This window comes from Scyliorhinus torazame, chromosome 8, assembly GCF_047496885.1.
Source record: "Scyliorhinus torazame isolate Kashiwa2021f chromosome 8, sScyTor2.1, whole genome shotgun sequence".
Classification (NCBI taxonomy): Eukaryota; Metazoa; Chordata; class Chondrichthyes; order Carcharhiniformes; family Scyliorhinidae; genus Scyliorhinus; species Scyliorhinus torazame.
The window spans coordinates 220,904,810-221,048,988 of NC_092714.1; the positions used below are offsets into that span (position 1 = coordinate 220,904,810).

Consider the following 144,179-nt stretch of genomic DNA (forward strand, 5'->3'; position numbering starts at 1 on the left):
TCATTGCAGTCACATGAAATACAACAGTGGGTGACGAATAGCTTCATAAAGTTATGTTTTCAAGGAGAAGAGGAATGTTGACAGGTATTCAAGAGCTGAGGTCGGCCAAAGTGCTGGCTGAGGTTTTCCAGTCGAATCAGAAGGTCAGCAGAGCACAGAGAATCGATTTTGAACTGGCAGATGTGGATTCTGGAGGTCCAGCAGAGGAACATAGCAGCCTTGGGTCTCAGCAGTGTGTAGCAGCAATATCAATGAACCAGCGGAGGAGTGAGAGATACTCGGAATGAAACTCATGACTCAGAACAGTGACTGCACCAATCGCACCCAATCTTTCAAATGTTTAGGCCCTTTCACATTAAAGGATGTCAATGTCAAACATGATTTGCCCCTAAATTAATTAGCCCTTCCATCATCCAAGGGGTTATAAGCTGCCACCAAAAGAGAACCAAAATTCTCTCCAATGTTTGAGAAGGCAGTTATGAAATGGGCCAAACAAATCAATCTCCTGTAGAGAACCCTCACGGGACCCATGGGGACACCCCAATTGATCACCCTGTGGCACTCGTGGAATATGAGCTCCCCCGCTAGTGGGCAGGGCCCATCAGCTGGGGATCATATAAATCACCTCAAAATAGCCAGTCCAGACTGGGAGCGGCTAGAACGGTAACTCGTTTGGGATCTTGGGGCTGAAAGACGCTTTTGTTTTCAAATTAAACTTCATTTGGAGTTAACTTCGCAGGCCACCAGAGTTTTTATACTGGCGCGAGGAAAACAACAGCTGCGATCCTAGATGTCCTGACTGCAACGGAATTACCCAGCACAAGAATGAAGTTGGTGAAATTTTTTTAATGATGTTTTTTCGGAAGGCTAGGAACCTTTGATGCAAGCGTTGAAGACTGGGAACAGTATACCGAAAGGATACAGTATTTCTTCCAGGCAAGTGGTATTGTTGGAGATGACCGGCAAATGGTAATACTCCTGACCACCTACAGAGCCCCGACATTCAATGTAATCGAGAGCCTGACCTACCCGACGGCCCGGGACTCGAGAACCGTTAGCGAATTCGTGGAACTTGTGAATCATTATGACTCCAAGTAGTCGGTAAACATGCAGAGATACCACTTTAATATGCCAGGTGAATCCATAGGGAATCAGTTATGGAGCTTTTAATTTCCCATCGCAGTTTAGCCGAGCATTGTGACTTTGGTCCAACCCGCCCTGAGATTGTAGTCACTTAAAATGGCCAACTCCCGATTCAAAATGGCGAACGGCAAAGGCTGCTGGGAAAGCCAGCCAACAAGACACAAATGAGCAGCTGCAGGTTGGCTGTGTATTTACCCCTGGAAAGGCCAGACAATATCGATACCAGCAACCATCAGCATAACAAAACAACAGCCATCTGCATACTAATGAGAAATCCCCGGGAACAATAAGCAACATTTAGACACACAAAGCCAAACCAGACTCTTCGGCGCCAGCAGGAGCCTACACACAAGGAGGTGAACGAGCACCTCAAGACCGCCCATCGATCAGGGAATCGCTCCAGCATTGGAGAAAATCGAACCAAGCGATTGGGACAAAGTCCAATCACTTGGGACCAGGTACAGGGTCCACGCAGAAAGGCGGGAAGCCCCTGGGGACTATAAGAATTGAGCCCCAAGTTCAAATTGCTCTCTTCTCTTCCTCTCCACCTCTTTGTCCTGCCCGGATCACCCAGCAACAACGAACCAACATTGACCGTGACCGGAGCAGTGAAGATCGAACTCGTAAGTTTAATTCAACGCTCGCTACGAGATAGGTGCTCCTAGCTACCAATCTGTACCAACTTCGAATCCCGCAGGCTCAGAACGAAAGGCCATTTGTTTCCCTGACCTGGTGGGCCAGTTCCAAGTTAAGTATAGGCCTGTTAGTTGTAGAAGTAGCTTAGATGTAGAATTTTTGCATGAGTAGCGATTACTGTGTATAATAAATGTGTTTTGATTTAAACCTTACTAATCGATGTATTGGATTATTGATCATTACTCGGACTTGAACCACGTGACGGTATCATAAAGATACCTGGCGACTCGAGAGCAAAGGTAATAAAACAGAGCAATTGAACTAAGGCAAAATTAGCAACATTATTTGGCGACATCCTGACGGGACCCGATCTAGAAGTGGAAAATCACTCCGGGAGAACCCAGAATTTGAATTAGAGATCCAATTGGAAACAGAAAACCACAAGTGTTCAAGCAGTTTGATCAATACTCATAAATTCGGAAGTGTGTGTATGCATGCGTAACTAACAGGGCGATAAGGTAAAACTGATAGATTTTTTGTTGCGACAAAACTGTCGGAAGTTTGTATTTCGGAAAGTAGCGAAAGCCGTACCCGTATTTACAGCACCGCCTTAATACCCCTGTCCCAAATTTGAAGAGCAGCATTCGGATTAATACCCCTGTCCCAAATTTGAAGAGCAGCATTCGGATAGGAAAGCTGGCAATGCAGGCAATGCAGCGCCTAATGAACCCAGAGGAATTTGCGGTTGCAGCGACCAGCAGAAGTAGAGTGGGACAATGTCCCATTTGGGAGGAAGAGATCAGGAAATATCTCAAAGGGAAAAGATGGCCCCTTTGGAATGAATTCTGTGACAATGAGGAATCAGGGAGTATAGGACATACTTGGTGGGAGAACCTGAGCGAGATCCACAAAAGGAGTTTAGGGAAAACTCGCAAGCTGATGGCAATCGTGTCCTGCTTTTATGACGCATTTCTTCCGCCAGGTGCACGGCTTGAAATATGACAAGTAGCTCCTGTTCATAGATCTGCAGTCTCTTCATTACCCGGCGCAGGCACTGCCTGTCTTTTACCAATTCCTGCTCAAAGTCTGGAACATGGGCGCCTCGCATCGCAGCTCCCCCCATCAGGAGTAGTGTCTGTCATCAGGGAGCCGCTGCTCAGGAATCTGTACCTTCACCAATACCATTTTGAGTGGTTGGCGGAGGAGCGAGCTGTGGCTCCCGGGGTGACCAGGATCAGGGGCATGTGTGGCGGAGGACTGGGCAGGATGACACCCCACAAGCTAGCACAATGTGCGGAAGTGGACGTCCGGCTCGCGATCAATGCCATCTGAGACCTCAAAAGGGTTGTGCTCAGACCCGATGGCACTCGCGGTTTGTAGGACGCGCAGGTTTGCGGTGGTATCCCGCCTGGGAGAAACCCTGCCTGGACTGAAGTCCACATTGGCTCCAGGCCCCAATACCTCTCTCGGGGGCTGGTGCCCCACAATTCTAGCCGCCTCGCAGAAATGCCCTCCGTGCCTTTTCGCGCTGCACAGAGGGGTTCCCTGTACGGGCTGCTGCTGCATATCCTTCACCTCGCCTGTTGTCCGGACATGCTATTGCGTGCCTTGTTGCCGTCTGGTGGCGGAGGTCCCCATTGGAGATCCCTCTATGGAGGAGTCCACCCCCTCAATCTTGGGGACCTGGGGTGGAGGTTGTTGCATGCAGCAGTGCTGTACAATCACGGATCGCACAGATTCACAGACTCCCAAGAAGCCTGCCATTTTTGCGGCCTTGTGGCGTCCGTGGACCATGTCTATGTTCCATGTTTTAGGCTGCACTCCCTTTTTAGTTTTGTGACCAATCTTTTGCTGGAGTTTTGTTTGCACTTCAGCCCCACACTCCTGATCTATGGGCACCCGGTGTGGAGAGGGGCAGGGAAGGTAGAGGACCTCCTCGTGAACCTGCTCCTGGGCCTGGCGAAGCACACCATTTATCGGTCCAGTCTACGGTGACCGAGGGGGTCGTCTGGCCAAACTGTCTGTCCCTCTTCCGCGGCTACATTCGCGGCTGGGTTTCCCTAGAAAGTTAGCACATGGTGTCTACGGGCACCATCGAGATCTTCCATGCCCGGTGGGCACCGCAGGGGTTGGGGTGCTTTATTGACCCCTTTAACTACACTTTTATTTGATGTTTATACGTTTCTGTGGATCTTTGTTATGTTCGGGCAGTGCCCCTAACAGGAGCGGCCATTTTTTGCTGTGTCCGAAGTTTGTTTCCTTTCTTCTATTTTGTTGTTGGACCTCAAAAGAGTAGCCAATCCACTTAACCCGCACATCTTTGGACTGTGGGGGGGAAACAGGAGCACCCGGGGAAACCCACACAGAAACGTACAAACTCCATTCGGACAGTCACCCAATTTCGGAATCAAACCCGGGTCCCTGACGCTGTGAGGCAGTAGTGCTAGCCACCGTGCCACCTGACAATGAGAGAAACAGAAAGGGTGATTTTTTTAATGTACTTATCTTTATTGCCACACAGTGCAGAGCATATAGGCGCGGTATTAAAAACAAGAACATCAGACAATACATACATAGAAATCACACAATATTTCTAATAAGTCTTCTAAAAATCACTGCATTTTCAGCATTCACAGCAAAATTGCACCGTAGGTATTCCATGATTCTGAGACTAATTGGCTGCACACGGGTCGGACTCTTTACTGACGCAACAGTGGGAGCCAGGGATACGTCTGAGAGGAATCCTTTCATTCCAATAGTGAGCTCGGCTTTTGTCTCTGAGTGAGCTGGTGTCCGGCCGGGTGGCCGCCCTTTGTTCACCAGCCACACAGGGTTACTCCCCCGTTCCCCTGGGCAGAGTGGCCGAGGATCAGAGTCAGTGACCGATAGATGCCCCTGCTGGGCTGGCGGGCGGAGCCAAGGCGGGACCGGAGTCTGTAAAATGGACAGAGGCGACAGGAAGCTGGGCTGTTGGGCGTCCAGAAAGAAAAGGGGAGCAGCTAACTAGGGAGCGTCTCTGCGAAGCCATCAAACTCACTGGGACGCGGGGGGAGTGGAACAAAAAAGTGATCCAACATGGCACACAACTCAACAAATAATAAACAGATATTCAACAAAGCCAGGGTAAGAATCGTTAGCAGGCAGTGACGTCTGCGTGTTCATGGTTAATGCTGTAATCTCCTATTCCCCTCCCCTTGTTGCTGCAAAGTGCGGTACTTTAACATAAAGTAAGACCATGGTTACCGAGACTGTTTTGTCTGAAATGAATATTTGGGTGGGTTGTGTGAATGTGTTTGGTAACGTTTGTGATTATTAGGGAGACTGTGGGATTACTGTCTCACTCACCTTTCAGCCGGGGGTTTAGTATTGAGTTGAGCGGCAAAGGAGCAATTTGACTGTTGTTGTAAGCTTGTCGTCCCTGTCCAATTTTCAGCAGGATATGTTAATAGAAGATTTAAGACCTCGATGTAAGTAACTGCAACAGGGGGAATTGTGTTCCAGTATGATTTCAGAAACTTTCACAATGGGTGCTATTCTACCAGCACCGTTCGCCACCGTCAAGATCATTAGTGGTGGCGAATTGAGAATAATGCATTTAGATCGCAAATGCTGGTCTTGAATTGGAAACCAGCCTGTTTTAAATCTTACCATAAATCTCTTCCTGCCTGTCCAGTAGAGAGAATAACACTTGGGCGTTGATGCTGAGAGCTCCCCTTCCAAGTTACAATTTAATTGTTCTATTCATTCCAGATTCACTTTAAAAAATGATCCTTAAACAAATGCCTCTTATTTTCCAGAGATGGTTGACTCTGGAGTTATCCGGTATTAGGCAACCAACATTGCAAAAAAAAAAAAAATCACAGAATTCAGTCATTGATTTTATTTAATCCTGCCATATCCTGTTCCACGCCTTTATTTTGCCACAATTTTTCAACTCTTCAGAATGATAATGTGAAATTTACCTAAGCCGGATTTAGATCGGGGTTTTACAGCCAGCTGTTGCTTTCAGCAGCCGAACACGTGAGCCAGAGAGGCGAGCAGTGCTAACTTCACTTGTTGCAGGTAAGCGTCCAGCACTATTGGTGATTGAGAGCTGCTCCAATTGGGACAGGAGCCATGCTCCTTCCCTGAAGTTTGCAACCTGCATTTCAAGTGTTCAAAGCACTTGCCAACGTTGAGGGGGGAGGAGGGAGGAGTAGCAAGACCTCCCAACTGCCAGGGTATTCGAAAAAAAACAATTACACTTTCTCCAATAATATTATAAAGAAAGAGTAATTATGAAACGGCATTTTTTATTTAGAAATGTCCCAATGGTTTTTATACTGCAACCCCCCCCCCCCCCCCCCCATACACACACACACACAGTATATTCTTATTCCTGCAGGTTTTGGAACAATCCTTGAGGGTCAATTATGCTACCTCAGGGGGAAGGTGCAGGCATCTGGAATTCACCCTCTGATTCACTTTATAACCATCAAATTGGTAGTAAGATCTATAATAATTATCTTTATTGTCACACGTAGGCTTACATTAACACTGAAATGAAGTTACGAGCCAAAGTTTGAGGGAGAAGCTTTATCCATAATTTTGATCGGGAGTGCATAATGTTAATAATAATCACTTATTGTCACAAGTAGGCTTCAATGAAGTTACTGTGAAAAGCTCCTAGTCGCCACATTCGGCGTCTGTTCGGGGAGGCCGGTACAGGAATCTAACCCGTGCTGCTGCCTTGTTCTGCATTACAAGCCCACTGTGCTATACCAGCACCTTAATAGTTAAACATAGAACATGACAGCGCAGTACAGGCCCTTTGGCACTCGATGTTGCGCCGACCTGTGAAACCACTCTAAAGTCCATCTACACTATTCCCTTATCGTCCATATGTCTATCCAATGACCATTTGAATGCCCTTAGTGTTGGCGAGTCCACTACTGTTGCAGACAGGGCATTCCATGCCCTTACTACTCTCTGAGTAAAGAACCTACCTCTGACATCTGTCCTATTTCTATCTCCCCTCCATTTAAAACTATGTCCCCTCGTGCTAGACATCACAATCCGAGGAAAAAGGCTCTCACTGTTCACCCTATCCAATCCTCTGATCATTTTGTATGCCTCAATTAATTCACCTCTTAACCTTCTCTCTAAAACAAAAACTGCCTCAAGTCCCTCAGCCTTCCCTCATAAGATCTTCCCTCCATACCAGGCAACATTCTGGAAAATCTCCTCTGCACCCTTTCCAATGCTTCCACATCCTTCCTATAATGCGGTGACCAGAATTACACGCAATACTCCAAATGTGGCCCCACCAGAGTTTTGTACAGCTGCAACATGACCTCATGGCTCCGAAACTCAATCCCTCTACCAATAAAAGCTAACACACCGTACGCCCTCTTAACAACCCTCTCAAACTGGGTGGCAACTTTCAAGGATCTATGTACATGGACACTGAGATCAGGCTGCAGGGTTGCTGGGAGAGGTGAGTGCATATTTAAAAGAGACTTCAGTTCCTGGAGCAGGCCACAGGCTGCAGGGTTGCTGGGAGAGGTGAGTGCATATTTAAAAGAGACTTCAGTTCCTGGAGCAGGCCACAGGCTGCAGGGTTGCTGGGAGAGGTGAGTGCATATTTAAAAGAGACTTCAGTTCCTGGAGCGGGCCTATTGGCTCATTGGAAATCAGGCAGGGTACAAAAGGTGTGGCAGGAGTGCCTTTACACACAGAGTGCTGATTGGAACAGAGTGCATCTGAGTTTAGGTGAGTGACTGAGTTCGGGTGAGTGGCGAGAGAGGGCTGTGTTTTTGTTGGTGTTCGGGTTTATCCTTGAGGTTCTATAAAAAAAAATTAAATTAATTAACTAGTTGAATATGGCTGGACAGGTGATGTGCTGTTGCTGTATGATGATGGAACTGGTGGATCCCATTGAGACCGTCAGTGACCACATCTGCAGCAAGTGTTGGCTGCTCGAGGAACTTCGGCTCAGAATTGATGAGCTGGAGACGGAGCTGCGCACACTGCGGCACATCAGGGAGGGGGAAAATTACCTGGACGCTTTGTTTCAGGAGGCAGTCACACCCGGTAGAATAAGTACTGTTAGTTTGGTCAGTGGTCAGGGACAGAGTGGTGTGACTGCAAGGGAGGCAGGTAGGGGGATCCTGAGTTTAGGAGTTGAGGAGCCTCAGCCCTTGACCTTGTCCAACAGGTATGAGGTACTTGCTCCCTGTGTGGATGAGGAAGAGAGCTGTAGGGAGGATGCGTTGACTGACCACTGCACCGTGGTACAGGAAGCCATTCAAGAGGGGGGAGCAAAAAGACAAGTGGTAGTTGTAGGAGATTCTATAATTAGGGGGATTGATGGCATCCTTTGTAAGCCAGATCATGAGTCCCGCATGGTATGTTGCCTGCCCGGTGCCAGGGTGAGGGACATCTCTGATTGGCTTGAAAGGATTTTGGAGAGCGAGGGGGGAGGATCCAGTTGTTGTGGTCCATGTTGGGACTAGCAACATGGGTAAGACTAGGAAAGAGGACCTGTTTGGGGATTATCAAACACTCGGGACTAAATTAAAGAACAGGTCCTCCAGGGTTATAATCTCTGGATTACTACCCGAGCCACGTGCCAATTAGCATAGGGTTGAGAAAATTAGGGAAGTTAACACGTGGCTAAAGGAGTGGTGCGGGAAAGAGGGATTCCATTTCATGAGGCATTGGCATCAGTACTGGGGCAAGAGGGACCTGTACCGTTGGGACGGTCTTCACCTGAACCATTCTGGGACCAGTGTTCTAGCGAATAGGATAAATAGATTGGTCACAAGGACTTTAAACTAGCAAGTTGGGGGGGGAAGGGAAGGGTAAAGCTATGGACAGTATAATGGTTAATGGCGAGCAAGGCAGCAGGTTACGTGACAGGTTATTATGTAGAGATATGGGTTCAAAGACCAGGAAAATTAGGAGAAAGGATAAGAGGAAAAATAATTTGCGAAAAGTTACTGATCAAGGTGTTAGGATTCATAACAAAGACATAAAAGACAGCATAAGTGTACTTTACCTGAATGCTCGTAGTATACGGAATAAGGTGAATGAGTTGATGGCGCAAATCATCGTGAATGACTATGATTTAGTGGCCATTACTGAAACATGGTTAATGGATGGTCACGACTGGGAGTTAAATATCCAAGGGTATCAGACTATACGAAAGGATAGAATGGACGGTAAGGGCGGTGGTGTAGCTTTGTTGTTTAAGGATGGCATCCGGGCAATAGTAAGGGATGATATTGGTGCTATGGAGGACAAGGTTGAATCAATTTGGCTGGAAATCAGGAATAGTAAGGTGAAAAGGGCACTGATAGGAGTAGTCTATAGGCCACCAAATAGTAACAGGATGGTAGGGCAGGCAATAAGCAAAGAAATAACGGATGCATGTAAAAATGGGAGATTTTAATCTGCATGTCGATTGGTTTAACCAGGTTGGTACAGTCAGCCTTGAGGAGGAGTTTATAGAATGTGTCCGGGATAATTTCCTGAAACAGTATGTAATGGAACCTACAAGGGAACAAGCGGTCCTAGATCTGGTCCTGTGTAATGAGGCAGGATTGATTAATGATCTCATAGTTTGGGATCCTCTTGGAAGGAGCGACCACAATATGATGGAATTTAAAATACAGTTGGAGGATGACAAGGTAAAATCAAACACTAGTGTTTTGTGCTTAAACAAAGGCGATTACAATGGGATGAGAGAAGAACTAGCTAAGGTAGACTGGGAGCAAAGACTTCATGGTGAAGCAGTTGAGGAACAGTGGAGAACCTTCCGAGCGATCTTTCACAGTGTTCAGGAAAGGTTCATACCGACAAAAAAGAAAGATGGTAGAAAGGGGAAAAATCGACCGTGGATATCTAAGGAGTTGAGGGAGAGTATCAAATTGAAGGAAAAAACATACAAAGTGGCAAAAATTAGTGGGAGACTAGAGGACTGGGAAGTCTTTAGGGGACAACAGAAAGCTACTAAAAAAGCGATAAGGTAGACTATGAAAGTAAACTTGCTCAGAACATAAAAGCAGATAGCAAAAACTTCTACAAATATATAAGATAAAAAAGAGTGGCTAAGGTAAATATTGGTCCTTTGGAAGATGAGAAGGGAGATTTAATAATAGGAGACGGGGAAATGGCTGAGGAGCTGAACAGGTTTTTTGGGTCAGTCTTCACAGTGGAAGACACAAATAACATGCCAGTGACTGATGGAAATAAAGATAAGATAGGTGAGGATCTTGAGATGATTGTAATCACTAAGGAGGCAGTATTGGGCAAGCTAATGGGGCTAAAGGTAGACAAGTCTCCTGGCCCTGATGGGATGCATCCCAGAGTGTTAAAAGAGATGGCTAGGGAAATTGTAAACGCGCTAGTGATAATTTATCAAAATTCACTAGACTCTGGGTGGTCCCAGAGGATTGGAAAGTAGCAAACGTGACACCACTGTTTAAAAAAGGAGAAAGCGGGTAATTATAGGCCGGTAAGCTTAACTTCGGTTGTAGGGAAAATGCTGGAATCTATCATTAAGGAGGAAATAGCGGGGCACCTGGAGGGAAATTGTCCCATTGGCCAGACGCAGCATGGGTTCATAAAGGGTAGGTCGTGTCTGACTAATTTGGTAGAATTTTTTGAGGACGTTACCAGTGCAGTAGATAACGGGGAGCCAATGGATGTGGTACATCTGGATTTCCAGAAAACTTTTGACAAGGTGCCACACAAAAGGTTGCTGCATAAACTAAAGATGCATGGCATTGAGGGTAAAGTGGTAGCATGGGTAGAGGATTGGTTAACTAACAGAAAGCAGAGAGTGGGGATAAATGGGTGTTTCTCCAGTTGGCAACCTGTAACTAGTGGGGTCCCTCAAGGATCAGTGTTGGGCCCGCAGTTGTTCACAATTTACAAAGATGATTTGGAGTTGGGGACCAAGTGCAATGTGGCAAAGTTTGCAGACGACACTAAGATGAGTGGTAAAGCAAAAAGTGCAGAGGATACCGGAAGTCTGCAGAAGGATTTGGATAGGTTAGGTGAATGGGCTAGGGTCTGGCAGATGGAATTCAATGTTGCCAAGTGTGAGGCTATCCATTTTGGGAGGAAAATCAGCAGAATGGATTATTTTTTAAACGGTAAGATGTTAAAACATGCTGCTGTGCAGAGGGACCTGGGTGTGCTGGTGCACGAGTCGCAAAAAGTTGGTGTGCAGGTGCAACAGGTGATTAAGAAGGCTAATCGAGTTTTGTCTTTCATTGCTAGAGGGATGGAGTTCATTGTTATTAAGGGCAGCACGGTAGCATAGTGGTTAGCACAATTGCTTCACAGCTCCAGGGTCCCAGGTTCGATTCCCAGCTTGGGTCACTGTCTGTGCGGAGTCTGCACGTTCTCCCCGTGTGTGCGTGGGTTTCCTCCGGGTGCTCCGGTTTCCTCCCACAGTCCAAAGATGTGCAGTTTAGGTGGATTGGCCATGCTAAATTGCCCTTAGTGTCCAAAATTGCCCTTAGTGTTGGGTGGGTTATGGGGATAGGGTGGAGGTGTAGGGCTGGGTAGGGTTCTCTTTCCAAGAGCCGGTGCAGACTCGATGGGCCGAATGGCCTCCTTCTGCACTGTAAATTCTATGATCTATAAGACTAGGGAGGTTATGCTGCAATTGTATAAGGTGTTGGTGAGGCCACATCTGGAGTATTGTGTTCAGTTTTGGTCTCCTTACCCGAGAAAGGACATATTGGCACTGGAGGGAGTGCAGAGGAGATTCACTAGGTTGATCCCAGAGTTGAGGGGATTAGATTATGACGAGAGGTTGAGTAGACTGGGACTGTACTCATTGGAGTTTAGAAGGATGTGGGGGGGATCTTAGTGAAACATATAAAATTATGAAGGGAATAGATAGGATAGATGCGGGCAGGTTGTTTCCACTGGTCGGGGAAAGCAGAACTAGGGGGCATAGCGTCAAAATAAGAGGAAGTAGATTTAGGACCGAGTTTAGGAGGAACATCTTCACCCAAAGGGTTGTGAATCTCTGGAATTCCTTGCCCAGTGAAGCAGTTGAGGCTCCTTCTTTAAACATTTTTAAGAAAAAGATAGATACCTTTCTAAAGAATAAAAGGGATTCGGGGATATGGTGTACGGGCCGGAGAGTGGAGCTGAGTCCACAAAGATCAGCCATGATCTCATTAAATGGCGGAGCAGGCTCGAGGGGCCAGATAGCCTACTCCTGTTCCTAGTTCTTGTGTTCTCTCTGCTCGTCCACACTGCCAAGAATCTTACCATTAGCCCAGTACTCTATCTTCCTGTTATTCCTTCCAAAATGAATCACCTCACACTTTTCTGCATTAAACTCCATTTGCCACCTCTCAGCCCAGCGCTGTAGCATATCTATGTCCCTCTGTAACTTGTAACATCCTTCCGCACTGTCCACAACTCCACCGACTTTAGTGTCATCTGCAAATTTACTCACCCATCCTTCTACGCCCTCCTCCAGGTCATTTATAAAAATGACAAACAGTAGTGGCCCCAAAACAGATCCTTGTGGTACACCACTAGTAACTGGACTCCAGTCTGAACATTTCCCTTCAACCACCACCCTTTGTCTTCTTCCAGCTAGCCAATTTCTGATCCAAACTGCTAAATCACCCTGAATCTCATGCCTCCATATTTTCTGCATTAGCCTACCGTGGGGAACCTTATCAAACGCTTTACTGAAATCCATATACACCACATCAACTGCTTTACCCTCATCCACCTGTTTGGTCACCTTCTCAAAGAACTCAATAAGGTTTGTGAGGCACGACCTACCCTTCACAAAACCGTGTTGACTATTTATAATCAAATTATTCCTTTCCAGGTGATTATACAACCTATCTCTTATAAACCTTTCCAAGATTTTGCCCACAACAGAAATAAGGCTCACTGGTCTATAGTTACCGGGGTTGTCTCTACTTCCCTTCTTGAGGTGCTGATCTTATTTATATAGGCCTGGTGAGCTGAGGGAGTGGGGGACACATGGGTGTCACAATGCACCTCTCCAGGTTGAGGTCTTCCAATGTTGAACCATCCCTGACACACTCTCGAGTGTGATTGGGGAAGAGCGTTTATGGTTGCTGTTTCTGGTGATCACAAGGTAACAGCCGGCGAGATTATTTTTGTGGGGCTCGGAACAACACATTCTCTACAAAGTAAATTGCAAACGTATTGTCCAACTGTACGTGGTGCACCCTCTGCCCATCTCTGATCTAAAAATGCCAATGCAATTCTCGGATTTGTATTAAAATGGACCAAGCTACCGATGATTTGGAAAGCCAGCACAGGGCCTCTTTCAAGATGTCATCAGTCTCTTTTTTTTTTGGTGTTAACTGAATGGCATGGCAACCAACTTCATCTTGAGGCTATTGCCGACTGTTAATGATATATGATACAAGTGAAAATTGGCATCTTAATGCCTGTTAGATTTCTGATGATGCATCGAGGTCGATAGGTGTAAGGGTGTCTTGGGTGTGAGAGGTGTTCTTCCCACTGGGTATCACACGATGACCAGGGCTTGTTCCGGACAGGAGTGAGATTAATTTAAAACGGCCCTGATTTCTCTCCTCACCACTGTTGAGACAGAAAAATGTTTTTTGATTTTTGATATCTCCCCCCCCCCCCCCCTCACACACACACTTTTATGGCCACTTTCCCCGTTCCTTTGGTTTTGGAGTGATCCAGTCCTCTTATTAATAAACCCCTCAGCAAATTGTTATGGGCCAGTGTATCATGGAGTTCACCTGACCCACAACTTTTAATAGATTGTGGTATGGGGAGCACACGGCCCACTCTACAGGTTTGGTACAGCAGAAATGGAGAAGTATTTTTTAAAGCAAAACAATGTTTATTCTATGAACTCAAGTTAACTTAAATTATGCCATTTTTAAGCATACTCTCAATCTCTCTGTCACTTTGAGTTAGAATCATTGAAACCTCCTTTTTCAAAGTACCTTTTAAGCATATTCACATGACACACTCGGTGAGTCTTCCTTCTATCTGGTGCTTTTACCACATAATTCGCCTCCCTTAATTTCCTTTCAATCTGATAAGGTCCACAAAACCTAGCTTTTAAAGGTTCACTACCACTGGTGACAATACTAAAACTTTATCTCCAATGGCCAAACTATGAACTTTGGATTTCTTGTCCGCGACCCGTTTCATCACATTTTGTGCAACTTTTAAATGTTCTCTAGCCAATTCACCTGCTCTATTTAATCGTTCCCTAAAATTTGACACTGAATCCAATAATATAATTTCCGATTTCTCACTCACCAATTTTTCCTTAATCAATTTAAGTGGTCCTCTTACCTCATGACCAAAAATTAGTTCAAAAGGACTAAATTTGGTTGACTCATTAGGTGCATCCCTAATTGCAAACAGTGCGAATGGAATTCCTTTATCCAAGTCCTCTGGATAATCTTGACAATAAGCCCTCAACATTGTCTTTAATGTCTGATGCCACCTTTCTAATGCTCCCTACGATTCTGGATGGTACCCAGTTGATTTAAGTTGTTTTATTCCTAGGCTATCCATAACTTCTTTGAATAACCTTGAGGTAAAATTTGATCCTTGATCCGATTGTATTTCTGTGCGTTGTCCATATCTAGTAAAGAATTTAAGTAACTCCTCCACAATCTTTTTAGCTGTAATATTACATACTGGAATGGCCTCTGGAAACCTAGTAGACACATCCATTATCGTCAAAAGATAGTGATTCCCACTTTTCGTTTTCGGGAGCGGTCCTACGCAATCAATTAAGACCCTTGTAAAAGGTTCCTCAAATGCTGAAATCGGTATTAAGGGCGCAGGTTTTATCACTGCTTGAGGTTTCCCTGTCACTTGACATGTGTGACCTGATTGACAAAATTTTACAATATCTTTATGTAGTCCAGGCCAATATAAATGTTTTTGGATTTTAGCTTGAGTTTTTCTGATTCCCAAATGATCTCCCACTGGTACTTCATGTGCAACTCGCACCTCCTTTCTATACCCTACCGGCAATACTACTTGATGAACTTCTGCCCACTTTTCATCCGCCTGCATATGTAAAGGTCTCCATTTTCTCATCAAGATATCACTTTTACGGTAATAACGTATACTCTGGTATACACTCCGATTCCTATTCCGTATATGCTTTCTGATAGATCCGTTTTATTTCTATATCTTTCTTTTGTAACTCCGCCAATTTTCCAGAACTAAAAATATCCGCTTCATCCTCCACCTGTTCTTGTACTTTTTCAACCATCTGATGAAAATTTGTTTCTGATAATTGCACTTCAACTTCATCTTCACTCTTTGATTTCTCCTCTTGTCTTAACCTGTCACTTTGCGACCTTGTTACTACGCAATCCGGAAAAATCCCAGGATATTTGTCCTTCAACACTTCAGTTGTCTGATTCTCCACTGGCTTATCAACCACAGTAGGCATCACTCCCACCTGCGATCCAGCTATATCATTACCCAAGATAAACTGTATTCCTGGACAAGATAGTTTCGCTATTACTCCTACTACCACTTCACCACTCTTCACTGGACTTTCCAACCTTACCTTATATAATTGAACACCACTCCTCTCACCCTGAATTCCACATATTACCACCTTTTCTGGCAACATTCTTCCCAAACTACATAATTCCTCATCTCTTACCATTTAAAGATTGACTAGCTCCTGTATCTCTTAAAATTGTGACTTCTTTACCTGCTCCTCCTGATACACATGAGTAAACTTTACCCACACAAGTAAATTCTTTAAAGGGATCTGGCACCTTATTATCAATCACCTTGATCAGGCTGTACAATCTTTTGCACCTCCTTCGCTTCACTTGGGCTTTCCTTTCCCACTTTAACAAACCCCACTGTCTTATCCTGTTTTACCACATCAACGTTCCCAGTGCTTTTCTTCAACTACCGACACTGTGACTTTACATGGCCTAGTTTATTACAGTGAAAACATTTGAAACTTTTCATGTCTCTTCCACCCTCCTGGATTTCTTTTTTAATCTGAGGTACACTCTCCTTATTATCTCCCATCAGATCACCTTTACTTTTACCACTTGAGGATTTCTCATGTCCCCAGTTTCTATTCCTCACCGGGTGAAACTGGTGTCGGAAACCAAGCTTTGATTTATGAACTAATTCATAATCATCTGCCATTTCTGCTGCTACTCTCGCAGTTTTAAATCTCTGCTCTTCCACGTGAGTTCTCACTACATCAGGAATTGAATTTTTAAACTCCTTTAAAAGTATAATTTCTCTGAGAGCTTCATACGTTTGGTCTATTTTCAAAGCCCTTATCCACCTGTCAAATTACTCTGTTTGACCCTTTCAAACTCCATGCATGTTTGACCAAATTCTTTCCTTAAATGTCTAAACCTTTGTCTATAGGCTTCAGGCACTAGTTCATATACACCTAAGATGGATTTTTTTCACCTCCTCATACGTCCCAGATACCTCCTCCGGTAGTGATGCAATTACTTCACTAGCCCTACCTACCAGCTTTGTTTGAATCAGTAATACCCACATGTCCTGTGGCCATTTCATTTGCTTAGCTACCTTCTCAAATGAAATGAATAAGGCTTCTACTTCTTCTCGTCAAACCTTGGCAATGCTTGAACATATTTAAATAGATCCCCACCAAGCCTTCGACTTTGACGATCTTTCTCTATCCTCATCACTATCATCCAACTGTACGTTTCCCTTTACGTCTGCCAATTTCAACTGACTGTCATGTTTCATGGACATTTTCTGAAGTTCAAACTCTCTCTCTCCATCTTTTTCCCTGAACTGTATTTCGCTTTCTCTTTTTGTTCTGCTAGGGTTGTTCTTTCTTTTCTTCTTTCTTCTCCTTTTTCCTCTGTCTGTTTCGTATTCAAGCTGCTTTAATTCTTTCTCATGTTCCATTTGTTTAAGTTGCAACTGAATTTTTGCCATTTCCAATGAGTCAAACTGTATCTCAGGCAACTTTAAATGCTTGGCCACTGCCATAATTACCTCATCTTTTCGCATTTTGTCAGGTAATGTTAACTGCAATGTTTTTGCCAAACCTACAGTCTGCTTTTACTCTCTGTCCGTAAGGTACTGCGTGTGACCGTCTCCACCCCCCCCCCCCCCCAAAAGACTTCAGAGCCTCTGAAAGGGCCATTGTCCACAACACACTCCCTACTTAAACTATAATCCCACACCTGAAAAGCACCTACAATGTGCTCACCCCTCACTGTCTTTAAGTTCACTAAGCCAATCTAATAGATAGACTTGTATCCCGCTCGAGCCCCCAATTTGTTATGGGCCGGGGTTTAGAGAACCCCAAAGTGTATCAGGGTGTTCACCTGACCCACAAATTTTAATAGATTGTGGTATGGGGAGCACACGGCCCACTCTACAGTTATGGTACAGCAGAAATGGAAAAGTAATTTTTTAAGCAAAAAATTTATTCTATGAACTCAAGTTACCCTTTTTGAAACATACAGTGAACATCTTAGCAACCATCAATTCAAATACAACCCCCAAATAATACAACACAAGTAATCCTAAACAACATCCAGAAGACAGAAGAAACACCTTTTAACAGAAGCACATCAGGTTTACATTCACTACTGAGAACATTTATAATTCTGAATTCACCAAATGATCAAGAGATAGTCTTTTGATGGAAGAGAGAACAGCAGTACACCTGCTTGGTCTGGCTTCAACTCCAACACAGAAAACGAAAGTAAAACACACCCTGCAGCAAACAGCCTAAAACAAAAGTAAAAAGCTGACACAGCCCAGCTCCACCCACACTCTGACATCACTGATAAACACCCATTTCTTAAAGGTACAATTCTTAAACACCCATTTCTTGAAGGTACTCTCACATGACAAAATTCAATGTAGAGTAAAATCAGAGGGTTGGTTCATTTTATAGACAACAAAACACTGGAAGGGGTTTTGCAATGTCCACCCTTTTTTATTTGCATTGATTCCATAAAATGGGGGATAAGGGAAAGAAAAGGGTTCGGAGCAAAGACCGTGATTATAAATCAGAATTATGGTTTCACATGAGTGCAGTAAGTTGAAGTCCAAGGAAGGTTCTTTCAGGTAGCTTTGTCGGGTTGCAGGTTGAATCCGCTGAAGATGCCGCAAAGTATTCTTGTTTCCTGGAAATTAGTTCACTCTGTAGGCAAAATGGGCAGGATTCTGCATCCCACCGCATCCTGGGCTGGATTCTCCACTCCCCGACGCCAAAATCTGGTTCGGTGACAGGGCGGAGAATCCATTTTGGCACCGAAATCGGGAGCAGTGCCGGTTTATAAATTCTCTGCCCCCCCCCCCCCCTGAAAATCGGCGTACTCGTGGAGTACTCCGCACCGTGCATCCACCGTCTCAGGCCATTGCCTGAGGCCCGTCCCGTGTTACTCCGTCCCCGACCAGCCGCATTCCCAACGGCGTGTCTTACTTGTGTTCTCACCGTCCGGGACCCTCGCATGGCGGCTGCAATAATCAGTCCGGGGCCGCCACAGTCGGAGGATGGCCGATCGGTGGGCAAGGGTGGCTTCATTCAGAGCTGGGGACAATGTGTGCGGGCTGCCTGGGGCATGCAAGCGGCTGATATGGGGCACTATTTTGGCGGTCCAGGTCCACGGGCTGAGTCCACCATGGAGCACGGCGCGGCCGCTGCAGGCTGCCGCCATGCACACGTGCGGCCTCTGACCTGGAACTGCGGTGGGCCGTATCGGCAGCTAGAGCTGCGAGTTCTACGATGGCTCCCTGTCAGCCCCCAGCAAAATAGGGAATCTGTGGACTTTTGACGCCAGTTTTCCTGGCGTAAAAGACCACAGTTTTCCCGACGGCGTGGGGACTTGGTCTCCAAAACGGAGAATCCAGCTCCCATTTTATGGTGCGCCGCCCCCCTGCCGGCTGCGGGATTCTCCATCCCGCTAGCCGGCCAATGGAGTTTCCGCTTGTGAGCACCCCCACGCCGCCGGGAAATCCACAGGTGTGAGTGCGCTGCCGGTGAAACAGAGGATCCCGCCGACAGAGAATCCAGCCCAGGATTCTTTTGACGATCAGACTTTGAGGCAGGCTGCTGGCCTGGAGTTTGTTTGTTTCTTTGCAGGTTAAACCACGGCCAACTATAGAATTCAAAAGCTGCAAAATTCAACAGGTCAAGTGTCAGTCATGGGATAGGATGGTTTTAGGTCAAGCTATTCAGCTAACGAGGCGCCTGGTTAAAACCCACTGTGTTTTGTGCAGGCAGAGAGCTCTGCATTTGTCCATAACTGGTTGGTGTTGATGTCTTGTCCACCTTGCTTTGTTGGTTTGTTTATACAATGCAAGGAATGTTAGCTGATGTGGTTCTACTTTGTCCATTTTTAAACAGCTCAGAAACCTCCAGAATTGTCATCATTGACGGCTATTTTATCAGTTCAACCTATTGTCCATTTTTTAAAAAAAATTATAAAGAAGCCAGGTTGACACACACAAGAATATCTGGGTGGCACAGGAGCACAGTGGCTAGCACTGTTGTTTCACAGTGCCAGGGACCCGGGTTCAATTCCTGGCTTGGGTCACTGTCTGTCCGGAGTCTGCACGTTCTCCCCGTGTTTGCGTGGGTTTCTTCCGGGTGCTCCGGTTTCCTCCCACAAGTCCTGAAAGACATGCTTGTTAGGTGAATTGGACATTCTGAATTCTCCCTCTGTATACCCGAACAGGTGCCGGGAATGTGGCGACTAGGGGATTTTCACAGTAACTTCATTGCAATGTTAACATTAGCCTACTTGTGACACTAATAAAGATTATAATTATATCTATGTATCATTTCATGGCATATAATCATGACAGGTGAGTAAGTTAGGCTCCTGTCTGTTACTTTCTGCTGAGCATTGGACCACCTATGATCCCAGCACGCTCGAGCCTCCCTTCATTCTCCTGACCTAATGGAAATTCTTGTAGTCTAGTACATTGTAAAATAAATGTTCCTGTAAACTAGAAAGCATAGAATGCAATTATTATTAGCCAGTTCACTGATCCAGATAATTGCAGAACATTAGGAACAATTAACTTTTAGCACTTTAGGATTAAAGTATACTATCCTTGCACTTGTTACACATTTGTAATTTGTTACAAATTATTTATTTATGATCTATGAAGCTGTCACACAAGTCTTCATATGGCCTTTTAAAAATTAGCAAATGAGAGGAGTAGGGAAGCACACTTTGGGTGCAATTTTCTGGGAAGATTTCGAAGTGTGGTAGCGAGCGGGAATTGCTCGGTCTGGCAACATTATTCAACATTAGTTGGTCCACTCAACGAGGCCTCACAAACTTCTCGCTGCAAATCAAAACCCGGCAGCTGATTCGCCAGGATCGCGTTCGTTAGCCTCCCACTAACAAGGTCGAGCAGCACTTAAACAGCTTTTGCACAGCCAACCCCAGTCAGCCCACAACAATGGATCTAATAAGATCAGCCCCAAGATTCGGTGATGTGGAACTGGCCGAGCTCCTGGATGCGGTGGAGACCTGGAGGGATGTTGTGTTCCTACGAGGGTCCCGGAGGGTGAGCCACAGGACAGCCAGTACTGCCTGGGACAAGGTGGCAGTGGCTGTACGTTCTGCGAGCATGACCAGGAGGGTTGGCCTCCAGTGACGTAAAGAGGTCAATGACCTACCCGGGCAGCACGGGTGAGTCGACACCAAAGCCCACCCTCCTGATATCTTTCCCACATGCGAGCATCCAATCCTCCCTTCACCCTGACCTTCCCTTCAAACCCCCCCGCACTTCAATCACACTCCCAGGACCCAGCTGGGTCCCAGCCTGATGCTGAGCCACTGAAAGTGGGTATTGTGTTGGGTGTTCCGACACACAAACGAACCAACACGGTTGTAGATGGTACAACTCTGTTTTATCGTTCTGTACAATAATAACTATTAACTTCTGGCTGTGGTTTGTACTTCACCAGCTAACCTGTGGACCCAGCTGCACTATCTTAGTGAGGCACTCAGCACATGGTCTATATCTGAGTGGCACGCTGTGAGCTCTGTGCTCTGAGCTATCTCCTGGTAGAATGAGCGGGAACTGTGGTGTTCCCTGTTTTATAGTGCGTGTGCTCTCACTGGTGATTGGCTGCGATGTTGTGTGTATGTTGGTTGGTCCAACTACCTGTCCAGCAGTGTGTGTGTGATTGCACCATGATATGCTGATGTGGACAGTGGGTTTCCCCGGAGCTGATGGAGACAATAGGATGCGGCTGGGACATTCCGAGGGAAATGTCAGCGTCACTCCAGGAGATGTCGCCAGCAATGCGTGGCACTGAGGCCAACTCTGCTAGGGTGGTGAACGTAGTGTAGAGCTGGTGCATGAGGTCCAGCACCATGAGTGAAGATGTACAAGGCATCGTGCAGTCGGTGATGTCTATGGCTGAGGGTCTCGGCAGAATGCCCGACTCGCTGGGGATTGTGACCTACTACAGGCTGACCTTGATGAGGTTCTGCGGGACATGTCCCGCTCTGAGATGGGAATGGCTGAGGTGCTGCAGAGCTTGTCCCAGTCACAGATGGGCATTGCTGAGACGCTGCAGAGCATGTCCGCATTACTGAGGAGCATCGCCGAGGGTGTTAATATACTGGTGCAGACATCGATGGACCACCAGGGCTGGCAGAACCAAATGATGCAGGGGCAGCCGAGGTTCAAACCAATTGCCCCTCCATCCCATGGTGAACCCAGGGCCTATGGGTACAGACTGGCAGGAGGGGCACGGGGTGCCAACCGGAACTGTCCCATGGAGTGGGGATAGTGCCACCAGCTCCCCTGCGTTCCACCCCTCAGATGAGGCTGTGTGTCAAGGTCAGCATTCGTGACTGGACGGTACAGCTGTGCATGTGTTGCCAAAAGTTCTCCGGCCTGAGGGCCCCCAGAGGACGCCCGCCAGGAGCATCGAAGGCCACGGGATGGGTTAAGCAGCTGGCTCCCTCCATGTCAGATGTGCATCCTGGGAACACGCCTAGACTTAGCGGCAGAGCTCGGAAGGCGAAGCACGTTGAGGATCACAGAGCACTGGGGGAGGGGGTGGGGAGAGGAGGATCACAAAGGGCACCAGTGGAGTGGGGAGAGGCTGCGAGGAGAGAGAGTGGAGGGTAAGTAGGGGGTGGCAGGGGTGAGGGGGCAGTTGTGTGAGTGGGGCGGTACTATCGGGGGATCCTTGAGCACAACCAGTATGATGCCACTGTCACAGTCTTCCACAATGTGAGTCGACCTCCGAACCCATGACCAATCTCTCCAGGTATTAACCCCACCCCCTTCCATAGCTTTCAATATCTGTAAGACATTGGGAGAGGGTGTTAGACTGACAAACAGCGGCTTCCACCCGAACGCCGTGCCCACGCACACCCGGCAGCAGCAGGCTTCCCGTACCAGATCCCAGACCCGCACAGTGCCAGGCATCACGACCTGATTGGGATGCTAGGCAATGACTCCCACATGCTACATGGTCCGCCCGTCACTTAACCATGATTGCTAATTCCCTCTTATCAATAGCTTTCAGGCGCATGGTCGGAGGCCTTGGCAGTTGGTGGGGATTATGGGTGGCAAACAGGCAGGGACAAGGGTTCCCCCCGGAATGGATACACACGGTCCAGGGTTGGCATTGTGGTATCTCGTGTGGTTGCCCTCCCCTCCCCTCCGCACTGAGCACTGGGGCAGCAAGCCCAGCGCCCTTAAGCTCTTTGCCTGTGAGCAAATATCGCTGCTCAACATGGCTCCCCACAGAAGCCCTTCCGCCGGGTTCACGTTTTTAAAAAGGAGTTCAAATTGGCGCCAGCGTGACCACTTGTAGGGGAGGCTGATGGATAAGTGTTGGCTCCCATTAATTGTACAGAAATAGGGAGTTTGGAAATGGGGCTTGAGTGGTGATTATTGATTTCTCGCCACGCTACGGCGAGATCTCTATTTCGCAAGGGATCGGGCCGGTTGCGTCGTAAACTGTTTGGCACCTGACGCAATTCTCGTTTTTGGCCTGTCCCGCTATTCACTGGCCTCATTTCGCTTGAGCGAGTTTACAACGAGGCTGGAGAATTGCACCCTTTATTTTTTTAATATATTAATGGTTTGATTCGCATAGTAATGACTAGTTAAATATTCCATATTTAGACTAATTGGATCAGAATCATATTTCTAACAAAATTATCTTGTTTTCTGTTACAGGTGGAACTTCACCTTCATCTTGACGGGGCTATAAAACCTGAGACAATTTTATACTTTGGCAAGTAAGTTGTTCACCAGATTGTAAAATCAAAGCAACCTGTTCATATTTGTCACATGGGTTGAAATAAGTCTTGATGTGGTGGATTCTTGTTTAACTCATTGAGAAAGGGTTTCCAACTTTGTACCTTTCAGGCTCCCCCCCCCCCCCCCCCCCCCCCCTCTGCCCCTCCATCTATTGAACCAGTGCACCAGCCTTTAGTATTGTGTCAATATGGGCAATTCACTTGCATTCCTTTGCTTCTCCATGGATTGTAGTCTCTCGCTAAGAAAATATTCGAATGTGCCTTTCTCTGATTCCAAGTGGAACATCATAATCTTTTGCTTTTCTGACTTTCTTGTCTATTTATCCTTGCCATCTATCCGTGCCATTTTGTAACTTTCTTGTCCCATCTCTTCAATTCATGTGCCTCTTAACGATGCACTTTACAATCTTGGAGCGCAGCATAGTAATCAGCATAGATCTCTGGGCAGCACCACTGTCACAACATGCCAATGAGAAAAAAGTTCCTTTTAACCCCAATCTCTGTGTCCTACTTTCAACTAATTACAGACCCATGCAATCTTGCTTGTTCTTATTTACAATTTCTCCTGAGGCTCATCCTCATCAAATGACTTATGGAAGTTCATATAGACAATATTTGTACACCCTCTCCAATTCACCACGTCTCGAAAAAGTAACTGAAATAGTCAAATGTGACTGACGTTTCACAAATCCATGCTGATTAGCATTGATCAGCTGATGTTTGACCAAGCATTCACTCACTCATTCTGTCTCTGATACATTTCAGTGATGTCTCCACAACTGAAAAGTCTGTTGTTGCATCTGTTCTACATCCTTGCTTCTTTGAATCATTTATGTCATTTCTGATTTTCTAAATGAAGTATACAATTGCTGAGTTTAGAGAGCTTTGGAAAATTATGACTATGTCTGCAATTTCCTCAGTTAGAATCATAGAATCCCTACAGTGCGGGAGGCCATTTAGCATATCTGACCCCTTGAAAGAGCACCTTACATCAGCCCACTCCCTTACCTAATATTCCATCCTTCCTATTGAATCACTTGTTAAAAATTGTATGAGAACTACAGGAGATCCTACGCATCTCATTGCGCCAGCTACATGTGCATGCCATCATGGATGGATGAAAAGATATGTAGAATAATGCACGCAAGACTGAACACCGTCATAGCGGCAGCAACCACACATTTCCATTAGGTCAAATCACTTCAGATTAAATTCAGAGCAAACTCATTGAAGGTGGTAGATATATAAATGATTATTTGTTTCTTCAAATTGCTTCAATTGTGCGCCACGCAGAAACTGTAGTGTTATAACCTGCCTGCTTACCATTGGCTGGGGACTAATGGCAATCCCACAATCCTTTGGGAATATGAGCTTCCCCAATGAGGGGGGCGGAGAAATCATTGGCAGATTCCCTGCATAAATTAAGCTGGCCAGTTTGAAACCGGCTAGAGGAGAGTGAGCAGCAAAGGAGTTGTTGCGCGTGTGTGTGTGCGCGCGTGTGTGTGTGCGCGTGTGTGTGTGCGCGTGTGTGTGTGCGCGTGTGTGTGTGCGCGTGTGTGTGTGCGCGTGTGTGTGTGTGCGCGTGTGTGTGTGCGCGTGTGTGTGTGCGCGTGTGTGTGTGCGCGTGTGTGTGTGCGCGTGTGTGTGTGCGCGTGTGTGTGTGCGCGTGTGTGTGTGCGCGTGTGTGTGTGCGCGTGTGTGTGTGCGCGTGTGTGTGTGCGCGTGTGTGTGTGCGCGTGTGTGTGTGCGCGTGTGTGTGTGCGCGTGTGTGTGTGCGCGTGTGTGTGTGCGCGTGTGTGTGTGCGCGTGTGTGTGTGCGCGTGTGTGTGTGCGCGTGTGTGTGTGTGCGCGTGTGTGTGTGTGCGCGTGTGTGTGTGTGCGCGTGTGTGTGTGTGCGCGTGTGTGTGTGTGCGTGTGTGTGCGCGTGCGTGTGTGTGCGCGTGTGTGTGTGTGCGCGTGTGTGTGTGTGCGCGTGTGTGTGTGTGCGCGTGTGTGTGTGCGCGTGTGTGTGCGCGCGCGTGTGCGCGCGCGTGTGCGCGCGCGTGTGTGCGCGCTGTGTGCGCGCGCGCGTGTGTGTGCGCGCGCGCGTGACGCGTGTGTGTGCGCGCGCGCGTGACGCGTGTGTGTGCGCGTGACGCGTGTGTGCGCGCGTGTGTGTGGGACGAGGGTTCAAGTGAACAGCTGTCAACACTGCTGAAACCACCCCCCTGGATTTTTGTTGGATATAGGTTGGAAGTTGTTTTCTATTACACCATGCCTCTGTATGGACGTTTGGATGTTTTTGATGCTAAGCTGGAATCGGTACGCACAACGGATGCGTTACTATTTCCGGGCAAACAATATCACCGAAAATAAGTGCCAGGTGGTCATCTTGCTCACCGCCTGCGGCCCGCATACGTTTAGGGTGATTAGGAGCCTTATGTACCCAGTTGCGCCGGACACCAACACATTTGATGAACTTGTGAATTTAGTGGGGCAACATTTTAACCCAACCCCATCCATGATAGTCCAGCGTTATCGGTTTAATACCACTGAGAGGACCCCAGGAGAATCCTGTGCCGACTTTCTATCCCGGCTACGCAGGATTGCGGAGTACTGTGACTATGGTGAGACCTCATCAGAAATGTTACGTGGCCGTTTGGTTTGCGGTATTAACAATGCGGCCACCCAGAGAAACTTGTTAGCTGAGCCAACATTGACTTTTTAACAGGCCATTCAAATAGTATTGTCCCGAGACAGCGCAGAACGGGGAGTGCAGGAGCTACAGGGAATGGAGGTGCACGCCTTGGGGCACAACCCCTTCCGTCCGAAAGCAACCCCCCGCATCCTTGCGGTACCTTTGGGTGAGGCGAAGTCCAGATCGACGCCAATGGCCGTCGGACATTCCTCCCCGAAGGGAGCCTTCTCCAGAACCAATGGATGAGGAGCCATGTCCATGTCAGACTTGTGGGCGCCGACCCCGTCGCGGACGCCGGTCCTGGGGGCACCAGCAGCACCATCGTTCCGACAGAAACTGGGGCCAGCCCAGGGGCCGTACCTTCCATGTGGATGAACCTGCGGCGACTACTCCTGAGGACGTGGAGACGGAGGACGACTGCCTGCAGCTGCATTGTGTGGCAGCTCCCCGTGTGGCCCCCATTATGGTGACAGTACGGGTCAATGGTCACCCGCTTGAGATGGAGTTGGACACTGACGCAGCAGTCTCCGTGATCGCTCAGAGGACATTTGACCGTATCAAGCAGGGTATACAGACCTTGCATTAACTGACACACAGGCCAGGTTGGCCACCTACATGGGGGAACCATTGGACATGGCAGGAACTACGATGACCCCTGTTGTTTATGGACGCCAGGAGGGGCGTTTCCCACTTTTCGTGGTGCGCGGCCATGGGCCCAGCCTGTTGGGTCGGGACTGGTTGCGCCATTTGCGGCTGCAGTGGCAGCACATTCTTCAAACAGTTTCTGGAGGGATGACCGAGGTGCTGGGGCGATACCCAGATGTATTCCAGCCCGGTTTGGGGAAAATAAAAGGGGCCGTAGCCCATATCCAAGTCAAACCAGTAGCCACACCACGCTATTTCCGAGCGCGCCCGGTGCCTTACGCCTTGCTTGAGAAGGTAGAAGGGGAGCTTACTCATTTGGAGACTTTGGGTATTATCAGGCCTGTCCATTTCGCTGACTGGGCAGCACCAATTGTACCTGTAATGAAGCCAGATGCCACAGTTCGCTTGCATGGTGACTATAAACTTACAGTGAATACGGCTTCCCTGCTCGACCGATATCCAATGCCTCGCATAGAGGATCTCTACGCGAAGATTGCAGGCGGACTCTCGTTCACAAAATTAGATATGAGTCACGCCTACCTACAGTTGGAGCTGGACCCTGCCTCTCGTCCATATGTAATGATTAATACACACTGGGGCCTGTATGAATATACACGGTTGCCCTTTGGGGTATCCTCTGCCTGCGCTATTTTTCAAGCGTTATGGAGGGCATTTTGAGAGGTTTACCGCGTCTCGCTGTCTACTTAGACGACGTTTTGATTACAGGGACGTCGGAGCAGGAACATTTAGAAAATTTGGAGGCTGTCCTCAGAAGCTTTTCGGAGGCTGGAGTCCATTTACGCCGCACAAAGTGCATATTTCAGGCAAAGGAAGTAGTCTACCTGTGGACCGCAAAGGTTTGCACCCTCTCGCAGAGAAGGTGCGCGCAATTTAACAGGCCCCCACCCCGACTGACACTTCGCATCTTCGTTCTTTTCTCGGCCTCGTAAACTATTACGGGATGTTCCTCCCCCATCTGGCAACTACGCTGGCCCCTTTGCACCTTCTGCTGAAGAAGAATCACGCCAGGGTTTGGGGTCAGCCGCAAGAAACCGCTTTCCGGCGGGTAGAACAACAATTGTCGTTGCCTGGGTTACTAACCCACTATGATCCTGGAAAGCCATTGCTCGTCACATGTGATGCATCCCCGTATGGTATTGGGGCCATCCTGTCCCACAAGATGGAGAACGGGGCCTAGCGGCCGATAGCTTTCGCCTCCCGCACATTGACTGCAGCGGAAACGAAGTACGCGCAGATCGAGAAGGAGATCCTGGCGGTGGTCTTTGCGGTGAAAAGCTTCCACCAGTACGTGTATGGCCGCCACTTCACTATCGTGACTGATCATAAGCCCCTGCTGGGACTTTTCCGAGAGGATAAGCCAATACCGCCCATTGCTTCCGCACGGATTCAGCGCTGTGCTTTGTTGCTCGCTGCCTACGAGTATTCTCTGGAGCACAAACCAGGAACCCAGATAGCAAATGCCGACGCACTGAGCCAATTGCCTTTATCGACTGGCCCCATGTCGACCCCCACGACCGGTGAGGTGGTTGCAACCCTAAATTTTATGGACACCTTGCCTGTCATGGCATCACAGATCCGTGAGTGGACCCAGACGGAGCCAGTCCTGTCAAAGGTTCGGCACATAGTCCTGTATGGTGGGCAGCATAGACAGCTCCCAGGCGAGTTGCGGGCATTTTCCTCGAAGCTGTCAGAATTTAGCGTGGAAGACGGTATCCTCTTGTGGGGGCCACGTGTGATTGTCCCGGAAAAAGGACAGGAGCTGATACTAAGAGACTTGCACAATGGGCATCCGGGTGTGACCAAAATGAAAATGTTGGCCCGGAGTTGTGTCTGGTGGCCAGGCCTCGACACCGACATTGAGAAGGTGGCCCAAAACTGCTCCATTTGCCAGGAGCATCAGAAGCTTCTGCCGGCCGCGCCCCTACATCACTGGGAATGGCCAGGGTGGCCTTTGGTGCGCTTGCATGCAGATTTCGCAGGCCCTTTTCAAGGATCCATGTTCCTTCTATTAATCGATACCTAGTCTAAATGGTTAGAGGTGCATAAGATGGTAGGCACAACGTCCTGCGCAACAATCAAGAAGATGCGATTGTCTTTCAGTACGCATGGCCTCCTCGAGGTGCTGGTCACGGATAACGGCACTCCATTCACAAGTGAGGAGTTTGCGAGGTTCATGAAGATGAACGGCATACGCCATATCCGCACTGCCCCTTACCACCCGGCTTCAAATGGGTTGGCGGAGCGCGCAGTGCAGACATTCAAACAAGGCCTAAAGAAGCAGTCTTCCGGGTCAATGGACACGAGACTGGCTTCTTTTTTGTTTTCATATAGGACCACCCCACATGCGGTGACTGGGGTAGCTCCCGAGGAACTCCTAATGGGCCGGAGACTTCGCACCCACCTTAGCATGATTTTCCTGGACATTGGCGCAAAAGTACGCCGCACACGAGAACGACAGGGTCATGGTTTTTCTTGGCATCGGCCGTTTCGGCAGTTTGCGCCCGGTGACCCAGTGTTCGTTCGGAATTTTGCTGATGGTGCCCAGTGGGTCCCTGGCATTATCCTTCACCGAACGGGCCCTATCTCTTACCAGGTGCAAGCCCAGGGTCGTCTCCAGAGCAAGTATGTAGACCACGTTTGGTCGAGGAGACCATCCCTTCCTAAGATTCCCCACCCCCGGAGCTCATTTCTACAGCCACAAGAGACCAGACACCGTGGAAAGTATTCCTCACAATATTCCTCTGGTGCTGCACTTAAAGCCTGCACAGGTCGTTGCAGAACCGCGTGGAGACCTTGCAGGGCGGAGCTAACATGCCAGCTTATCCATTGGGAACAAGTACATTCTCCACCAATGGTATTCCGGCATTACTAGGTACCGTAATCCTCCTAACACAGACTACCACATTCATCCCCTGTTAAAAAAGAGTCCGGCGGGGGTGGTGCCTTCGTATTACAAAGTGGTAGACGTTATAGTTATGAAGGTACCGTAATGCCTCCGTACAGCGTTTTGCCTCATTACAACTTTTAACTATTTACAACAGTAATGTCCATTTCAAAAGGAAGCAATTAGTCGATCAGGGGCCCTGGCCGTCCTCTGCGATCGTCGTAGCTTTGGTGGCGATGTCGGTGGAGTTTTGGGCGTCTGACTCCGGGAGCGTGGTTTCGGCTTCTGTGGCGGCTTCATCACCCCGAGACGTGGCTGGTGGAAGGGCCGACTGACCTGGAAAGGGGGCAGCTGTGGGGTGCGCCGGTGGGCAGGGCCTAGATGGTGCCGGTGGAAGAACCGATCCACGTGGGAAGGGGGCGGCTGTGGGTTGGGCCGGTGGGAGGGAGGGTGGCGCTGGTGGCGGGGGTGTATGTGGGGATCCAGCGGGCGCCAGGTACCTTAGGGAGACCGTATCCTGTCAGCCGTTGGGGTATGCCACTTAGGCGTACTGAGGGTTAGCATGGAGGAGATGGACCCTCTCGACCAATGGGTCCGATTTGTGCGCCTGCAAGTGTTTTCGGAGCAGAACAGGTCCAGGAGCTGCCAGCCAGGACTGGAGCGAGGTCCCAGAGGAGGACATCCTGGGGAAGACAAGGAGACGTTCGTGAGGTATTTGGTTGGTCGTGGTACACAGCAGTGACCAGATGGAGTGGAGGGCATCCGGGAGGACTTCCTGCCAGCGGGAGACTGGGAGATTACTGGACCGCAGGGCCAGTCGGACGGTCTTCCAGACCGTTCCGTTCCCCCTCTCTACCTGTCCGTTTCCCCGGGGGTTGTAACTGGTCGTCCTGCTCGAGGCAATGCCCTTGCTGAGCAGGAATTGATGCAGTTTGTCGCTCATAAAGAAGGACCCCCTATCACTGTATGTAGGTGGGGAAATCGAACAGTGTAAAGATACTATGGAGGGCTTTTATGACGGTGGTTGCGGTCATGTCGGGGCAGGGGATGGCAAATGGGAACGGGGAGTACTCGTCAATCACGTTACGTGTTGCAATTGGTGCAGGGGAGGGGGGGCCTTTGAAATCCATACTGAGGCGTTCAAAGGGACGGGAAGCCTTTATCAGCTGCGCTTTCTCTGGCCTGTAGAAGTGCGGCTTGCACTCCGCGCAGATTTGGCATTTCTTGATGGCTGTCCTGACCTCCCCGATGGAGTCGGACAGGTTGCGGGTCTTGATGAAATGGAGAAATCGAGTGACCCCTGGGTGGCAGAGGTCCTCGTGGAGGGCTCGGAGGCGGTCCAGTTGTGCGTTGGCACATGTGCCGCGGGATAAGGCATCAGGAGGCTCATTTAGCTTTCCGGGATGATACAAGATCTCATAGTTGTAGGTGGAGAGTTCGATCCTCCACCGTAAGATCTTGTCATTTTCTATCTTGCCCCGCTGTGCATTATCGAACATGAAAGCAACCGACCGTTGGTCAGTGAGAAGAGTAAATCTCCTGCCGGCCAGCTAATGCCTCCAATGTCGCACAGCTTCTACTATGGCCTGGGCCTCCTTTTCGACTGAGGAGTGGCGGATTTCGGAAGCATGGAGAGTACATGAGAAGAAGGCCACAGGTCTGCCCGCTTGGTTGAGGGTGGCCGCCAGAGCTACGTCGGACGCGTCGCTGTCGACCTGGAAGGGGAGGGATTCGCCGATGGCGTGCATCGTGGCCTTTGCAAAGTCTGCTTTGATGCGGCTGAAGGCCTGGCGGGCCTCTATCGACAGGGGAAAAACTGTGGATTGGATCAGTGGACGGGCCTTGTCCGCATAGCCCGGGACCCACTGGGCATGGTAGGAAAAAAAAACCTAGGCAGTACTTCAGGGCCTTGGAGCAGTGCGGGAGGGGGCTCCATAAGGGGGCGCATGCGTTCAGGGTCAGGGCCTATCACTCCATTACGCACTATGTAGCCGAGGATGGCTCGGCGGTCAGTGCTAAACACTCATTTATCCTTGTTCTACGTTAGGGTAAAGATTTTTGCGGTTTGGAGGAATTTTCGGAGGTTGGTGTCGTGGTCCTGCTGGTCGTGGCCGCAGATGGTGATATTATCGAGGTACGGGAATGTGGCCCGTAAACCGTACCTCAACCATTCGGTGCATCTCTCGTTGGAAGACCGAGACCCCGTTAGTGACACCGAAAGGAACCATTAAGAAGTGGTAGAGCCGCCCATTTGCTTCGAAGGCAGTGTATTTGAGGGAGCTGGTGGTAGGCGGACGTGAGATCCACTGTGGAGAAGACCTTGTCATGCGTGATCTTGTTGACCAGGTCAGATATGCGGCGCAGATATGTGGCGGAGAGGGTACGCGTCGAGCTGCGTAAACGTGTTGATGGTCTGACTGTAGTCGATGACCATCCTATGCTTCTCCCCGGTCTTTATAACCACTACTTGAGCTCTCCAGGGGCTGTTGCTAGCCTCAATGACGCCTTCCTTCAGTAACCATTGGACCTCTGACCTAAAAGATCCGGTCCTGGGCATTATGCCGTCTGCTCCTGGTGGCGGGGTGAGGTTCGCAAACTGGGAAGGCGGATCGATCTTGAGGGTCGCGAGGCTTCAGACAGTGAGGGGGGTATAGGGCCGCCGAATTTGAAGGTTGGACTTTGGAGGTTGCACTGAAAATCCAACCCTAGGAGTGTGGCCGCGCAGAGGTGGGGAAGGACATAGAGTCGGTAGTTTTTGAACTCCCTTCCTTGGACTGTGAGGTTAGCTACACAAAACCCCGTGATATCTACTGAGTGAGATCCGGAGGCCAGGGAGATTTTTTGATGGACGGGGTGTTGCTCTTATTAGCCTTAGTTTTATTAGCTCTAATTCTGTCACCTTTGCTCACGAGTCGCCAGGTATCTTTCTGATACCGCCACGTGGCTCAAGCTGTAGTTATGATTAATAAGACAGCACACCACTTAGTAAGATTAAAATCAACGGTCATTCATTATGTACAGCAATAAATACTTACACAATAATCCTACTTTCTATATCACTACCTACCACTACTGGCCAATACTTAACTTTTGGGGATGGCCCACCAGGTCAGGGAAACGAATGGCTTATCGAATTGGGTCTGGCCTGTGGGACTCAAAAGGCTGATACAGGTCGATGGCTAGGAGTCTCTATCGGGTAGCGACCGCTGGAGTCAAACTTACGGTTTCTGGTCGATGGTTCTTGCGAAGGTTGCGGGCAGGAGAAGAAGGGAGAGAAGGGCCGATCTGAACTTGGCCCCTATCTTTATAGTTCCCGGGGGCTTCCCGCCTCTCGGGGCGGACCTTGACCCTGGTCCCAAGTGATTGGACTTGTTCCCAATCACTGGGTTCGATATGCTCCAATAATGGGGCGATTCCTTGATCGGGGGGTGGTTGTTCACCTTTCTTTGTCTCAGTAACTGCTGGCGCCGAGAGGTCTGGATCGGCATTCAATTGCTAATATGTTGCAATTGTAGCCGATTAAACTGCAGATGTCTGTGTTGATGTGCTGCTAATGGTCGCAGGTATCAATCTGGGCCGACTTCCCCAGAGCCGAATACGCTGTTCTGTCTGCAGCTGTCCGTTTGTGCCCTGTTGGCTGCTTTTCCCATCAGCCTTTTCGGTTAGCCATTTTACATCGGGTTTTGGCCAAATTAATCGGGGATCAGCCATTTTAGGTGGCTACAGAGGTGAGAACAGCGTCTTGCCGTGTCGGGATGTATGAAGCTCTCCGTGCTCCCAGAGTTGATTAGGCAGGACGTTTCATGCCCATTGATAAGCACCGTCGTCGTAGCAGTCGATAGTGTTCGGGGCCAAGACTGGTCCAGGGTCACTGAGGCTACTCGTGGCAGCAGTTGAATGTTTTCTTCGGGCGGTATGTGGTCAGCCGAGCTGGGGTCCTGAGAGTCCATCCAAGATGGCGGCACCCATTGGTTGCACATGGCTGGGGGTGCACAAAATGGCGGCACCATCCATCGTACGTGGCGTCCGCGGGACAAGATGGCGGCACCCGGAGGCCGCACATGGCCCTGGAGGAAGAAGATGGCGGCGCCCGCTGGCCGCACGGGGACTGTGGATAGGATTGTGGTGGTGGTCCGCATTCGCCACCGGAGACCGCAGCGACCGCCCGGGTCTGGCATACCGCCATGAAGTGGCCCTTTTTACCGCATCCCTTGCAGGTGGATGCATGGGCCAGACAGCACTGTCGGGGGTGCTTGGCTTGCCCGCACAAATAGCAGCGGGGCCCCCCCGCGGTTGCCAGGCCACCTTGCAGCACAAGCTTGTGGGGGATGGGAGATGCCTCGGGGTCGGCCGCGGGGCGGGGGGGGGGGGGGGTTCCACGCTGCCCAGGGGGCTGCCGCGCGGTCAGGGACGTAAGCACGGGCGTTTCGGGAGGCCAAGTCCAGGGAGCCGGCAAGGACCCGTGCCTCCTTGAGGCCTAGTGTGTCTTTCTCCAGCAATCGCTGGCAGATTTGGGAGGACAGCATACCTGCAACAAAAGCGTCCCGGATCTAAAGTTCTGTGTGGTCGCTCGCCGAAACTTGCGGGCAGCTGCAGTTTCTCCCCAACACCAGGAGCGCACGGTAGAATTCTTCCATTGATTTCCCCAGGGATTTGTCGCCTCGTCGCGAGCAGATGTCGCGCGTAGACCTGGTTTACAGGACGAATATAATGTCCTTTCAGCAGCTCCATTGCTGCATCAAAATCTTCCACGTCCTCGATGAGGGTGTAGATTTCTGGGCTCACCCTCGAGTGCAGGACTTGCAGTTTCTGTTCTCCAGTGGGTGTGTTTTCGGCCGTTCTGAGATATCCATTGAAACACGCCAGCCAGTGCTTGAAGGTTGCCGCTGAGTTTGCCGCGTGGGGGCTGAGTTGCAGACACTCTGGCTTGATTCGGAGCTCCATTATTTTAAATCTAACGTATTAAATTGATGCACAATCAATAACCTCAGAAATGAGATTGGAGACAATTGAAGGCTTTAATACGCTAGATGTTTCCCCCAGCATCGCAGGTACAGAAGAAAGCTGCTGGGGCGGCACGGGCTCTTATACCCCGCCTTGCAGGGCAGAGCTAACATGCAAGCTTATCCAATGGGAACAAGTACATTCTCCACCAATGGTATTCCGGCATTACTAGGCACTGTAATCCTCCTAACACAGACTACCACACTGAGTTTATCCAGCATTTTCTGTTTTTATTATGCAGAATATCCAGCTTCCTGAAGGTGGATTTTCTGTTTGATATTGTTCACATGCACATATAAATAGGTATGTATGTACATCATGTGCCTGTCTTAAGGTAATATGCAAAGATACCGAAGCGCAAAGACTTATAACATTATTTCAAAGTATCTTTACCTTGATTGCAAATCTTAATCTCTATTTTTTTTTTAACATTCCTTCCTGTTTATTTCCTTTTGTTCTCATTTATTTCATTTTAATATTTTTGTCTGTGGATGCGCCTTTAAGCAGAAGAGTGCTTGCCAGGACAGTGTGTTCCGAGGTTTTGTATTTTGGAAAGGAAAAACCAGACTCTTAGGCCCCAAGTGAATCTTAGCAATCGGTTTTGGAGGAAGTTGGTCCGATTGGCTAATTGACCAGCAGTGGGTTGGCCAGAGGCAGTGTTCTGCCTGACAACAGTTAGGTCTGTGTGTGTGTGTGCGTGTGTCTGTGAACTGGAGCAACCAAGGGGCTGGGCTTGGGCACCAGAGAGAAACCTATCGCCTTTGAGCAAGCATGCTAAACTTTAGTTTCACGAAGGGCAATCAATTTAATAAACAGCAATTTTACAGTTCTAGAAAATTGAGCAAGCAAGATCAAACAGAGTTTCCACAAACAAAAGATTTTGTTGCTTTGAAATTGTTTGCTGAGCATGCTTTTGTAAAGGAAGGATTAGGAACAGATAAAAGGCATGCAAATTGTATGGCGGATTTCAGAAAATTCTAGGTAAAATATATAGGGGAAATGTAGACAGGACTATGTATGTTTGTAGCTCAACAATGGCTGTTAAGTTAAATACAAAGGAGAAAAAAGCATCTTAATCTGACCAGTTCAATGAGGGCTTTAAAAAAGCATTTTTGACATCATCGCAGGTCTTCACAACTCTGACTGCCTATTTTATATGGGTGAATATATGAGCCAAGGAGTGTGGAGGTCAAATTCCAGGAAGCATGCTCTCCAATTGCAATGTAAACATGTTTAATACTTGGACGAATGAACGGAATCAAATGAGCTAGTAACATGTTACTGTGGATTGATTTTAAAATGGCTCACAAAGTAGTGGGTGCAGGAGGAAATAATATAACAAAATATGATGTTCCACTAAATGGGTGAAGTGTTTTTTGATTGGTTAAATTCAAGTGATTAGGTTTTGTTCTGGTTTTCATGAACAGGATTGTTCTTTGTCAGGAAAATTAACTTTTTTTAAATCTTGTCAGACAAGGGGTTTGCCACTTGAAGCAAGATTTTTGAATGTCCTGAATAATTTTTTAAAATGTTATTCCTGGAATGTTGAGGTCACGGGCACACCAGTATTTATTGCCTCGCCCCGGTTGCCCTTGAAAAGGTGGTGGTGAAGGTACACACACTGTTTCAAGTTTAAAAGACTGCAGTACAAGTCTCTATTGAACTGATGTGGAATTTCTGCTTACAGAGGGAGTGATGACGGCAAGCCACATAGGGCATGTAACATTGTTGGATTTCAAAACCCACACATTCCCATTTTCATGATAATGTGTCACTGAGTTCCCCACTATATACCAACTATTCTCGTGCATCAACCATTTGTTGTACTAGTCAGTCTCTGCACCTGCATTGCATAAACTGTCCAGGCCCCGAAATGGTATGCGTGGGCACTGTCATTGGCTGTTCATCTAGGTGATGTTCCTTGTCCAGAGAGTTTTGCTCCCATGGTTCTTGTTGCTGTGGTAACTGTTTGTCCATTGTCGTTGTTGGGTACCGGTGGATCTCTGGGATTGATGGTGGTCTGCACTCTACACCTGGTAGGATCCCTTTTCCCTGACCAGCTGACTACAAAATCAGCTGAAACATTCATGCTGAGACGGCTAGAATACAAGAGCATGGATGTACTTCTGAGGCTGTAGAAGTCCCTGGTCAGACCCACATTTGGAATATTGTGAGCAGTTTTGGGCCGCGTATCTAAGGACGAATGTGCTGGCCTTGGAAAGGGTCCAGAGGAGGTTCATAAGAATGATCCCTGGAATGAAGAGCTTGTCCTAGGAGGAACGTTTGAGAACTCTGGGTCTGTACTCGTTGGAATTTAGAAGAATGAGGCTGGATCTTATTGAAACTTACAGGATACTGCAAAGCCTGGATAGAGTGGACGTGGGGACGATGTTTTCACTAGCAGGAAAAACTAGAACCAGAGGGCACAATCTCAGACTAAAGGGATGACCCTTTAAAACGGAGTTAAGAACATATTTCTTCAGCCAAATGGTGGTGAATCTGTGGAACACTTTGCCGCAGAAGGCTGTGGAGGTCAGATTACTGAGTGTCTTTAAGTCAGAGATAGATAGGTTCTTGATTAATAAGGGGATCCGGGGTTATGGGGAAAAAGCAGGAGAATGGGAATGAGAAAAATATCAGCCAGGTCTGTGAAGGTCAAGATGTTACATGAGGCACCAATCTCGACTAAACACTTATAGTTCACTTTGCTCTCCTACATTTGTCACCTCTAGACTTGATGGATCCAACCTGGTATAATGTGTATTGTGCTTCATAATACTCTTCTGCTGATATCCTTTTATTGGCCATCTGTTGAGGCTTGTCTTGCTTCTTCTGCACACAAGTGTTTGGCTAAACACCGTTCGACTTCGTACAGTTAAATATTGCTTTTTCCACACTGGGAAATCCTTCTTCTCCTTGTATGATGCCAACATGATATTTGCATCCTGCCAATGATTGTTCTGCTCTTCAGCCTGGAATGTCTCTCCGCCTGATGGATCCCCTCATCTGTTCTGCCATACAGGTGCTCAAACACATTTTACAACCACTGCATGTCTGCACACATCTATCGCTTCCTTGAGCACAGGTTTCTCCTATTGCAGACTTGCTGTCTCCTGAGGGGTCTTGTATGCTTAAGACAATTTGATCTCCAGGTTATCTTTTACTTCCCTGAATTCACATGATTCTGCAAGCTGTGTTACTGCAGTTACATACTGATCAATGGCTTCCTTTTCATATTGAACTCTAGTGTTAAATACTTAGCATGTGTAAGTTACATTCCCTTAAGAGTTCAAAACATGTGCTCAAGGCTTTCAAAATTTCTGCCATCTGTATTCTTTATTTTTCGGTTAGATTTAAGGTGTAACAAGATTTGTAGCAGTCCCTCCCCGGCGGTGTGAGAAATCTAGCTACTTGCATTGTCTCTGGCTTGTTAATTAAATCTGTTGCAAGCTTGTAGTTTTGCCATTGCCGGTGGTAAAACGCTAGTTTAGCCACATATCGCCTTTCATTTCTACCGCAGCAGGGAGGGGAAGGATTACAGTCATGTTAACTCACCCGATATTTTACTTGCCACTTTCTGCTTGTGCTTGCTTTTCCTTGTTCTTTTTCAGAAGTTTTTAGCCGATTTCAACATTTCTATGTCCCATTCTGAGATGTGGCTTTTCTGCAGCATTTCCAGGGTTTCAAAATGTTATTTCGTTCTCCAACCCTGACACCATATTTTGAGTTCAAAGACAGCACTTCCAGGTATCTTTCTTAGCGTGAGGCCTTTATTGAACAGCTGTAAAAATATCTGCTTGCAGAGAGAGTGCCTCATGACAGAGGTCACATGACTACCGCAAGCCAAATTGGACATGTTGTACTGTTGCACTCCAAAAACACAAACTGCTGTTAGGGAGGGAGTTCCAGGATTTTGACCCAGCGACAATGAAGGAACAGTGATATATTTCCAAGTCTCAATGTTGTGTGATCTGGACGGGAACTTCCAGTAGGTGGTGTTCCCATGTGTCTGCTGATCTTGTCCTTTTAGATGGTAGTGGTCACGTGTTTGGAAGGTGCAGTTTCACATGTCTTGGTGAGTTCCTGAATAGACAGATAAAAGCAAAATACTGCAGATGCTGGAAATCTGAAATAAAAATAGAAAATGCTGGAAAAACCCAGGAGGTCTGGCAGCATCTATGAAGAGAGAAACCAAGTAAACGTTAAGTTCATATGACTCTTTTTCAGAGCCTACTCCTGGTGACCTTTCACCCCCTTGTTTATCAAGATTTATCCACCACTGCCTGGAAAACACTCAAAGACTCCGTTTCCACTGCCTTTTGAGGAAGGGAGTTCGAAAGATCATGGGCGTCATTCTCCGCCGGCGGGAGTCTCCGTTTTGCCGGCGCCCGGGGGTTTCCCGACGGCGTGGGGCTGCCCCACAATAGGAAACCCCATTGACCGGCCGGTGTTACAGAGACTCCCGCCGGCCGGTCGGGGCAGAAATGTGGCGGGGCGGGTAGGAGAATTTCGCCCCATATTCTCAGAGAAAAAATGTCCACATCTCTGACTTAAATGAGTGACCTTGTATTTTTTTAGGCAGAGACCCCCTAGTTCTAGATTCCCTCACCAGGGAAAATATCCTCTCCACAGCCAACATGTCAGAACCCATAAGGGTCTTATTAAGTCAAGTCAACTCTTGCTCTTCTCAATCCAGCAACACAGCCCTTGCCTCTCCAACCCTTCTTCGTAAGACAACCTGGTATTAGTTTAGTAAACCTTCTCCAAACTGTCTCTAAAGTATTTACATCCTTCCTTAAATAAGGAGACTGATGCTGTACACCGTATGCTGGATGTGGTCTAATCAGTTTCTTGAACAACTGAAATATAAGCTACTTTTAGATCTGAACAATAGCATTCCTATTAGCTTTCCTAATTACTTGCAATACTAACCTTTTGTGATTCATTCACTAGGACACCCAGATCCCTCTGTACCTTGGGAGTTCTGCAATCTCTCTTTTTTAAAAAAAATTCTTCCTGCCAGAATGGACAATTTCACATTATGCTCCATTCGCCACACCTTTGCCCATTTGCTTATCTATTTCCCTTATAGCCCCTTTGAGTTCTTTTCACAACTTACATTTTTACCTATCTTTGTAGCGTTAGCAAACTTAACAATCAAACCTGTGATCCCTTCATCTAAGTCCTATAAATTGTAAAAGTTTGAGGCCCCAGTACACCACCTGGTACACAACTAACCAGAAAAAGACCCTCTGTTTCCTGTCAGCGAACCAACCATGCCAATATGTTTCCCAACACCATGAGCTTTTATTTTCTGAAATAACATTTGATGTGGCACATTATCAAATCAAATCATTGAACATGCATAGCTTCCACAGCCCTTGGGAGTAGAGAATTCCAAAGATTCACCAACCTATGAGTGAAGAAATTCCTCCTCAACTCCATTGTAAATGGCCTTTCTCTTGTTCTGAGACTGTCCCCTGGTTCTGGACTCACCAGCCAGGGGACATAGTCTATCTACATTTACCCTGCCACCCCCTGTTTCAATATGTTATGTTTTGATGAGATCACCTTATTCTTTGAAACTCTGGAGTTTGCAGGCCTAGTTTCCCCATTTTCTCCTTATAAGACAATCCTGTAGTCCCAGCGGTTAGTTTAGTGAACATCCGTGGCACTCCCTCTTATTATCCTTCTGCACTGCCTCTTATATCTTTCCTTGGATGATCTAGGTGCGGTCTCACCAAGGCTCTACACAATTGCAGCAAGCCATCTTTCCTCCTGTGTGCTTGTATTTAAAGTCTCGTGTGGAAAAAGGCCAACATGCCGTTTACCTTCCCAATTGCTTGCTGCACCGGCATACCAGCTTTTACTGACTCATGGACAAGAACATGCAGGTCCCATTGGACATCAACACTTCCCAACCTTTCTATTTAGGTTCTACATTTAGTTTGCTTTTGTTATAACTCGCACGGGTCTATGGGGTAGGGCTGATTAATGACCCCGTGGATCTTGCTGAATACGCGCACCCCCAATGAGGGGGTTGGGGACCCTTAACAATACTTGCCTTTGTATGAATAGAGTTGGCTAGTAAGGCACTGACGAAAGAAGACCCAATAGGGAACTACTGGCGCTGTATATAATAGTTATTGTAAAATAAAGTACGTTTTTGTTTCGACCAACTCAGTGTGGACTCTGTTGCACTTATAAAAGCTTCCTTAACTATTCCGTCCACCTCCCCCTTCCTCTTTTAATCAAGCTTTTGCATGTCTCCCCTAATATGCTATCCTTTGGCTCTCGGTCTATTTGAGTCTAGTTATACCCTACGTTAGGCGATATAAATTCCAGTAGCTACTGTTTGCCGTTGCATATTTTTATAGAATGTAGTTTTAACTTGCACGCTGGTTTCTAACTTTATTAATCACATATATAAAAATGGTCCCATGCAATTGTGAGTGTACCATGTTACTGTTATGTTCAGAATATTCACATTTCTCCCCACCCATCTATCAAAGAAAACAAACCTCCTGACACAGAGATTTCCCCAGCGAGGAGAGGCTCCCTGGAAACTCCTATGCTTGTTCACGTATTCTGTATAATTGTTTTATTAGCTTCCTCTATGTAATTTGTTGGACTGTTTTTCTTCATGGTCTGCATCAAATAACATGCTTCACATCAATCTATACCATTCATAATGACTATGACCATAATGCAACAAACTATCTGTGATCACTTGGAGGATTTATCTAAATTGCCTTTCTTTCAAATTTTTAGAAAACGAGGGATCAGATTACCAGCAGACACTGTGGAAGGGCTTATGAGCTACATTGGATATGACGAACCCCGTAGCCTCACTCGGTTTCTGGAACTATTTAACTATTACATGCCAGCCATTGCGTAAGTGAAGTTGACATTTTGCTGTTTCAGTCCTTTTACTGAAACCAAGATTTGCTTTTGACTATCCAAATTTACAAGGCAAATATTTGGTTTGATCAGAGGAAATGTATTATAAACAAAGAATGCTGTTACTATAGCTTTCAGTTGCATGTTACTATTGAGCCAGGAAAATATCACAAGTGCTTTTAACACTGGGAAACTACAACTCCAGGCTGGCAAACAGTCCAGTTCTTCTCAATGACGCTGGGATACTTTAACCTCCAGATCTCTTGTTTAGAGCCAGTAATTCTCCTGTTTAAACCTGGCAGGTGGAAGTGGGGTAACAAGCAGGCTGACAGCAGTCAGAAAAGAACCATTCCTTTGTCCCCGCTAAGTGGTTAGTAGTCAAGAGAGCGACACAGTTGAAAAGTGGGCTGCAAGCTTGAGCATGCAAAGCAAGATTTCTTTGTTTCAAGTAAAAGTAAGAAAATAAATGTATTTTCAAGCCCAGGTTTCTCCTGCCACCAAATTGGCCCGGTGTGAAAGCCAAGCTGGCTTCCCTATCGAGGTCTATGGTTAAAATTGCACCGGAGCACCAATGGTGGAGCCTGAAGGAAAGACACAGTGCTTTCTGACCAGGGCCCTCCTCACCTACTCGGGAGGGAGTTAAAATCCAAATGTGTGCGAAGGCTGTGTGTTAAAGTTAAATCATGCTGCTACTTTAGCATGGTTGGGTAATCTACACTTGAGTTTGAAAAGGGTGGGGGTGACGGAATATTGGGTGGGGTGATATATGGAATATTGGGTGGGGTGATGGAATATTTAGTTGTAGAGGCAATCTATTGAAAAGGCTTTGGAAAGCAAGTTCCAGAACACAGAAGAGATGAACAACAGTTCACTGTTGATGATCGAGCAAAAGATGCACATTTGGCTGGAATTGCATAAGACGAGGCTGAAGCATATGCAACCATCTTCAGCCAGAAATACTGAGTGAATGATCCATCTCTGGCTCCTCCCAAGGTTACCAGCATCACAGAAGCCAGTCTTCAGCTAATTTGTGAGGTCAAGAATGGTTGAAGGCACTGGATACTACAAAGATTGTGGGTCCTGACAACGTTCTGGCAATAGTACTGAAGAATTGGTGTGCCAGAATTTGCTGCACTGCTGGCCAAGCTGTCCCAGTGCAGTTACAATGTTGGCATCTACCCAGTAATGTGGAAAATTGCCCAGGTGTGTCCTGTGTTTATAAAAAAAAAAACAGGACAAATCCAACCCAGCTTAATTATTGGCCCATCAGTCTACTCTTGATCATCAGTAAAGTTATGGAAGAGGTCGTCAACAGTGCTATCAAACAGCACTTATTAAGCAATAACCTGCTTACGGATTCTCAGTGTTCCACTAGTGTTACTCCGATTTTGATCTCATTATAGCCTTCGTCCAAATACGCGCAAAAGAGCTGAACATCAGTAAGGTGCGAGTGACCAGGGGCCATATAAAAGCTGGAGTCCATATAATTTGGGAGGGGGGGGGGGCTGGATTTCTTCGCTGATTTGAGTCATACCCAACAGCAAGGAAGATTGTTGTGGTTGTTGGAAATCAATGACCTCAGTTGCAGGACATTGCTGTAAGACTTGCTTGAGGGTAGTGTCCTTGGCTCAACCATCTTCGGCTGTTTCATCAATGATCTTTCTTTCATCATAAAGTCAGAAGCAAGGATGTTTGTGCAGTCATCAGCAATGTTTCAGCACCACTCCCGATTCCTCAAGTACTGAAGCAGTCCATGTTTTTCAAGACCAGCAAAACATTTTCACCACACAATTGCCAAGCAATGACCATCTCCAACAAGAGAAAATCTGACCATTTCCCCTTGTCATTCAATGGCATTACCTTCGCTGAATCTCCCTCTATCAACATCCTGGGGGTTACTGTTGACCAGAAACTGATCTTGACCAGCTATAGAAATACAGTGGCTACAAGAGCAGGTCAGAGGCTGGGAATTCAGTAGCGAGTAACCCGCTTCCTGACTCCCCAAAGCCCGTCTACAATTTACCAGACGTGAGTCAGGAGTGTGGTGGAACATTCTCCACTTGCTTTGAGTCCAGCTCCAACAACATCCAAAAAACTTGACACCATGCAAGGCAAAGCAGCCGCTTGATTGGCATCCCATCCACCAGCCTCCATGACAGTCGCACATGGGCTGCAGTATGTACCATCTACAAGATTGCAGCAACCCACCAAGGCTCCATTGACAGCACCATCCAAACTTGCGACCAAATGTTCTGCAAATACATGAGAACACCACCATGTGCAATTTCCCTACAAGCTACAAACCATCCTGACTTTGAATGATACCGTCGTTCCTTCACTGTCACTGGGTCAAAATCCTAGAACTCCCTCCCTAACAGCACAGTGGATGCACCTGGACCACATGGACTGCGGCAGTTCAAGAAGGCAGATTACTACCACCTTGAGGACAATGAGAAATGGGCAGTAAATGCTGGTCTGGCGAGTGATGCACACACCCTGTGGAAGTGTCTGGGAAGGGAAATTAATTTGTGACTTTTAAAGTACAAATTGCTCCAAACCAAGGTATAGCTTTTGCTTGTCAGTGGCTTGATATTGGACAGCAGATTCTGAGGACAGCCGAGAACAGAGGCTGGTGGCAACACCTTTTGTAAATAACAGGAAGAATCCTGGGATGAAATCTTGGAGCACCACATGCTACCATGTGGACCTGGGAGGAGAAACCTGCGCAGGTGACTATTCTGACGGGGGAGTGTTGTGTGGGGGGCGAGGGAAAGGTTTCTGGGGGGTCAACCAAACTTAACTTACCTTGTGGATGCGCCCTTGCACTCCGGGGTTTCCCATTGTTTGGGGGCCATTCAAGATGGCCGTGATCATCGTACTCACCATATGGCTGCGCACCTGGGCTCCAGGGTTTCCCTTTTGTCTAGGGACCAACCAAGATGGCTGCAATCATTGTGTGCGCCATGTGCATGCGCCCCTGCACTTCGGGGTTTCCCTTCAAAACGGATGTTTTCAGTGTCCTTGTTTCCATTGTCGCCATGTGTGATCTGTCGTAGCCAGCCTTTTACACCGCCCCCCCCCCCCCCCTTTATTTTCCCTTCACCTGGTGATTTCTCTCCCCCCCCCCCCAGCTGCCATGCACTCTCTCCCCGTTGGGTGTTGTGCAGGCTCACCCACGAGTGTGGTGCCCACCCCTTCCCCCGGGATCAATCACCTTCCCCCAAACCATTGGGTTTCTCTTTCTCTTTTTGCCCCCCCCCCCCCCCCCCCCCGTCATTCCCATCCCATCTGCGTCCTACTGCTCTCACCCCCATGTCCTACTGCTCTCACCCCCACCTTTCTGAGACTCATCATCAAATCAACGATGAGGCAGATCAGTCCCCCGCAAATAGTCTCTCCTTTTTTTTTTTTGACCACTGAGACTAGACGTCTGGTTCACTGTTGGTGTCGTTGCCTTCCCAGCCCGTGCTTGTGCACAGATTCATCTGCTTCTGCCAGTGCGGTGAAATAATGCTCTCTACCCTGGAAAGTCACAGAGTTTGGCGGGGTACAGCATCCCAAACCGCACATTGTTCTTGTAAAGGGCCACTTTGGTTGTGTTAAATTCCACCTGGCGCTTGGCCAGCTCTGTCCCAATGTCCTGGTACATTGTCGAATTTCTCTCCTATTTACAGGACCGTGTGTGTCTTGCCCATTTCAAAATCTTTTCCCGGTCTTGGTGCAGGTGCAGTTTCGCAATGATGGCCCGCGGCTTCTCCCCGGCTTTGGGCTTTGGCCGAGTGACCTGTGGGCTCTGTCCACTTCAAAGGGCTTGGGCAAGCTTTCCCCTCCAACAAGTTTACCCGGCATCTGTGCCACGTACTCTTAAGGATTTTTGCCCTCGGGTACCCTCCAATGCAGCCCACAATGCGGAGGTTTTGACCGAGTTACTGATTCTCGATCTTCCCCCTTAGAATCCTTTGCGTTGCCACAACCTTGCCATCTCTGTCTCCAGTGAGGCAATCCATTCGTTCTGGCCATCTTCAGCTCCCAGATTGTCGCCTCCTATGTCTCCAGACACTGCTCCGTCTTTTCCAGCGCTGGTTGAAGGGGGACCTGCGCCTCTGCTACTGCCACTTTCACCGCCACCATCCTTTTGAGCTTAATTGCATCTTTGAGCACTTGGAGCTCCTGTATTTGTCGGTCCCTCCATTCATTTATCAGGGGGTAGCCTGGCATATGTTCTGGCGGCCCACCCCATTCAGGTGTGGCCGGATCCTCGTCGCCCCCATGTTCGCCATCGTCTCAATCTTCCTTAAGGATTGGAAAGAGAAAAGGCAATGGGGAGACGACCAGTGACAGGTGCTATTCAAACGCAGGTTATTCTTTTCATAAGTTATGCATTTAGTCAATGTGCAAAAAGCCTCGTTCCACAAACACCGAAGATTGAATTTTCACTCCCAAAACCACAAACCTAATTCGGGAGAAAGTACTCCAGATTTTCATGGTGGTAGGGTAGGGTGGGTTGTGGGGAGAGGGGGAAGGGGTTGGAGAGGTGGGTGCCCGGAGTTGGGCCCACTTTCCTCAGAAAGAGTCTGGAGCCAGCCACGGGTGCTGCGCCAGGCTATTTTAAAAGTCTTGTGTGGTGCTCTGGGATTTTGTGTCGCGTTTTCTGCTCCTGTCAACAGCGGGCATCTGCCAACAGCGGACATCGTGACTGTCAGGAGGACACAATTTTCCGTGATTCTAAAATTAGTTGAAATTTTGTTCCTCCACTTTGGCAGATTAAAATTTCCCCCTGATCTATGTTGAGAACCACATTACGTTTATTTACAACTATTGCATGCTTATTAAAAGACTGACTGGTTGGGATTAGTTTCCCCACCAAATTAAGTGCCCTCCCAGTGGATAGTTAGAATGGTCTGTTTTATAACTGGATAATTGGCATGCACCAGGCAAGCTTCACCACTTCTATGACTGAGCTCCATGGATGTTGCTTTCTCCTTGGGCATTTTGCATAAATTCACTTGAGTGCCATTCGTAAAGGCTGTGCCCAGGTTGGACAAGGAAGGCAGGTGCAAGTTGGAAGGAGCGGAGAAGTAGGGTGAAAGGTTGGAGTAAAGGCTGGACATGGACAGTGGAGGCAGGCTTGCAAGGGAAGGGCGAGGTGGAATGTCCAGAAAGGGGATGTGGGGAATGTCTTGCAGGGCGGGGTCCGGGAGGAGAACTTGGGGCACTGATAATGGGAAGGAGGTCAGTGGGGAGTGGGATGCTGTACCCTACAGATCCAGAGTGGGAGCATGGTAGGTGAAGCTCTCCTCATTTGGGTCACAGACCAGAAAAAGACAGGTGAGGATAATGGGAAGGGTTTAATAAGGACATGGGGAGTCCACACCGAGCGAAATAAAGAAACATAGTTTTGTTTACATGATATATACACAGCCTGCTAGATCACAACCGGGTTCTTCACTGGTCGGTGCCTTACTGGTCAACCTTTTATATGACGGTTATCAGAGATTCCTGCCCCTAGCGGAGAATCATCGTAGTCCACAAAGGCCACTGAGAATATAATCATTTCTCTCCCATCCCGTGCGTGCGGGCGATTACATTCGCCCCCTCCGAATGTCCAAAGACCCCCTCGACGACTGATGAGATGGGGAAGGAAGAGCAGGCGAACGACGTTGGACCCCGCAATTCGTCATTGAGCTGATGCGCCGGATTGGTTAGTGTATAACTTTCTGGTGTACGTTGTCTTCAGCAGGAAGGCACGGTAGTCGATCGGCAGGAGGTGGCTGATCGGTGGTTCAGAACTCGAGATTTGCGTCTTCGTTTCGGAGTCTGGGATGTCGGCGTTGAGAGGGACTGGAGGCGTCACAGCAGGCTGGTTCTGCAAAGGGCCAGGACAGATTTATTTCAAGGAGCCTCACAAGGGAGCAACCTGTGCGAGTGAATGTGATCCAAATGCTGTCACATTAGTTGCCCCTGGACCCGAACTTGGTAAGCGACTGGTCGTGTTTGGTGAATGACAATGCCAGAGAGCAGAACTGGGCAACACCCTTGTAAATTTTGGTTATGGCGCACCTTCGTACCGATGTCTGGGATAATCAAACTCAGTCTTGTACGAACCTGTGCCCAATTAACATTTCAGCAGGGGCCACATCCCTTACTGCTTGCGGCATGGTTCTGTCTGAGAACAAAAGCCTTGCCAGGCTGGTGTCAATGGAGCCCAAAGCCTGTTTCTTTTGTCCCCTAATCAACCATTTGCATGGCCCTCTCTGCCAAGCCATTCAATGCCGGATAGTATTGGACAGTGCAGACATGGCGAATCCCATCCCATTGTTTTTCATCGAAGCGGCAAGCTCTTCACTCATGAAAGAGACCTCTTGTCACGAATACTCTCTCGATGGTCCCGTGGGTGGAATAAGAAATGCGCACTCGCTTGATGGTCCCGGGAGGTGGTCGCCATCCTGTGAACCTCCAGCCACTTTGAGTGGGCGTCCACCAGGATGAGGAACATTGACCCAGAAACAGACCGGCGAAATCGGCACACATGCAAGCCCAGGGGTGTTCTGGCCACTCCCAAGGATGGTGCTGCCCAAGACAGCTTCTGGTGCACTTGACTGATAGGGTATTGTTGGATTAACGTCTCGATATCCTTGTACAAACCTGGCCCCCAGACACAGCTTCTCGCTAGCATCTTCATTTTTGACACTCTGGGGTGTTCATTGTGATGGTCTTTCAACACGATTGCCTGGCCCTTCATCAGAACAAGAAACCTCATGCCCCACAGGAGGATATGAATTCCACAGTCAGCTTGGAGAACTTGGATAAGATAGCTTTCAACTCCCTGGTAGTTATCAATGCTGTCTACCGTATTGCACCAGATGCCGCACCTTGGCAAGGACAGGGTCGGTCTGCATCCGGTTATGAATACACAATGAAGTGACGGACAAGGAGTGCGTAAAATTCAGGACATCGACCACTTTTGCCGCAGGGGATTCGATCTGCAAAGGAAGACGGCTCAACGCGTCAGCATACACAATCTGGGTCCCTGGGTGGGGCTCGAAAGAGTATTTGTAAGCAGCCAATAACAGGGCCCAACGCTGAATCCTTGCAGATGCAGTTGGCGGGATCGCCTTGTCCTCCCAGAAGAGCCAAGCAATGGCTTGTGATCCGTGACAATAAAGAAATGGCCATAGATGTACTGATGAAAAAGTTCACACCACATACGACCGCCAGACCTTCCTTCTCTATTTGGGCATATTTTCTCCCAGCCATGGCCAGCCTCTGGGAGCCAAAGGCATTCATGGCCATCGCTCATCCGATGAGACAGGACTGCCCCAATCCCGTACGGTGAAGCATCGTAATGTATGGTGGTTTTGAAGGGTTGAAATGTGTCAACACCCCTGAAGAGCACAACTACCGTTTCACCTTCTTAATCACCTCTTCCTGGGCCTTGCTCCATTCCCATGGTGGTGCTTCTTGAGGAGCAAGTGAAGGGGGCCAGGACAGTTGCCAGATTTGGAATGAATCGCCAATAGCAATTTACTAGTCCAAGGAAAGAGCAACACTTCGTGGCATCTCGCAGGGTGAGGGCCGTTTTGATGGGTCTCACTTTCTCGTCGACAGGGTGCAGGCCTTCCCTGAACACTTGATACCCTAAATACACTCTTTCCTTCGCGTGAAACACTCCCTTCAGATGGACCCCATATTCCGAAAATGTTTCAACACCACCTCGAGGTTTTGCAAATATTCTTAATTCTGTGGCCCCTATGACCAGAGTAAGTAAATCACAACTTGTGGCAATCCGCGCAGGATGTTCTCCATGACGTGCTGGAAAACTGCACATGCTGAGGATACTCTGAACGCAAGCTGGGTATACTCAGTCCCTGTATGTATGGATTGTGACATACTGCCGTGGTGATTTATCGAGCTCCAGCGCGAGATAACCGTTGCTCATGTCCAATTTTGTAAATGTACAGCCACCAGTCAATGTTGCATACAGATTTGCGATGCATGGTAAAGGATAATTGTCCAACCTCGAAGCCGAGCTCACTGTCAATGCATAGTCTCCACAGAGGCAGACTGTCTTATCTGGCTTCATTCTGGCTTCATTACGAGGACCAAAGGCGCCGCCCACTCGGCGAAGCATACAAGCTTAATGATGCCGCCAACCTCTACAAACAATGACGTTCGGTTGAGCTTCTCCATCAAAGCATGGGGAACCGAGCGGGCATGAAAATCTCGGGGTTGGGCCTTCTCGGGGTTTGATCACAACCCATTTCATTGTACCCAACCCAGCCTTGAAATGTTCGGGGGAACTTGCTGAGTAGCGCCCACAGACCGCCCAGATGCCATTTGGAGGATATGTTGCCAATCCAACTGTAGCTAGTGTAGACCGTCATGGCCCACTTGGCCGCTTCCTTGCACAACAGTGGGGGGAAGGCAAACTGATTGAAGCTACTGGATAAACTACTGGAACACGGGTGGGCCCCACAATATTCAGTTGTTCCCACATAAGAGCTGCCATGTCAACGAAAGCCAAAGTATGCACACCCACTTTAAAAGATCAATGGTGGCTGCACCACTACAGAAATGGCAGCTCCTGTATCCAACTCCATTTGGGGCATATTGGCCATTCCACTATATCGGAAGGCGAATAGGGGCCACACAAGACAAGATCAAACAATTCAGCTGTATCTCAGCCTCGGCCTCTTCTAGGTCGTCGGATGCAAGGCTTGGCCCCGGGGTTGACGCCTATTTCGAACGGGGTGCTTGGAACACTGGCCCTCCTGATGCCTGCAAATATGCCTAGACCGGCACCCACATATCACACAGGCTGGAATCGCCTTCAGCCGAGTCTGGTATCGTCACATGGTCTCGGCGGCCGGCTCTTTGTGCAGAGACTAAAGCTACAGCAGCGTTTGGTCCGTGCCGTGGGGATATCACATGAGTGCTGATCCCCTGAAACATTCACCTCCGTCCCTTGTATCTCTTGGACTCTTGTGTTCCATGTTTTCCCGGGTCAAGGAAATCTGCGGTGCCTGCTGAGAGGTCAGGAAGATTTTGGCCAAAGGTTTTTTCCATGTTTCCATATTGTTTATACCGCAGACCAAACGATCATGGTGCACATCAAATAATGCAGTTCCATACTCTCAAAACACACTTCCGTAGCTGTGACATGAACTCGGTGCTGGACTCACCGAGGGTCCCTCTCTGCTGTATTGCATGATCACTAATGGGGTCGGGTTAAAGTGTCGCACTGCAGGTTCCATGAATATGTTGAACAATTGTGTATCTGCTGCCGCCTGATACGTGAGACTCTGGATCACCGCGAATGTGTGCCATCAAATGTTTGATTGTCTGGTGTTCATTCTCTATGAAGCTGGTGGCCCAGAAGAAGTAAAGCGTTCATTCTGCATACTGGTTCCAGTCTTCAACACCAGTGCCAACTGCATCTAACCATCCAAACAGAGACAGCAAATCCAAACCTGGGTCCAGGAAATCGGGGAAGTGTTTCAACCGAGTAGATCGCAGCATCGACAGCAAGTCAGTTTACTCCTCGTCGCCACTTTAATAAGGACACGGGAAGTCCACACCGAGTAAAATAAAGAAACAAAGTTTTATTTACAACACAATATAGATCCTCACTGGCGGTGCCTTACTGGCGGAACTTTTACACAAAGGTAAATCGAGATCCCCTGTCCCTAGCGTGGGAGCTTGTACTCCGCAAGGACTCGGGGAAGATCATTATTCCCGCCTCGTGCGACCCATCACATTGTGACTGGGTCAGGGTTGGCCCTGAAGAGAGAGAAGGGAAACTGATGGACGTTAAAAAAACAATCTCAAAGCAGCCCTCCTTTAATACTACACTGCGACAACCTAGTTTAAATACTTGACTCCTGGAATGGAACTCCAACTCTGCATCTGGCCTAGAGGCAAGACCCTACCAATTGACCAAGCTAATATTATGTGCCAGTTATCAAGCTATCAGCACCAGTATGCTGCTTTTAAAAGGAAGATTGTGTCATTTTGATGTGACTGGTGCCCTGTGACTAGAAAATGTGTCTAATTAGCACAGTGAGAGGCCATCATGAGAAATGAAATGTAGTATACAGTGGCATTTTCAAATGAAGGGGAATTATTTTTATCAAATATAATTGGGTTTTGTTTCTGAAACAATATTCTGCTCCTGATAGTTTGTTTAATGGAAGTTCAAAACATTAGCTGAGTCCATCTACTTCATTCAATTATATATACCTGGCATTCAAGGGCCAAAGGGATTTCTTAATCTGCGTTGGCACATGTGAATAACAAAGCACATGAATGTGTTCATGCACTTTCTAACTTTATTGAAACAACATGGTCAGTTATTTGTGTTAACTAACACTAATATTAGTGCTTCTGTGCATACATTTTTTGAAAGGTTCCAGTTGAGACTCCCATTTATATGCAGCTGTTTTTCACAGAACCAAAGGCCTGGATTCTCCGCTCCCCAACGGCGAAATCGCGCTCCGCAACGGGCAGAGAATCCATTTTGATGCGAATATCAGGGGCGGTGGGGATTTTTGGATTCTCCTCCCCCTGAACAGTGGCGGCAAGTATCCACTAGGAGTACGCCGCGCCAAGTGTCCACGGCCTCAGGCAATCAAAGTGGAGGCCATCCAGCCTTGCCTTAATCCCTTGAAACATAATGCAGCTGTACTCCATCTGATTTGATTGCTTTATTGTATTATGATATGTCCATAATTCCGCTAACAGTCCTGTGTCCCCCTCCCCATGATGAATTAGTATAAAGTCCTCCTGACAGCACAAGCAAACCCTCCCGCAAGGATGTTAGTCCTGCTCTAGTTCAGATGTAGACCTCCAGGGTCTCCAGACACAGTCCCAGCGATCCAGGAATCTAAAACTCTCCCAATTGTACAATATCTATCACCGTTCCAGCTGAGCCCAACTAACTTACCAGAGTTTAAATCTTTCTGACAGGATGATGTTTTCACAGGGATTCCTCTCGTCACTCCCTTCAAATTCTACTGCATGCTCATAAGGGATTTAAAATGTGCGCTTCCATGTTCTGCATTTAGTTTGAATTTGGTTCCATTTTATTCTAACCATGGTTGACTTTAAAGTCCAATCATAATTGCTGTTGCCAAGTGATTCCTATTTCTACTTGCGTTGCAAAATATGACCTTTCAGTGCTAAATATACTCTTTGATGCTAATAACTGTCCAATAGCTCAGAGGTGAAGTCTCTGGCTGAAGTTTCCTGAGACCCTGGGCGCGATTCTCCACTCCCGTGCCGGTTGGGAGAATCGCCTGGGTCGCCCAATTTTCCCGCGACGCCGGTCCGAAGCCTTCCCGCGATTCTCCCAAGCGGCGAGAACGGCCCTGTCGAGTTCCGCGCGGCGCAGGCTGGAGAATCGCCTGAGACACCCAAAATGCCTATTCTCAGGCCCGGATGGGCCGAAGTCCCAACGGCGTGACCCCAGTTCACGCCGTCGCCGTTCACACCTGCTATTTAAAGTTGTCAGCCAGTCGTGCTGGCTGACGCTGACCAGTGAGGAGGTGAGCAGACTGTTCCGCAGCTCCTGGAGACCGGGTCGGCTTCCCCGAGAAGGCTGCGGCCAACGGGGAGGTAGGAGGAGGGGGGGGGGGGGTGAGGGAGAGTGTGCAGGTGGGAGGGGGGATGAGGGAGAGTATGCAGGTGGGAGGGGGGGGTGAGGGAGAGTGTGGATGGTATCGTCCATCCCGAACATGTCAGCCACCCTGATATGGCAGAACGGTGACGAGGACACGGCCGCAGGTTGCCGTGTGGCTAATGGGCACAGACGACTGGCAGACTGGTGAGGAGTATGGTGTGAACTGACCGTTGGACGCAGACAGTGACCAGATGTTGGGTTGGGTGATTATCTGCAGCGTGACCATCCCACCGGGGCACACCGGTATCCCATGCAACACGGCTGGCGAGGTGTGGAAGAACCTCCGTGTAACATGTCGTTTCTCTGCCCCCTACCACCCTCCTGCAGGTCACCATGTTTGCCAACCAGACAGCGATGTTTACTGCCATGGTTGGAGCCGCAGCTCTGGAGTTTGCCATCCGGCAGTGTAGAGTCAGATGGCCCACAGTGGCTGCAGATGCAGCGGTTGCCAGTGCAGCAGAGGGGATGGCCGCAGAGTGGCCCGTCGTCGCCGTGCAGGCCGCAGGCGCTCAGGACCCGAATGTACAGGGGGATGCCAAGGGGAACATTGACCCCCTGACGGCGAGGAATGCCGAGGAAATGCTTGGGTGGGGGGGGGGGGAGAAGAGGTGGAGCCGGAGGAGCCACTGATGGTGGTGCCAGGGTGCCACAGGCGTCCAGCAAGGCCGAGGGTGTACCGTGACAGAATGTGGTTCGAGGCCCTACCGGACATCACATGCAGGAGGAGACTACGGTTCAGCAGGGAGACGGTCGCACATATATGCCACCTTGTGGGGCACCTCTCACCACTTGGAACTGGTGGAGGACACGCGATACCAGTCTCCGTCAAGACGGTGGCCCTAAACTTTTATGCGACCGGTTCCTTCCAGGCGCCGAGCGGAGACCTCTCTGGGATATCACAGGCATCGGTCCACAGGTGCATCAGGGCCGTCACCGACGCCTTGTACGCCATCGCGGACAGGTGCATAAAATTCCCCGAGGACCGAGCACAGCAGGAAGCACAGGCACGTGGATTCGCCAAGGTGGCTGGGGTACCGATGGTCCAGGGTGTCATCGATGGTGTGCACGTTCCCATGCGCCCGCCTGCAGACAACAGGGAAGTGTTCATGAACGTAAAGGGCGCCTACTCCATGAACATTCAGGCGGTGTGCGACCCCCACATGAAGATCATGCACGTGTGTGCAAAGTACACCGGGAGTGTGCATGACGTCTACATTCTAGCACAGTCATTCATCCCCGCAATGTTCGATGGCTGCCCCCCCACCCCCCCACCCCCAGCTGAGGGGCTGGTTGCTGGGCGACAAGGGCTATCCGTTGAGGTCATGGCTGATGACGCCAATACGGAGGCCTCAGACCAACGCGGAGAGCCTATACAACGAGGCCCATGCAGCAACCAGGGGTGTGGTAGAGCGGTGCTTCGGCCTGCTGAAGATGTGCTTCAGATGCCTGGACCGATCGGAGGGGCCCTGCAGTACCGGCCTGACAGGGTCGGTCGCATAGTTGTGGTCTGCTGTGCGATGCACAACATAGCCATGCAGAGGGGAGATGACCTGGTGGAGGAGTCGAACCCAACGGCAACTGAGCTAACTCAAACGAGGGGGATGGGGATGCGGAGGAGGAGGATGATGGCGCGCATCAGGGTGGGGGGAGGGGCACAGGACGCAGACACTGCCCGGTTGCTGGTTACATCCAGGAGGCTGCACGACGGCACCGCCACAGACAGCGGGCATGCAACGCGTTGGTGGCCGCACGTTTCACGCACTGTGTGGGTGGGATTCACTGAACACTGCCACTTGCACCATCAGTCCTGCACACGGGCACCACACAGCACCCCCACCCCCCGCACCGCGTTCACGGCACCAATTCCACATCACCTTACCACTGCGGCACTATGGAATTGCACAACAGTGATGATTGGGTAAGCGGGTGTGATCAGTGCCATGTTGAATAATGACGGCCCGCTCTGCGATGAGCTGTGTGCTCCGATTCGCCAGCCGAGGTCTGACTCATGGCTATAGCTGAACCATGCACTCCGGTGGTCACAGCCTTTGTGACGGATATTTCACCACATGCCCGTGTGGGGTGGATGGCGTCGGTGTACCGAGGACAACGGTGTCCGATTATGGGAGGCAGGGGGGAAAGGGTCAGCACATCCGGAACAGACCTTGAACGGCTCGTATACCACTATGCCAATCGGGCACCCTCACAAGCCCCCTGGCACCGGACATAGCGCACAGTCTTACAAGTCAAATTCAACAGGGAGTTTATTTGTGTGATTAACATAGGTGCCCTACCCCCTACAACTAAACACTGCCCTGCACCCGTGCCAACTTCTTACGTGCCTAACGTCTTTGCCTTACGGGCCCAGCACTACGTCTAGGTGTGTTCCCAGATGGTACAGAGGCGGACTGCTGAGAATCACGCCCTTCGACATGGCTCCCCGTCGGCGCACGTTTCCTGGGGCAGCCTTGCTTCGATGGGCCAGGCTGCTCGGCGCGCATGCTGGATGGCGTTGTGCCACCCTGACCTGCCTGCTGCCCACCAGATGCACCAGGGATGGAACGGAACGGGGGGAGGCCAAGTGCACCGGGACGTCCCTTGATGGAGCTACTGGGATGGGCCCCAGAACCACCACCTCCCTCGGGGAGCCCGGTGGCCCCCGAGCCTCACCTGCGAGACGGAAATGCGATCGGAGACCAGCCCCGTCGCACCACCGACACTTGGCGCCGCCAGTCCTGGAGGCCTGCAGCGGGATCGACCACGGTCCGAATGTTGGCAGAGACGGAGCCCAGGGAGTGCGACATTCCTGCCAAGGACTGTGCGATTTCAACCTGTGAGTGCGCCACGCCATCCAGCACGTGCGCCAGGCGGTCAATGCTCTCCGCGACCGACTGCTGGGTCTGTGCCATCGCCTGCTGGGACTGGGCTAGCAGGCGGCAATGTCCTGTTGGCTCTGTGAGATGGCTACCTGTGAGAGGGCAGCCCTCTCCTGGGCCATGGATGACGCCTGCACGTTAAGCCCAACGCCTTGCAGAACCTGACCCATGGCCGAAACCCTTTCACCCATTGCCTCCACCGCGGATGCCACCCGTGCGGTGTCGGCCTGGGTGGCTGCGATGAGCGGCACCACTCCCTGCTCCTGAACGCGGATGGACTCCTCCAACTGCGTGTGCAGGTCCCTCATCCCGTTATTCAGTCCCTGGGTGTCCACATGCATCGGTTGTCCGGGTGGGTCAAGTACATCCAGGAACCCGGGAGCCGGCTGAGTGGCAGCTGTTTGCTGGGCCTGGGCTGCCCTCCGACCGTCAGCCCCTCGACTGCTCCAAACTCCACCTGCTGTACCGGCTCGGCTGTGGGGTGCGCACCAGACCGTGACCCGGGAGCCTCATCACTTATATGCCCAACCGAGGTGAGTGTCTCTGCGATGGTGTATGCTGTGGGAGACAGCAGTGCCGCAAGCTCGAGGTCATCGTCCTTTAGGAATTCTGGTCTGTTCTCCTCCCACTCATGGCCCGACGCAAGCTCCCATGTGAGGTCAGTGCCATGAGGGAGCTCTGCTGCAGAAGACACTGAAATAGTCACATTGTGTATCTTGGTTAGATGGTCACACAGCACTACACTGTGAACAAGTCATGGATTTATCACTTCCCTGAAAGCTTCCCCACCACTTGAGGTCAGAACAAGGTGTAACATTATAAATTCTCTCGTCCTCTGGAAGCACCTCCATGTTTAAGGATGGTTAGAAGATTATGGCAAGTATCCCTACATTTTCCATGCATGATTCCCTCTGCATCCCTGGATGAAACCCATCTGATTCTAGTGACTTATCAACTACAGCTAGCCTTTCTAACACCCGCCACCTTTGCCCATTTCTAGCCCATCCAGTATCTCAAACATTTCACTATGGCTGAGACAGCATCCTTATCCTAGGTAAAGAGAGATGGACATTACTCTTGTAGCACCTCAATTATGTCTTCTGCATCCATGTCCTTTTTGATATCTAGTGGATGTCATCCCTCCTCTCAGTACATTTTTATGCTTTGTGTGCTTATAAAATACTTTTAGTTTCTGGTGCTAAGCCCCGGAAAGGCTGTTCTTGATCACATTTATTGCTCCATATCTGCTGCTGTGCCGGATGAACTTATTTGCACAATGTTGAGTCCAATACACCAAACTTGCCTACATGTGCTACTCTCTGTCTGAAAATAACCATTCATTTTTTTTTTTCTTGCTGCATGTAGTGGAGACCGAGAAGCTTTGAAAAGAATAGCTTATGAGCTTGTGCAAATGAAAGCAAGAGAAGGTATTATATATTTCGAAGCAAGATACAGCCCTCATCTTTTCGCCAACTCCAATGTTATTCCCATTCCTTGGAACCAAAACCCGTAAGTAATCAAAACACATTATCTGAAAATTTCTCAGTAGTAATGTTATTTCCGTACTTTGACAAAACTGCTCAAGTTTTTATTTTCAAATTATTATTATTGATTAAACTGCAAAAGGCTCTTTTATACTGTAATAAATTACTGACTGAGTTTAGAGAATGTATTTTTTTTATAATTCCTATGACCTCCTACACCAAGATGAGATCAGAAAGAGGAGCATCCATTGCCCAGTACGGGTGAAAGGACACGGTGAAAGTGCCTACCCTGAATATCAGCAAGTATTTTAGAATACTGGAAAGTCTTGTGCATTGATTACTGGCATCTTTTTATCCAGTTGATATGGTGCAATCCCTTTATTTTGGGGGTTCAGGCAATGGTATAAATATGACCAGGAAGGCTTTGAGCAACAATTGGAAATGAATATATAACTGTTTGTTTACATGGGACAATGTATTGCTGCGAATGGCTCAGCCATCCAGCTGGTTGGTTTCAAAAATACATGCCTCTAATTTATCCACTCTTTTTAAGACCCACTCCATTCTCCCTGAATTGTTCCCCACAGTATTTGCTAACCTTTTCTAGCAATCTGTCCGTACACCATATTCTGCACAATGTAGTTAAATATAAACATTTATCCCTCTTCTGCGCTTGAGCTGGGACCCCTGATTCTAGGATTAAAGGCATTCTCAAACATGGCTTTGGTGTTCAGTCTATCTATTCTCTTAAAGGTCTTGAATTCTTTCTTTCCTTTGGAGTAAACAATCCATGGCTCTCGGATGTTGGATCTTTCCTCATCACTAAGACACCTAAAACTAGGTATCTACCTGCAAACCTGGTCTTCAAATATGCTTTTCCTCAGTCTTCTTTGTAGTCCAACAATCCACATACTAGCACGTTGTACAAAGTCTATCCCCTCCTGAGATTTGTGCTCTAAGCTTTTTACAGCAACAGGTAAGGAATGTGCTGTGGGTTTGAATGCATTACAGGCAGACATAGACAACAAAATTCATAATCGCTTTCAATGTGCCATTTCAACCTTTGGCTGACTGAGAAGCAGATTTGAGGACCAAAATCTTGACCATGAGACTCAAGGTCAAGGTTTGCTGGGCAGCAATGATCTCCAAAGCTCCTATATACTTTGGAGACTCGGAAACTTGCAGCAGGCACCTACGAGCACTGGAGAAGTACCGCTAGTGATATTCTCACAAGATCCTCCAAATACTGTGCCAAGAAAAGTGATCCAACAGCAGCATTCTCTCCCACGTCAACTTGCCCAGCATAGAGGTGCTAATCATTCAAAACCAGCCCCTCTGGGTATGCCATTCACACTGACTCCCTGTTTGATAACATCAATATAGGCGTTTCATTAGTACCTCTGCCTCATAGTATTTACTCACAACTGACAGGCAAATAGTTTCTTGGGTCAATCTGTGATAAAAGTGGAAGTTTTCCCTGTTATATTAGTTCCATGGTTTTGGCACATGAAGGTTTCAGAAAAGGAATCTTGTAATGATTAGTTCTTGTGATACATGACTGCTCTGAATCGAGAGAAATATCCTGTAGTCATTAGTGCCATATGCTTTGTTACTGGCAATTCTTTAGACAATTAAACAACTCACTGGAGGAGGAGGCTCCACAAATATCCTCATCTTCAATGACGGAGGAGCCCAACACATATGTGCAAAGGACAAGCTGAGGCGTTCACAACAATCTCCAGCCAGAAATGCCGAGTGGATGATCCATCTCTATCTCCTCCGGAGGTACTCAACATCATAGATGTCAGTCTTCAGCCAATACGATTCACTCCACGTGATATCAAGAAATGGCTGAAGGCATTGGATACTGCAAAGGCTATGGGCCCTGACAATATTCTGGTAATAGTACTGAGGACTTATGCTCCAGAACCTGCTGCACCCCTAGCCAAGCTATTCCATTAGAGCTAAAACACTGGCATCCACCCGGCAATGTGGAAAATTGCCCAGGTGTGTCCTGTACACAAACAGGACAAATGCAACCCAGCCACATATCGCACTATCAGTCTGCTCTCCATCGCCGGCAAAGTGATGGAAGGAGTCATCAATAGTGCTATCAGCCGGCAGCTACTCAGCAATAACCTGCTCACGAACGCTCAGTTTGAGTCCCGCCAGGGTCACTCAGCTGCTGACCTCATTCAGTCTTGGTTCAAGCATGGACAAAAGAGCTGAATGCCAGAGGTGAGGTGAGAGTGACTGTCCTTGACATCAAAGCAGCATATGACTGAGTATGGCATTAAGGAGTCCAGCTAAAGCTGAGTCAATGGGAATCGGGGTGAAAACTATCCGCTGGTTGGAGTCATATATATTTTTTAAAATAAATGTAGAGTACCCAATTCATTTTTTCCAATTGAGGGGCAATTTTGTGTGGCCAATCTACCTAGCCTGCACATCTTTGGGCTGTGGGGGCGAAACCCACGCAAACACTGGGAGAATGTGCAAACTCCACACGGACAGTGACCTAGAGCCGGGATCGAACCTGGGACCTCGGCGCCGTGAGGCTGTAGGGTTAACCCACTGCGCCACCGTGCTGCCCGTTGGAGTCATATCTGGCACAAAGGAAGATAGTTGTGGTGGTTGGAGGTCAATTATCTCAGCTCCAGGACATCACTGCAAGAGTTCCTCAGGATAGTGTCCTAGGCCCAACCATCTTCAGCTGTTCCATCAATTACCTTCCTTCCATCATAAGGTCAGAAGTGGATATGTTTGCGGAGGGGGTTTTCATATATGACTGCACATGACTGCACAATGTTCAGCACCATTTGCGACTCCTCAGATAAAGAGGCAGTCCATGTCTAAATGCAGCAAGACCCGTACAATATCCAGGCTTGTGCTGACGTAGCATTCGTGCCAGGCAATGACCACCTCCTATAATAGAGGATCTAAACATCACTACTTGATATTCAATGACATTACTATCGTTGAATCCCTCACAATCAACATCCTGGGGGTTACCATTGATCAGAAACTGAATTAGACTAGCCATATTAATACAGTCACTACCAGGGCAGGTCAAAGGAATCCTATGGTAAGTAACTCTCCTCCTAACTCCCCCAAAGCCTGTCTACCAACTACAAGGCACAAGTCAGGAGTGTAATGAAATGCTCTCCTCTTGCCTGGATGAGTGCAGCTCCAGCAACACGAAAGAAACTCGACACCATCCAGGACAAAGCAACCCACTTGATCGCTCCCCATTCCACAAAAATTCAAACACTCTACCACCAACGAGCAGTGGCGGCCATGTGTACCATCTATAAGATGTAGTGCAGTAACTCGCCAAGGTTCCGTAAACAGCACCTTCCACACCCATGACCGCTACGATCTAGAAGGACAAGAGCAGCAGATACCTCGGAACCCCACCACCTGGAGGTTCCCCTCCCGTCACTCACCACCCTGACTTGGAAAAATGTCGCCTTTTCTTTCACTGTCACTGGGACAAATCCTGTAACACCCTCCCTAACAGCACTGTCGGTGTACCTACACCTCTGGGTCTGCAGTGGTTCAAGAAGGCAACTCACCACTACCTTCTGAAGGGCAATTGTGGATGGGCAATAAATGCCAACCAGGTCCACATGCCATAAATTAATTTTTTTTTAAAGGCCAAGGCCATTGTGATCGAAAATACTATTGATAACATAACAATTTGACTGTTACAGCCAGAGTGTCTTTCTGAAAAAGAGATTAAATGTTTACACAATGAGGTTACAATCAACAGCATGTATGAATGTATTTTCTCCTGACAATTCTTTACAAGTTCCTGTGTGTCATACGCTATTCAGTGCCATATAAATTGTATTAAACTGTCTTGAATAGTGGTGTTAACTGAAACTGATGTGCAGATTGGAGATATGAGTCAAACCTTTTGGACAGGGTCAGTGATTAACCTATGCTGCTTTGATGGGCATCTCCATCACCAGAAGTATTTTGTGTTGTCATATTCGGTATTGCAGACATCAATTAGCCTAAAGCTAACATTCTGTGGTATTGCTTCACCACACCAGAAGTGAACATCTACCTTCAATGATCAATTTTAGGTTTGAAATAGCTTAAGAAAATTATCTTTGGTTTTGATTTTGCTAAGAGTGTAAAACTACTGTACATTTGCTGTTTTTGAGGACGCCATTGGAGAAGTTGCAGAGCACATTTATGAGAAGGATACCAGAGATGAGGTACTTCAGTTATATGGAGAGACTAAAAAAAGCTGGAGTTATTCTCATTGTAGAATAGAGGAGATTAAGTTGAGGTCTAATTGAGGTGTTCAAAATCGGAGGCATTTAATATAGTAGATGGGGGCAAGCGGTTTCCATTGGCCGGCAGGCCAATAACCAGAGGGGACACGTTTAAGAGGTGGTGAATGGGAAGAGGTGTTTTTTAATTCAGTAAGTGACAACTTGTCCTGCGGCACCTGAAAGGAGGGTGGTGGTGGTTTATTGAATAATACAGTCACATGTCAGCACAGAACTTGAATGGTGCTGAAAAGAAAGACACCTTGCTGAAGCTTTTCATCTTGCACTCATCAGGCCCAAGAATGCCAAATTTCAAATGATCGCAATAATCTGTACCACTTGCGAAAGGAGTGCTGATTGTTTGGCAATTTGACTGACTGGTTGAGGCAATACCATGGGGAAAGGAACAAGAAACTCTCGGGTCGCAATTCTCCTGAATAAAATTAGAGTGCTGTTACCAGTGAACGCTCCCTGCAGCTCTGATTATCAGTCCAGCCAAGAGGATGGAAGAAGAGCTGTCTCAAGGTTTCTGGATGCAGACCTTGACCGCATGTTGGATTCCGTGAAGGAGAGGCTCGCCACCCTATTCAGAGGGTTGGCAGAAGACTACCAGCCAGCTCCATGAACTGTGCCTGGAAAGAGGTGGCAGAAGCGGAGTGCCAGCAGCCTCACCTGGAGGACTGGCATCCAATGCTGGAAGAAGATGAATAACCTCCTTTGAGCTGCATGGGTGAGCACCCACCTGCCTGCCCCTGCATCACTCCCATCCATAAACCCTGGTATCTCAGCATTAAGCCCCTTAATTCCACCACACAGGCTCCCAGCACCCAACTTCCCAGCATCTTCCTCAGAACTCCCCCTACCCACAACAATCCCTATCACAAATCCTCCTTGGCTAGGTGCAATGCCCACATGTCACATGCTACCAATCCCCAATATCTGCCAGTGGCTTCTCACGATGTCCCTGCAGGAGAGGAAAGCCCACAGCAGGAGGAGTGAGAAAAAATGGGCGGGAGGATGCCCGAGTCTTGTCTCCCTATGGGGAGAGGGCAATTGACACCGTGGGAGAGCTCCAGGTTGAGAAGTGGCAGAGAGCAAGGTCGGCTTGGCCAAAGAATTGAGAGTCTAATGCAACTTCATCCAGATGACAAGTCTCAAGCAAGTCTCTCATCTCCCACACCCGTGTTATTCTTAAAGGCTGACCCCGTGTCCTTTGTCTTCCAGGATATATGACAGATACGCAAAAACATAGGACACACACAATGATAGATACACAATGTAAATACATAGACATAGATATTGGATGAAGCATACGGAGTGCAGTGCTACACAGTTGAGAAGATGCGTGGATAGATCAGTTCAGTCCACAAGAGAGCTATTCAGGAATCTGGTAGTAGTGGGGAAGAAGCTGTTTTTGAATCTGTTAGTGCGTATGCGTGTTCTCAGACTTTTATAACTTCTGCCTGATGGAAGAGGTTGGAAGAGAGAATTATTTGTCCCCCACCAGCCAACCTCTCATCCTAGGGTGACCCTCAAAGGCTCCGGTTATTTCAGAGTGTCCCAGGATATAAGTGTCATGTGCTCATGTCTGTGAAGAGTGTTCACAGACGTGCATGATGGTCATCTGGTTGTCGCAGACCATCTGAATATTTAGGGAGTGGAACCCCTTACTGTTGATGAAGGGCAGCCTCTTGTCGAGATGGTGCTCCAAGGGTGATATGGGTGCTATCAATTTGCCCCTAGGGGCATGGCGAGAAACTTGCCTGGGCATTGTGATGGGCCTGGTCCAGGTGAAAGGTGATGTAGTTTAATGCCCAGGGCACATCCCGGTTGCATCTGTGTGCTGTTATCTGTGAAACCCTGCACAGGCCCCCGCTCAAGCCTTGTAAGGAGCCTGAGACGAAAAGATTCAGGGCAGCCGTGACCTTCACGGCTACTGGGAGCAGGTGTTCTCCTCCTCCTCTTGGCACCAGGTCTGCAAGGACTTGGCACCGATGCCGCAATATCTCCCTGTGTAATCCGAGTCTTCAGAGGCACATGTAGTCCAACAGCTCATTAAAAGACCAGTGTATCCTGTAGAGACCTGACAATAGTGCTGTCTTCTTGCCCCCTCCATGGCCTGATGGGCGTCCTGGTTTTTAGCCTCTCGTAGAATCATAGAATTTACACTGCAGAAGGAGGCCATTTGGCCCAGCGAGTCTGCACTGGCTCTTGGAAAGAGCACCCTACTTAAGCCCACACCTCAACACTATCCCCTTAACCCAGTAACCTCCTAACACCTTTTTGGACACTAAGGGCAATTTATCATGGCCAGTCCATCTAACCTGCACATCTTTGGACTGTAGGAGGAAACCGGAGCACCTGGAGGAAACCCATGCAGACATGGGGAGAAGGTGCTGACTCCACACAGACAGTAACCCAAGTCAGGAATCAAACCTGAGACCCTGGAGATGTGAAGCTACCGTGCTGCCCCAGAGGGTTAGCCTCTGCGGTAACCCCAGTTCTTCAGCAGCTGCTAGGTCAATCCTAGGTTGGCCCCGGCACTCTCAGCACTGTCTGGTTGCCCTGGTCCCTGCTTTTCAAGACCAGTATTAATTGGTGCCCATATGACTTCCCGCTTGAAGGCGGGGTGGGGGTGGGGAGAGCTTACTGGGAGGCCGGCTTCCAGCCCACTAATCAGATTCAAATTTATGGCAATCGCCTGTAATCTGTAAATGGGCGGCACGGTAGCACTGATTAGCATTGCTGTTCCACAGTGCCAGGTTCCCGGGTTCGATTCCCGGCTTGGGTCACTGTCTGTGCGGAGTCTGCATGTTCTCCAGTGTCTGCATGGGTTTCCTCCGGATGCTCCGGTTTCCTCCCACAAATCCCGAAAGACGTGTTTGTTAGGTGAATTGGACATTCTGAATTCTCCCTGGAGAATTGCAGCCTTGATTTCCCAAGTTCCTGGGTAATTCAACAGAAATTGTGCAAGACTTGAACTCATTTCTTTATTTACAGAGAATGGATCCCTGCATATGAATTAATGCCGCTTCTAGTATGAGTAAATGAGGCATTTTATGAGCACAACTGATTATCTTTAATGGATACACTAACAATTGTTAGGAAAACAAAGGTAGTTTTTAAGGGATTTGTATTGGTAAACATTAGAAATAATATTATAGTTTTAAGCACATTTAATTTAGTGATTCTGTGCCAAGGTATTTTTCAGAAGAATTTAAGGAAGAGCATCCATTGTTCTAAGTTAAAGAGACAATTACAGCAACCAAATTTAAAGTGGGACAACTGACTTCACAGGTGGAAGGTCTGATGCAATTTTAATAAGAGCCTGGGAATCAAGAGTTAAAGTAATTGTGAGCAGTTTGCACAGCAATCAAGAGAAAGAAAACTAGGAGGTTGGGGTAAGATCTGGGACTGGATTCAGTGTTAAAAGTGGAGAGGAAGCTTTGTTTTAAAGTGTCATTCGGAAAACCTGGCCTGGAATTTGGAATGCAGTCATTCGAGAAGATTTCAAAGTGTGTTTCTAGCAGTTTGGAAACTCTTATGTGGCAACCATCTTGGGGGGATTCTAAGGAGAAAACCACAGACACTAACTTGGGTTCAGAGCGGAATGTCTTTTTGAGCACAGTGCGCTTGAAAGGGACTTTTTGTGATGATGAGACTCATTTTGGTTTGAGATGTACTTTGCAATCTATGTTATTAGTTAAATCTGTGTATTTGTTAAGCTAAAGGTTGTATTATAATCCAATTTGTTCATCTTTAATAAAAAAACATTTTCCTTGTTGTCAAAGCTCATTCATGGTCCTGTGACTCTGTTCCTCTACATTTTATTTTTAAAAATAGTATAAGTTTCCGGTCTTTTGAGCCAGGATTCCATTCTGGTATCATCCCGTCCAGTTATGACATCAACTGGGATCGTAACACAATTAATTTATGCAAGCACCTCTGAAGTACCTTGGGACTTTTTTCTATATTTAAATGACACAAAAATCCCTGAAACTGATCAGTGTACAGGACCTATCGTTAGTCATATTTGACCTTTGCCTGTTTAATCTCCAAGGGGTTTGGGCTGAGTTACTGCAAGTTTGAGGTGGAAATCCCCTCCAGAGAACCTAGAACCTGAGTAAATAGAGCAAGCAATTGGCTATCTCCTCAACCAATCAGATTGTGAAACAAACAGCACAAGGTCTGAATAAGGAGTGGAAGGTAGAATGATTAAGTCAATGCCCCAAAAAACATCGAAAGAGAAAGCAAGATTAGATGGAGAGAACAGTTAAGTGTTTTTTTTAAAGATCTCTCAACAATAAACATTGCAGGAATGAGACATCATATTGTAATGTTTAATTTTCAGTGCCACATGGGCAGTAAGTAACCTTTCAGGTAATTGGACTCAAAATTCCTGTGATGAGCTTACTTTGTATCTGTCATACAAGAACAGGAACTTTGCATCACTCAGTGAGAGGACCAAATTAGTGAGATTCCTTTTTCACAAAGCTCAAAGTGGATGGGCAAATATGAAAAGCAATCTCTTGATTTCTTTACATTTTGTACATATTTATAGAGTCAAGCTTGGATAAAATGTCAAAACTTATATTGAGACTAGTTCAGTTCAGTAGTGTTACACTGTACATATTTTTATAAAATACTGAAGATCCATTAAAAAAAAAAACAAGAATCCCTACAGTGCAGAAGGAAGCCATTCGGCTCATCGAGTCTGCACCAAATTCCCAAAAGACCCTGCCCAATACCCAGGCAACCAATAGAAAGACTCAGGTCCTGAACAAAAAAAGGTTTCCAACTGAATCCACCATATGCCATGCCAAACGTATTCTGGTTTTCGATAGGGTGGCAGATTTCTTTGCGCATCGCTCTCGCCTGAGACTGATGTGGTGTTTGCACCTAAATAGCAGTGAACACTGTTAACCTTGCAGTTTCAGAGGAATTTTTGAACCTGTTTTTGTAATAGAATCCATCCTCCCTCTCTGAAGAACACTCAATCTGCCACCCTATCGAAAACCAGAATAAGTTTGGCATGGCATATGGTGGATTCAAGTGGGAAACCTTTTTTTGTTCAGGACCTGAGTCTTTCTATTGGTTGCCTGGGTATTGGGCAGGGTCTTTTGGGAATTTGGTGCAGACTCGATGAGCCGAATGGCTTCCTTCTGCACTGTAGGGATTCTTGTTTTTTTTTTTAATGGATCTTCAGTATTTTATAAAAATATGTACAGTGTAACACTACTGAACTGAACTAGTCTCAATATAAGTTTTGACATTTTATCCAGGCTTGACTCTAATCAAATGCATTTTGTACATATTTATAATCTATCTCTTATTTGATGTGACAACTAGCTATCTAGAGTCTGACTTGTTTTGTGTGTTAATGTTTGTAATCAGAGGGGACCTAACTCCAGATGAAGTGGTTCATCTCATCAACCAGGGTTTCCAGGAAGGAGAAAAGGATTTTAAGATCAAGGCGAGATCCATTCTTTGCTGCATGCGTCATATGCCAGGTAGTATATTGTTGCTGGTATAAATATATTTTCATCTGTCCCATCTATTTATAATTTTATTTCTAACTTGGAGCATTTTCAGCAATTGTCAGACTTGCTCCCTGAACCACCTGCCAATTATCTGTCACGTTTCTCTGCATTATTCAATTTTCTACTTATCATACTGAGCTGTGATTCTGTCCCAGTTGCTGATCTCCAAACACAATGATGCTACCTCACCGATCCCTTGATTAGGCTTATCCTGGATTGACTGGAGTATAACTTTCTTCTAGCTTTGGTATGCCGATGGTATGTTTTGCATTTGTTTCCCTCCCATCAATGTTATTGCTACCTTAATCCACCTGGAATCCCTTCAGTCTGTCTTGTGATTACCTTCCGAGCTTTGTGCCAGCTTGCCGTGCTGCGAATTACATTGTATTCCTGGGATAAGGAGATTATGAGGAAATGTAGAATAGGTTGAACCTATATCAGTTGGAGTTTAGAAGAATGAGAAGTGATCTCAGTGAAACATGTAAGCTTCTGAAAGGGCTTGACAGCACAGATACTGAGAGGGTGTTGCTCCACGTGAGGAAATCTAGGACTGGGGGCGTAAGTTGAGAATAAGAGGTCTTCAATTTAAGATGGAAATTGAGTAATTTCTCTTATTGGAGGATCGTTAACCTTTGGAATTCTCTACCCGGGTGCGTAGTGTAGGCCAGGTCATTGAAGGCTGAATTATACAGATTTCTGATCTATATAGGAGTCTAGGGAAATGAGGATAGGCAGGAAAGTGGAATTGATCTAAGATTAGGTCAGTCCTTAAAAGCTATTTCCAAGTTCAGTTTGAGGGAAGGGGTTAGAAGGTTAGGATCTGGAGGTAGAAGAAAGGATTGTTGCTCCATGTGATTTTAATTCCCCTCATCAACCTGCTGTTGCTATTGGATCCTGGCCTGCACTCGTTTTCCTTCCTTCAACTGGCTGCCAACCAGCTCAGTTGGTATTTGGTGCTGGTGTTTCAGGGTATATGGTCAAGATACAGGTGGTGAGTTAAGAGGAAGGATGAGGTCAGTAGCAGATGGTGAGGGAACCCTGAGAGAAGGAGCACAGAGGACATCCCCACTGGCAAAGAGCGATGCACTGATTTTTCTGCCCAGTTACCCTATTGCTGCTGGACGTTGGATTCCTTCCCATGCTACCAAAACAAAGGACCACATTCCCAATACTGGAAGGCCTTGGGTTTGTTTTGTCCATTTTCCATGGCCCCAAAATTCTCCCCGATTATGCCAGCCCCCAGATACCCCACTTTTTCCTATGCTGCTTGGTCCCATGCAGAGCTTTTCTTACAACAAAAATAAGTCCGCTACATTAGTCCTCCAAGACCTGCATGTCATAACTCCATGCGGATTAACTGAAATAAAAGCAAAAAATGGTGGATAAACTCAACAGGTCGGCCAGCATCTTGCGGAGAGAGAAACGGTGTTAATCTTTCGAGTCCTTATGACCCCTCTTCAGAATTCTTTAACTTTAAAATAAATGACAGGCTTGACAAATAACTTTGAGCACTTTATATCTATTTCTCATGCAGGAAGAGTACAAAGTACTAATGGTCCGAGGGAACTTAAAAAAATTCAAGGAGAGAAACATACTGGATTTAATAGAAGTAATGAAAACATTCATGGAGAGACTAATGGGACTAAAGATTTTTTTAAAGTCTCCACAGTGTCTCTCCACAGATGCTGCCAGACCTGCTAAATTTATCCAGCAATTTCTGTCTTTTATTTCAGTAAATCAGCATGGATTTATGATGTGCATGTCCTGTCTGACTAAAGTAGCTGATTTTATTTTGTAAAAAATACTTTGCATGAGGTCGAGCAGCAATGGAAAGTGAAGGATCCTGATCTTGCGTCATCTGTTGGTTGAAGTTGCTTAAGTGTACAAGTGGAGTCTTTGCCTTTTTGTCTCGTACCAAATGCTCCTTCGAAGCATTCCCACTGCTTACCTCTACTTTAACTGATACTTGTATAAATGTTCAAGCACTCTATCTGTTTCTGACAGATGACAGAACTTGCCAACAGTTGATAATCTAACAGGACTGTAGCTGGACGGGCATTCTTCCTGCATGTGAAATGGATATAACGTCCTCCAGTTATTTATTAAGTCTGTCATTTCTTTTTTATCCATTTATTTATTTAAAAAAAATTTAGAGTACCCAATTAATCTTTTCCAATTTAGGAGCAATATAGCGTGGCCAATCCACCAACTCTGCACATCTTTGGGTTGTGGGGGCGAAACCCACGCAAACACTGGGAGAATGTGCAAACTCCACACGGACATTGACCCAGAGCCGGGATCGAACCTGGGACCTCGGCGCCATGAGGCAGCAGGGCTAACCCACTGCGCCACCGTGCTGCCCTATTATCCATTTATAAGCCTGCCTGTATTTGTCTTTAATGGACCCATATTCCCCTTCCGATTCATAATATGTTTACAAAACCTTTGCTGTTAACTTTGATATCCCTTACTAATTTTTCATATTACCCTTTTGCACTTGTGTTGCTGTTTTTAGCTCCTTCACTTTGCTGGGTTTCCACCAAAAAACAAGAATGAGAATTTCTTTACTGGGAGCCAATGTCGATCAATTGTTTTCTGAATTGTTCCACTTTTGCCAATAGCTTGCCAATCCCTACCTGCATACTATGGCTTGAAGTTGCTGTTTCTCTGTAGCACATATGAGCTAAACGCGTTTCTGTTTAGTCTTAAGACAGGAACAACTATTCCCAACTCTGTAGTGTTGCCTGCCTCAGTCCGGAGCAGGCTCATCTGCTACTGAAATCCTCCTGGATGTCTTGAAAGTTCCATTGCACTCCTGGTCAAGACTCCATATTCTATTCTCTGAAGACTGAGGTCACCCAAAACTCTGCCCATGTCCCAACTCGCACTGTCCCATTCACTCATCAGCCCTCTGCTTCCTGACCTGCATTGGCTCCCAGTAAAGAAATTCTCATCCTTGTTTTCCAATCTCTCCATGGGCTACCCCCATCTACTTCTGTTATCTTCTCCAATTCTCTTGAGATATCTATGCTCTTCTAATTCTAATCTATTCAGAATCCTTGATTTTAATAACTGCACCGTTGGTGGCTATGCTTTTAGCTGTCTGCCGAATCTCTTCATCTCTGTAACACACTTTCCTCCTTTCGAGAGGCTGCATTTTTCCTTTAGCTGGTTTTTGTCATCTGCCACAATATCCCTCTATGGCTCCATGTCAAATTTTGTTTTACAATGCTCCTGTGAAGTATCTTTGGTATTTTGTTACATTATAAGTACTCCATAAATATGAATAGTCGTTGATGCAAGGAAAGATGAAGAGTGCTGCTAATTAAATCAATGAGGTACATTATTATTGAAAGTAATATTGAGATATGATGCTACCTCCTTGAAGAATGCTACGTCTTTGAAGAATGCAATCATGGAAAGATAAAGTGATGGTATTGATGTATTTTCAGAATGGTCTGCTGAAGTTGTGCGCCTGTGTAAGAAATATCACAATGAAGGTGTTGTGGGCATCGACTTGGCAGGTGACGAGTCTTTAAACTGTGGCACCAAGTCGGGCCATTGCAAGGCCTATGAGGTAGGTGTTTTTCCTCAACATGGTGAATTAACTGAATGGGGAATGCTGGATTGAAGCAAAATTCAAAAATAAGATGGATTCCATTTCTGCCTTCTGGAAACTTGAAGATTACATGAGGTAGTGATTGTTGCAGAATGCATCTGTGCACCCCTGCTGCACGTCATCATAAGAGTGCATTCAGTATACACTCCTGTAGAGGATCCCTTCGCTGTAGCATCCTCGGGTTCTCCTGGTCACTGGATCATAAGTGAAAACCCTAGGTGCACGACATAAACAAGGTTTCTGCTGAACATCTAGCTGGCCGATTGGGAGAACCCCTGAGAAAGTTTTGGGTTTGTAAACCATACTTTGGGTACATGCTTGTATTAGAGCTGCATCAGTTTATGTTTTGCAGACAGAATATCCTCCCACGTTTGGGAGACTTTGATTACTTCATTGGCTGTGTTCCCCATCTGACTTGTTGTGTTGTGCATTTGATTGACTGCTCAGATGGTGTCGGTCATATGTGCTCAGATGGTGCCAGTCATTATAAGTATGATTTAAAATGTGCTTTCAGATCCTTTTGAATATCAAATGCTGCCAATATTTTACTGCCCAAGAAGTAATTTTGCTCACTAGTTAGAAGAAATATTGTCATGACACATAGAAGCATAATTTCGTACATCACAGATCACAAACCAACCCTCAAAAATGTCATAATAAAGAAATCAAAATAAGTAAAAAAGAAAACATAAACTAATCTAAGTCCCTCTACTGTTCTCCCACATTCAGGTTTGTATTTAAAAACTAGAAAATAGCAACTGTACAGATGACGAAATGCCCCATTCTTTGGACATCAAGCCAATATATTTCACTAAATAATTGCGAGCTTTAATATGTGATTCCTGTCTTGCGCAAATGTTCTTTTTTTAAACACACCTTCAATGATTGACTCATTATTTTGAAGAAGCAAGAACACAATACACAGTAGTTTTGAGTTTAAATTTGTTGTAGTGAAGTGTGAATATAGGCTATGTGCATTACTCAATCATCTAGTAACGCGAACAGTAATCTCTTTATAAATGTCAAATAGTGTATGACCTCCACATTCCCAAAGCCGATATAAAATGGAAGCAAGCCAGCCTTTACATGCTGCTTTTTCCGAACAACATAATCTGGCATCTCCCCAATGGCAGAAGCCAAGGATTTGCAAACCACATCTAATCAACAGTGACTTTCTTCAGCAATCAGACTCAAACTGATCCTGGTATATGCTCCACAGTAATACCTTTGTATCAACCTTAAAAGGATAGAGCAGGTTAAATACTATTGCATCTTGGCATCAAAGGTTTAAACTGTGCTCAAAACTCCAAATTACAATGCCATGGGTGACATTTATTTATGATCCTTTATGACAGCAGTCTAATAAATGATGTTCATCAACAACATGTCATCTGTACTTCCAGTCCACCCATATTGCAATGCAGCTGTGATTTAAGATGATGAATCATTTGTTGACCAGTCACTCCTGTGTGCAGGGGAAATTGAATATTGGGCAAGAAGAATTAAGTACAGATACAGGACCAAGATAGATAATTTTGCTATTTAAGATTGCATGAAAAGGACCGTTGGAATTTTAAACTTGAAAATAGATGACCTAATTTACTGAGCGTTTGATAGATAGAGGTCTGACTTGTTTAGAATCATAGGTTTATAGCAGAGATTTTGTGCTCATCCTCCGCATACCTTATTGACAATTGTGGGGTCGGTGGGTCATTAAATTCCTTGAGGATGCACTTGACAAGTCGCCAACTCCTTTGCACACCTTCCCTGCCCCTTAGAGCAGAGGACACCCACCCATATTTGAACAGGTCGTCGTCAAATCATCAAACTATGCTGCAAAGTTTATTTCCTGGTAGTTGCTTTGGTTCAAGAATAAATACAGCAGACACATGTTTATTCCAAGCATCCAACTTTCTTGTGGTGATAGAAGGCCAGAGCTCTTTTATTTTTGGAACAGAGCCTTTGCAAGCACTTAGTGTGATCTTGGATGAAGAGGAAAACCCCAAATAATCTTTTTTTTAAAACCTGTCCCAGTTTAGCGAAACTCACAAGAAGTGTTTAGGGCCCCAATTCCAAAATACTATACAATTAGTTCTGAAAAAGGACCTAGGCTCAAGAGTGTAATTCCATAAAGGTCCCTAAAATATAACCGCCACACAGATTCCATAAGCAACAAATGGCAGTGCCATCACATCAACGGCAGGTATTACAATTATTCACTCCTTTAAACAGTGCAGAGAGAGCTTAAAATACTTCTATTCAGGAGTTAATGGAGTTCAGGCCTAATGGAGTTTTTAATATGTGGTAACCTTTATGGTTATGGTACTTTAATGTAGTGGCATAGTGGTATTGTCACTGGACTTGTAATCTAGAGACCCAGGGAAAGATCTGGGGACCCGGGTTCAAATCCCGCCATGGAATATGATGAAATTTGAATTCATCCAAGCCTGTACTGGAATTAAAATTAATGGTGATCATGAAACCATTGTCGATTATCATAAAACCCCATCTGGTTCACTCGTGTTCTTTAGGGAAGTAAATCTGCCACTCCAGATTCACAGCAATGTATTTGACTCTTAAAAATGCCCTATAAATTGGAAGGCAGTTAGGGATGGACAATAAGGCCAGTGACCCCTGCATCCCATGAATGAATTTTTAAAAAAACAAACAAATCAGAAGATTACAGGTTCCATCAGCATAGCAAGTTGTGAAATTAAATTTAACAGATCTAGACAATTACGATCTAACTGAATTGTCAAACTAATTCACTAACATTTTTCAGAGATGGGTACGTGATATGTCCACTGTATTTTATGACACGTGACACCAGCCTTCTGAAGTGGTAATGACCAATCAATGATCATGACCAGGCTTGGGAAATGCCAATGCAATTAACTGCAAAGCTCTCCTCACCAAATGCTGGATGCTGGCACACAAAATGGAACGGCTTTGCTGTGCCAACTTCCCAACACCACCATGCTATCTCTTCCTCCCTCACTGATAAATTAGAACTCCTCCATGTTGGAGGAAACACGACCAAAGTAAGTGCCTAAAGAGCACATTGGATAAAGCCTTCAATGTCCTCTATCGCCAAAATTGGTCCATTGGTGAAGGTGAGAGAACAAACAATTAGTGGCCTACTTGTTGTCTTGCTCAACTCTGGTCACGGACTACCTGACACATGAATTGTAAACTTGATCACCATATAGTTCTCAATAACGCAAAATGAGAGTGCTCTTCATTTACTGTGCTTTGTAGAATACAAAGAACAATACAGCACAGGAACAGGCCCTTCGGCCCTCCAAGCCTGTACTGGTCATGATACTACCCTTGGCCAAAACCCTCGGCATTTTCTTTTGCCATAACCCTCTCTGCCCATCCTATCCATGTATTTGTTGAGATGCCTTTTGAACAGCGTTAATATATCTGCTTCCACAACCTCCCCTGGCAACACGTTTCAGACACTCCCCCTCTCTGTTTTAAAAAAAAAAAAACTGCCTCGCAAGTCTCCTCTAAACTTTGCCCCACGGATCTTAAACCTGTGCCCCCTGGTGACTGACACCCTCCACCCTGGGAAAGAGTGCATGCCCATCCACTCAATCCATGCACCTCATAATCTTGTAGACGCCTCAGGTCATCCTTCAACCTCCGACGTTCTAATGAAAACAGTCCGAGTCTATTCAGCCTCTCTGCACAGCCAATACCCTCCAGACCAGGCAACATCCTGGTAAACCTCCCCTGCACCCTCTCCAAAGCCTCCACATCCGTCTGGTAGTGTAGCGACCATAATTGTGTGCAATATTCCAAGTGCAGCCTTACCAAGGTTCTGTACAACTGTAGCATGACTTGAGCATTTATCAGATTTTATGGACTATTGGGCGGCATGGTTGTACAGTGGTTAGCATTGCTGCCTAAGGCGCTGAGGACTCGGGTTCGAAACCCGGTCCTGGGTCACTGTCCGTGTGGAGTTTGCACATTCTCCCCGTACTGCATGGGTATCATACTCACAATCCAAAGATGTGCAGGTTAGGTGTGTTGGCCAAGCTAAATTGCCCTTTGATTGGAAAATTAATAATTGGGAACTCTCAATTAAAACATTTTTTTTTTTTTACGGACTATCAACTGCGGCAGAATTATATCACCACAATCTGGAACCTCTTGGTCTGGCAGGTATGATGACACAGTGTTTCGCACTGTTGCCTCACAGCGTGGGGGACCTGGGTTCGATTCCAATCTTGGGTGACTGTCTGTGTGAAATTCTCCCTGTGTCTGCGTGGGTTTCCTCCGGGTGCGCCAGTTTCCTCCCACAGTCCAAAGATGTGCAGGTTAGATGGATTGGCCAAGCTAAATTGCTGCTTAGTGCCCACAAATGTGTAGGTTAGGTTACCAAGTCGCGGAGATAGGGCGGGAGAGTGAGCCTAGGTAGGGTGCTCTTTCAGAGGGCCGGGATTCTAGGGTTCTATGATTCCATTATCTGCTGCATCGCTATCATCCCTAGAAATTAATATTGGCTCTTTGGAAACTGTAGAATGGCATGCCAGGAACAGCACTACGCATATCTTAATAGGAGCCACCATCCTAGTGAAGCTACATAGAACATAGAGCTACCTATTGCTATTTACAAGGTTATAAATGCATACAACAGATCATAAATAATCTCTAGTTTGACCATATTTACTAAGGAATCGTGGACAATTGGTTAATTAACAGGCGGAAGAGATTCCGTAAATTAACTTTAGCATGTTGGAGCAGGAATCCATAGAATCCTTACAGTACAGAAGGAGGCCATTCTGCCCATTGAGTCTGCACCGACTCTCCGAAAGAGCACCCCATCCCTGCACATATACTAAGGGTTAATTTAGCATAGCCAATCTACCCAAAATGCACAACTTTGGACTCTGGGAAGCAACCAGAGTACCTGAAGTGACCAGCGGAAATCCAGGCAGACATGAAGAGAATGTGCAAACTGAACACAGACAGTCACCCAAGACAAGAACTGAACCTGGGCCCCTGGCGCTGTGAGGCAGCAGTGCTAGTCATTGTGCCACCGTGCCACCTTTACTGGAGGCTGTTCAAAGTGAGGAACAGAGGAAGGGTAATGTGTAGGGGGGATGGATTGCATCCTTTATTACCAGGATTGAGTCCCAAATGGTATGTTGTTTTCCTGATGCCAGTGTGAAGAATGGATAATCCCTGATTGAATTTTTTAATGAATTTTTTTTATGAAGAGGTGACTAAAGTATTGTGTTGGGGAATGTTAGTTATATGGATTCCAAAAGGCATTTGATACAATGTTATTTATATGGATTCCAAAAGGCACTTGATAAAGTCCCTCATAAAAACATAACTAAAATTGAAGTTCCTGAACTTCAGGTAAATAATTGACCTTGTTAGATTGTCTGAGTACCATGAGACAGAATAGGAATAATTAGCAAGATATGAATAATGCTGTCCTAGAGAGATGTGTGAGGCCTTAGTTATTCACTATTAATGACATAGATGATGGTTTAGAGAGCCACATACACAAGTAGTCAATGATTTGTTTTTCTAAATTTAGAGTATCCAATTATTATTTTTTGAATTAAGGGGCAATTTAGTGTGACTAATCCCCTATCCAGCACATCTTTGGGTTGTGGGGGTGAAACCCACGCAGACATTGGGAGAATGTGCAAACTTCCCCCACACGGACAGTGACCCAGAGCCGGGATCGAACCTGGGACCTCGGCGCTGTGAGGCAGCAGTGCTAACCACTGCGCCACCATGCTACTCCACAAGTTGCCAATGATACAAAGAAGGGTGATGTAAGTAAGATGGAAGCATAAAATTGTGAAGAGACATTGATTAAGAGACTGGGAAAATGGTGGCAAATGGATTTCAAAATAGGGAAGTGTTAAATCATCCAATTTGGACCGAAAAAAGGTAGATCATTTTGTGGGATCATCATGGGGTGTGGATGTTGCTGTCTAGGCGAGCACTTTTATGGCCCATCCCCAATTGCCTTTGAGAATGTAATGGTGAACTATTGCCATCCGTGTGGTGTAGGTACACCCACAACGCTGTGAGGGAGAAGGTTCCATGGTTTTGACCTAACAACAGTGAAGGAATGCTGATATATTTTCAAGTTAGGATCATGTGTGGCTTGGAGGGGAGTCGAAGGTGGCGGTATTCCCATGTATCTGCTGCCTTTATCGTTCTAGGTGGTAGAGGTTGCCGGTTTGGCAGGTGCTGTTCAAAGGAGCCTGGGCTATAGAAGCAGCAGAAGTCCAAAGAGATTTCGGGATCTACATTTATGCATCATTGAAATGTCCTGAACAGGTTTAAAAAAAAAAAAAAAGCCCCTAAAAAGCCAAACTGAATATTAGTCTTTATATCTAGACGACTAGAATACAAAGAGTTCAGAGACATGTTGCAACTATAAAAAGCACTGCTAGGCTATAACTCGAGTACTGAGTTCATGTCTGGATGCCACACCCGAGGAAAAATATACTGGACTTGCAGAGATTGCAGAGTAGATTACCTAAATGATACCTGGACTTCGTTTGTATTTCCTTCAAGTAAATTAACCCTCAAAATAGGATTGCATTTCCTAAAATTTAGAAGATTATGGGGTGATTTAATCAAAATTTCAAGATATTTAAATGACCTGGGGTAGGGTAGATAAAGAGTATCTATTCCTACTGGCTGTGAAGTCCAGGACTAGGGGACCAAGTTTCAAAATTAGAAGCTTGCTATTTACAGTGAATTTAGAATGTGCTTCCATGTACAATGTATGGTAGCAGTTTGGAATAGCAGTTTGGAACTGCCTTTCACAAACAGAAGCTGATGTTGGACCCATTATTCATTTTAAATCTGGCATTGATATATTTCTGTAGAACAAAGATATTAGCGGATATGGAAGAAGCTTGTATGGAGTTAGGATGCAGAGTAGAGGCTAAATGATCAACTCCTGTTCCTATAAACACATCCATTCTTAAACATGGCAGAACGTAGTATGCAACTGCGAAGAAAAGAGACAAGTTTTGAAGTATTTGCAAGCAACGTTCCTTCTAATTTATTTTTTTGGAGTCAGGGTGATTTATTAAGTGTGGGGGCGGTGCATGTGCCATAACTTGTGCTCCAGACCTAAGCACACCCCGAGGGGCCTTTCACAGTAACTTCATTGCAGTGTTAATGTAAGCCTACTTGTGACAATAAAGATTATTATTATTATTATTATTAAACATGGACAAAAGAGCTGAACCATGTAACTGTCTTTGACATCAAGGTAGCATTCGATCAAGTATGGCAGCAAGGAGCCCGAGCAAAACTGGAATCAATGGAAATCAGAGGGGAAACCCTCCACTGGTTGGAGTCCTACCTTGCACAATGGAAGGTGGTTGTTGGAGGTCAGTCATCTCAGTCCCAGGACACCACCACAGGAGTTGCTCAGCATAGTGTCCCAGGCCCAACTATCTTCAGCTACTTCATAAATGACCTTCCTTCCATCATTAGGTCAGATGTGGATATTTTCGCTGATGTTCAACACCATTCGCGACTCGTCAGACACTGAAGCAGTCCATGTGCTTGGGCTGACATAAGGCAAGTAGCATTTGTGCCACACAAGTGCCAGGCAATGACCATCTCCCATGAGAGAGAATCAAAAAATCGCCCCTTGACGTTCAATGGCATTACTGTTACTGGATCCTCCACTATCCACATTCTTGGGGCGTTACCATTGACCACAATCTGAATCAGATCAGCCAAATAAATACTGCAGTTACAAGAACAGGTCAGAGGACAGGAACCTGCGGCAAGTGACTTGCCATCTGGCTCCCCAAAACGTGTCCACTACCTACAAGGCACAAGTCAGGAATGTGATAGAATACAGCCCACTTCCCTCAACAACACTCTAGAAGCTCAACACTATCCAGGAAAAACCAGCCCGTTTTAATTGGCACCTTTTCCACAAACATTCACTCTCTTCACCACCAACGCACGGTAGCAGCAATGCACTGCAGAAACTCACCAAGGCTCCTTGGGAATCACCTTCCAAACCCACGACCACTACAATATAGAAGGACAAAGACAGCAGATACATGGGAATACTACCACTTGGAAGTTCCTCTCCAAGTCAGTCACCATCTTGACTTGGAAATATATCGCCGTTCCTTCACTGTCGTTGGGTCAAAACCCTGGAACTCCCTCCCTGGAGCTATGGGTGTACCTATACCACATGGACTGCAGAAGGACTGCAATTATTAAGGGCAATGGGGATGGTCCCTCAGGTAGGGCGACAAGTTTGCTGCTTGACCTGCAGTTTCCTATTCTAGCAATTTTCACTGGCCACAAGTGTTGCAACGCCTTGGGTCGTCCTCCATTAATTCTCTCATGGGGTGTGGGTATTGCTGACAAGGCTGCCGTTTGTTTTCCATCTTGAATTGAGTTGCTTACCATAATTTCACGGGGCACGTAAGGGTCAATCATATTGCTGTTGAGTCACATGTAGGCCAGACCAAGTAAAGAGGGCAGATTTCCTTCCCTAAAGGGCATCAGTGAACTAGATGTGTTTTCATGACAATCAATGGTCGTTTCATGGTCACATTACTGAGACTAGTTTTTAATTCCAGATTTATTAATTGTACTTAAATTCCACCCGCTGCGAGGGTGGGATATGAACCCTTTTCCCCAGAGAATTAGCCTGGGCCTCTGAATTGCTAGTCCAGTGACATTACCACTAGTCCACCACCATCCTGTTCAACTGTGGGGTTTTTCTTAAACCAGGCTGATCTTATTTACTCTTGTCCACTGTATGAAAACTACATTTTTATGATACTCAAACATCATTGCCCTCATCTCCATATACTGTATCATACTGTGATAGAGGCCTGGCTGAAATAAGAGGCGTATGGGATGCAGCTGGGAGGAGCGGTACTCTGAAAAGACATTTGTGGTCTTTACAAAAGGCAGGGAAATAATAGAGCTTGTGCAACAACCATTGAGGAATCTCATAGAATCACAGAAAAATACAGTGCAGAAAAGGCCCTTCGGCCCATTGAGTCTGCACCACCACATGGAAGGCACCTGATCTGCCAATCCTAATCCCATTTGCCTGCATTTGGCCCATAGCCTCGAACGTGCCAACTGTTCATCCAGGTACTTTTCAAAGGATGTGAGGCAACCCACCTCTACCACACTCTCAGGCAGCGCCTTCCAGACTGCCCCCACCTTCTGAACATTACCAGGAAGATGCTTTCAAAATTCCTGTTAAAAGTGCTTGGCACAGTCTCAAACAGGACTCCCTCTCAAAAGTCAGCAGTGCCTCAGAAAAGGACGTGATACAGTTGACATGGTGTTCGCTGCATGTTGGGTTCAGGAGAAGTGCCACAAACCTTTTTTTTATACATGTTTTTTTATTGGGTTTTTGAACAAAGTAAATTTACAGTTATGTACACAGAATAATATATATATATATTTAGAAGAGAAGGGCACACACAAACATACCAAAAAATAATAATAATAGAAAAGAAATAAAATAAAATAACTGGTAAGGTATTATGCACCAGCTCAACAGCAGGAACTCTGTACAATTGGCAATATTATTTGTAACACATAAGTAGGCATCTGTTTGTAGTGGGGGGCGGGGGGGGGGGGGGAAGAGAGACTGGGGAGGTAGATATACATTTGGGTGCCGGAGAAACAATTACAGTGGGCAATACCCGAATGGGTCTGGTGTTGGTGTTGTCACTTGCTTCTCCCGGACGGATTTCGCTGCCGTTGTCGTCTCGCGTTCACCTCTGCTTCAGCCGTTCGTCCCGTCTTTCGCTGGGATTTTCCTCGCTCTCTCTTCCTGTAGATGCCAAGTTTGTTATCGTTTCCCGTGCCCTCCTTCCAGCTATCATTCTCCTGCCCCCGCCCACCTCTCTGGTTCTTCTCTATTGTTCCCTGGCTCTTCACTCATTTCCCCCCCGCCCCCTCTTGTGGTTCGCTTTCCTTTCCTCTTAGATTTAGCTGTCTGCCCCCTCCCCCATCTCCCAGTCTATCTCTCCCTCTCATGCTTTGACTACTTCCCCCTGATTCTTGGCTACCTGGCTATTCTTCTGCTAGTTCGTTGGCCACAGACAGGTCCCGGAACAATTGGGTGAATGACTCCCACGTTCTGTGGAAGCCGTCGTCTGACCCTCGGATGGCGAATTTGGAGAGATTCCGAGAGGTCGGACAGCGAGTCTGCAGCTTTGGGTGGTGCTGCTGGCCGCCAGCCAAACAGGATTCTACAGCGGGCAATCAGGGAGGCAAAGGCAAGGGCGTCCGCCCTCCTGAAGTGCCACAAACGTAACTGCAATTTGTACTCAACATTTTGTGGATCTGACTGAAGCCTACACACAGTTGGTCATAAGGGTCTGATGAGTGTGGGAATATTTGGCAGTGCTGGAAATTGATTTATTATTGTATGGAAATTCCAGAACAACATTTGCTGGATAGTGGAAAGTCTTTTGATTCCTTCCCATTCATAAGTGGCGTGAAACGGGGTTGTATGTTGGCTCCTACCCTGTTCAGCATATTGGCTCTGCCATGCTTTCTGAAAAATTGTGTTAACGAAAGTGGAATCTATGTCAGATACTGGAGACAGTAACACATTCAAATTGAGGTGATTGCAAGCAAAATTCCAAGTGCCTGAAGCTATGGTTCTTAGCTCTCCTTTTGCTGATCACTGTAAATGCATGCTCAGAACAAGAAATGCAGTAGAACATGAATGTACATGATCATTTAGGACTTGCCGCAGTACCAAAAAGACTGACGTCAAGTATCAACTGCGCCACAAAAGCATTATGTGAAGCCAATTATTAAAGTCAATAATCAAAGGTTTGAAGCATTTGACAAATTTACCTACATCGGCAGCACTCCTCTCGAGCATTGATGACCATGTCAACACCTGAATAGCTAAGGGCAGCTTTGCAAGCTATGAAAAACTGTCGGGTACAAAACGGGATTAGTCTCAACAAAAGGTGACGGTCCACAGAGTGTTTGTCCTTCACATGACGTGCTTGTTAAGACTACGCAAATTTAGTTGGCAAGACAACGTTCCTGACGTGGAGGTTCCCTCCCTAACTGATATGCCTAGCATCCACACCTTGCGGAAGAGGGCTCAGATAAAGTGGTTGGGAAATGAAGGGGGGAGTGGGGAGGCTCGGAGGCCAGTGTAGCCCCCAGGTGGTCGGGGACATAGCTGGGCAGTACCCTGACACTACCAGGTTGGCACTGCTATGGCGCAGGGCATGCAGGATGGACATGGGGATAGGGTACATTTTGTGACCCATCGCAGGGTGTCACTTCCCTGAGGGGCTGCGAGTGCAAACGGTGTTTCGGGGGGGGGGTCTTTGCCGGTGAGAAGGGGGATTGGGGTGGGGTGGGACCAGAGTGTCAGTCTGAGATCGAGAGTCCCTATAAAAGGCATCTCGATTTCTGAGGAGTTGGTCCTGCGGCGTCTTCAGGTCCCGCACACCTCATTCGGGGTGCAGTTCACCCCAGCCTCCAAAAAGTTTTCTAAGTGTAGGTGGATTGCAATCTGGATTGTGCCAAACCACCCGACGGGAATCACACCATGTTTCCCGTCGGAGACCACTTTTGGCGAATTGCGCCCTGTGTCAGGATTTTCTCCACTATTGATAAGAGGAAACTACCTCAATAGTTTCCGCAGGATGATTTATCTGCTTCAATTGAATTTGGGAAGGAATTCATTTTTCCTACCAAATCCATGGAATTATTGCAGGAAGACTTGATGTGAGCAAACATCCACCAGCTTTGAAGACCACATTTGGAATACCACTGGACCCGCAGACTTGTTGTTTTTCCATCTGTCTGTTTGCTTGTTGCAGCTATCTCATTGATAGTGGTTCACCATTGGATTCTACCACAGGGCCGGCGGCTCTAGCCTGGAGAGTATCAGCTGTCACTTTGAATTCACAGTTGGGGAGTTGTTCCGGATGTTCTTTCTGGTGTTAAACTAATAGCCCTCAATGATACCAGAATGTCCCGTTGAAGACATCACCCTGAGACACGGGAGAACCTCACGCAGAGTCGCTATATATGGCACAATCGCATCCGAAAAGGCACCTATGATGAAACAGTTGCCTTGGCCAACAGGAAGTTTATGTTTTACCAGCCTAAGCAGTTTTTCCAGCATGCAACAGATCCTTTCCTGCTCAAACAGGACTGACTGTCATCTTTCAACACTTTGCACGTGAAACCTGGCTCAATCAATTATTATTGATATCATGGTCAATGGTGTATGAAGGACAAACTAGCTGAAATAATGTGCATAAAATAAGTAGGACATCCGTGCGTACCTAAACGTTGACTGAAAAATAATGTTACACGTGACAAGAACGCAAATTCATCATTCATGCTGTACAGCAGGAACATACAAGTATTTTCCTTCAATTTTTTGTTTCTCCTTATTGAGATTTTTTTTGAGCTTGTGATTATTTTACTAGTGTGAAGTACCACTGATTTTGTAGCTAGTCTAAATTAGCTGGCACAGCAGGAAAGGCTGTGGGAACTCAAATTAGTCAAGAATTCTCCAACCCCTCCAGCCGGTCCCGCCAAAGGCAACAGACTTTGAAATGGCCTGCTGCATTCTCCAGCCCCACCCTTGCTCCAACTGGGCTAGAAGATTCCAGCCATTGTCTCTATAAATAGACCCTTGAACACTTCTCCTGCTCTCTGACACAAAAGCACCTCCAACCCACCGTGTCAAAACCTCTGCAGGTAAAGCAAGGGGACAGGACCCCAAATCACCCCAGCTGGAAGCTGTGATGCTGGCGCCGATCTGATCTACACAGTCATCCAGCTGACTGGCCCCTGCAAGGAGTCCTACACTTTTACTTTACATCACCTGGAGCTATGGGCGGTGATGGTAGAGACTGCAATTTCTTTTAAATCACAGGAATCCCTCCTGCTCTCACCACCTGTCTTTGGCGTGCATTTGAAGGATTTACAGAGTTGATACTCGACCTGTTATGAATGCGCCTTCCTTGGCCAGCAAGTCCTGGAGCGGAACTTGAACCCAGAGCTTCTGGCTCTGTGGCAGGGAAGCTACCCACTGCGCCACAAAACCTCCTGTTAATACAATGGCCATGAATTTCCTCCATTCTCACTGATCTAGCTTTAATTGCGGTGTGGTACAAACCATGTTTAAGATGCAAATAGAGTCTCAGCTGCATGAGGTTATGGTGTCTGCAACTATTGAAAAACCTTAAGCTTATGGATCCTATGGCTGCTTCGAGCATGGTGTATGGTTTCTTTTTTTAGTTCACCGAGTCTGCATTGAGCAGTTTTAAAGTTTTTGGTATAGATCGGACTAGTCACCTGCATGATAACATTTCTACTCTGCTATCACAATTAATTTCAACTCTAGTCTCGAAAGAATCCTGTGATTAATCCTGGCATCCTTCTTATCTCAGTGAAACCACCATGTTTTGTGCTAAATTAACAGCAGGGAAACTACAATCTAAATTAAGATAGCCCAAGTTAATTTTACTGGAATATTATCACAAGGTAGAGCAAATAGACTTTAATCCCATCAATCTGAGTTGGAATGAAACTGACCTCGATAGGTGTCAAGACAATCCTTGTTGCGAATGAGGTGTTAAACATGAGTCAATGGTGCCACTTGTGTTTCTGAAGTGCAAGTATCTGGATTGAAGTCCAATTTCATAGACTTGATAGCATGATTAGGCTGACTCTTCATTGCAATACCAAGACGGTGTCGAATGTGTCATCTTCCGGATGAAATGTGAAATTGATGATACATTTGCTTTCATGGGTCAAAGGTGCATTGGAAGAAGGGCAGAGGAATTCTCAAGTTTCCTGAATAATAATTGTCCCTCAACGAGCACCACCAAAAACAGATTACCTGAGCATTTTCCTGATTGTGCGGCCTTGTGATATAGAAATTGTTTTTTTCTATTTCCTCACATCTTCGTGATGACCATACCTCTTGGGGAAAAATGTTCATTGTTGGGTGTCTGAGGTATTATGTGAATGCAAGTTCTCAGAACTGCAGCAATGATACTTTTATCAAGTGAGTGCAAACTTCCATCAAAAGAAGGATTGGTTCTGTTCTGGGCTTTTACAGATGTCAATATTTATTTTTGTTACTTTGCCAGGAGGCTTTTAAAAGCGGCATCCATCGAACAGTACATGCGGGAGAAGTTGGACCTCCTTCCGTGGTCAAAGAGGTGAGCCAGGCTATGTCCTTATTTCTATCTGATTTGTTTGCTAATATCTTAACAGCAGTGATGACTTTTGAATCCCAATGCACATCAAGTCCGTGGTCTTAATTGTTCTCTGAGATATCATAAAATGGTTACAACACAGAAGACCATTTGCCCTGTTGTATCTCAGCTGGCTTTCTGCAAGAGCAATTCAGCCGCTGCCACTCCCTCACCTTTTCCCTGAAATCCTGCATGTTTTCCCCTCTTCAGATAATGAACCCATTTCCTTTTGAATACCATGACTGAAGCTGCCTCAACCATACTCCCGGGCAGTGCATTCCACATCTGAGCCATTTGCTGCATGAAAAACAATTTCCTCATGTTGCCATTGCTTCTTTTGACCATTTGCCTTAAATCTTTGCCCTTTAGTTCTCGATCCTTCTATCATGGGAACAAGTTTTCACTTTTGACACTGCACCAGCCCCCTCATAAGTTTGAATACCTTTTTAAAATCTATCATCCTTCCCTCCTTAAGGGAAAGACATTCCAGCATCTCCAATGTACCTATGTAATTGATTCCAGGGATGAGGAACTCTCTAATGCCTTCTCATCCTTCCTAAAGTGGGGCAGTCAGGAGTGGATGCAGTAAACCACTTTGGGACGAAGGACTGTTTTATACAGCACTATCATACCTCCTTGCATTTTTACCCTATGGCTATATTTCTAAAGACCATGATGCCGTATGCTTTATTAATCACTCTCATCCTATCCTATCATCTTCATTGATGTGATTTGAGAACCTACCCCTCTATTCCTGCACCCCGTTTTGAATTGTAACATTTTATTTTATACTGGCCGATTTTCTCTGGCCTCCCAGCCTCGTGTTTCTCAGCAGCAGGAGGCAGCGCGCCGTTCGCTGGCGGCAGGATTCTCTGCCCCTGCCACTGTCAATGAGAATTCCCATTGGAACCGGCAGGTAGGGGTGTGCTGCCAGTGGGACCAGAGAATCCTGCTGCCAGCGAATGGCCGGAGAATTCTGGCCGTTGTCTCTCGGCGGAATTCTCCCATCCTGGGACTAAGTCCTGTAGCGGAGTGGGAATATGCAGTGCTTCCCACTGCTGAGGCCAGTAGGAAAACAGGCCAAATCTTCTGGCTCCAATTTTTGCAACGTGGGCAGGATTTACCGATTAACCTGCCAAGTGTTTTTCAGCGGTGGAGGCGGGATTTTCTGGTCTTGTCAACACATTTCCCGTTGACTGCACCCCTCATCGCCAGGAAACCCGTGTGGTGTCGGTGGGGCCGGAATATCCCGCCGGCGTGAACTCTGCTTAGTGTTTTTCACTGTATTCCTTGGCGGGGCAGAAATTATGGCTCATAGTCCGCTGTCCTATCTGCGTGCCATATTGCAAAGGTTCCCAACATCACTGACCCACTATTGAAGAAAGAAGGTGTAGCTCCTGAAAATAGAGAGAGATGATCTGGTGCTCTTTGAGACTGGAAGATGGACCTCATGTGAAAGAAGATGGATCTCCAGGAACATTCTGAGACTGGAAGATGGACCCCCTCCAGAGCACTGAATCTTGAAGGTTCACCTGCAGATGCACCCCGACCCACTGCTGTGGTGTTTCAGGGTCCAGGGTTGCAAGTGGCTCCCATCCTTAGCTTCACAGGCCGCCCCAGGCATTGTTTAGGGTGAGTCCTGACATTGGCACGCCAATGCTCTCCCCTCCGCATACCTGCCATTGACCCGCTGACAGGAGCAAGGGAGAATTCCACACTCTGTATTCTTCCTACCAAAATGAATCACTTCACACATTCTGCTATAAAGTTTCACCCGCCACTTCACCAACCTGTCTATGTCCCTCTGAAGTTCCATAATACCCTGCCAACAGTTCACAATGCTTCCAGGTTTTGTATCACCTGCAAATTTTTGAAATTGTGCCCAATGCATATCTGGAAGAACAGGGGCCGGGATTCTCCCCTACCCGGCGGGGCGGAGGGTCCCGGCGGGATGGAGTGGTGTGAACCACTCTGGTGTCGGCCTGCCTCAAAGGTGCGGATTTCTCCGCACCTTTTCGGGCCAAGCCCTCACCTTGAGGGGCTAGGCCCGCGCTGGCGGGAAAGGCCTTTGGCGCCACCCCAGCCGGGGCTGAAGGGACTCCGCCGGCCGGCGGAAGTCCGCACATGCGCAGAAGTGTCAGCGGCTGTTGACGTCATCCCCGCGCATGCGCAGGGGGGGGTCATTTCCGCATCAGCCATGGCGGAGGCTATGGCCGAGGTGGAGGGAAAAGAGTGCCCCCACGGCACATGCCCGCCCGCGGATCGGTGGGCCCCGATCGTGGGCCAGGCCACCGTGGGGGCACCACTCGGGGCCACATCGCCCCGTGCCCCCCCCTCCCCAGGACCCCGGAGTCCGCCCGCACCGCCAGTCCCGCCAGTAAGAGAGGTGGTTTAATTCCCACCAGCGGGACTAGCATTTCATCAGCGGGACCTCGGGCCATCGCAGGCCAGAGAATCACCAGGGGGGGGGGGGGGGGGGGGGTGCCGACCGATGAGGTGCGATTCCCACCCCGCCAAATCTCTGGTGAATTCGGCGGGGGCGGGATTCACCCCCCCCCCCCCCCCCGGGCGATTCTCAGACCCGGCAGAGGGGTCGGAGAATCCCGTCCCAGGTTTCTGATGTGATCTCCAAAGTCAGTTTTAAAGGCTTTCTATTTGTATTGGTAAACATTAGAAATGAGGCAAATTTTTAAGTGGTTTTAATTTAATGTTTATGTGCGTAGAAGGGCAAAATCTCTAGTGCAAAGTAAATTGATGGGGCGGGCACAGGATGTTTATGTTTCCCTGTCTCGAGGGGGAGTTTAAGAATTATGGTGAGGTAAAAAAGTTTATTCGGGTTGAATTACAAACAAAGAACAAAGAAGAGTATAGCACAGGACCATGCCCTTCGGCCCTCCAAGCCCGTGCCGACCATGCTGCCCGTCTAAACTAAAATCTTCTACACTTCCTGGGTGCTTATCCCTCTATTCCCATCCTATTCATGTATTTGTCAAGATGCCCCTTAAATGTCACTATCATCCCTGCTTCCACCATCTCCTCCGGTAGCGAGTTCCAGGCACCCACTACCCTCTGTGTAAATAACTTGCCTCGTATATCTCCTCTAAACCTTGCCCCTCACACCTTAAACCTATGCCCCCTAGTAATTGACCCCTCTACCCTGGGGAAAAGCCTCCGACTATCCACTCTGTCTATGCCCCTCACAATTTTGTAGACCTCTAACAGGTCGCTCCTCAACCTCCGTCGTTCCAGTGAGAACAAACCGAGTTTATTCAACCGCTCCTCATAGCTAATGCCCTCCATACCAGGCAACATCCTGGTAAATCTCTTCTGCACCCTCTCTAAAGCCTCCACATCCTTCCGGTAGTGTGGCGACCAGAATTGAACACTATACTCCAAGTGTGGCCTAACTAAGGTTCTATACAGCTGCAACATGACTTGCCAATTCTTATACTCAATGCCCCGGCCAATGAAGGCAAGCATGCCGTATGCCTTCTTGACTACCTTCTCCACCTGTGTTGCCCCTTTCAGTGACCTGTGGACCTGTACACCTAGATCTCTCTGACTTTCAATACTCTTGATTCCCGAGGTATATAGGCAAACGTTTCTGAATTTATGGAGACAGAGGGACAGATGTGTGCGGAATTCAAAAAGGTTAAGCAGACAATTTTAATAGGTGGGTATGAGTGTTGGGAGTTGAAACTACCTATGCGGCTCAGAGACATTATTCTCGTGGAAGAATTTAAGAATTCCCGACTTTCTGTGCTAATGCATGATGAAGACTGCTAGACAAGCAGCAATTATGATTGACAATTATGAGCTGATCCATAAACTTAAACCTTTGTTCCATCACCCCCATAATTGTGAATAGGATAGGAAGTGGGAGAGCCGAAGGAAGGCAGTTAGCCAAGGTAAGGAATGGTTAACTGGGAATGCTCCGGGATCTCCTCAAACCAGGAAGGGAAGGTGCTGAGGGTGAAGGTGAGACTTGAACGCCGAGGTCTGACCATTGTAATAAGGTGGGACATGTTCATTCAGCAAGGAAGGCACATGGGACCTGTTGGAGTACATAAGAGGATTCTGAAAGGAGGACCAAAATGGAGAATACTATAGGACAGACTGTAGCTCTAACTGAACTCTGGAGATCGGAGGTAAACAATGCTGTGTGAGTAGATCTGATGAATGTGGTAGATGAGAGATGTGCAGGGTTTTTGTCTGGAAGATTACCCCATTTTCCTCAACTAAGGTAACCAAACCGATAACTATGTTAAGGGAACATACGAGTATGTTCTCGTACTGGAGAAAAATTTGGTTTTCCCTCCAGACAGTTCAATGAAAGCTAAGATATTAGTGAAGACGATAGTGGAGATTATATCCTAGTTCCATTATATAAAGTGCAATTAGAGTATGATTAGTGTCAGGTCCAATTGTGGTCGGAATGGATAAGGAGATACAGGCGGACTTTTGGGGAATGATTTGACAGGAGTGAAGGTTGTAGCTTCACCCATTATTACAGAGATTCTGAAGGAAGTGAAATGAAATGAAATCTGCAGATAAGGCATGAGATACCAATGGTAGGACATGTGGGAATTCGGAAAACTCATTGGGCATTAAATGACTCAAAGAAAGAAATGATGAAAGGCATTAACCACACATCAAATGCAATGGTACTGAATCTGCTAATACTGATGGAATTATCTCCATGAAAATGATTCCACTGATTTTTGGCAAAGATAAAATCTAATAGAAAAACAAATTCTTGAGAACTATATACAGAGATACATAGAACATACAGTGCAGAAGGAGGCCATTCAGCCCATCGAGTCCGCACTGACTCACTTAACCTTTTTGGACACTAAGGGCAATTTAGCATGGCCAATCCACCTAACCTACACGTCTTTGGACTGTGGGAGGAAACCGGAGCACCCGGAGGAAACACGCGCAGACACGGGGAGAATGTGCAGACTCCGCACAGACCGTGACCAAGCCAGGAATCGAACATGGGACCCTGGTGCTGTGAAGCAACTGTGCTACCGTACCGCCTGTTGACAGGTCACCAAAGCCTTCCTTCCCTGGGAGACTGCAACATCTTACCAAATTCAACTGCTTTACAATCTTTTCATAGAGCTTCACAGCGCCAGGGTTCCAGTTTCAATTTCCCGCTGGGTCACTGTCTGTGCGGAGTCTGAACGTTCTCCCCATGTCTGCGTGGGTTTCCTCCGGGTGCTCCGGTTTCCTCCCACAGTCCAAAGACGTGCAAGTTAGGTGGATTGGCCATGATAAATTGCCCTTAGTGACCAAAAAAAAGGTTGGGAGGAGTTATTGGGTTACAGTGATAGGGTGGAAGTGAGGGCTTAAGTAGGTCGGTGCAGACTTGATGGGCCGAATGGCCTCCTTCTGCACTGTATGTTCTATATGTTGATCACCTTTCCTGTAAATTGGGTGCCTGGCTCAGAGTGAATTGTGGATCCTTCTTATAGGGATACAGATGTTTTTTATGAGCAACAAGCGAAAATGTTGAATGGGCCAAGTTTGTAAATTATGTACAAAATCAGCCAAAGCGTCTCCGGCTTCCAGCTCCAGCCTTGCCCATTACATCTTGGGATGAAAAGGGTGATGATGAAGGGCTAAAACAACAATTGTGAACTGAAGAAAAAGTGGCTTTGAGGGCAACAATCGAATTTACATCAAAATAAATTATTTTCTGAGGGAAGGCAACATGGAGGTTGGAATTTGTGGTGGGGTGTTTTTAAATACTGAAAACGAAAATATGATTGACTCATTCGGGTCTATTGGGCACATGTCTACATTCTTTGTAAAATGTGCTGCTGGAAGAAGAACACACTTTTCCCGGTTTGTAATATTGACTGAAAAACTGCAGTTCATAAGTTTCTTCTGCTGGCTTCCACCAACTTCAATGATTATCTGACATTTGTTTATTGTTAGGCAGTAGATGTTTTGAAGGCTGAACGAATTGGACATGGGTATCACACAATTGAAGATCCTTGTCTCTACAAGCGGTTGTTAAAACTGAATATACATTTTGAGGTAGGCAGATCCTGGCCATATATTTACCATTTGATTTTCACTTGAAATATGTTAATAGAATTAATTAATTAATTTCCATTCTAAAGGTCATGGTATTTTACATGATTGTCAGTGGACCATTTCTGCCTGCTAAAGTTGTGAAGGGGTTTAGTTGAAGTCTTTGTTTTTTTCAGGTGTGCCCCTGGTCTAGCTATCTCACTGGAGCCTGTGACCCAGATTTAACTAAGCATCCAAGCATAAGGTAAGACATGTTATTTGCTCGACTTCTGGTTCAAGTCTTCCAAAAAGGAAAGCGCTGTCTGAGTACTTGAGGAGTAGCTGCTTCTTCAACAAACTGCTGCTGCTCCCAATATTTTTTTAAAATGTATTTTTGGAGTTTTTAAAGTTTATATGATAATCGCATCAAAACAAAAGAGAAAGAGGAAAAAAGCTACAGGTATGCAGGCAAAATCGGCACTGCACATAACAGAGGTCATTGCAAACATAAGAATAAATAAGACCGGTTGAGTGGTAACATGTTCTCCACGGATACAAGATCTGTCTGCACCAAGTCAGGATGCAGGCGGCACGGTAGCGCAGTGGTTAGCACTGCTGCCTCACAGCACTGAGGACCCGGGTTCGATCCCGGCCCCAGATCACTGTCCGTGTGGAGTTTGAACATTCTCCCCATGTTTGCCAGGGTCTCACCCCCACAACCCAAAGATGTGCAGGCTGGGTGGATTGGCCACCTTAAATTGGAAAAAAAAGAATTGGATGCTTTAAATTTTTTTTTTTTTAAAAGATACAGTCAGCAACACAGAGTTAGATCACAACTACGGCTTCGAAACAAAACACCGGAATAAAAAAATATCCAGAGCTAAGGGGGAATTACACTGACACCCACAAAGCTCTCAAATTCCCTTCTAGGCCCAGGACTGAGCAGACAACCATCACATAGCTACAAGACTACAAGGAGAGGATTGGGTACCACAAGGAAACATCAGGCCTCAGACCTCCTAAGAAAAGAGTAAGGAAGCAAGCAGCAGCGAGCAAAGGGCCAACTTACCAAACCCACCCACCAGATCCCAGATCCAAAGGAAGAACAGACCAGTGGGGGGGGGGGGGGGGGGGGGGTGGAGGAGGGGGGTGGGGGTAGTAGAACAAGCATATGACCCCTAATCAAAAAGGCCCACTCATTTGGCCATAGCACCGGGACCCATCAATTCAACATTACCGCAAGTAGCTTGGGAGAAAACCAAGAACAAAGTGAGGGACTCAGCGGAAGTGAGGGGCCTCCAACCATCCCACCATGCCAAGCCAGCACCAGAACCAACATCACACCCATCCAGAAGGGAGAAGAGAAGAGAGGAAGACCCCCTGGCAGACACCCAGCCGGATCATGGAACTACCATCTCATAAGGGATACTCAGGGTTACCCTCGTCCTCAGTAAAGCTCCAACAGCCAGAGAGGGAGACCCCTATCAGGAGAAAAGACTGACCCGACCCAAAGGAAGTCAAATATATCTCAGTCCTCTTTTGGATAACATGCAGTCTGCTCTGGCCTAAAATGAAAAAAGCATGGATGCTCTGAATCAGCATTAAAAGAGGCAAAAAAAAACCCCTGAAACTCTAAATCTAACTGGGGTGACCCCCCACAATCACAGCGAGGACAAACTGCCAATACCAACCCTCCACCCCTCGCCTCACTCCAGCTTCACTTCTAAATGAGCAAGGGGGCAGTGAAGACAACAAAAGGCAACTCCACCCTCCACAAGGATTATCAGCCAATATAAGACCCAAATACATTTAGGATAAAGAATAAAAACTGTACACAAATCCTATATTCGACATTCAGCTTGACATGGTATGAACTTCTTGAATCAGGATAATCAATGGGACAGGCTATCAGACACACATTATTGACTTCGCTGGAAATGGAAAAAATTGACAACAACAAAACAGACAACATAATCAACAAGGAGTCAAGTGCAGGATAACAACAGAGATGCAGAAATGCAAGGCAATCTTCAGGATAAAGACTTCACTGGTGCACGAAGAAGGTCAAAATCACGATGAGGCAGAGTCTGGATCAACGAGCACTCTTCAGAATTTCTCTAGGATTCCAACAATCAAAGCACGGGACGCCATTACTTCCCACTATCCCGCTAGACCCCAGGCAGTCACCAACCAGCCCCGGTCGGGCGAATGACTCGACCAGTTCGGCCACCCCCAACACCTCACGAGTAACATTCAGAACAGGATAACACAGAACCAGTGGTTGGAAGGCCACGCCAGGTTGGGAGCCTGCTCCAAACGACTGTGCCACTAAAGGCAGGTTCCCACCCCACCTCCTTCCATTGGAGGCTGGGCCATTGAATATATTCAAGGCTGTTTTTGGCAGAATTGTGATCTACAGTGAGTTCGGGGAGACGGGCAGGAAAGTGGTGTTTGAGGCCACATATTGAATGGTGGAGCTGGAGCAGGAACAGGCCCAATGAGGTGAGTGGCCTGTTCCTGCTCTTATTATTTATGATTAAAGAAATGTGACAAATGATGAATCATTTCAACGTGGTTGTGGTTATATAAAAACTAGAAGAGGACTGGTGATGTTTACAGGACAAAGTCACAGTGTTGGAACATAATTCTGTTGTCTTTACAGTACAATTACAAAGGTACCACACATGGCTGCCCATGAGTGTTAAGTCTTTGATCCTCCTGACATTTATATATTCACAGGTTTAGAGAAGATGAAGCAAACTATTCTCTGAATAGTGATGATCCATTGATATTCAAATCCACTCTAAATAAAGATTATTATGTTGCATCAAAATACATGGGTTTCACAGAGGATGATTTCATAAAAGTGGTAGGTTGATATTGAAATTCTAGCCCATAAATTCAAATATCTTGTAACCTATTTTCTAGTTCTGAATCCAAAAATAGGCTTTCTTTTTTTTAAATGTGTAATGCATATTTAGCCAACTTTATAGTGTTTACACAGGTTGGGGTTTGCTGGAAAGTAAGGATTACCATTCTAAATATAATTAATGTTGTAATAGGCTTATGCATTATAGTAATCGGTTGTTTTATACTGACCTCTGAGACAGGGGTGTGAGCCCTGTGCCTTTTGTAGTTGTGAAACAATATGGAGAGGACACTACTAACAGTGTAGTATTTAGATTAGAGGTGTAGAACTCAATTGATGTTGAGATTCTGATCCAAAATCCTGGCACTTGGTATGGGCCAAATTCAGCCAAAGTTATTTTGGCAAAAAGATGGAAATTAGTACATGTTTGCCCATAAACTGGGCACAATGTATACTGATTTCTGGGGTCGTCTATCTGATTTACACTCACCATCATGGCTGGCACCCTAATTTGATTCTCGTTGTTTTCGGCCATAATTGACAGCTGCCTGATGTCCGCATTGAATCGATTCAAACTTTGCCTATTTTAGGATCCTTTTGCAAAATGTGTGAATAGCTGGGTGGGTCACAAGCTAGCCATGTTTTCAATAGCTTTTCCAGTTCTGTAGCAACCTCAACAGTGACCCACAAAGGAACCAGTGGAAGCCACTGAGAAATGGTTGGGAAATTTTTTTTAAATGTCTTCCCTTCTGTGGAGCATGGTGGATAAAATAGGAATGTTTCTCTCTCTCTCTTTCCCCCCCCCCCCCCCCAACCAGCATCACAGCTCAACTATGGGTTGCTCCTGGCCCATACTTGACCTTTGTGGATCTCATTCCTCCATATATTGAAGCTTGTGGTGCATAGTCAGGGCATGCAACTTTGAGCAGTGAGTGTCTTTAAGTAGTGTTCCTTCTAAGCTGCACAGCATGCAACCTGAAGGTTCCCACACAGGCTGACTCCTATTTGATTGTTTCTCATTGTCACACAAAGCCCATTCTCCCCAACTCCGGCTCTCTTTCCCCTCCCCCTCATCCCATTTCCAATCTCCGTCTACTCCATCAGTCCCAAATCTCAGTTCCCTTTAACCACTCCCACCCTTTTCCAGCACACCCCTGGGGCGTCATTCTCCGACCCCCCCGCCGGGTTGGAGAATCGCCGGGGGCTGCCGTGAATCCCGCCCCCGCCGGTTGCCGAAGTCTCCGCTACCGGATATTCGGCGGGGGGCGGGAATCGGGCCGCGCCGGTTGCCGGGCCCCCCCGCTGGATTCTCCGGCCCGGATGGGCTGAAGTCCCGCCGATAAATTGCCTGTACCGCCGGCGTGGATTAAACCACCTTTTGAACGGCGGGACAAGGCGGCGCGGGCGGGCTCCGGGTCCTGGGGGGGGCGCGGGGCGATCTGGCCCCGGGGGGTGCCCCCACGGTGGCCTGGCCCGCGATCGGGGCCCACCGATCCGCGGGCGGGCCTGTGCCGTGGGGGCACTCTTTCCCTTCCGCCTCCGCCACGGTCTCCACCATGGCGGAGGCGGAAGAGACTCCCTCCACTGCGCATGCGCGGGAAACTGTCAGCGGCCGCTGACGCTCCCGCGCATGCGCCGCCCGGAGATGTCATTTCTGCGCCAGCTGGCGGGGCAACAAAGGCCGTTTCCGCCAGCTGGCGGGGCGGAAATCCCTCCGGCGTCGGCCTAGCCCCTCAATGTTGGGGCTCTGCCCCCAAAGATGCGGAGCATTCCGCACCTTTGGGGCGGCGCGATGGCCGTCTGATTGGCACCGTTTTGGGCGCCAGTCGGCGGACATCGCGCCGTTTGGGGAGAATTTCGCCCCTGTTGTGTGACAGTCCCTCTTCCACCTGCCGCTTCAATTTCCATTTGCCACTAAGCAAGTGCTGGCTCGAAGAAAGGGCTGTTGCTGTCTGGAATTAAAAGGCACCATACTACGAGCTTTTTTGAACCTAGTGCCTGGAAGGTTTATGTCTGGGGCCAGATGAAACTGTACACCTGACATTCCAATTCCTACTGATCACAGGTTTGGCTCATTTGTAAGGACTTGGCTGGTTTTTGAAATTGTTGATGGAGTCATGGAATCCCTGCAGTGTAGAAGGAGGCAACCATGCACTGTGCCCTAAGCACTGAAAAATCCAACAGCGCATCAGCAGGAGAATTCCTGAAGAGTCCCTAGCAATTTTGATTACAAAATTTATCCTGAAGTAAAGGAGAAATCCAAATTTAAGTTGCTCTCCAAGAAATGTCATATTTTATAAAAATATTTGAATTAAAGTAACTTAACTATTTTTTGTGCTAACTTACAGAATCTTAATGCAGCTAGCTCCTGCTTTCTCCCTGATAAAGAAAAAGAAGAACTTCTATCCACATTATACGATGCTTATGGGATGGTACAGAGCACTGTCTGTTAAGTGGCTACTGGCAAATCGCCCATTCAGATATGACTGCTTGACGTATCCAATTACAGACTGAAAATCAAAATTATCAGACTGATCAATCTGAGACTATTGCATAGCAGGACACTGAATTTATGAACAGTAAAGAATTATCTAAATTGCCTTCCATCTTTAAATGATTTTCAAGTTCTTTGCAATCAAGAATGTAAACCCGATTTAACCACAATGTCCTCAGTAATTTAGATAATGATTTAAGAGAATCATTTAAGATGCATGGGATATTATCCCATAATTTATAGGCTCGATGTGAAGCAATTTTGAAATCTGGTACCTCAGTTACAAATATTCCAAAGGATTACTAAACCATAGCAATAAAGGATTTTTAATGCAGCTGATTCATTCAGTTACATTGGTTAGCTCCAGTAACACACCCGGAACTGTAGACAAATTCCTGAATATGGAATACCAGCTTGTGCACTGTGGATTTCACATCAATGAGCTCAACATAAGAGCACTGTATCATCACACTAATCTTATGTGCGTGAAGAGAAATTGTTTGCTGAGTCAATGCCTTGTGAAGTACGATGGGGAAGAGAGAAGGTGGGAAACATGACCTCTGCTGGCAAAGGGTCCACTGAGTCTTTGGGGAATTAATTTCTATCACTGGAGGATGACTGCAAATGGGTTGATGCTCCATGATTGGTAATGGTTGATTAGTGTTCCGTTTACAATTTAGGACTACAGAATAATTAGTTTATTGTTCATGAGAAGTGAAGTCTTCCAATTTTCAGAAATAGAAAACCAAAAGCAGACCTTTTTCACCTTCTAAATAATTGGGGTCTTAAAATTGTGTTAAGTGTGTTCAATATATTTTATGTTCCGTCAGAAAAACAAATTGTATTTTTTTTCCTATTGCTGCAGTTATTATACATAACTGTACAGGTAATCTATTGGAGCATTTACAATGTGTTATTTTTTGTATACATTACTGCATGTCCTTTATACCATATCACCAGCTAATTTCAGCTTGCACCTCTCCCACCAGGTGCTAATTCTATCCTCTACATTTTGGTAAACATTCTGGAGTAATTTTTGATTGCAAAGTCTGAAGGTTCAATTGTGAACATTACAGCAGTGTTATTATCCTTTCTCTAGTGATTGCATGACAATGAGTTGCACATCATTTGATGTAGAGACAAAAATACAGTTATCATTGTCTCTGTCTCTTGGAAGGATTATAAATGAAGCATTTTGTGCAGCTGTTATTTGTTTGTGCAAAGCACTACCAACAATTTATGCAGCTACTCCAATCATGCTGGCACTTTATATCAATGAAAGTTACAAATTGGCAAAAATACTTGAGTATCTTTCCAAAACTTAACAATGGGAACAATTCAAAACTGATGTCCTCCTTTGAATATGTGAAAGCAAGTGTTGCACATGCCTTTTTATAACTTCTATAAAAAATGCAGCTATTGTACATATACAGAATTCATATGTACTGAAGCAATTTATTATATATGGTCATTTGTAAAATGTACAAAAATATTACAAATTAGAGGCTTTTTCAAAACTCTGTTTCAAACTAATCTTGAGTTCCAAGTGCCATCTCTATACTGCTCAGTTAGAACTTAGGATTGTCTCCACAGAGCATAGCTCCTAACAGTCCCATAAAATATACTCTTCATTAAAAAGAACTCATTAGAATTTTGACTGCAGACCATCTGATTTTAGAAACAGCATTTACGTGTAAAGATGACTTATAAAGGGAATTGAGCAAATGACGACTTAAGATTATGAAATAAATCTTTTTTTTTTTTAAACTAATGCTGCCTTATTTATTTACCTATTGCTACTGGAGTACTCAAAAGGGGAAAGAGAAAACTTTAGCATGTAAAATAATTTTGTAAATGTGTTTCGGTGAAAGTTAGAATCAACTTATTTAAATATGAAGTACCATTTGTGAGCACAGTTTATATAGTTCCTCTTTTTTGTTTAAAATAAATCTAGAGTACCCAATTCATTTTTTCCAATTAAGGGGCAATTTAGCGTGGCCAATCCACCAACCCTGCACATCTTTGAGTTGTGGGGGGGCAAAACCCATGGAAACACTGGGAGAATGTGCAAACTCCACACGGAGAGCGATCCAGAGCCTGGATCGAACCTGAGACCTCGGCGCCGTGAGGCAGCAGTGCTAACCACTACATCACCATGCTGCCCTGTGGTTCCTCTTTTGAATTAATGCATTAGTTCCATTGAAAATGGGGGGAAAGTGTAAATGAATATTACTTGAATCCTAATTTTTATCCATTCAGGGCATGTGGGCATCACTCGGAGGCCAGCATTTTATTGCCCATACAAATTGTATAACTTTCTCATTTTCTTTGGAAAAAAAGTCCATATAAATAGAATTGGAAGTGCAAAGTAATTTGAATCTAACATTGTTTTAGAGAAAGGCGAAATGAAATATTGAAATAAAGGCAAGGATGTTCGACAAAGGGCGCAATTTAACGGGGAAAAAATGTAATTTTGGGTACTGTTTAGTGGGGTGTTTCTCAATGGCACTTTGGCAAGATTACGGCCTGTATTCAACAGCACTTAGTGCCAAAAATGAGTCCCCACGAGATTCTCACTGTTACTGGCTTCTCGCCGTTGCATTCACCGGACTGGCACCTCAGCTTCTCACCGCGAACAAGAGGAAGGTGCTTTTAAACATTTTCTTCACATTCTCTTACCACTCACCCCCAGTCAACACACAAGCATGGCAGCGGACCTGCTCCTCACTTTGGCAATGCTGAACTCACAAGGCTTCGCGACACTGTGAATGACAGTCGGACTATCCTGTTCCTCAGGGGGGCAGAGGACCAACAGCAGGGTCAGCATTACATCCTGGGAGGCAGTGGTAGTGGCTGTCAGTGCGGGCAGCATAACCAGAAGGATTGCCATCCAATGTCGGGAGAAGACCAACAATCTCCAGCATGCCACCAACTCTCTCGGCATACGTTCTGCCTGCCACCCCTCAAATTCCCAAACCACCCACCTCTTCCCCCCCCCCCCCCCCCCCCCCCCCCCCAACAAATCACTGGCTGACACCTCTCACCCTCCCCACATATGATATTTGTGCTCCTACCGCAGAGAACCCTGGCACCCACCCGCACAATGCCTTCATGTCCAGGTGGCATGCCCACACGCCACCTGCTATAGGCTCCCCTGACCCGTTCAGTGTGCGGTTCAAAGTGCCCTCTCTTTGTTCCCTCGGGAGAAGCCTATAATAAGCTAGAAAAGGGCCAAGACGGGGAGGGGGGGCAGAATGCCAGAGATAGGAGTCCTCACCCACTTTGAGAAATGGGACCTGGAGATCGTGGGGTTGGCCAAGGAGAGTGCAGTCACCAACTGAGAATCTGGAAATGATGACGGCCTCCCTGGTCCTCCGGGCATGTCAGACCCTTGTCACCGCCTATCCTCCATCTCCTCATTATCCTCCTCAGACAAGACCACATGTACCTCCTCCGAGGTCTCACCTGCTGTTGTGCCTGGTTGTGGAGGGCACAGCAGACAACCACAAAATGGGAGACCCTCTAGGGGGTGTACTGCAGTGCACCACCAGAGAAGTCCAGGCATCGAAACCGCTTTTCAGCAGTCCAAACCACAGCTCAACGACAGCACAAGTGGGAACATGGGCCTCAGGTCTCTGCCTCGGTCTCAGGCCTCCGCACCAGTGTCATCAACCATGACCTCTGGGGCAGCGGCTCTTGTGCCCCTGAGCTACATGCTGAAAAATGGAAATGGCTACTCACCTTGTCACTCCGCTCGGAAGCCATCGCACCAGCTTCAAGTTTTTGAAAAGGGGTACTAAACAGCACCCGCATGATTTCTCGCTGGGGAGTCAAGTAATTCCCTGGAGGTCACTGCATTCAACTTGAATCTCTCAAATTAGATTAAAATGAATGTAAATAAATGTTCATGATGTTCTCGCCATTTTTGGGCAAGATCTGGAATTTGCCATTGGGAGCGGGCTGAGTGAATTGAAAACTGATTCACGCCCATGCAAATCTCTATTTTGGCCTTTACCGCTGCGCCCAGGTCCGAATCAGTCACAACACAGCGGTTGATTCGCGCCCAAAATAGATTTCCATTTATACACCACCATGGGATGTCCAAAGCACTTTACAGCCAATTAAATAGTTTTGAAATATAACCACGTTTTTAATGTGGAAAATGCAGCAATTTGTGTACAGCAAGGTTCCAAAAAAAGCAATCCGATAATGACCACATAATCTGTGTTTAATGATTTTGATTGAGGGATAAGCATTGGCCAGGACTGGGAGAACGTTCCTGCTTTAGCTTTTCCTCTACCATGGGAGCTTTAACAAAAAGACACTGAGCGCTATTCTCTTCCCCCCCACCCCCCCCACCCCCAACGGCGGGTGGGAGAATCGCCGGGGCGCCGCGTGAATCGCGCCACACCGCCCCGACACCCGCACGCGATTCTCCCACGCGCCGGAAACCAGCGGCGTGCGATTCGCACCGGACCGCTCGGAGAACCGGCGAGCGGCGATCCTCCGACGGGATGGGCCAGGCGGCCGCTACAACACTAAAAGTTCCTGCCGGCACAGTCCACCCCTGGTCGCTGCCGGCGGGAACACTGGGGGGGGGCGGCCTGTGCGGGGGGGCAGAGGGGGGCTCCTTCACCATGGTGGCCTCCGATGGGGTCTGGCCTGCGATCGGGGCCCACCGCTCAGCGGGACGGCCTCTTTCTCCCCCCCCCCCCCCAGGCCTACCTCCTCCATCCGCGCGCGGCCCCAGAACACCGGCTCCATGTTGGTGAGGAGCCGGCGAGCGTAAGACGTTCCCCACGCATGCGCGGGTTGGCCAAATGGGCACCGCGTAAGGACGCTGGAGCGGTTCACGCCGCTCCAGCGTCGTGCTGGCCCCCTGTGGGGGCCAGAATAGGTCGTGTCCGGGCCCTGTTTGCGCGTCGTGAAACGCGGCGGCGTTCACGACGGCGCGAACGCTTGGCCTCAATATCGGAGAATCGCCCCCAATATCTTGATTTAGCATCTTAACTAAATAATGAGCTTTCGGACAATGCATCAATCCCTTAATAAAGCTTTCAAAATCTGTAAGGAAAACATTAAATATGTAACTTTACTGCAGGAACCATGTTTGCAGTGTACTGTGCAGCTCATACACCTCACAATCTATTCTGAAACTGCATCATGTTTATGATATTCATGAACATCATGAATATTTGGCAAATGAGTAAATTAGAATTGGAATGGACCATTCGAGCCATTTTTCAACAAAGGTCCCTTCATCCACAGAATGACAACTCAGGCCTTCAGGCATTGACAGTGGTTAATACAAAGAAGTCGGAAAAACAATATGTTGCAAGTCGAGTGAAAATATTGGGAATTGGGGTATATTGCAAGTAGTGTAAATATTGGGAATTGGGGCAAGTAGAAACGTACATTAAGTAATAGCAATTATAGTCAAACTGAGATTTAGTTTCATTATTAGAATATAACTTAATTTGTAGTTTCGTTTTTAAAATTTGATTAATCTTACTAACCAAGCATAAAAGTTGGGAATTTTTAAAAAATAATCTTTATTGTCACATGTAGGCATACATTAACACTGCAATGAAGTTACTGTGAAAAGCCCCTGGTCGCCACATTCCGGTGCCTGTTCGGGTACAAAGAGGGAGAATTCATAATGTCCAAATTACCTAACGGCACGTCTTTCGGGACTTGTGGGAGGAAACCGGAGCATCTGGAAGAAACCCACGCAGACACAGGGAGAACGTGCAGACTCCGCACAGACAGTGAGCCAAGCAGGAATTGAAGCTCAGACCCTGGCTCTGTGAAGCAGCAGTGCTAACCACTGTGCTATCATGCCGCCCATTAGGCATCTCATTAAGCACATTAATCATTACGCAATAAATTATTGGAGTTTGTAATGAAGGCAATGTAATATTTATGTTGGACTTTTATCTTCATATGGACTGGACCAATCAAATTAACAAAGGTGGTCAAGAAGATGTTTCATAGAATTCTTTCATGAGTTCCTGAGCAATATGTTGTGGAACCAAATGGGGATAAAGCTATTTTCAATGTAGCATTGTGCAATCAGGCAAGGCTAATTAGCAATGCCGTTGTAAAGGATTCACTAGCTAATAGTGATCATAATACAACTGAATTTCACAATTTTGAAAATGACATACTCCAATCACAAAGAAGAATCTTACATTTAAAGCCAATTACATAGATATGAAGGGAGAGCTAGCTATATTTGATTGGGAAAATAGACTTAAAGGTATAGAAGCAAATAAACAGCAAGAAAACATTAAAGAAACAAATATTCAACAGAAATACATTCCATTGAGAAACAAAAACTCAGCAAGAAAGATCCATTTGTTTATTATAACAATTATTACTTATGAAAGAATTTAAAGAGAGTACTGGATTAAAAGAAGGGGCAAGAAGTCACAAGTAATAATAAGGCTGAGGATTGGAAGTTTTAGAAAACACCAAAAAGTTGATTAAAGGGAAAAAATATTGAATAAGTCTTACTAAATTATGAAGAATATTGGGGAAGCCACATCTGGAGTACTGGGAAGAATCTTCCTGGCCCAATGGAGGCAGGCTTGAGGGTGGGGCAGGACAGAAAGGAAACTAACATATCTGGACATCATGTCAGCAGCCTGACATGTTCGCGCCTCTGGGCATTCTTGCCAGAGGGAGGTCATCACCAGCAGCGGGTACATACCCAGCAGTGGCGATTAGCCAATTTAAATAATTAACTGCCCATGTGTGGGCTCAGTGCAGGTGTTGCTGGGATTTCTGCTGCAGCAGACAGGATGCCCACTGACAACAAAGTCCAGAGGTTGCCTGAAAGTGGGAGACTGGTGTACTGATCTCTGTATGTGCATGTACATAAGAGGTTAATGTGTAATCAGTAGCACCACATGATCAGTAGAGGGCCGGACCAACAGGGGTATAAAAAGCAACAACATTGTGTCTCTCTCTCCCTTTTGGCTGTACTTTGACCAGGACAGGAGTATCAGATTAGTTCAGACGGTTAGTGGAGTTACGTGTAGTTACTGTAGTTAGATCTTGTTAACCTTATCACTAGTATCAATGTGAAAGTAAAGAACTCATGCAATTATTGTTATAGTTACTCAATAAACCTTTTGTTACTATTGGACGAGTTCGAGTCTTCTTCATCGAGGTTCAGAAGACCTCATCAGTAATTGAGGTTTGAGTAATAAATATTACACTCCGTAGTATATCAAGACACACAGAGAAGTGTAATAAAAGATAATACAGGAGTGTAATAAAAGATGGTACCAGGCGTGTTGGCTTTAAAGGAACTAGTTAGATTAGGTTAGACAAAAAGAGAAGAAAATTCAAACCGGATATTCGATTGTGGAAGACTTCGCAGCCAATGTATCCTCGACGACTAACTGAATCGATGGAGCTCGTTGGAGCTCCAAGGCAGCTGGAAACTACCGGTAATTTAAGTTATAACTGGAAAATGTTTGAACAGATGTTCCAAATATGTATCGCAGCTAATGATTTGAGCACGGCCTCTGATGCAATGAAAATAGCACTACTACTCTCACCAGGAGGGCATGAAGCTAGCGAAATCTATAATTGCTTTAATTACTTGGAAGGTGAAGGCAACACCAAATTAGAAGTAATACTCCAAAAATTTAATGAACACTGTAAAAGTCAATCTGCTCAGTTGCTGGAAAGATTTAACTCTTGTCATAGATGCCAGAGAAACGGAGGGCCCATCACTGATTTTATTACAGATCTCAAGTTAATAGCACAAGGCTGTAATTATGCTGATTTCAGAGACACTATGATAACGGAACAATTAATTTCTGGACTATCTGATAAAAATTTGAGGATAGAACTTACACAAAATAAGTATCTAATTCTAGAAATCGTTATACACAAATGCCTTGCTTATGAACAAATACAAAATCAATACTTTGAGTCTCTACAAACACAGAATCATTATCTAGAAAATGAAATCCGTAAAAATGGCACGAATACTCACCACGAAGCAGAGACTGGGTTTAAACAGAAAAAGACGGAAGTTCTGAGCGGCAGCCATCTTGAGCAGGTGCAGTCTGGCCAGTCCGCACATGCGCACTTCCCTAAAAGACGCAAACCAGCGAAAGTGTTCTGCACATGCAGATATCACTAGTATCAATGTTAAAGTAAAGAACTCACGCAATTATTGTTATAGTTACTCAATAAACCTTTTGTTACTACTGGACGAGTTTGAATCTTCTTCATCGAGATTCAGAAGATCTCATCAGCAACCAAGGCTTGAGTAACACATATTACACTCGGTAGTATATCAAGACACACAGAGAAGTGTAAGAAAAGATATTACAAGAGTATAATAAAAACTGGCCAACTGGCTGGGGTGAGGGAGCAATCAAGGTCTCCTGTTCTCACCCCCCCCCCCCCCCAAAAAAAAAAACACATCACCACTGTAGCTGTATTGATCAGCAGATTACAGCTGCAAATGCTGGTCATGGAAGCTGTGGTCACAGTTTATTTGTTTTTAATGTAAACCTCTCGGGGGCGCCTCAACGAGGAGCCCAGGCAGTCTCTATCCTGCCATGGCAGCACCCACCTCTGCCACTAGGACTTCTGATTTGACCTGCAACCTCAGGAACCTGCCCATGATCTTTCTTTGAACAGCAGATTCCCAGACGATTCCAGTCTTGGGTGACTGTCTAAGTGGCGTTTGCACGTTCTCTCTGTGTCTGCGTAGGTTTCCTCCAGGTGTCCTCCCACAGTCCAAAGATGTGCAGGTTAGTGGGATTGGCTATGATCAATGCACAGAGTTACAGGGAGAGGGTGGGGGAGTGGGCCTAGGCAGAGTGTTCTTTTGCACGGTTGGTGCAGACCTGATGGGCTGAATGGCCTCCTTCTGCACTGTAGGGAGTCTAAGGGTTCTATCAAGATCATGATGGGGGCATCTTTAATTGAATAGCAGACTCCCAGACGATTCCGGTCTTGGGTGACTGTCTAGATGGAGTTTGCACGTTCTCTCTCTGCCTGGATTTCCTTCTGCACTGTAGGGATTTTATGGATTCTATCAAGATCATGATGGGGGCATATTGCTGCCAATAGTGGGATTGGGACTTGGAAATGGTCTTGCTCCTTGACTATTCTTAACGGGCAAAGATTCTGCCTGTTTTATGAAGCGTTATTCTCCTTATCACAGGATAAAATTGCCCTAACTAGAGAGTGTAACAAAGGCTCATTTGCTTGGTTCCTGGGCTGAAGGAATTGTCCTATGAAGAGATACTGAGTAAGCTACAACTTTATTTTCTGGAATTTAAGAAAAAGAGAGGGGATCTACTTGAAACTTTTCATAATATGAATGAGCTTAACAGGGTAAATGCTGAGAAAATGTTCTCCCTGACTGGGGAATTGAAAGCAGAGGATCATAATAAGGCATTGGTCATTTAGGGCTAAGATGGGAGCATTTTCTTCACCCTATGATTATGAATCTTGGAATCCCAGATAACTGTGGATGCTCAGTTGTTGGGTATATTCAAGACTTTTGGATACTCAGGGTTATGGAAAAAATGCAGGAAGGTGGAATTGAGGTAGAAGGTCAGCCATGATCTTGTTGAATGGCAAAGCAGACTTCAAGGGCCAAATGGCTGCCTGCTGCTCCTATTTCTTATGTTCTTATGTTTTATCCTTTTTATTCATTACTTCTGTACATGAATGATTCTTCAGTTTGTTAAACTGCACTTTCAATGACATTTATATGCACAGGATAATTATTATTATTATGATATAGCTTTATGGATGTGAAGGCTTTGGGTTTATAATAATAATCTCTTTATTGTCACAAGTAGGCTTACATTAACACTGCAATGAAGTTACTGTGAAAAACCCCTTTATAATGAAACATTAGTGTCATTTATGTAGCTGGATTTGGCCTTTCAGTTTAAGGATACCTATACTGAAATTTCTATTCATTAAGATTGCCAAGGTGAAACCAATTAACACAGCAGTAGAAAATATTTGTTTTCTTACATTATGAAATGAAATTTTAGGATATTGATACTTGCTTTAGTACTCAGATTTGTAATAAATTAACCTACTAATAGTGAATGAAAGATTGACCTCTATTTCTGTAGCAGATTAGAACACAATGTTCAGCACATACTACATAGCCCTTGCATGATTGGCAGGTCTCCAAGGCAATGGGGATTAAAAAGAGCCAATGAATTTATAGTGAAGCCTTCAGACCAGCAAAGGATGATGTTAATGTGTACACAGGCATGAAGCGCTCTGTACTAATAATAATCTTTATTAGTGTCACAAGTAGGTTTACATTAACATTGCAATGAAGTTACTCTGAAAATCCCCTAGTCACCACACTGCGGCGCCTGTTCGGTTACACTGAGGGAGAATTCAGAATGTCCAATTCACAATGTCTTTCACAACTTGAGAGGAAACTGGAGCACCCGGGGGAAACCCACGCAGACACGGGGAGAAAGTGAAGACTCCGCACAGACAGTGATCCAAGCCATGAATTGAACCCGGGTCCCTGGAGCTGTAGAGCAACAGTGCTAACCACTGTGCTACCGTGCTGCCCAATCAGATGTATTAAATACCAATAATCATACAGGACATTGTATAAACAAAAGCTGCTGAATAACCTCTTTTACAGCTTACAAGAGTAACTTGAATGCAGGACATTAAAATAATATTTCCACTGCGTGGTTAAAAAAGAGGTCAATAATTTTGTGATTTGGGGGAAAAAGCACAAAGTAAAAAAACTGTGCTGTCACCGAGTGGCAAGGGTCAAGTGACAGAGACACAGGGAAAGAGAGAAAAGAAGTTCAGAGTGTGTACGCCAGGGAGTGAAGACAGGACTTCTATGCTCTCTAGCAAAGAAATCCTGCAAAGCTTCTTGGTTACTCTGTGGTTGAAGTAATAGTGGGTATAGAGTGCAGTGTTGGGTACCTGAAGGAGAGATAACGGTTGGGGAAAAAGCAACTCGTGGATGCTCAGAAATCCACTGGAAGAAAATCATTAGCAACTGGGCCAGCCCATGCAAGCAGCCTTGAAGTTAAGCTCGTGGCAAATTTTCACTGGATTTCCTTGTCCGTAAGGAGAAAAAAGAACAGAGTGAGTTTGAATCACTTTATTGTGTTTATACGGCGATATTCCAACCTTTTATGTTAAGAAATTCATTAGGAACTCCCGTGAATTTGTTCAGTAACTTCCCTCCACAGTTTCTAAAACTAAAACAAAGTTAGGATCTAAAAAGGCAGGTTTCACACCCTGGGATCAGACTTGTCCAGTATTAACATCAACTGGGCTCATAACAGCAGGGGCGAAATTCTCCCCCAGCGGCGCGATGTCCGCCGACTGGCGCCAAAAACGACGCCAATCAGACGGGCATCGCGCCGGCCCAAAGGTGCGGAATGCTCCGCATCTTTGGGGGCCGAGCCCCAACATTGAGGGGCTAGGCCGGCGGCGGAGGGATTTCCGCCCCGCCAGCTGGCGGAAATGGCGTTTGTTGCCCCGCCAGCTGGCGGAAATGGCGTTCGTTGCCCCGCCAGCTGGCGCGGAAATGTGGCGCATGCGCGCAAGCGTCAGCGTCAGCCGACAGTTTCCCGCGCATGCGCAGTGGGGAGAGTCTCTTCCGCCTCCGCCGTGGTGGAGGCCGTGGCGGAGGCGAAAGGGAAAGAGTGCCCCCACGGCACAGGCCCGCCCGCGGATCGGTGGGCCCCGATCGCGGGCCAGGCCACCGTGGGGGCACCCCCCGGGGTCAGATCGCCCCGCGCCCCCCCCAGAACCCCGGAGCCCGCCCACGCCGCCTGGTCCCGCCGGTAGATACCAGCTTTGATTTACGCCGGCGGGACAGGCAATTTCTGGGCGGGACTTCGGCCCATCCGGGCCGGAGAATTCAGCGGGGGGGCCCGCCAACCGGCGCAGCCCGATTCCCGCCCCCGTCCAATCTCCGGTACCGGAGACCTCGGCGGGGGCGGGGGCGGGATTCACGGCGGCCAACGGCCATTCTCCGACCCGGCGGGGGGGTCGGAGAATGACGCCCCATGTCTTTGGCTAGCCAGGATACCGTACCTCTTTGGAAAGGTAAGGTACCCCTTTCGATCTGGTACTAGAACACCTTTGGGGAAAGTCAGGTGCCATTTTAGGGGAGGTAACCTGCCCTTTTGGGGAAGTCAGGCACCCTTTGGAATTGTGCAAAGCAGGCATGGGCGTGCTTAAAAAGTGTATAAACGTATTAACCATTAAGCTTATTGGTACTGTCAACAGACCTGTCTAAAACAACTGTCAATAGGACATGTCAATAGGACCTGACCTGTTAAAAGTATCAAGATGACATGTCAAAAGTGTTAAGAGGAACTGTCAAAAGCGTCCGACAAACGGCGCTATCAAGTGAGCAAAGAATTTAAAATCCCGCCCTTTAATTCTTTGGAGAAAAATGTCTGTAGTGTTTAAAAACAAAATGCTTGCTATTTCATTCTGTTGACAGAACTCTGAGGGCTTGCATTATTGGTTAATACTGTATGACTGATTCATTCTCTCAGTAGGGTGCCTGCCATTTTATGTTTTGATTGACAGCTAACAGTGGTTGTAGACTATTTGAAGTGGGATTATGAATTCTAATGCTTGTTGTAATACGGGATTGTGCACACAAAATTAATGTTTGTTGTTATAAGGCTTTATGTAATTGAAAGAATGTAAATGTAGTAAATGGTTTTCATGAATGGACTGTTTTTTTTCAATATAGTGAAGTTTGAAATAGACACTTAGAGGCATAGGGGCTATGAACGGTCATGGGATACAGAGGTACAGGTTGACATGAAGGGTATGAGGGGGTTATAGGTTTGGGAACAGGGAAAGATGGGCCTGGGATGTGTGTAGCGGGGTGAGGGAGAGGCTGAATGGATGTTCCATGTTTTTAAAATGTTGGACACAGTGCCAGAACCCAAAGGCAGGCCTTCATCCAGCCCACCTCCACACCAGGCATCCTCCTCACTACTTCCCGGGTTACCTGTCCACAGCTCTCAAGGAAATTGCTGATGCAGCCAGAAAGTGTGCGTTGGTCAGTCATGGGAAGTCACCCAAATTTTTCCAGTGGTCCGACCACCCAGAAATGAGATCCTGCATGTGTGTCTTAGTAAGCAATAGAGACACTTCCGGTTGCGGCTATGCGAAGATAAGTCGCACATTCGGCGGCTCCCGCAAAAACGGACTTTTGGGCTCTTTTCAGGGCCCCCAATGGCACTTTTTCAATGTTTCCCGGTGTGGGAAGGAGTCTACAACAGTTCCCCATCAGTATATGGCTTTAACTAGGAGCGGGGCGACAAAAAGGTTGGTGGTGGACCCGAAGAAGGTGCGAGGGAAGAAGGACAAAATGGCGGCGGGCGGAGACCAGGCAGCGTGGATGCACTGGGCAGAGGAGCAGCAGGAGAGTATCCAGCGCTGCTTCAGAGAGATTAAAACGGACCTGCTAGAGCCGATGAAGGCGTCTATTGATAAGCTGCTGGAGACACAGATGGCCCAGGGAGTGGCGATCCGCGAGGCTCGACAGGAGATCTCTGACAATGCGGAAGTGCAATGGGGGGAGTAAATTAGCCGGGGGGAGTGGGGGGAGGTTTTGGGTGGGGGGGAATCGAGTTGCTGCTGCTATGGTCAAGGAGGAGCTGGAGCGAGAGGGGGGGGGGTCGAGACGGGGGTATGCCGCTGTGGGGAACGGGCCAGGTGTGGGGTGCGGGCACGTGGCTGGCCGAGGAAGGGTCGTGGCTAGTCGGTGGGGGAGGGGGGCGGGTAGCCACCTGATCCGGCTGATAACCTGGAATGTAAGGGGACCGAATGGGCCGGTTAAGCGGGCCCGCGTGTTCGCGCACCTAAAGGGGCTCAAGGCGGATGTGGTTATGCTTGAGGAGATACACCTGAAGGTGGCAGACCAGGTAAGATTGAGGAAAGGGTGGGTAGGTCAGGTGTTTCACTCGGGGCTGGATGCCAAAAATCGAGGGGTGGCGATCTTGGTGGAAAAGAAGGTGTCGTTTGAGGCGTCGAGCATTGTGGCAGATAATGGCGGAAGGTACATAATGGTAAGTGGTAAGTTGCAGGGAGAGAAGGTGGTACTGGTCAATGTGTATGCCCCGAACTGGGACGATGCGGGTTTTATGCACCGTGTGTTGGGTCGGATCCCAGATTTGGAAGTGGCCTGATAATGGGGGGAGACTTTAACACGGTGCTGGATCCGGCACTGGATCGCTCCAGGTCTAGGACGGGTAGGAAGCCGGCGGCGGCTAGAGTGCTGAGGGGGTTTATGGACCAGATGGGAGTGGTGGGCCCTTGGAGATTTGCAAGGCTGGGGGCTAGGGAATTTTCATTCTTCTCACATGTCCATAAGGCTTATTCCAGAATCGAATTTTTCATCTTGAGTAGGGCGCTGATAGCGAGAGTAGAAGATACTGAGTATTCGGCAATAGCTCCCGCATTGGGTGGACTTAGAGATGGGGGAGGAGAAGGACCAGCATCTGCTGTGGCGCTTGGAGGTGGGGCTGTTGGCAGACGAGGAGGTGAGCGAGCGGGTCCGAGGAAGTAGAGAGAGGTACTTGGAGACCAACGACAACGGGGAGGTCCGAGTGGGGATGGTATGGGAGGCACTGAAGGCGGTGGTGAGGGGAGAACTGATCTCCATTAGGGCCCATAGGGAGCGGAGGGAGAGGGAGAGGCTGGTGGGGGAGATGGTGAGGCTAGACAGGAGGTATGCAGAGGAGCCCGAGGAAGGTTTGTTGAGGAAGAGGCGTAGCCTCCAGGCCGAATTGGACCTGTTGACCACCAGGAACGTGGAGGTGCAGTGGAAGAAGGCCCAGGGGGCGATTTACGAGTATGGGGAAAAGGCAAGCCGGATGCTGGCGCATCAGCTTCGGAAGCGGGACGCAAGGGAGATCGGGGGAGTTAAGGACAGGGGAGGGAGTGTGGTACGGAGTGGAGTTGGCATCAATGGGGTCTTCAGGGACTTCTACGAGGAATTGTACCGATCCGAGCCCCCACGGGAGGAGGGAGGGATGGGCCGCTTCCTAGACCAATTGAGATTTCCAAAGGTGGAAGAGGGACTGGTGGTGGGATTGGGGACCTCGATTGGGCTGGAGGAGCTGATCAAAGGGATCGGAAGCATGCAGGCGGGGAAGGCAACGGGGCCGGACGGTTTCCCGGTTGAATTTTATAAAAAATATATGGACCTGTTGGGCCCGCTGTTAGTTAGGACCTTCAATGATGCAAGGGAGGGGGGGGTTCTGCCCCCGACGATGTCCCGGGCACTGATCTCCTTGATCCTGAAGCGGTACAAGGATCCCCTGCAGTGTGGGTCTTACAGACCGATCTCCTTGCTAAATGTAGATGCCAAGGTGCTGGCGAAGGTCTTAGCCACGAGGATTGAGGATTGTGTGCCGCAGATCATTCATGAAGACTAGACAGGGTTTGTGAAGGGGAGGCAGTTGAACGCGAATGTGTGGAGGCATTTGAACATTATCATGATGCCGGCGAGGGAAGGGGAGGCGGAGATAGTGGTGGCGATGGACGTTGAGAAAGCCTTTGATAGGGTAGAGTGGGGGTACCTGTGGGAGGTGCTGAAGAGGTTCGGGTTTGGGGAGGGGTTTGTCAGGTGGGTTAGGCTGCTGCATGAGGTCCCGATGGTGAGTGTGGCCACAAACAGGAGGAGGTCCGAGTACTTTCGGTTGCACCGAGGGATGAGACAGGGGTGTCCCTTATCCCCCCTGCTCTTCGCACTGGCGATTGGACCCCTGGTTATGGCACTGAGGGAGTCACGGAACTGGGGGTTGGTGCGTGGTGGGGAGGAGCATAGGGTGCCACTTTATGCGGACGACCTGCTGCTGTTGTGGCGGACCCGGTGGAAGGAATGCCGGAGGTGATGAGGATTCTTAGGGAATTCGGGGACTTTTCGGGGTACAAGCTCAACATGGGGAAGAGCGAGCTGTTCGTAGTTCATCCAGGGAACCAGGAGAGGGGGATTGGCGAGCTCCCACTAAAAAAGGCGGAGAGGAGCTTCAGGTATTTGGGAGTCCAGGTGGCCAGGAGCTGGGGGGCCCTGCAAAGGCTTAATTTTACAAGGCTGGTGTAGCAGATGGAGGAGGAGTTCAAGAGGTGGGACGCGTTGCTGCTGTCCTTGGCGGGTAGGGTGCAGTCAATCAAAATGACGGTGCTCCCAAGGTTTTTGTTCCTGTTCCAGTGCCTCGCCGTGTTTATCCCGAAGGCTTTTTTCAGGCGGGTTAACAGGAGTATAATGGGGTTTGTGTGGGCGCGAGGGACTCCGAGGGTGAGAAGGGTGTTTCTGGAGCAGAGTAGACATAGGGGGGGACTAGCGCTGCCCAACCTCTGTGGATGCTACTGGGCCGCCAATGCGACGATGGTGCGCAAGTGGGTGATGGAGGGGGAGGGAGCTGCATGGAAGAGGCTGGAGACGGCGTCTTGTGTGGGTACGAGTCTGGGGGCGCTGGCAACGGCGCCACTGCCGCTCTTTCCAAGGAGGTATAGCACGAGCCCGGTGGTGGTGGCTGCCCTCAAAATTTGGGGGCAGCGGAGGCGGCACAGGGGGGAAGTGGGGGCCTTGGCAGGGACCCCATTACGGGGGAACCACCGGTTCGCCCCGCGAAGAACAGGTGGAGGGTTTGTGGGGTGGCACAGGGCAGGGATACGAAAGTTGGGGGACCTGTTTGTGGACGGGAAGTTCGCGAGCTTGGGTGAGCTGGAGGAGAAGTACGGGCTCCCCCCGGGGAACACCTTCAGGTACTTACAGGTAAGGGCGTTTGCCAGACGGCAGGTGGTGGAATTCCCCCGGCTATGGCCACACACAGTACAGGACAGGGTGCTCTTGGGGGGTGGGTGGGAGTGGGGACGATCTCAGAAACTTACCAGGTGATGCAGGAGGAAGAGGGGGCCTCGGTGGTAGAGGTAAAAGGTAAGTGGGAGGAGGAGTTGGGAGAGGAAATTGAGGAAGGGACGTGGGCAGATGCCCTGGGTAGGGTGAACTCTTCCTCATGGTGCGCGAGGCTCAGCCTCATACAGTTCAAGGTGCTACACAGGGCACACATGACCAGGACAAGGATGAGTTGGTTTTTTGGGGGTGAGGACAGGTGTGTTAGGTGCTCAGGGAGCCCAGCAAACCACACCCATTTGTTCTGGGCTTGCCCAGCGCTGGAGTAATTTTGGAAGGGCGTAGCGAGGATGGTGTCGAGGGTGGTAGGATCCAGGGTCAAACTGGGCTGGGGGCTCACAATATTTGGGGTGGCAGAGGAGCCGGGAGTGCAGGAGGCGAAAGAGGTCGGTATTCTGGCCTTTGCGTCCCTGGTAGCCCTGCGAAGGATTCTTCTTCAGCGGAAGGATGCGAGGCCCCCAAGCGTGAAATCCTGGATCAACGATATGGCGGGGTTTATTAAGTTGGAGAGGGTGAAATTCGCCTTGAGAGGGTCGGTACAAGGGTTCTTTAGGTGGTGGCAACCATTCTTAGACTTCCTGGCAGAGCGGTAGACACTGGTCAATGGCAGCAGCAACTCGGGGGGTGGGGGGGGGGGGGTCACTTTATATATATATATAAATTTTTTTGTTATTTACACTGGAGGGTCTGAGGGGGTGTGTATACTTGTTGTATTAAGTCGGGGTGTAAATGTTAATTTGTTATTTATGTACAGGGGGGGAGGGAGGTATGGAGGGTTTTTCTGGACTGTGTTTTGTACTTAACCCTGTTGTGTTTCTTTTTCATTTTGTTACTGATATTTTATGAAAACCTTTAATAAAAATTATTTTTTAAAAAAGCAATAGAGATTGAGAATACTATTGTTTTCCACGTAAAGTGGAAATTGTAACCATAGTTTGGTTAATGTCATTGATGGGCTGAGGACCTTAGGAGGTAGTCAGACCCCTTGTTTAAGCCAGGGGCAGATCTACTATGAAACTAATGAAGCTTAAGCTTCAGGGCCCCTAATCCCGGAGGGGCCCCAGTAGCGACTTTAGTCCACATTGCTTAAAAATTTTGGGTCTACTGTATGAGAAGGGTTTTTTAAAAATAATAATATTAATAATATAGTGTAATTCAATACAAAATAATAGTTAAATTAAAAATTAAAAGGTTATTAAAGTATCATGTAGGCTAGCCGTAAACTAAAAAACGTACCATACAGTACTATTTTGAAGTACTGAAAAGAGTTGTAGCTGTTATAAAGTTTTTAAGTGAAAGAGGTTTGGCATTTAGAGGTCATGAGAAGTGGGGCTCACCAAATAATGGAAACTTCATGGGGGCCATTGAACTTATTGCAGAGTTCGACCCATTTTTACATGAACATCTCGATAAATGTAAAAATGAAAAAGTAAATGCTACTTACCTATCCAAACTCGTGTATGAAGAATTGCTAGAAATCATGGGAAAACATGTGCAAGATGAAATTGTGAATCAAATCAACAACCTAGACACCAAATACTACTCTATTATTGTTGACTCTACGCCTGACCTGACACATGTTGACCGGCTGGTAATTGTGGTTCGATACTGCTATAATGGAAAACCCTGTGAGAGATTTTTAACATTTTTACCGATAGAAAACCATTCATCCACGACCTTGTTCAACAAAATACAACAAGTCCTGGGTGAACATAAGCTTTCACTTGAAAATATCCGTGGTCAGTCCTACGATAATGCATCTAACATGAAGGGTTAGGAGAAAGGGCTGCAAGCACTCTTTAAAAACATTAACAGGTACGCAGACTATGTACCATGTGCAGCCCATTCACTTAACCTTGTTGGAGAAAAGGCAGTGTCTACTGTACCTGAAGTTGCCTATTTTGGCATTTTGCAGGAGCTGTATGTTTTCTTTTCTGGAACTCCACGAAGATGGGGGATTTTAAACACACAGGGCAATCTACATTTTTCTCTAAAGAGCTTAAGTGTAACTAGAAGAAGGGGCTGGTTTAGCACACTGGGCTAAATCGCTGGCTTTTAAAGCAGACCAAGGCAGGCCAGCAGCACGGTTCGATTCCCGTACCAGCCTCCCCGAACAGGCGCCGGAATGTGGAGACTAGGGGCTTTTCACAGTAACTTCATTGAAGCCTACTCGTGACAATAAGTGATTTTCATTTCATTTCAAGAACACTATGAAGCAATCCGGGCAATTAAAAATGGATATATGGGTATTTTACAAACTCTGAAACATATTTTTGAAGACTCAGAAGAGAAGCCTGAATGTAAACGAGATGCAAAGATTTTATACCACAAGTTGGTAAAGCTGGAATATGCTATTTTAACAGTCGTTTGGAAAGAAGCGCTGGAGCGTTTCAACAAGACAAGTAAGAAACTCCAAACCCCTGGTTTTGATGTATTTGAACGTTATCTTCTGCTATCATCTTTACTTTTGTTTGTTAACGAACTCAGAGAAAATTCAGCCGATAGGATTGCACACTATGAATCAGAAGCAAAAGGTTTGTGTTAAGATATCACCTCAAGTTATTCTGATGCTTCCAAACGTATTGTGGTATTGCTTCTTTGCGAGGAGCTGACAAATTTAGGATAGAAGTTCTATATCAACTCTATGACTGCTTGATAATCCAGTTACGCAAGAGGATTGACCCATATGAGCAGATTGCGAAAAGGTTCAAGTTCCTCTCAGAATTGGTGAACAATTCTGAAATTGATGAGGACAGTATTAAACTTATAATATTGTATTACAAAGATGATATTGACCACAAATTAGGAAACGAGTGTCATCAGTTCAAAGAATATTTGCACCTTAGGAAATCCCAGAACACAGAAGAAAACACGCCATCTAAAATGCAATGCACAGACGTTCTTCAGCTTATTTGTGAGCAACACCTAATTGAAGTGTTCCCCAATATTACTACTGCGCTTAAGCTGTACTTGACAATGCCTATCACGAGCTGTGAGGCAGAAAGGAATTTTTGAAAGCTATCCTTTATAAAGAACAAATTTCGGTCTACCATGACTGAAGAGCGCTTAAATTCTTTATGCATATTGTCTCTAGAAAATGACATTGCAAGGAAGCTCTCATATGACAAAACTGTACGTGAATATGTTGCTAGATAAAACAGAAAAAAGAGTATTTTGTAAAATGCGCTTCATGTAGTGTGTATTCTCATAGAGGTCTAAAATAGAAGATTATATTGACTGTGGTCTTTTCTATGTTTTATGTCCTCATTCTATGATGCATCGTGCATGTATATAACATTTCCCTAATTTTCATCCTCCCATAACTTGAAAACCATAAGGCATAGGAAATTTTTATTCACACCAGTGACTTTGACATGTGAGATAATACAGTACAGCAATTTTAATCAAAATCTGAGATGCAGTGGTTACATTTTTAAAAAAATTGTGGTGATCTGTCGTGGAACAACCCCATTGAAGAAGATAACAGTGGTTACCCGGACCTCGTTGCTGGTTGCGAAGGGGCCCCCATAACAGTTCAAGCTTCAGGGCCCCAAAAATGTAGGTCCGCCACTGATTTAAACCAGTCTTGCACATCCGACTCATTCATCTAACAATCCTACTCGTACAGTAACCACTTGTATCTACAGTATCCTTAATGTAGTGAAACATGCGGAGATATACAGGTGCACCATAGAAAGCATCCTATCTGGCAGCATCACAGCCTGGTACGGCAACTGCTCGGCCTAAAACCGTAAGAAACTACAGAGAGTCATGTACACCGCTCAGTTCATCACACAAACCTGCCTCCCATCCATTGACTCTGTCCACACCTCCCGCTGCCTTGGGAAAGCGGGCAGCATAATCAAAGACCCCTCCCACCCAGCTTACTCACTCTTCCAACATCTTCCATTGAGCAGGAGATACAAAAGTCTGAGAACACGCGCGAACAGATTCAAAAACAACTTCTTCCTTGCTGTTACCAGACTCCTAAACGACCTCTTATGCACTGATACGATCTCTTCACACATCTTCTCGACTGAGTAGGACTACACCAATGCCTATGTCTATGTATTTACATTGTGTATTTTATGTTTGCCCTATTATGTATTTTCTTTTCATGTACAGAATGATCTGTCTGAGCTGCTCGCAGAACAATACTTTTCACGTGACAATAAAAAATCCAATCCAATCCGCCACACTAAAGTTCTAAGATTTTTATTACTCTGTCCTCCAAATCAACAATTTAACATTTGAAATGTGATCTTTGTGTGAAGAATAAATGATCATTGACTAGTTTTGGTATCCCATGTTACTTTGTTCAAGAGTGGGCTTACATTGAGTAGACAAATGTTACGTTGTTATTCAGTTTATAGTGTAATAGAACACATTTAGTTTCACTGAAATATTAAACACCATTTGCGTCACTAAGAGTAGAGGAAGGGCAGCATGGTGGAGCCGAGGTCCCAGGTTCGATCCCAGCTCTGGGTCACTGTCCGTGTGGAGTTTGCACATTCTGCCCTCATTTGCGTGGGTTTCGCCCCCACAACCCAAAAGATGTGCAGGGTAGGTGGATTGGTCACGCTAAGTTGCTCCTGAATTGGGAAAAATGAATTGGGTACTCTAAATTTATTTTTTTTAAATAGTAGAGGAAAGCCTTTGATTAAAAATTCAGTTTATTGATTTTCATAGAGCTGTACAAAGTTGAGTGTGCCATCTATTCAGCATCCTTAACACAAATGTTTTGTGTAAGCAACTAAACCGTCTTGCTTTTAAATATTGCTTTCCACTTACTTTATGTTATATATACCTCAGTAGAGTTTTAATGTTTCACATATTGCTTGTAGGAATAGCAGTGAGGATTTCAGCCTAAATCAGGCAGCAACATCCATTGACTGCACATGGCACAGATAAACACAGAAATCAGATAGTTGCTGCCCGAGTTGCTCTACTTCTCCAGCTTTGAAATACCAGTATCTTGCTGCGAGACTCAGTATTAAAACACAGGGCAGTGTGAAGTTGCTGCACTTACTCACAAGACATCCATTAGAAAAAATTAGGGGGACTTGTCCATTCAGGTCTAACGCGTTTTTAACAGAATGGTAAATTTTAGTGGTTGCCAAAAACCTCTCCAACGCTGACGCTTGAAAAGTAATTTACAAGTGTGGAGCTTCACGTCTTTAGATTACAATTATTGTTGAAGATATCAAAAAATAAATAAGATTTTTTCTTTTCTTTTCAGGTTTTTTATCATGACTTGGTATTTAATGAACTATTCTAACTTTTACTATTTTGGTCAGACTCTAAGGTTTCAGTAACAATTCTTCAATTTAATTGGTTCAGGACATGCACAGTTGCTTGCTCTGTTCACACAGGGTGCAGATCCCTTGTTTAGGGGGTTGCACCAAAAAGGCTTTCAAACCACAGCAGGCCAGTGTTTTTCAAGAAAATCTGTGGACAAGTGGAAATGTAATGAACAGCTGAAGCCATTCTTTCATAATTGTAAGTAAAATCTGGCACAATTGTCAAATATTTCTCAACACAAGGGACTAAATCACAGTGAAGTATATTATATTCAGCCAATATATTGCTGATGTTTTAATGCCATAATGACATTTAATGACATTTAATAGCATTTTGAAGCTTCTTTGGCCCACTTCTTGCAACCACATAGCAATAATCTGTTTGTAATATGTCAAGAGATCAAATGGGCAGTGAGTGGATAAACTGTAGGTATTAAAAGTTATCCCATGGAAATTTAATGCAAAAACTTAAATTTTATTAATGTTCTCCAGACACCAATTATCAGCTACCTCATCTCTAATAATGAGTTACTATCAATATACCAATAATAAACCAACAACATTAATTGATGCAGATAACTTAATTCCATCCAATACACAGTATTTTGCCAGTTACATAGTTCTTTATATTCCTTCAGTGATGGAATGAGCCAGATTGTCAGAGTTTTTTTTTACGCAGGACATGATCAAAATCAGTTTCATCTTGTTATATGTGTTCTCAGTATTCATTCACTCATCTATGAAGAATCTGTGTTCACTTTTCGTTCGAGCTTTTCCTCTGTTGACTAGTATCAGCCTTTGCTTCTGTAGCATGGCTCATTTCTTCTGTGGAGAGAAAAAACAAAGATCTTCAAATATAACCAGTGGACGGAATATTCCAGTTCCTCATGGCATCTTCTTGTCCTATCATTGTGAGCGGAGATTTCAATGGCTTTCTGGCCCTTCCACAGGGGAACATGCTAGGGGGGTCAATATGTCAATTCCTGACATTCAACAAAAAAATTGTGAAGAAATGTCAACATAATTAATTTTCAACAGATTAGAACAAAGAACAAAGAAAAGTACAGCACAGGAACAGGCCCTTCAGCCCTCCAAGCCCGTGCCGACCATGCTGCCCGACTAAACTACAATCTTCTACACTTCCTGGGTCCGTATCCCTCTATTCCCAACCTATTCATGTATTTGTCAAGATGCCCCTTAAATGTCAGGATCGTCCCTGCTTCCACCACCTCCTCCGGCAGCGAGTTCCAGGCACCCACTACCCTCTGTGTAAAAAACTTGCCTCGTACATCTACTCTAAACCTTGCCCCTCGCACCTTAAACCTATGCCCCCTAATAATTGACCCCTCTACCCTGGAGAAAAGCCTCTGACTATCCACTCTGTCTATGCCCCTCATACTTTCGTAGACCGGCCATGGCATTGAGGGAGTCGAGGAACTGGAGGGGGCTGGTGCGGGGTGGGGAGGAGCATCGGGTGTCGCTCTATGCAGATGATTTGCTGCTATATGTGGCGGACCCGGTGGGGGGAATGCCGGAGGTGATGAGCATCCTTAGGGAATTTGGCGATTTCTCCAGGTACAAGCTTAATATGGGGAAGAGCGAGTTGTTCGTAGTGCACCCGGGGGACCAGGAGAAATTGGTGAGCTCCCGCTAAAAAGGGCGGAGAGGAGTTTTAGGTACCTGGGGGTCCAGGTAGCTAGGAGCTGGGGGGCCCGGCATAAGGTTAACTTCACGAGGCTGGTGGAGCAGATGGAGGAGGAGTTTAAGAGATGGGACGTGCTGCCACTCTCTCTGGCGGGTAGAGTGCTGTCAGTTAAAATGACGGTGCTCCCGAGGTTTTTGTTCCTGTTCCAATACCTCCCCATCCTGATCCCTAGGGCCTTCTTCAGATGGGTTAATAGGAGCATTATGGGGTTTGTATGGGCGCAGAAGACCCCGAGGGTGCGAAGGGTGTTCCTGGAGCGGTGCAGGGATTTGGGGGGGGGGGGGTGTTGGCGCTGCCTAACCTCTGTGGGTATTAATGGGCCGCCAACGTGGCAATGGTGAGTAAGTGGGTGATGGAGGGGGATGAGGCGGCATGGAAGAGGCTGGAGATGGCGTCCTGTGTGGGCATGAGCCTGGAGGCGCTGGTGACGGCGCTGCTGCTGCTTCCTCCAATGAGGTACAACACGAGCCCGGTGGTGGCGGCTACCCTCAAAATTTGGGGGCAATGGAGACGTCACGGGGGGAGGTAGGGCCCTTGGTGTGAACAACAAAGAACAAAGAACAAAGAAATGTACAGCACAGGAACAGGCCCTTCGGCCCTCCAAGCCCGTGCCGACCATACTGCCCGACTAAACTACAATCTTCTACACTTCCTGGGTCCGTATCCTTCTATTCCCATCCTATTCATATATTTGTCAAGATGCCCCTTAAATGTCCCTATCGTCCCTGCCTCCACTACCTCCTCCGGTAGTGAGTTCCAGGCACCCACTACCCTCTGCGTAAAAAACTTGCCTCGTACATCTACTCTAAACTTTGCCCCTCTCACCTTAAACCTATGCCCCCTAGTAATTGACCCCTCTACCCTGGGGAAAAGCCTCTGACTATCCACTCTGTCTATGCCCCTCATAATTTTGTATACCTCTATCAGGTCGCCCCTCAACCTCCTTCGTTCCAGTGAGAACAAACCGAGTTTTGTGGTCCCCGATTCGGGGAAACCACCGGTATGTATTGGGGAGGATGGATGGAGGGTTTCTGAGCTGGCACAGGGCAGGTATTAGAAGGATGGGGGACCTGTTTGTGGACGGGAAGTTCGTGAGCCTGGGTGAGCTGGAGGAGAAGTTTGGGCTCCCCCCGAGGAACACCTTCAGATATATGCAGGTAAGGGCGTTTGTTCGGCGGCAGGTGGTGGAGTTCCCACTGCTGCCGCCACGCGGGGTCCAGGACAGGGTGCTGTCGGGGGTGTGGGTTGGAGAGGGCAGGATTCCGGCAACATATCAGGTGATGCAGGAGGAGGAGGAGGCCTCGGTGGAGGAGCTAAAGGGTAAGTGGGAGGAAGAGTTGGGTGAGGAGATTGATGAGGGGATGTGGGCGGATCCCCTGGGGAGGTTGAACTCTTCCTCCTCTTGCACGAGGCTCATCTTCATACAATTTAAGGTGCTGCATAGGGCTCACATGACCGGGGCAAGGATAAGCCGGTTCTTTGGGTGCGAGGACAGGTGTGTTAGGTGCTCAGGGAGCCCAGCAAATCACACCCACATGTTCTGGGCCTGCCCAGCGCTGGAGGACTTTTGGAAGGGTGTAGCGAGGGTGGTAGGTTCCAGTGTTAAGCCGGGCTGGGGGCTCGCAATATTTGGGGTGGCAGAGGAGCTGGGAGTGCAGGAGGTGAAAGAGGCCGGTAATCTGGCCTTTGCGTCCCTGGTAGCCCGGCGAAGGATTCTCCTTCAGTGGAGGGATGCGAGGCCCCCAAGCGTGGAATCCTGGATCAGCGATATGGTGGGGTTTATTAAGTTGGAGAGTGTGAAATTTGCCTTAAGGGGATCGGTACAAGGGTTCTTCAGGTGGTGGCAACCGTTCCTAGACTTCCTAGCAGAACGTTAGAAGATGCTCAGTAGCGGCAGCAACCCGGGGGGGGGGGGGGGGGTGGGGGGGGGGGGGGTGGGGGGGTGGGTGGGGGGGGGTGGGTGGGGGGGTGGGTGGGGGGGCGGTGAGGTGGGGGTGGTTCGTTGTTCGTGAGTGGGCGTGTATTTCTGCCTTTGTGTTGATGAAGGTTGTTAGTTTATTATTTATGTATATGGGGGGGGGGGGGTTGTTCTTTTCTTTCTGTACTTAGTTGTTGATATTTTGTAAAAATTTGAATAAACATTATTTTATTTAAAAAAAATTTTGTAGACCTCTATCAGGTCGCCCCTCAACCTCCGTTGTTCCAGTGAGAACAAACCGAGTTTATTCAACCGCTCCTCATAGCTAATGCCCTCCATACCAGGCAACATTCTGGTAAATTTCTTCTGCACCCTCTCTAAAGCCTCCACATCCTTCTGGTAGTGTGGCGACCGGAATTGAACACTATATTCCAAGTGTGGCCTATCTAAGGTTCTATACAGCTGCAACATGATTTGCCAATTCTTATACTCAATGCCCCGGCCAATGAAGGCAAGCATGCTGTATGCCTTCTTGACTACCTTCTCCACCTGTGTTGCCCCTTTCAGTGATCTGTGGACCTGTACACCTAGATCTCTCTGACTTTCAATACTCTTGAGGGTTCTACCATTCACTGTATATTCCCCACCTGCATTAGACCTTCCAAAATGCATTACCTCACATTTATCCGGATTAAACTCCATCTGCCATCTCTCCGCCCAAGTCTCCAAACAATCTAAATCCTGCTGTATCGTCTGACAGTCCTCATTGCTATCCACAATTCCACCAACCTTTGTGTCGTCTGCAAACTTACTAATCAGACCAGTTACATTTTCCTCCAAATCATTTATATATACTACAAACAGCAAAGGTCCCAGCACTGATCCCTGCGGAACACCACTAATCACAGCCCTCCAATTAGAAAAGCATCCTTCCATTGCTACTCTCTGCCTTCTATGACCTAGCCAGTTCTGTATCCACCTTGCCAGCTCATCCCTGATCCCGTGTGCCTTCACCTTTTGTGTTTGTCTACCATGAGGGACCTTGTCAAAGGCCTTACTGAAGTCCATATAGACAACATCCACTGCCCTACCTGCATCAATCATCATTATGACCTCTTTGAAAAACTCTATCAAGTTAGTGAGACACGACCTCCCCTTTACAAAAACATGCTGCCTCTCACTAATACGTCCATTTGCTTCCAAATGGGAGTAGATCCTGGCTCGAAGAATTCTCTCCAGTAATTTCCCTACCACTGACGTAAGGCTCACCGGCCTGTAGTTCCCTGTATTATCCTTGCTACCCTTCTTAAACAGAGAAACAACATTGGCTATTCGCCAGTCCTCCAGGACATCACCTGAGGACAGTGAGGATCCAAAGATTTCTGTCAAGGCCTCAGCAATGTCCTCTCTAGCCTCCTTCAGTATTCTGGGGTAAATCCCATCAGGCCCTGGGGACTTATCTACCTTAACATTTTTCAAGACGCCCAACACCTCTTTTTGGATCTCAATGTGACCCAGGCTATCTACACACCCTTCTCCAGACTCAACATCCACCAATTCCTTCTCTTTGGTGAATACTGATGCAAAGTATTCATTTAGTACCTCGCCCATTTCCTCTGGCTCCACACATAGATTCCCTTGCCTATCCTTCAGTGGGCCAACCCTTTCCCTGGCTATCCTCTTGCTTTTTATGTATGTGTAAAAAGCCTTGGGATTTTCCTTAACCCTATTTGCCAATGACTTTTCGTGACCCCTTCTAGCCCTCCTGACTCCTTGCTTAAGTTCCTTCCTACTTTCCTTATATTCCACACAGGCTTCATCTGTTCCCAGCCTTTTAGCCCTGACAAATGCCTCCTTTCTCTTTTTGACGAGGCCTACAATATCTCTCGTTATCCAAGGTTCCCGAAAATTGCCGTATTTATCCTTCTTCCTCACAGGAACATGCCGGTCCTGAATTCCTTTCAACTGACACTTGAAAGCCTCCCACATGTCAGATGTTGATTTACCCTCAAACATCCACCCCCAATCTAGGGTCTTCAGTTCCCGCCTAATATTGTTATAATTAGCCTTACCCCAATTTAGCACATTCACACTAGGACCACTCTTATCCTTGTCCACCAGCACTTTAAAACTTACTGAATTGTGGTCACTGTTCCCGAAATGCTCCCCTACTGAAACCTCTACCACCTGGCCGGGCTCATTCCCCAATACCAGGTCCAGTACAGCCCCTTCCCTAGTTGGACTGTCTACATATTGTTTTAAGAAGCCCTCCTGGATGCTCCTTACAAACTCTGCCCCGTCTAAGCCCCCAGCACTAAGTGAGTCCCAGTCAATATTGGGGAAGTTGAGGTCTCCCATCACAACAACTATGTTGTTTTTACTCTTTTCCAAAATCTGTCTACCTATCTGCTCCTCTATCTCCCGCTGGCTGTTGGGAGGCCTGTAGTAAACCCCCAACATTGTGACTGCACCCTTCTTATTCCTGATCTCTCCCAATATAGCCTCACTGCCCTCTGAGGTGTCCTCCCATAGTACAGCTGTGATATTCTCCCTAACCAGTAGCGCAACTCCGCCACCCCTTTTACATCCCCCACTATCCCGCCTGAAAGATCTAAATCCTGGAACGTTTAACTGCAAATCCTGCCCTTCCCTCAACCAGGTCTCTGTCATGGCAACAACATCATAGTTCCAAGTACTAATCCAAGCTCTAAGTTCATCTGCCTTACCCATAATAAAGAATAAAGATAGATGGGTGACGGTGAGAGGGGCTGGCAGGAAGCAATCAGTACAGGGATCCCCTGTGGTCGTTCCCCTTAGTAACAAGTATACCGCTTTGGATACTGTTGGGGGGGAGGACTTACCTGGGGTAAGCCATGGGGTGCAGATCTCAGGCACAGAGTCTGTCCCTGTTGCTCAGAAGAGAAGGGGGGAGAGGAGTAGAGCATTAGTCATTGGAGACTCCATAGTTAGGGGGATAGATAGGAGATGTTGTGGGAACGAGAGAGACTCGCAGTTGGTGTGTTGCCTCCCAGGTGCCAGGGTGCGTGATGTCTCGGATCATGTTTTCGGGATCCTTAAGGGGGAGGGGGAGCAGCCCCAAGTCGTGGTCCACATAGGTACCAACGACATAGGTAGGAAAAGGGATAGGGATGTAAGGCAGGAATTCAGGGAGCTAGAGTGGAAACTTAGATCTAGGACAAACAGAGTTATTATCTCTGGGTTGTTACCTGTGCCGCGTGATAACGAGACGAGGATTAGGGAAAGAGAGGAGTTGAAAACGTGGCTACATGGATGGTGCAGGAGGGATGGTTTCAGATTTCTGGATAATTGGGGCTCATTCTGGGGTCGGTTGGACCTCTACAAACGGGATGGTCTACACTTGGACCAGAGGGGTACCAATATCCTGGGGGGGAAATTTGCTAATGCTCTTCGGGAGGGTTTAAACTAGTTCAGCAGGGGCTTGGGAATCTGAATTGTAGCTCCAGTGTACAGGAGGGTGAGAGTAGTGAGGTCATGAGTAAGGTTTCAAAGTTGCAGGAGTGTACCGGCAGGCAGGAAGGTGGTTTAAAGTGTGTCTTCTTCAATGCCAGGAGCATCCGGAATAAGGTGGGTGAACTTGTGGCATGGGTTGGTAACTGGGACTTCGATGTTGTGGCCATTTCGGAGACATGGATAGAGCAGGGATAGGAATGGTTGTTGCAGGTGCCGGGGTTTAGATATTTCAGTAAGCTCAGGGAAGGTGGTAAAAGAGGGGGAGGGGTGGCATTGTTAGTCAAGGACAGTATTACGGTGGCAGAAAGGACGTTTGATGAGGACTCGTCTACTGAGGTAGTATGGGCTGAGGTTAGAAACAAGAAAGGAGAGGTCACCCTGTTAGGGATTTTCTATAGGCCTCCGAACAGTTCCAGAGATGTAGAGGAAAGGATTGCAAAGATGATTCTGGATAGGAGCAAAAGCAACAGGGTAGTTGTTATGGGGGACTTGGACTTTCCAAATATTGACTGGAAACGCTATAGTTCGAGTACTTTAGATGGGTCCGTTTTTGTCCAATGTGTGCAGGAGGGTTTCCTGACACAGTATGTAGGTAGGCCAACGAGAGGCGAGGCCGTATTGGATTTGGTACTGGGTAATGAACCAGGACAGGTGTTAGATTTGGAGGTAGGTGAGCACTTTGGTGATAGTGACCACAATTCGATTACGTTTACTTTAGTGATGGAAAGGGATAGGTATATACCGCAGGGCAAGAGTTATATCTGGGGGAAAGGCAATTATGATGCGATGAGGCAAGACTTAGGATGCATCGGATGGAGAGGAAAACTGCAGGGGATGGGCACAATGGAAATGTGGAGCTTGTTCAAGGAACAGCTATTGCGTGTCCTTGATAAGTATGTACCTGTCAGGCAGGGAGGAAGTGGTCGAGCAATGGAACCGTGGTTTTCTAAGGCAGTCAAAACACTTGTCAAGAGGAAGAAGGAGGCTTATGTAAAGATGAGACATGAAGGTTCAGTTAGGGCGCTCGAGAGTTACAAGTTAGCTAGGAAGGACCTAAAGAGAGAGCTAAGAAGAGCCAGGAGGGGACATGAGAAGTCTTTGGCAGGTAGGATCAAGGATAACCAGAAAGCTTTCTATAGATATGTCAGGAATAAAAGAATGACTAGGGTAAGAGTAGGGCCAGTCAAGGACAGTAGTGGCAAGTTGTGCTTGGAGTCCGAGGAGATAGGAGAGGTGCTAAATGAATATTTTTCATCAGTATTCACACAGGAAAAAGACAATGTTGTCGAGGAGAATACTGAGATTCAGGCTACTAGACTAGAAGCACTTGAGGTTCATAAGGAGGAGGTGTTAACAATTCTGGAAAGTGTGAAAATAGATAAGTCCCCTGGGCCGGATGGGGTTTATCCTAGGATTCTCTGGGAAGCTAGGGAGGAGATTGCTGAGCCTTTGGCTTTGATCTTTAAGTCATCTTTGTCTACAGGAATAGTGCCAGAAGACTGGAGGATAGCAAATGTTGTCCCCTTGTTCAAGAAGGGGAGTAGAGACAACCCCGGTAACTATAGACCAGGGAGCCTTACTTCTGTGTGGGCAAAATCTTGGAAAGGTTTATAAGAGATAGGGTGTATAATCATCTGGAAAGGAATAATTTGATTAGACATAGTCAACACGGTTTTGTGAAGGATAGGTCGTGCCTCACAAACCTTATTGAGTTCTTTGAGAAGGTGACCAAACAGGTGGATGAGGGTAAAGCAGTTGATGTGGTGTAATATAGATTTCAGTAAAGCATGTGATAAGGTTCCCCACGGTAGGCTACTGCAGAAAATACGGAAGCATGGGATTCAGGGAGATTTAGCAGTTTGGATCAGAAATTGGCTAGCTGGAAGAAGACAAAGGGTGGTGGTTGATGGGAAGTGTTCAGACTGGAGTCCAGTTACTAATGGTGTACCACAAGGATCTGTTTTGGGGCCACTGCTGTTTGTCATTTTTATAAATGACCTGGAGGAGGGCGTAGAAGGATGGGTGAGTAAATTTGCAGATGACACTAAAGTCGGAGGAGTTGTGGACAATGCGGAAGGATATTACAAGTTACAGAGGGACATAGATAAGCTACAGCGCTGGGCTGAGAGGTGGCGAATGGAGTTTAATGCAGAAAAGTGTGAGGTGATTCATTTTGGAAGGAATAACAGGAAGACAGAGTACTGGGCTAATGGTAAGATTCTTGGCAGTGTGGATGAGCAGAGAGATCTCGGTGTCCATGTACATAGATCCTTGAAAGTTGCCACTCAGGTTGAGAGGGTTGTTAAGAAGGCGTACGGTGTGCTAGCTTTTATTGGTCGACGGATTGAGTTTCGGAGCCATGAGGTCATGTTGCAGCTGTACAAAACTCTGGTGCGGCCGCATTTGGAGTATTGCGTGCAATTCTGGTCATCGCATTATAGGAAGGATGTGGAAGCATTGGAAAGGGTGCAGAGGAGATTTACCAGAATGTTGCCTGGTATGGAGGGACGATCTTATGAGGAAAGGCTGAGGGACTTGAGGCTGTTTTCGTTAGAGAGAAGAAGGTTAAGAGGTGACTTGATTGAGGCATACAAGATGATCAGAGGATTGGATAGGGTGGACAGTGAGAGCCTTTTTCCTCGGATGGTGATGTCTAGCACGAGGGGACATAGCTTTAAATTGAGGAGAGATAGATATAAGACAGATGTCAGAGGTAGGTTCTTTACTCGGAGAGTAGTAAGGACGTGGAATGCCCTGCCTGCAACAGTAGTGGACTCGCCAACACTAAGGGCATTCAAATGGTCATTGGATAGACATATGGACGATAAGGGAATAGTGTAGATGGGCTTCAGAGTGGTTTCACAGGTCGGCGCAACATCGAGGGCTGAAGGGCCTGTACTGCGCTGTAATGTTCTATCTTCTATGTAATACTTCTTGCATTAAAACATATGCACTTCAGGCCACCAAACCCGCTGTGTTCAGCAACTCCTCCCTGTCTGCTCTGCCTCAGAGCCATACTGGCCCTATTCCCTAGTTCTCCCTCAATGCTCTCACCTTCTGACCTATTGCTCACGTGCCCACCTCCCTGCAATACTAGTTTAAACCCTCCCGTGTGACACTTGCAAACCTTGCAGCCAAATGCTGTAAGGAAAGAGGTTTTATTGACAGGAAAAGTATGCTCTGTGCTGAATTTATACCAAGCTGTCTCCACCATTGAATAAGATCATGGCAGATCTATCTTGACTGTGGCCTTAACTCCACTTTCCGGCCTGTCCCCCTAACATTTGACTCTTTTTTTGATCAAGAATCTGTCCCAACTCAGTCTTTAATATATTAAACTCCTGCAACCTCCACTGCACTCTGGGCTAGTGGATTTCAAAGATTTTGAGTGAAGAAAGTCTTCCTTATATCTGATTTAAATGGGAGAACCTTGTTTGATCCTTACTTTGGAAGGAGCCAGTATTGTAATGATAATGTTGCTGGACTAGTAATGCAGAGGCCCCACCTATTGCTCTGGAGATATGGGTTCAAATCTCACCACGTCAGCTAGTGGAATTTAAATTCACTTAATAAAAGTGGAATTAAATACTAGTCCAATGGCGACCATGCAAACATGGTCGTCAAAGCCCATCTGGTTCTTTTTGGGGAGGCACGGTTAGCACAGCTGCCTCACTGCTCCAGCGACCCGGGTTCAATTCTAGGCCTCTGGTGACTGTCTTTGTGGAGTTAGCACTTTCTCCCCCTATCTGCATGGGTTTCCTCTGGGTGCTTCGGTTTTCTCCCACAGTCCAAAGATGTTAAGTGGATTAGCCATGATAAATTGTCCCTTAGTATCCAAAAGGGTAGGTGGGGTTAATGCGCTATGGGAAAAGGGTGGAGGCCTGGGCTTAAGTCGGGTGCTCTTTCCAAGGGCCGCTGCAGGCTCGATGGGCCGAATGGCCTCCTTCTGCACTGTAGGGATTCTATGATTCTCGAAGGAAATCTACAGACCTGATCTGGTCTACATGTTAGTTCAGACCCAAAATAAGTACCTGGATGAGCACTTGGCATATTATAACATTCAAGGCTATGCGCCAAGTGCTGGCAAATGAGATTAGGTAGGCAGGTCAGGTGTTTTTCATGTGCCGCTATAGACTCAATGGGCCAAAGGGCCTCTTCTGCGCTGTATTATGCTGTGATTCTGATTCTGAATGTGATTGACTCTTACATGCGCTCTGAAATTACCTAGCAAGCCACTCAGTTGTATCAAACTGCTATGAAGTCTAAGAATGAAATTGGATGGACCACCAAGTATCAACTTAGGCACCAGAAACTATAACACCTCCAGTGAAGTTGATCATGCAAAGTTCTCCTCAATAACATCTGGGAACTTGTGCCACAATTGGGACAGCTGTCCCACGTATTCATCAAACAGCTCCCTTACATAATCACAATTACGGAATCATAACTTACAGATAATGTCTCAGACATCACCATCCCTGGGTATGTCCTGCCAACTGAGAGGACAGACCAGACCCACCAGAGGTGGTGACACAGTATACAATCGTGAGTGAATTGTCCTGGGAGTCAGGAGGTGAGTTACTCACCACAGAATTTCCAACCTCTGCTATAACCCTGACTCCTTGTTTCCTATTAGTTAGCCAATCCACCATCCATGGTAGTATCTTGTCCCCAATTCACTCAACCCCATGAAGTCTCATGGCATCAGGTCAAACAAGGGCAAAGAAAACTCCTGCTGGTTACCTCAGTTGATGAATCAGCACGCGTCCATGTTAAACACTTGGAGGAGGCACTGAGAGTGGCAAAGGCATAGAATATACTTTGGAGGAGACTTCAATGTCCAACACCAAGCATGGTTCGATAGCACCACTACTAACTCAGCTGGCCAAGTCCAAATGTACAGAGCTACTAGACTGGGTCCTCAGAGGGTGTGAGAGACCCAACAAGAGGAAATACATTTACTTGGCCTCGTCCTTACCAATCTACCTCCTGCATCTGTCCATGACAGTATTGGTCATGGTAGGAGTGACAACTGCACGGACCTTGTGGAGATGGATTGGATTGGATTTGTTTATTGTCACGTGTACCAAGGTACAGTGAAAAGTATTTTTCTGCACGCAGCTCAACAGATCATTAAGTACATGGGAAGAAAAGGGAATAAAAGAAAATACATAATAGGACACCACAAGGTACACAATGTAACTACATAAGATGAAGTCCCATCTTAACATTGAGTATACCATCTATTCTGTTGTGTGGCACTACCACCATGCTAAATGGGATAGATTTTGAACAGATTTAGTGACTCAAAACTTAGCAACTACAAGGCAAGGTCGGCCATCTGCAGCAGCAGCATTGTACTCAGCCACAAGCTGTAATCTCATGGCCTGGCATATCCCCCACTCTAACATGACCATCAAGCCAGGTGATCAATGCTGTATCAACGAACAGTGCGGGAGGGCATGTCAGGAGCAACACCAGGATACCTTCAAAGTGGCGAAGCAACACAGAACTGCTTGCATGCCAAACCATGGAAGCAGCATACATATACAGAGCTAAGTGATCAAACAACTAATGGATCAGATCTATGGTCTGCAGTCAGAACTAGAGGAGTAGGCACCACAAAGATCCCTATCCTCAACGAAGGGGGTGCCCAGCACATGAGTGCAACATACATGGCTGAAGCACTTGCAACCATCTTCAGCCAGAAGTGCTGAGTGGATGATCCATCTCAACCTTCTCCTAAGGTCACCAGCATCACAGATGCCAGCCTTCAGTCAATTTGATTCACTCCATGTGACATCAAGAAACAGCAGAAGGCATTGCTACAGCTAGAGAATTGGCAGGTCTGTGGCCGCACCTGCGCATGGCGACAGCCTGCAGTGGCCACGCCGTGCAACATGGCGCCGGCCATGGACGGACCCGGCCTGCCAAATAATGTCCCCCATTTGGCCAGGCTCGCCATCCTCGGACCAACCCCACCAGTGCCCCCAGCCCCTGCCAAAGTAACCCCCTGCAGGCGCTGGACTGAGTCTGCAGTTCCCGGAAAAAATTGCATGAGAGACCCACGCCGTCGGGAACCCGTCCGGTCGGGGGCAGAGCATTGGGGCGTGAGCCTCAGGTAACGTCCTGAAGCCGTCGATACGGCTTGCAGCGTACTCCGAGAGTACGCCGCTTTGGAGGGGGCGGAGCATTGTGAAGGCGGTGCTGATTTCGGCATCGAATATTGGAGAACCCGCCCAATATTCTTTTGGAAATCCAAACACACTGCATCAACTCGTTCCTCTTTCATCCGATTGTAACATCCTTTGAGAATTCTAATTAATTTGTTGAACACGATTTCCCTTTCATAAACCATACAGATTTTGTAACTTATTGCACAGAATTGTACTTGTCTTTATAAATTAAAGGATTCAAAATGAAATACCAATAGAATGGGCAAAGTGTGTGAGAAATAAGCAGTTACTGTAAAAAAATGTCTTAGAACAAGCCACATGCCTTTGGCAGGATGTGGTAGTGATGCCAAAAGCCAGGAGGAATTGAAGAGCCAACACACATTGAATAATTAAATGTTAAATATGGCCTTATTTTTGAAGTAAGATGAAACTAAAGCCGGTTTCAAATTTAAACACCCAGGTGCAAAAATAAACATTCAATCAACTTTTTTGTAAAAATAGGGTCTTGATTTTGTCAGTTTAAACTGTGAGAAGGCTTTTCTTCCTTCCCAACCAACAACCAAAAATGCACCTGGCAATAGAACCAAGGCTATACTCATGGTGCCTGTGCGAATGTTGGCAGTCTAAGATGTCCTGCATTGATGTGTTAGGGAGGGATGAAAGTGTGGGTTTTGGGGGAATAAGAGAGGGAATTACTGTGTTAAAACACTCACACCAGGTAGTTATTGCCGATAAAGTTAATTTTTAAAAGTTAGAACTTATAGACATACAAAGTTCCAAAAATAATTCTCTGTTAGAGAGCAACCCTCATGCTTCGGCTCTGGTAAGAGATTAACTTGTTAAATGTGGAGATATAAACCTTTTGTTTGGATTTCTTTCCCGTCCTCATCCGTGGTTAATTTGCTTGTACCCCCGGTCTCAGTGGAAGGCTGCTGTTCCTGTTTTATGTCAGGCACAGCATCTCTACGACCTGACCGAGCCGAAGTAATGAATTCTTTTAATGCGGCTCTTATATCCTTCATTTGAGATGTATTTGGAAGCAGCTGCACCTGAATTGAATAAGCAGAGATAGCATAATCCATAAGCAATTCATGCTAAACTTGTAAGGGCAGACATAGAACCATAGAATTCCTACAGTGTAGAAGGATGCCATTTGGCCCATCGAGTCTACACCAACCCTCTGAAAGAGCACCTCATCTAGATCCACTCCCCTGCCCCACTCCCATAGCCCCACCTAACCTGAGCATCCTTGGACACTGAGGACACTGAGGAGCACGTTAGCATGGCCAATCCACCTAACCTGCACATCTTTGGACTGTGGGAGCAGACGGGGGAAACCCACACAGACACGGGGAGAAAGTGCAAACTCCACAAAGTCAGTCACCCAAGGCCGCAATTGAACCTGGGTCCTGTCATAATATACACCAGTATATCATGGTGCAGATACACACACACTGATGGACACACAGCAAGACCAATCAACACACACAACACCGCAGCCAATCACCAGTTATAGCACACTCACTATAAAGACAGGGGGCATCAGCGTTCCTGCTCATTCGGGATGCAGCCTCCTAGAAGGACAGAGCTTACAGCTTACAGCACAGATCTTCACCATGTGCTGAGTGCATAGACTGGTTAGGACAGGCAGAGGTCTTTAGTTTAATCTAACATTGTGTCAACCCACAGTGAAAGTATGTTCAACAGTTTCTACCTTAATAAAATAGTGTTGCACTATTTTAAGTGTTGGTGGCCTGTATGCGTTCCACGGATCCAGAACACCCAACACATCATGGTACCAGGAGTTGAGGGATATTAGAACTTCTTAGACCTACCTGCAAGTGATCTGCCTTCCACCAGCATACAGCCATCCTGCAAAAAGGACAGCATCCGCCCGCAGCGGCCGCTGTTCCGCGTCACCGGTAACCTAGGGGCCAACTGGAAGATATTCAAACAACGCTTCCAGCTCTCCCTTGAAGCCACAGACCGGGAAGCTGCCTCAGACACCAGGAAGATCGCTCTCTTCCTATCCACGGCCGGGGAACATGCCATCCACATTTTCAATTCTCTCACCTTTGCTGCTGATGAAGATAAATCAAAATTCGAGACGGTCCTCCTCAAGTTTGAAACTCACTGCAACATAGAGGTGAATTAAAGTTTTGAGCGCTATGTATTCCAACAGCGTTTGCAAGGTAAGGATGAACCTTTCTAGTCCTTTCTCACCCACCTCTGCATCCTTGCGCAGTCCTGTAATTACGGGCCCACCTCCGACTCCATGATACGCGACCAGATCGTTTTTGGTATTCAGTCGGACCCCCTATGCCAGCAGCTCCTCAAGGTAAAGCAGCTCACCCTAGCGACCGCCATCGAGACCTGCAACACGAACACGCCACGAGTCGGTATTCCCATATCCAAGCGGCTGATCGGCACGGCAGGGTCCCCACGAGGCAGAACAGGTCCAAGCAATCGAGCAACTCCAGGGCCTCAGCCTGGATGAGGGCGGCCATTTTGCGCGCTTTTCGCAGACTCCCGCGCTTATGCGCACCGAACGAGGGGACGGCGACGTCGATGAACGTACTGCGCAGGTGCTCACCACGTATGACCGCACCGTGCATGCGTGGTGGCGCAGCGAACGTACTGACGCTACAACGTGCGGCAACTGTGGCTCCGCCCACTTAAAGTGGCAATGCCCTGCCAAATCCCGACGATGCCTGAGATGTGGCAAACTTGGCCACTATGCTGCTTTATGCAGATCAGCTCAGCCTGCCAACTCATATCGCTCCAGCCAGCCTCGCAGGAATGTCCGGGCCATTCAACCCACGGTCACCGAGTCCGATGCAGACCTACTACCCGTTATTGACACCGAGGACCCGAAGGCGCCTTTTCGAGTCGGTATCATGACAAAAAACAGGGTGTCCCCGAAGCAAAGAATCCAGCCTCTATTGGTATACAGCATCGATCCAGATGATGAGTGGTGTGCCACCCTGACGGTCAACCAGAATTCGTCGTCCACCTCAGAGACTTCATTTATGAACTTTGCGGACTTATAGACTCTCTGAATTGTTTCGTTGCTTTGTTTGATCGTTTCCCAGGTTTGTATATAGTGTTGATCTCGTGATCCTTGTTGCATACTGCTTCTCTGCACCAGGCACCTTCCCATGTAAATAGTTTAGTTCTCATGTATGTAGTCCTGTAAATATGTCTTCGAACCACACACGTAGTTAGGAACATTCTCACCATACATTATTTACTGCCACACACATACATTATTTTATAAAAGGGGGGATGTCATAATATACACCAGTATATCATGGAGCAGATACACACACTGATGGACACACAGCAAGACCAATCAACACACACAACACCGCAGCCAATCACCAGTTAGAGCACACTCACTATAAAGACAGGGGGCATCAGAGTTCCTGCTCATTTGGGTTGCAGCCTCCTAGAAGGACAGAGCTTATAGCTTACAGCACAGATCTTCACCATGTGCTGAGTGCATAGACTGGTTAGGTCAGGCATAGGTCTTTAGTTTAATCTAACATCGTGTTAACCCACAGTGAAAGTATGTTCAACAGTTTCTAACTTAATAAAATAGTGTTGCACTATTTTAAGTGTTGGTGGCCTGTATGCGTTCCACGGATCCAGAGCACCCAACACATCAGGTCCTTGGCACTGTGAGGCAGCAGTGCTAACCACTGTGCCACAGTGCCACCCCTGCTGACTATATATTAAATCAATTTTCCATTTTAAAAATAGGTTCTCTCTCATGGAACTTCTCTTGCAGGAAATGAAGTTTCTTTTGCTCCTTAAGTGTACATCCTGTCAGCAGACACAAAGCAGAAGGGTAGAAGTTCTTAAAGCTGTTTTCAGCCAAACTCTTTAGTGAAAACGTGAAGTGGAAGATTGTGCACAAGCTATTGTTGATGAATTTTCAATGGCTAACCATACAATTACGTTTTTTATCTAAGATGGATATTCTGCGAGAGGTGCCAATTCCTTACTGTATAGGAAAACAGATTTAGAGTGGTAGTGCCATTTCTTGTCCTTGAAGCCTCCATTGAAAGAATGTAGTTGCCATAGGAGATTAAAACTTCGAAGCATCTGTCAACCATTCACCCCTTCGAGCCTGCTCCTTGGTCAAAAATCTGTACTAAACCGGCCTAGAATGAATTCAATATCCCAATCATCATTGCTTTCTGGGGCAGAAAAGTGTCTCCCCAAAGTAATAGTTTCTGACAACAGCACTGAGTTCACTGGAGAAGTGTTTCAGCACTCTGTCCAAACTATACTAGAACAGCCCGCCTCAAATGGGTTAGTGGAGAGAGCAGTGCAGACGTTCAAAACAGCCATGAAGAAGCAGTCTAGAAGATCACTATGCCTCAGTTTGGCCAATTTTCTCTCTCTTATCACATGAACCCCTATGCCACCATGGTCATCACACAGGTGGAATTACTCAATGGCCATCACCCCTGAGGCCCCGATTGGACTTTGCTTTCCCGAATTTGGTGGGGAGGATGGAGACACGGCAGGCCTCGCAGAAGAAACAGCCCATTTAAAATAAATAATCTTTCTATTGTCACAAGTAGGTTTACATTAACACTGCAATGAAGTTACTGTGAAAAGCCTCTTGTCACATTCCGGCGCCTGTTCGGGTACACAGAGGGGAAGTTCAGAATTCTTAGCTGGTATGGGAATTGAACATGCGCTGTTGGCCTTGTTCTGCATCACAAACCAGCTGTCTAGCTCACTGAGCTAAACCAGCCCCTATTTCACACAAATGACAGGTCATTTCAAGTGGGCGTGCTGGTCCTCATCAAGAACTTTGACTCAGTCCCACTTTAGTTACCAGGCAGAATTGTATCAAAGTCAGGCCCAGTCTCGTATGTGGTGGATTTGAACAGCAGAACAATGCGGAAGCGCATTGGCTACATAAGAAGCTGGGGGACCACAACCCCAATATTGGAACAGTTGGAGCCAGCAAGCAGCACCAGTGCTCTTGTGGTGGAGCCAGAACAAAGGGAATCTAGAAGTACCAAGGAAGCTCTGTTGACAATCCAGGAGAAACCTGGAGAAAGGAATGCCTCAGCTGGAGTAGTCGAATCCCAGACACAATTTTTCACGATGACAATGTTGCTACCTCTGTGTTGGAGGAGCCAGTTGGGGGACTAAGGTGGTTGATGAGGTCCAGAAAATCCCAGACAAATTGACATTGTGTTGAACAGTGATGGACTCCCTTCCCTTGTGTTTCTCAACCTTTTTGTTGGATATAGTAACTGTACATAACCTGTTCTGAAAATATGTTATAGAGGACTGAATGGGGAAGGGATGTGGTAGTGTGACCCCTTTTAGGGCCCTTGTAGCCCATATGACCGGCTTGGGACCTATCGTGCAGGAGTGTGCAAACCCCAACCATATGGGAAGCGCTGGACTCTGGGAGTGGGGTCCTGGGCAGAATGGACCCGGGAGCCAGAGATTGAAGACCTGTTTCATGACTGTGTATAGGTTATCTTTACTTGTTCAGTTTTACTGGATGTCTCCTTAGTATTGCCTCGAACCACCACATGACGTATGTAAAATATGTGAATCACTGAAGCAATACTATTTATTTATGTGACTATAACAAACTATGATGGGGAGATGCCAGTGTTGGACTGGGGTGGGCACAGTAAGAAGTCTGACAACACCAGGTTAAAGTCCAACAGGTGTATTTGGAATCATGAGCTTTCGGAGAGTAGCTCCTTCATCAGGTGACTTCTTACTATAACAAGCTAAATTGACATGGACAAAGAATGATGAGTGGGGATGTTGTCCTTCAATGCCAAGTGCAGAGATAGGGCTGAAAGCCACGGATGTGACCGATAACTCAAAGCTACCAAATCAAGGGGAGAATACATAGCTGTGATTATTTGAGCGGATTCATTTTTGCTCCTGACCTCAACCGGCTCCGTCACTCTCTATGATATGAGGGAGAAACAGAATTGAATGCACATGCCCAGCAGTGGCTGCAGCAGTGACAGCAGACACAGCCGAAGAGATATTAGTACAGGTGGCAAACATATTGGTTTAAGGATTAGGTTTTAAACAGAGTCTTAAAGGACGAAAGAGAGGCAGAGAATTATATGTAGGGAGGGAGTTCCAGAGGCTAGGAGCCAGGTAGATGAAGACACAGCCATCAATGGTGGAATGATTAAAATTGGTGATGTGCAAATGGAAAAAAACTGGAAGAGTGCAGAAATCTTGGAGGGTTGTAGGGCTGGGGGAGGTAATAGAGCTGGAGTGGTATTAAGCCATGGAGGGTTTTGAAAACAAGGATAATTATTTTAAAATCAAGCCATTGGACAGTCTGGGAGTAGGTCTAGATCAGTAAGTGTAGGGCAACAGGTGATAGGTACTTGGTGAGATTTCGAACATGAGCAGCAGATTTTTGATGAGCTCAAGCTTTATAACGTAGAGGTAGAAAGCTGGCCAGAACAGCATTGGAAAAGCCAAGTCTAGAGGTAACAGAAGCATGAATACAGACAGCATGGTCCACAAACAGCGAGGAGAAAAACAAACTTGTTTTAATAATGTTGGTCAAGGGATAACATACTGTCCATGACACTTGAAGAATATCACTACTCTTCTTCAAATAGTATGATTTGATCTTCTATACCCACCTGAGGGATAAGACTGGCAACAACTTCTTGTCTGTCTTCATGCACACACTTAGCATTAACAGGATCAATAAATAGTCATTTTGTTATTTTGTGTTTACTTTGAGTTTGCAGTATGAAAAGATCGTATCATTTGGAAAGAAATACCAGAACTGCTGTCATTATTTTGCGATCAATAAATGAGAAGACACACATGCACCAACTGACAGTTTCAAAACAATAGGAGGATGTTTAACAAGAGCAGCAATGAACCACAACATTCAACTTTTCTTTATGGGAGGCCCATGCTCTTCAAAGACAATCTTGCACTTATGTGGACAGTTTTCAGCCTCCTGGTGGATTATACCTCAGGCAGGGAGAAAACGCAATCCCTGAGAGCTGCCAGCCAATCAGAAGCCAATAGCAATACCGGCAGCGCCGCCAGTAGTGGTGACCTCAACTGGTACTACCTTCAAGCTTTTACCAGGGATTGTCGGTGGATCAGTGGAGAGAGGCAAATGTGGGGAGGCGGGGGGGGGTTAGTGGAGTCAGGGGCTTAGCCGAGTCCCTTGATCGGGCACAGAGTGCCTGAGAACAAAGCCCCCCCATGTCCCATCCTCTCCCAACCCCAACTAGTCCTCAGACAAACCAGAATGGCAGTAGTGAATGAATGGCTACAATTGGCCTTCTTACGGGAAGACCACCCTTCAACGTTCTGTCCCAGAACTTGATTTGTGGGGAGTTGGCAAGGTTGAAGGGTCTCCATTATGATCCTTCTGCCCAACTCAACGGTCCACTCACCTCTGAAATCACCTCAGGGGTCGGGTGGGGGGGGGGGGGGGGGGGGAGGGTGCGGTTGGTGTTCACCATAATCCCATTTTTATTAAAACCATGACAAATGCTGCCATTCTGGATTTTATAAGAATTGTTTGATTTTATTTTTTTCCCCCTTTATTATTCCACATGCTACCCTGTTGTCCAGCTGGAAGAAAATGCAAGTGAGCAGAGCAGTCCAGACAATGTTGTTATCCACTGCTGCTGTCCCAATGACACTCCAGGATCAGTCAGCATGAGTTACAACTGAAGTGAAGTATTTGTTCCGCGTCGCATCTTAGCAGAAAGGCAAGTCTGAGCAACAAAGTTTGGAACAAATATATGAACTTCCAGTTGAGAGAAGTACAATATCAATTCCACAGCCAGGGCAAGCTTTCTGGCTTGGAGTAGAAATGATTTTTTTTTAAAAATCAGTCTCTCTAATAAGCTAGAGAGCTGCATTGTTTCTCAATGCAGATTAATGCTGTCAGTAAAGAAAGGTTAAGAACTCCTTCCCATAAAACTCACAATTTTATTTAATTTTCTCGTGGGAAAGTTAATTGTCATTTACAAATTAAAGCCCAAGTTTAAGACACCAGCAAGTATGATGGTGTTTAAAAGCTGTTCACGCCCATGAACCACTGCCAAGATTGCTGAGTTCAGATCAGTCATTCTTATGCCAACTTGAATGAATAAATAAATCTTGCTGCATTTCTTTTAAGTTCAATCAGTGGGGTGCTGTTCACTATACAAAATCCCTATCAAACTAAAACAAAACATGTTTTTTCACATGTAAAGAGGACTCGTTACTGGATTTGGATAAGATATACAAGTTTTAATTGCTCAAAGACTGCACACAGCATGCATAGCTGTATTATTTAGGAAGGCATTTTCTTCTGTGGATCAGCCTTGGAAGTTTGTCCAGTGTAGTCCGTTGTATAGTCCAATGACAAAATTCAATTTTCATGGTCATGGAAGTTCATTGCTAATTAATCAAATTGAGCATACTGAATTTATATTAAGGCCTTACTCCTCCTCTTGACTTACATTATTTCAATGGAATAATGTTGGATAAGACTCTGGCATTATTTATATCACTGGATCCTCCTGCTCACCATGAGACTGGCATGGCAGACCAAGTACTTCCATCAATCCCACGACTTGCTCTACATAATCCCTTACTCTTTGTTCCCTCATGGACTTTCCACAATCTCCTCACCATCACCCTTAACACACCCTCCTGTTAAGCCTCCCTCCAATTCACTGCCTCATTCTCTTACCCCAAAATTGTCAGTTTCTAAAAAAAATGCAACGGTTTGTTTCACCTAAGGTTGAGCTGGAAAATAAGCTTTATCAAAAATACTTCAGAGATTTATATTGCAGGTATCTGGATGCATGACACACCACTGTCTATCTGACGCTTCTTGTTCGCTTAATGCTCTTCATCTGCAGTCATCATGATAAGTCACAAATCATTTATCAGCTTTAAACTTGATTGAACCAACCTATTGAAGCCATGGGCGGGGTTTTCTGGTCTTGCCCTCCACAGGACCAGAGACTCACAGCGGAGATCAACGGGCTTTTCAATGGCCCATGAAATTATCCATCCCGCCCACAATTCCTGCGACAGGCAGATTAAGAAAATTCACCTCCATACTCGTCCGCTGAAATTTCTCCAGTGACCGTCTGTATTGGCCTGTTTTGTATTTTTCTGAAACAGGATAGGTATGCAAAATGATCTTTTTTGAAGTTAAAACACAGCTTACCCATGCGGGCCAATCTTTCTTTTCCCATGCATTTGTCCTCCATGGTATTTGCATTCTGCCCTTACACTGTATCTCAGCATAATGGATTTGTTTATTGTCACGTGTACCGAGGTACAGTGAAAAGTATTTTTCTGCAAGCAGCTCAACAGATCATTAAGTACATGAGAAGAAAAGGGAATAAAAGAAAATACATAACAGGGCAACACAACATATACGATGTAACTACATAAGCACTGGCATCGGATGAAGCATACAGGGTGTAGTGTTAATGAGGTCAGTCCATAAGAGGGTCATTTAGGAGTCTGGTGACAGTGGGGAAGAAGCTGTTTTTGAGTCTGTTTGTGCGTGTTCTCAGACTTCTGTATCTCCTGCCCGATGGAAGAAGTTGGAAGAGTGAGTAAGCCGGGTGGGAGGGATCTTTGATTATACTGCCCGCTTTCCCCAGGCAGCGGGAGATGTAGATGGAGTCAATGGATGGGAGGCAGGTTCGTGTATCTCCTGGTCTGCTCTGCCATACATATGCTCAACCAGACATTTCACAATTTCTGCATTTCAACATCTGCCTGTTGCTTTCTTTAGTGTCAGTTTTTCATCTTCCTGTAGACTTGCTCTCACCTTGGTCTCTCTCACTCCTAGGACAAATGTATCTTTAATCAAATCATATTCTAGCTGTCCAAGTTCACATGATTCTGCAAGTTGCATTACTGCTGTGACGTACCGTTCAGTGGTCTCATTTTCACTCTGAACTCTAATGTTGAACACATATCTTTTATATTTAACATGCACTCGGGGTTCAAAATGCATATTCAAGGCTTTCAAAATCTCTGTTGCATTTTTTCTTTGCTCATCTATTAGATGTGGTGTACTATATACTTTGTAGTGTACCTTCCCCATCAGTGTTAAAAGTGTAGCTAATCTTGTCATTTCAGCTTCTCAATTAAATCTGTTGCCATCTCAGAGTTTTGCCATTGTAACTGGAAAAACTACAAATTTTGCGATACATAATTTTGCAACTGGATTAGAGGTGGGATTAGCCAATTTACAGAAGCCACTTTTACTCACTCAGTATTTACTTTAACTCTTTGTGCTTCCTTTTCCTCTGTAACTTGTAAGTTCACTTGCAGCCTCTGTGTGCTTTTATTTTGTCTCCTGCAGCCACTGCCGTTGTCTGTTTTCCTCTGTACTTTTCAGCAGCCTCCTGCAGGTTTTGAACATTTATGTGTTCCAGGGTTTTGAGTGGCTTCTCTGCTCTATTTTCAAGTTTCAGAAATCTATTTTTGCCATTCTTTGACACCATGTCCCATGTATAATGATAACAATCTTTATTAGTGCGTTTTTGTGAAAGGCTTTTCTTGAACTGATCTTAAGATGTCTGCCTCCAGAGGCAAGAGTGTCTCATGGCAGAGTCACATGACTATGGCAAAGCAGTTAGTCAATACATGATTGCATTTCCAAAACCCAAACAATTTATAGTGCATTTGTAGAGCATAAGCACGTCAAACAACTAAAATATATAACAAGACCAAGCAGGCAGACACAGGCTGAAAGGGGGAAAATCAGAGGATAGAACGAGGGGCTGGCCACTGCCCTAAAACAGACAGGCCAATGAACAGGAATGGACAGTGAGTGTTGCTGGCATGTTTAGAAAGAGAACAAATGTAGAGAAGAAGGAATAAAGAGAAAGGGAGGAGTGAGAGATACATAAAGAGAGAAAGAGACGTCTAATATAATGGCACAAAGAAGTTCAGAGTCACGCTCATGTGATTCACTAAAGTCAATAACAAGTAAATATAACATACCAAATCATTACCTAGAGGTTCAGCGAGGACGATTGAATCAGCACCACTAAAATTGAATAGAAAAGCTGAAATGCGAGAACAACAGTGTAATTTAATCGGAAATTGTGATAGAATGAATTGCTACATGTGTCAGACATAAGAATAAATTGGAGTTCACGTAGAACTCACATCATAAATAGCAATTAAAAATATATCTTTGCAAGCTCTGGTCAACTCTCCCTATACCTCCATCCCTCTATTCCCCCTACAAATTGGTAAATTAACACCCATATTTCTCATATTGCCATATGTTTTGGCATTTAACACTAAATATAATGAGCTATGCAAATCCTCCTGGGAAAATAAGGAATAAAAATGCAAAATGGCAGTCCAAATAATGTAGTTATTAATGTGCAAATTGGCCAGCGAGTTCAGGGGAAGAAGTAATTTATCATGAGTAGCAAATCTCCAGAACCTGTTGATCAATTTACACAGTTCAGCCGTTTTCCCCACAAATGACATTTCACCCTCACCTCCCCTATTATTTTTAACCACTTTCTGGATTTGTACCTTAATTGTCCATTAAATTCATGACAAGAGATTGGGGCGAATAATTAATGTTGCAAGTATCCTTTTAATACGACCATTATTACAATAATGCCATTCATTCAATCTCAGGCCCAGAAATGAACAATTTAAACTGTTGAGTGTAGAGACTGCCGTTCCAGTGGCTGCCTCTTAATTGGCTGCTGTTGATAATATCCCGCCCTGGGCCCCACTGCCCACCAGGATTGATTTGCTGCAAGTGTTAATCAGAAACACCGAGCAATCACAGCCAACTAAAAAACCTTCCATGCAGAAACAAAATACTGTGGATGTTGAAAATCCGAAACATATGCAAAAAATGCTGGAAAATCTCAGCAAAACTGGCAACTCTGTGGAGAGAGAAAGCGAGTTAACGTTTCAGGTCAATTACTTTTTGTCAGAATTTATTTCAATGTTGAACAGTTAATTAGTAGTTAGTTAATATTTATGATCGGTTTTGGACGAGTTTAGCAAATGCTTCTTGATGGCTGCAGCGCGGAGAGACATCCTGATATACAACGGCACTTGCTGTTTTTTGGACTCGGGGAGTTTCTCTCTGCCCAGTCCGCACTTGAGTCATTTCTTGCTGACGAGCACTGCAATAAAGGCATCTCGCAGATCGGGGCACCACTTTGTCTAGCTGCCCCGATCTATCCCCCCCTCCACTTATCTGCCCCCCGTCTCCATTTTAAATCTCCCCCTCCTCCCCGGGAACACCCCATCACCCTGCCCCCTTCCACCTGATAAAGCCCCTCAG

At 46.6% G+C, this 144,179-nt stretch overlaps 1 protein-coding gene across 1 annotated transcript; it reads left to right on the forward strand.

Annotated features, from left to right (window-relative positions):
• Positions 1-4,550: 4,550 nt before the first annotated feature.
• ada (adenosine deaminase) lies at positions 4,551-98,077 on the forward strand. Its single transcript, XM_072514797.1, has 11 exons — positions 4,551-4,902; positions 22,987-23,048; positions 41,072-41,194; positions 57,119-57,262; positions 66,915-67,030; positions 70,513-70,637; positions 84,824-84,895; positions 90,875-90,976; positions 91,150-91,217; positions 93,692-93,821; positions 96,170-98,077. The coding sequence occupies exons 1-11, from the start codon at positions 4,855-4,857 to the stop codon at positions 96,272-96,274; spliced, it is 1,095 nt and encodes a 364-aa protein (XP_072370898.1). The 5' UTR covers positions 4,551-4,854; the 3' UTR covers positions 96,275-98,077.
• Positions 98,078-144,179: the final 46,102 nt, after the last annotated feature.

What these genes read in the sequence shown, in the direction of transcription:
- ada (XM_072514797.1), top strand. Translation starts at nt 4,855, where the DNA reads ATGGCACACAACTCAACAAATAATAAACAGATATTCAACAAAGCCAGG. An exon ending in ACAATTTTATACTTTGGCAA is followed by an intron (nt 23,049 to 41,071) that starts GTAAGTTGTTCA and finishes TCAAATTTTTAG; the next exon opens with AAAACGAGGGATCAGATTAC. An exon ending in CTCCTTCCGTGGTCAAAGAG is followed by an intron (nt 84,896 to 90,874) that starts GTGAGCCAGGCT and finishes GTTTATTGTTAG; the next exon opens with GCAGTAGATGTTTTGAAGGC.